General features: G+C 38.1%; 1 protein-coding gene across 1 annotated transcript; it reads left to right on the top strand.

Annotated features, from left to right (window-relative positions):
• Nucleotides 1-44,156: 44,156 nt before the first annotated feature.
• Nucleotides 44,157-107,007, top strand: LOC310939565 (SRC kinase signaling inhibitor 1-like; the record flags this gene model as incomplete). The annotated part of the gene is made up of 18 exons (XM_083904340.1): nt 44,157-44,498; nt 59,013-59,039; nt 75,034-75,235; nt 78,965-79,094; nt 80,103-80,274; nt 87,251-88,200; nt 88,739-88,828; nt 89,232-89,272; nt 89,610-89,633; nt 92,250-92,410; nt 93,344-93,519; nt 94,665-94,795; nt 96,307-96,454; nt 98,591-98,915; nt 99,208-99,559; nt 99,659-99,801; nt 103,638-103,787; nt 106,855-107,007. Exons 1-18 carry the CDS (start codon nt 44,175-44,177, stop codon nt 107,005-107,007), a joined length of 3,699 nt encoding a protein of 1,232 aa, XP_083760466.1. The 5' UTR covers nt 44,157-44,174.
• Nucleotides 107,008-144,179: the final 37,172 nt, after the last annotated feature.

Here is a 144,179-nt window from a genome sequence, read left to right as displayed (position 1 = left end):
AAGAAGAGTAGTTAATGGTCTGTGTTTATATAGAGCTTTTCTAGTCTTTTATACCCATTTACATGCTGCAACATGGGTTAAGTGTCTTGCTCAAGGACACTTGATGGATTAGCAGAGCCAGGAATTTAACCTTCCAGTCGAAAGACAACTCGACCTACCACTGAGCTCTCATGGCTCAATCCTTAATCCTCACTTTTTAAAAAATATATTTACTTTTACTTCTAAAACTTAAGTACATTTTATATCAGAAAATGACTTTTGATACTTAAGTACAGTAAATGTCATACTTTAAGACTTTTACTTACGTAATATTATAAAAAAAAGTGACTTCAACTTCTTTCAAAGTCATTTCTGGAGAGATAATTGTACTTTTACTCAAGTATCAGGTCATTTAGGTACTTTATACAAAACTGACTATAGTGTAGTGTCGTATAGTATAGTATGATGTAGTATAGCATAGTATATTTTAGCATAGCATAGTATAGAATAGTATAGCATAGCATAGCATATTATAGTATAGCATAGTGTATTATAGTATAGTGTAGCATAGCATAGTATAGCATAGCATAGTATAGGATAGTATAGCATAGCATAGCATATTATAGTATAGCATAGCATAGTGTAGCATAGCATATTATAGTGTAGTGTAGTATAGTATAGTGTAGTTTAGCATAGTATAGCCTAACATAACATAGTATAGTTTAGCATAGCATAGCATAGCATAGTATAGTATAGTTTAGCATAGCATAGCATACTATAGTATAGTATTGTATTGTATAGTATGGTGAAGTGTAGTGTACCCTAGCCTAGCCTAGTCTCGTCGGATTTCAATTAGAGTAAAAATAAGATATGATGAATTAAATTATGCTAGCAATAATTTCTTTGATGTTCATAACTGAGGCTGTAGCCTTTCACTCCAATGCTTTTTCAAACATTTAACACACTTTTAATCACATAATTAACCGCGTCTTCTCCTTGTTTCTCTATCATCTGTCACTAGTTTACGTGTTCCTCACTTCTCTGGCTCTAATGTTTTGTAGCCGCGTCTCCGTGGACGTGGTTGGGCCGCGTGGAGCTGCCTCACAGGGCCGTGTCTCATGAAGTATAGATGGTGCCGGGCTTGTTTGAAGAGGCTGTTGTGGCTCCTGTGACTGTGCTGTGGCTGAGGTGCAGCTGAGCTGGCAGACATTCAGAGGCAGCGACGCTGTATCAGCTCAGCCTCCGTCCTCCTGTAGTGGGTTTTCAAATACTGCTCAGATGGGGACGGGGATCATCACATTAAAGCGTGTTTCTCCGATTGTAAAACAAACTGTATTGTCATGGAGGCTGTACGGATTATTATTTTTTTTTAATCCATCTAAACATGCATAATTAATAAACTTGGGCTTTTCCACTTTAAGATACGGTACAGTAAAAAGATTGATGAGTCACCGCGCTGCGGAGAGTTTTTAACTCACTTGGCTCCTCCTGCTTTGGTTGGACTGACCCTGGATCACTTTGGCACCGGTGCGTCTGCACCAGTCGCCTGATTTATTCACCTGAAAGCCTGTGAAACAGATGAGAAAGTTGTTTGAGTAGTAAGTCATATTTAGTGAGTGTGTATTCACTCTGAAGCTTTCATTATAGAGATGCACCTCCGTCGTTGCCAGCTGTGTGTCTGATTTTGTGATTTTGTGACGTTGTGTTGTTCTTTCTCTGAGACACTGAGTGATGTATGAGGACATAGGAAGAGTATAAGGGATGAACCAAACGGCTGATTCACACCTGGCCTTTAAATGACTGGAGTAATGTCTGCTCTTATGAAGCGTAAAAGTCAAGGTTATGTTTTTTTTTATGAAGGTTATACTCTAGGTGGTTTCTTTTTTTACTGGAAAACTATTCTTTTTTTTAAAGCAGGTACTATATGTATGTGAGTGAGCTGTAATTTGGAAGGAACAGAAGTACATGCTTGACCCTTGCCTACACTCTTAGAAATAAAAGTGCCAAGTAGAACCATATAAGGTTCTTCGTCTTGTCCTCATAGGAGAACCCTAGTGTTACCAAAAACCCTTTTAAAACCCTTTATTCAGGAAAGGGGTTTTAAAAGGTTCTCTGGATCAAAATGGTTCTTACTGGAACCATTAGTTTTACCAAGAACCCTTGAAAAACCAATGGTTCCAGGTAGAACCTCAGCCCTTGTTGAAGAACCCTTTTGGAACCCTTATTTCTAAGAGTGTACATGTGCATCCTTGGTAAATTGCTAGCTTATGATTCATTTATAGTCTATTTTTGCGCAAATTCAATCTGATTTTAAAACAGTTGAGTACTTTTTTGCTCAGGTGTTTTTATATGGTTGGTAAAAATGAACATTGCCTATACACTCTGAGAAATAAAAATGCTAAGTAGAACCATATAAGGTTATTCTGCTTGTCCACATAGGAGCTCTTTTTGGATATATTTTTTTTATAAAAGGTTCCACCTGGAACCCTTAATGTTACCATAAACCCTTCTAAAACCCTTTATTCAGGAAAGGGGTTTTAAAGGGTTCTCTTGATCAAAATGGTTCTGACTGGAACCCTTAGTGTTACCAAGAACCCTTGAAAAACCCTTTCTTCGGGAAAGGGTTTTTCAGAGGCAAATGGTTCCAGGTAGAACCTCAGCCCCATCTGGTTGAGACGAGCTGCTGGATTTCCTCCTTTGTTGTCTGTTGTGTGAGAAATGACCATTGCTAATAATTCTGGGTAATTTCTAGTTTATTGGATCAGAGCGTAGGTCGTGCTGAAAGAAAAGTATATAAGATGATATATATAATACTTTAACATAGTAATGGTAAAAAAAAAAGCAGCCTAAATGCTCTATGTTCCATAGGTTAATGCAAAATAAAGAAATAGGAATTTCTATGGCTACAACCGTCAACTTTTATTTTGAAGGATTCAGGATATTACATCAGTTGTTAAGGTTTATGAGCACATTGACGTTATGTGTTGTATGTTTATTTTGGAAACAAGATGATGAAAAATAAAGAGATTAATAGAATGATTAGTAGAGAGGGTGGCTGGAACAGAATTGGAAAAGATGATGTCAGAGAAAGACATTATTTGAAATGAAGTGGATCTTGTATGGTGCAGCAGAAGATGTTGTTTTAAAGTGCAGCAGTGCACGAATCATGTTATGTGTGAAAACATGATTTTAGACGGTCCGTTCCAAATGTTATTTCCTCTACTTTATCATATAAATCAAGACATATCAGCATAATTGATGCGTCTCCCTCCTAAAATCTGTCTCCTGAACAAAGCCACATGTGTGACAGGTACTGACACTTACTGTCCGACAGATCTCCGTAATTAGGTTTCTTTATCCTCCCAGTGTGAGGTCAAATCATGCGTGATTTTACAAAAAAAAAGAAAAAACCCAAATTGGACAATAAAAAAAAGCAGCAAAGGCAAACATAAAAAAACCGTGAAGCAGTCGTTTATGATGGTGTCATTAGTATTTTAGTATTCCAGGCTCCAGAAGCTGTACACAAAGCGAATAAAGCAGAGGAGGCGACACGGGCTACTTTTCTGTAATAACTTAACTTAATTACAAAACAGTACATCTTTTTTTTTTTTCCTCTCTCCTCTCAGTTTGCAGCAGGCTAACATTTATTTTTCCTCCCATTGACAGTTTCTGAACATAAAGTGTTGTTAACGACCTTCGGGTCAGATAATGTGGGCGCTGCGTGTCTCGTTCTAACTCCTGTGTCTGCGCCAGTGAAAGGCTAAATACCAGACAACTAAACCTTTTACTGTTTCCTCCGTCACCGGCTTTTATTACTGTTTGTTGAAGTTTTTACAGTTTACAATGGTCGACACAGAGACACAAACAGAGCCATTAACACGCGCCAATATACTGTGGATTCCAGTGCAGTGGTGAGGTGTCTGCACTCTTAGAAATAAAAGTGCTAAGTAGAACCATATAAGGTTCTTCGGCTTGTCCTCATAGGAGAACGCTTTTGGAGGGTTCCACCAAGAACCCCTTTCCTGAATAAAGGGGTTTAAAGGGATCTCTGGATCAAAATGGTTCTTACTGGAACCGTTAGTGTTACCAAGAACCCTTGAAAAACCCTTTCTTCTGGAAAGGGTGTTTCAGAGGCAAATTGTTCCAGGTAGCCCTTGTAGAAGGACCCTTTTGGAACCCTTATTTCTAAGAGCGTGTGTCCCATAATGGATTATAAAGGGTAGGCGAGTAAGAAAAGACGAGCAATTTGCGGTTCAGTGTGTTAGAGGCTGGAGGAACCAGCCAATCGAACCAAAGACGTATCATTAGCGATGGACCTGTTTTGCCCTGTGATTTACAGCCACGTACGGATTTAGCCTGTTACCATGACAAAGGTGAACGTGCTAATTCGACAAGGGATTTGCACTTTAGAGCCGCTACACAAAAAAGGGTTGCTCAAGTTCAGTGTTGCCAGATCAGATTGATAAGTTTCCAGCCCAATCACATCTTAGAACCCGCCTCCCAATCCAATCAAAACCAGCCCGAACCACGAATTCGCCAGTCACACGTGTGAACCCGTAAAATCGTAACACATGCTAACACCTAACCCAGGCTTCACAAATTGCAAAATGAACCTCTGGCATCCGAGCGCCAGTCACAGATTAGTAATAATCCCAGCTGCAAGTAAAAAGGTGCATTTATAAGCCGCGTAGGCCTAATACATTTCGTTATTTACATCACAAATTACCTGTATGAGAACCAAATGTGGACAAAATTTTATTCACCCGCCCAATGTATTTTTTTTCCTCCACCTGACGTAAACAAAAGTAGCCAAATTGGGCTTAAAACCGCCCCAATCTGGCAACACTGCTCAAGTTACAGGCTGCATTGGCTGGCTAATCATTTTACGGAGCAATAGCGCCAATCTGAGTTTTATCCATGAAAAAAAGTGCTCGTTTTTCGCCAATAAATAACTCTGATTTTTATTGTAAAAGTCTGACAACATTACCAAAGGCGTAAGTTTGGTTAGACTCAGGCCGGTCTCCTATGTGACCCGCGGCGTTGTTTCTGCTCGACTGTGATGCATTCAGCGACGCTCGTAAAAATCTGCCCTCTCGCTCTCTAATATTGGTCGGGACAGTCTGGCTTTCTCAATCTCAGATTACGAAACTTTTTGTGAGTACTGGTCACGTACACGCCCACATTTATAAATGTAGAGCCCGAGTAGAAAAACACCGGAGTTCCTCCTCTAGAACGTATTATCGGATATCGGCAAATCCGCCCAGATCCGCCGACTAATGACTTAAAGAGCCGTTTCACCCATTTTCAAGCGAAGAATTAACTTAAGATGATGAAAGATGTTTGTTTTATTCTCATTAAATTTGAAGAACAGTGCAGGGCTTTTATTTTCTTTCAAGGAACGTGACTTTGACTTTCTGGTCAAGTGGCCCCTTTGAATAGGAGGATGAAAAAGCTTATTTATTTTTGCACAACACAGAACATTTATATCCACATCTGCGTCGACACTATGTATGAAAAAGATAACGTTAATTTCACGATTTCACGCTAAATGACGTCCGCAGTTGGGCAGAAAAACTCCATAAACGGGTTCAAAGAGTGTTTATTCTTCAGGATTTTCTAGTGCAGTGGGAGATGAGTTTAGCATCTTAATTTGACAACCTTTCTCCGAATCCCTGATTAAATCGCAGATTTTCATCTCCTGACTTTTAACCTCCTCCTTCCTAACGGTCGTATATCGTTTTTGTCCCGGATAAGGATTTGCTTGTTTTTCGGTGACATTCTGTGACATTTCCAGTAAAGAACAGCCGGTCAGGTGACATTACTGTCACAGGTAAAAGAAAGAAAGAAAGAAAGGAACTGTGGGAGGAAGAAAAGTCCCAGTCTGCGTCTGTGTTTCATCGGTGCTTTATGTCATTGTTTGCACTGTCATGGTCTCGCTAAATCCATCATGTCTGCAGATTTATTAGCGTGTAAGATTGGATTGTGCTACAGGGCACATTGGAGTCACACACACTGTTTCACATATTACCCGTTTTTTTTTCTATGTTCTGTGTTTTTGGAGGCGGTGCCACAGCTGCAGCGACTCCACTCGAGGTATCAAGTCGTATTATGCTTACATTACCGGATTTGATGGAAATCGGCGGGGAATCGAGTTTTGCGCGGTCGATTTCCAGACATGAAAGTGAGTTTAGATTTGTGACCCAGAACCAATACATTTTTACAACAGAACAGCCCCGGAAAGAAATATATACGGTCATTTTTTCCTCACGCGTTTTTGGGAGCAGTCCAGAATGTGCGGAGCCCTGGCAGATGTCAGGGAGAATAATAATAATATCTGCAGACTGAGCAGAACTTAACCTCAAAGGTGTTGTAAAATGAAAAAAAAAAAAAAAAGAGACATGGTCCCAGTTTTAATACTGTGTTCAAGTTATTTATTTCAACATCATTTAGTGTTTGGCTTGTGATGATAAAGATTTTGTGACTCTATCTCATTCAAATGATGAGACTGCAGATTAAATAATAATAAAAAAAAGGCTTATTCTACGTCTACAAAAAACTTTTTTTGACTGACTACACTTATACAAATAGTAAATTTCCATCAAAATCCATCTACGTGCAGGTGCACATTCAGTGCTACTGCCGACCATAAACATCGGTCAATATCCAAGAGAACTCTGTCCGTAGCGTTGTGTTTTCACTGGACACACGAGAATACGAAGAATCCAATAGCTCGCACAAATATTGCTCTGGGTCTCGCTTTTGTCCGTCCTCGTAAAAAAAACAGTTTCTTTGTCTTTGTTTGACTAACTCTGGTATGGTTTGATGATGAAGGCTGTCGTGCTCCTGCACTGTTCAGTTCTGCGTCACTGCGTCAAAAGTCAGACGCTTCCCTCTGACATTCAGGGTCTCCGACGCGTAGCTCGCAAGCTAGCGGTAGCTCCGAGTCTGTTCGCCAAAGGTTTCAACATTCAAACATAAACCTGCTTTACATCTGTATCCAATCAAACTCAGAGGTGTTCTGCCCCCTTCTGGTACTGAATGGTTATTTGCCATTTAGTTGTCAATCAAAGAGTTTTGCTGTTAGCGAATTGTGAGCTGTTAGCTTGATTAGATAGATAGATAGATAGATAGATAGATAGATAGATAGATAGATAGATAGATAGATAGATAGATAGATAGATAGATAGATAGATAGATAGATAGATAGATAGATAGATAGAACTGGTTAAAAATGTTTTATAAAATAAGGAGTATATGCAAAAGTGGTGCAAAATGCCTTTTAGTTGTCAACCAAACAGTTTGTGCTGCTGTTAGCGTATTGTGAGCTGTTAGCTTGATTAGATAGATAGATAGATAGATAGATAGATAGATAGATAGATAGATAGATAGATAGATAGATAGATAGATAGATAGATAGATAGATAGATAGATAGATAGATAGAGCTGGTCACTGAAAGAAAACAAAACTGGTGCATTTCTGTTAGCTTATGTATTGTATTGCTAGCAAAGATAGATAGATAGATAGATAGATAGATAGATAGATAGATAGATAGATAGATAGATAGATAGATAGATAGATAGATAGATAGATGGAACTGGTTAAAAATGTTTCATAAAATAAGGAGTATATGTAAAAGTGGTGCAAAATGGCTCAGTAGTGCCCCCAAAAGGTGAAAGACCAACATGGAAGTCGGCCATTTTGAATTTGGCATTCAAAAGTTTCAAACTCGTCTGAGCATGATAATCACACCAACATTAAAAAAAACTGTGTCAATTAAATTTTTACTAGACTAGAAAAGTTATCAAAAGGGCGTGGCCATGGCAACCATGGGAATTTTGACTCATTTTGACTATTAGCCACCAAACAGGAAGTGCCCTGTAACTTCACCATACATTGACCGTTGGGCTCGAAACGTCCTAAGCGAGACAAGAGAAACATAAGAAAACATCAGCACATGAAAACTAAGCCAAGGACATAGCGCCACCTGCTGGTATGCACAATGCTGCATGTTTATTTTGGATTATTCGCTGTAAATGTCCTTTTCCATCCTCCTGACTGCATCATCACGTGCGTTTTTTCTTCAATGCCGAACATGCGCGAGCACGTGCCGCCTGACGGCTCCAATCTCCTGCTGCTCTTTGTTATCTCCCAGGCTGGCGTGACAGCTCCGACACGTGTCCCCTGAAAGCAAACATCGCAAAACGTCACGCTGGCGAGTAAATTGCTCGCGAGCTGATTTGCTGATTACACAGAATGGTCCTCCTGGATCAGACGCTGAAATGAAAAGCCTCTGCAATAGAGAGGTCTCGTGAAATGAGGAGAGAGCGCGGCTAAGAGTCGACGAGGAGGAGGAGGAGGTGGAAATTATTTCATCATTGTTAAAGGGGCTGTGTGAGGAGAAGAAAAGTTTCATCTTAAGAATATCTTTCATGAAGGGTTAGTCAAGAGGCAGTGTCTCCAGGGGAAATTCAGACCATTTCCTTTTTTTATAGATTCTTATTTTCACATAATATTCAGGCCCAAAACAGAAGTTACTTCCCCCCCACGTCTTATTAGTCGAGTCTCATCGACCTTTGCACACTGATGTCATTCTTGCAGAGTAATCCTCTCGAACTCTATCCAATTGAATGGAAATCATCTGTCAGCTTTAGCCACTCATGTTGTTTAAAGCAGTTGTTCAGTCCAGCTTCTCTCAACCAAGGTGACGCCAAAGTTGTCAAAGTTTTAGAGACAGTTCCGTGCTTTTATAACATCTCAGCTGGATTATTCTGATTCTCTGTATGTGGGCTTAGACCAGTCATCTATCCAATGGGTTCACCTCATCCAGATTGCTGCAGAGACCACATCACACCCTCCACGGGGGCTTGTTTTTTAATGGTTTGACACTGTCTTACCTCTCAGAACTCCTTCATTTTCACAGCTCATCCCAAGCTCTGCGGTCAAATAACAGGTTTTTCGTTAGATTTGCCCAAAACCCTTTTGTGGAGCTGCCCACAAACTTTATAAATGTGGAAATAAAAGACTCTGAATTCCATAAATGTCGCTGCTTGTAGGGCATGTGTCATCTTGAGGCTGAGCCACTCAATGATGAGCCAGACACTTGTTATAAAGAATCTGTCTTCATGTCTTTGTTGTGATATAAAGTCTTTTTTTATATCATGCACTCAAGGACTCGTTCCTCTTTCTTGATTTAGCTGCATTTAACTTAGCTTATGTCTAAATCCTTCCACCTTTAACATGATAATAACCCCCGAATTCAGTCTAGGGCTAAACAGTCAACCTGAATTGTATCAAAATTGCTTTGTTAAAGCCAAAATGTGTGTGAAATTATCATTTTAGATTAATTACTGACTTGATCTATGCTTTGATTCTCGCAGATCTGCACAAATATGACACAGTGATCATTTTAGATATGTTTTGAGAATAATAACCATTCCCTCCGAGTACCCGAATCATATCGCAATCGCAATTCCTGTCAAATTATTCACTATTAGCCATAAATTCGGACCACAAAGTGTCATTGAATGAGTTAATTTTCTTAATAAAAATCTGGAAATTCCTTCCACGGCGTGACTTTGTGGAGTCAGTGAGCTCACACCACGTTAGCGGACGTCCTTCCGCTCGTCTCCCATCGTTTTTTAAAAAAAAGTGCGTGATATTATGTGATGTCAGAGTGCGTGTGAAGTCTTGTGGTGAAGGTGCAGCGTCACGCTGCTTGTTCCAGGTTGACGGTTTTCATTGCGCGCGGCGGGGACTGTAAGCACTTGTTCTCTTCCAGGATTTATTGGATGTTCCCAAATTGATTTTCAAGGTTGTTGTGGCTTCCTCGAGATATTCCCGCGGTGCCGGGGCCTGTGAGGTCACGTGGTAATCACTGGATTAAATGGCTGTAAAAACGAACGCCTGAGTGTTTGATCTATTAGGTCAAAAACAAATGAGGAAGTCTTGATGATCTCTCTCTCTCTCTGTGTGTGTGTGTACCAGTTACATATCACCTTGTGCTTTTGATTATAATATAATGAGTGTAATTATACATTTTATATTTTCTGACGTTGTGTGCTGACACAGTGTGGAAATAGGAGATTAAGAAAAGAGTGATCGCTGCAGCTCTGGCTCTGTGAGGACAGAAATATGTGGAACGCATCTTCACTCGGAGACGAATGTTTGATTTTTTGAACGCAGACACAGTGTGTGCGCAGACCCTTGAAATGCAGTTTAATCAGTATTTCTTCCTTGTCCCTATATCTCGCTCATCTGCGTGTACACACAGATTGTAAAATAAAATCTCGGCTCTCTCTTTTTCCTCGGCAGCCTTGGAGAGTGATTTCATTGGGATGACAAGTGTGCCTCTCCCTCCATATTTCTGCCACCCGGGCCCCGCAAGCCTCAATCCAAAGGCAGCCTGCAATAATATTGCAGCCCTTTTTCTTTTTCCCCTTCTTCTTCTTTTTTCGCCCTCCCCCCCTTCGTCTATCTCCATCTACACAATCTGATTTTAACTTTGCTGAAAGTCGCATTTTCTCCCTATCACAACATCTGCAGTGGTTACTTTCTGTTCCCCCTCTCTCCATCCCTCCTCATTTCTCTTTGTCCACTAAGCAGAAAATGGGCCCAGGCGCCGTCGCGTGCCATTATCTGTTTGAGCTACGTGTCGTGATAATTGACTACTGGCTGTAAATGTGATGGTGATCTGTGCGACGCTAATACATTCTTCCAATTCGGTGCGCTCATAATCCGGCCGGGCTCATGTTTCTACCCGGCAGACCATCACATCACAGGGAGGCAAGGTTTTGACGTGCTGTAGTGTCATGGTTACACACAGCGAGTTTCTGTCTGTGGGTGGAGACCACGTATAGGAACATACTTGGTTTAAATTTAGGAATCGGCAGCATCTGAGTGAGCCGTGAAGGAGAGGAAGACACTGGGCGTCGTTTTTTGATGTGAAGTTCAGCTGGAGAAAATAAAAACCCCGTTTTTAACATCACGAACAATTTGATCTGTATGCTGCTGCTGCTGATTGCTCTCACAGCAGTAAAAACGCAGCGAACGTGAGTGACATGAGAAGGCGGCGTATTACAGCTTCACCCGCGGCACAGCAAGCAGTGGCGAGATGTGTAAAATCCACAGAAAATAAAAACGAGTTAACGATATAATGTTAGAATTAAAATGTAGTTTTAGACGAAAACAAGACTTTTTGTGTGGTTGTTGTTGCTGTTGTGTTCAGCTGGTTATAGTCGGTAATGTCGTGATTAAACCGCAGGAGGAGCACGATAAACCTCTCCCGTGCAGCAGAGCATCTGTCTGACACCAAAAGGCAATCAGTCAATCATGCCCCAGTATCTCAACGGGTTAAACAAACAAAAAACACAATCTGGATCTTCGACTGGTATATATATGGAACCCCGGGGGGGAAAACTGTGATTTATGGTCACGAAATACTAATTTGTGGCCACAAAATACTAATTAGTTCCCACAAAATATGTAAAACGTTTGCACAAAATACTAATTTGTGGTCAGAAAATACTAATTAGTTCTCACGAAATACTAATTTGTGATCGGAGGTAATAATTAGTTCTCACGAAATAAGTCAAATGTGCACAAGAAATACTAAATAGTTCCCACAAAATACTAATTTGTGGCCACAAAATAGTTAAAACGTTTGCACAAAATACTAATTTGTGGTCACAAAATACTAATTAGTTCCCACAAAACAGGTAAAACGTGTGCACAAAATATTAATTTGTGGTCACAAAATACTAATTAGTTCCCACAAAATACAAATTTGTGGCCACTAAATAGGTAAAACGTGTGCACAAAATACTAATTCGTAGCCACAAAATACGAATTAGTTCCCACGAAATCGGTAAAAAGTGCACACGAAATAATAATTAGCAAGAGCTCATGTGGAGGATAAAACGGTAGAAGATGCCTGAATGGACATTATACCTATTTCGTGGCCACAAATTAGTATTTTGTGTGCACGCTTTACCTATTTCATGGGGAACAAATGACTATATTTCATAGCCACAAATCAGAGTTTTTTTTTCTCCATGTCGTGCCTGGGGCTCCGTAGGTATTCATATATAGTGCAGAATTGTAAAGATGGCGTCTCAGGCTTTGTCAAAAGCTGTGTGAACATTAACTGTGTAAAATAAGGTCTGGACATTTTTACAGTTCACACGTGAAGAACGTGGAGATGGCTTTTGGTCAGACACGTTCACAACAGCAGGAACATTCATCACTTTCCTGACTGTAAATGCTCCTGTTGTATCCTCACGTGGGCTCATTAGAACACAGAGCATGGAAGAGTTCTGGAGTAATTGCCAACATTTGCAGACATTACCGCTCTCACATGCAGCCCCTCCAGATAATCTCCTCCATGTCGCCCGGATGTCAGTGCATGTCTGAAAGCAGCTAAACAGAGACGGGCGTTTTTTCACGATAATTGTCAGACGTTTGACAAACCGCAGGATCGATCGGGGGAAAACGGCTCTCGGATGTAATCGATAATGAAAAATAATCGGTGCCTTCAGCCGTGGTGACAATAATGTCTCTCTCCAGAAAAAAAAAATATGCCCTGGTTACTGTGAGTAATCCTCACTGTTGAGAAATTAATCACACAACAATATTAAAGTGTTTCCACTGAAATCTTACATGGCAAGAAATGCAGGTGTTAATATTTCAATATGGCTTTTATTTTTTTACAGTTTCTTCTCTTCTACATCTTTGCTTGTTAAGGAGAATGGCCTCTGCAGGTGTGATTATTGTGTCCAACACTAATGTTGTGGTCTTCAGATCATTCCAAAGTGTGTTGAAGTGGCCGCTGAATTGGTGGATCCTGGAGGGACTTTAGACTCTGAAATATGAGTTTATGTTGCAGTCTTTGTTGTTTGCAGGTTTTGCTTAATTTGAATAAAGGGCTAATCTAAGCTAAGGCATGTGAACAGATACAGGCTACCAAATACTTTTGTCCATATAGTGTAGCTAAAGAGGTAAATACCCAACTGGTAATGGCGTATTTCCACCAAGTGGAGTGGTTCCGTTTGGTCGGGTGAAGTACCTATTTTTTGGCGTTTCCATTAGGAATTGTATCAAAATAACTGGCCCCAACCGTTCCATTTTCCGGTACCCTTTCCTTGGGGTACCAGAGTGATGATCCCGTATGGTACGGGTGGAGCTAGACCCACGACAGTGAGCTGATTGGGCGACAAAAGAGCTTGCAACGGGGGATTCTTCAACACCAACGTTTGACATCTTGTTGAGACGAGCTGCTGGATTGCCTCCTTTGTTGTCCGTTGTGTGAGAAATGACCATTGCTTATTATTCTCGGTAATGTCTAGTTTATTGGATGATTTTTGCTCCATTGGCCTTTACACTTTCCTAGATGATATGATGTGAAGCATCCCCAGTCGCTGGTTAAGTGGATCGATGTTGCCGTGCGCGCTCAACCTTTTTTTTAACACGAGCGGTGAAAGTGAAAAGTAGCAGCAGCAGCAGCAGCAGCAGCAGCAGCCTGAATACATAATCACGTACCACCACATTATGAAATCAGTGTCAGAAATATTGCATTTATCAGATAAAGAACCGGCAGTCGACTCTCTCTGTGAGAACATTTTTGGCCGCAGCCGTGATTTTTCCAAATACATTGCCAGACATTTCCAGATGGGATACGGGGACAGCCTGAGTCACAAGGCAACGTTTGCCCAGTGAAATCATTTAAAAAATAAATAAAAAAAAAAAAATTGAGAACACGAAAAAACTTCAAGCCGCCACAGAAATTAGCACGCAGGCGACACTGAGGTGTTATTACATCCTGGCCGCTCTCACATAAACAACAAATACGCGTGTCTAAGTAGCGGCGGCTGGGAGCGACGGGCTAATCACTCACAGGAGTCGCCGGAACGCGAACGAGCGTGGACGTGGTGCTGCTGTAAAGAAAAGGAAGAGGAAGAGAGAGAGATGGAGGGAGGGGGAGGGCGGAAAAAAGGGGCTTGATAGAGTTGTAGCAGTCATTAAGGGCAAGCCGGGCTCTCTGCATTTCTGCCTTATCTCCTGCAAGGTGGAGGCAAGGGGAGGGTAATTCTGCTCGGGGGCTCATGTGCAGAGCCGAGATACAGCGGGAAGTGGAGGGTGAGACAGGGGAGAGATAGAGCTGGTTCATTTGCAGCTCGTCCCTGTAGACTGAGGAAGGGATTATACTCTCACAGAGAGAGAGAGAGAGAGAGAGAAGAGGAGAGAGCTCAGACTTGTGAGAACGCTGCCTCCAATCTTCAATACTGCACTGTGCACTCACACATCTCCTCAACCGCACTCACTCCTTCCTTCCTTCCTTTCTCCTAACTCCCTCCCTCACACACACACACACACTCACACATACACACACACACACACACACCAGTGTCATGTAGAGTCTCGGGCCAGAGGGCGAACACCTACCTGCACAGGACCATAAGCCAGGTACGATTCATTCATTCATTCATTCATTCATTCATTCATTCATTCATCTCCACACACACACTCCAGTATATGCACCCAGAGGTTTTTTGGGGGGCTGCTGCTGCTGCTGCTGCTGCTGCTGCTGCTGCTGTAGCGATTCCACTCACTCTCTGCAGAGGACTCTCTCTTAGTCTGCATGCACCAAGATTATCCGGCTTCTTTGCATCGCCCCAAGAGAACCAAAAAAAAAATGAAAGCAGAGAGGAGAGAGGGGATTGAGGAGGAGGAGGAGGAGGAGGTGGTGGTGGAGGGTGTGTGAGAGGACAGAGAAGCCAAAAATTGAGTATCTGCGTTTTTTTTTGCAGGTACAGAGCGAGGGAAAAGTATATGCGTCGAGCTGTGTCGGGCTCACCTGAGCTAACCTTCACGTGGAGGGAAAGTGCCTCGAACTTGTGTAGAGAGAGAGAGAGAGAGACACGTTCGGTTCAGTCGTATGTAGCTCTCCATTATTATCACACACGCCGTAAACTTCCCACTGATTCTCCGAGCAGCCAACTCTCTTTGCAGTGGGATTTTGACTTCATGCCATTTTTTACGGTTTACAGAAATCGGTGATGTCAACTTTTGACGAACTTTTTGTTCACTTTCCACCTTCCAATATCACCGAGACGGATGACACAACCACTCCTTTGTGATGTGGTGGCTCCTGATTGAGGAAAAAAAAGTAGCATAGGATTATCCTAGATAAGTACACCGTATCAGTGATAGATGTCAGATTATAGATCTTTTGCCGACATCTTTTCAATGACAGCAGCTTTAAGTTGACCTGCTATTGAACGTGACATCTAACTGCAACCCCTCTTGTCAAATTCTGCATTTTTTTGGGTGCGATTACCTTCATTTTCAAGAGTGTAGATTCAACCGATTTGACAAAATTCTTGAAGATACGATGACCTTTTTGACTGCGAGACTTGTCAAAAAGTGGTCGCTGACGAGCAGCGAAGAGGAAAGAGAAATCGTTCAAAATCGTTTAAAAAATGATCGGATCGGTCGGATCGTCGCCGTACTTTGTCTCTGCGGCGCGCTGATGTGTGAATCCTTGAATGTTACATTACCGCCACCGCCGCCGCCACCGCTCGTAAAAGGATCTCACCCCCTCCACGTCTCCCGAGGGCCACATGAATAATAATCATACATTATGAACGCGCTCTGGGGACACGGTTGCTGCAGTTGGTTGTGAAGTGCGAACGGTGGTGGTTGCAAAGTGGTTATTATTAATTCTTTTGAAATGAATTTTGTCTTTGCCAGAGAGTTGGCAGCACGCTGCGGTCAACATGGTGTTCAGTGTCCTCAAAGGCTTGTGGATGGAGAGTGTTTCCTCTAAGAGTCACAATCAATTACAAGCTTTTTTTGAAAAGGCTGAATCTGGGGCGTCAGTTATTCACCTTGATGCCCGGCTTGATATCGGTTTGTCAAGGCTGCAGCTGGGGGGGCATTTCTCTTTTAGAAAGACGCCGTCCTGGAGGCAAAGCGGCTTCAAATGAAGCTTTCGTTCGTGTCGCTGACGACATTTTCCCTCTTTAATTCCTTTGATGTCTGAGCTGTATGTATAGGATCAGAAAGAGTCCCTTCATTCAGACGGAGCCAGCGTTGTTATTTTATTTATTTGCATTTTGTTGTTATTATGTAACTGCATTATAATTAAATCACTGCCCTAGTTACCATCAAAGGGCGGCTTGCCAGAAATCTGCTGTGTAACTGTCTGCTCAGAACAGTCACTTCTTATTAAGGGCAGGGAAACGATTCACTGCGTCGTTGCAACAATAAAGTGCACACAAAATATTCTTAGATTAAGTTTGATGATTTTTTGAACGACTGCACTGGCTCTAAAGTGAAATTTGATTTATTAAGCTAAGATAAAAAAACAGCAAACACTTATCTGAGGACTATAGTCAGTTAGCGTGTTTTAGCATCGACGAGGGAACTGGAGCTTTTAGTTTGTTCAAACACAACTTGAAGTCTCACATCCACAGCGGAAAGAATCGTTTTCAACGTGATTTCAACTTAAACTGCAGATTATTTTGATAGTCGATTCGTCGGTCGATTATTCTCTCGAATCCTTTTTTCAGGTTTCTCAAACCTGGAAGTGATGAATGTCTTGTTTTGTCCACAAACCAAAATGATTACATTTTACTGATTTTTTTTTTTTTTAAAGAAAACAGAAAATATTCACATTTAAGAAGCTGAAAAAAAATTGAAAAAATTATCATAACGGAAAACTGAACACAGAAAAGTCAGTAATTGGTCGTCAGGTTAGGACACAGAACCTTGTTGCTGTTAGCAGCAGCTAAAACGAACAACAAAACAAACAAAGATTTTAACAGAAATAAAGTGCAAATTGTTCAAAATGGTGCATGATTAAAAATACTTAAAATGTGCCTAGTGTAAGTACTATATATTAATATTAAAGTTATCATATTGACGTTATATATCAATATAATGGTACTTATTTAGTTAGTTACACAGATTAATTTTTTACAGTGCAGTCACAGGCGATAATTCAAACTCACACCCTAAAAGCCCATTGACGTTTAAAATGTACAACCCAGAAGTGCATCAGACTTGTCCAGAACAGGGTACTGTGAGCGCAGCTTGTAAAGTTATGTTGTTGTTGTTGTTGTTGTTGTTTTTTGGTGACAATTGAGGACACAAACAAGCAAAATTAGCCAACAGTCGGGTGGAAGTATTAGTCTTGCGAGATGGAGAGGATGAAACCACATTGGAGCGCACACACACGCACACACACACACGCACATTCTTGTACTTGCTGCATACTGAGGACTGGGTTGCTGACAAAGTGAGGACCAGCATTTCCATTTTATAAATCAACACAATTACAAATATCTACTTCATGAATGACATCTATAAAGAACTACTGGGTGCAGTACGTCTGCAGGTGGAGCCCCAGAGCAAAAAGGGCTGGAAAACTTTTTGACTTTTTTTTTTGTTGTAATTTTTGGTCCAAAATTTAAAAAAAAAAATTTGAATCAAAATTTTTGGTCCAAAATTTGACAAAAACGTCATATTATACTATGTCGTCCAAAATGTGAAAAAAAAATTTGACCCAAAATTTGAAAAAAATTTTTTCCCAAAATGTGAAAAAAAATTGACCCAAAATGTGAAAAAAAAATTTGACCCAGAATTTGAAAGAAAAAATTGACCAAAAATTTGAAAAAATTTTTTTCCCAAAATGTGAAAAAAAAATTGACCCAAAATGTGAAAAAAAAATTTGACCCAGAATTTGAAAGAAAAAATTGACCAAAAATTTGAAAAAAAAATTTTGCCAAAAATTTTTGGTCCAAAATTTGACAAAAACGTCATACTATACTATGTCGTCCAAAATTTGATTTTTTTTTTTGACAAATTGAGTATAGCATGTTATAGCAACCTAAGGAAGTTATTTCAAAGTGAGGACCAGCCAAAATGTCCTCACTCCGTAAAAATGACCTCACTTTGTTGGTTAAAAACCCTCACTGGTCCTCAGTATGCCTCAAGTACAAGAACACACACATACACACACACACACACACACACACACATAGAAAGTTGAGCAGGTAAAGTAATGCAATCATCCATAAAGCCAGTGTTACACAGCTGAAATGACTGGCTCCTTCAGCACAGCTGACATTTGTCTTTGTCGTCTTCAACACTTCAACAAAGATGGAGAGGATAAAAAAAAAAAAACCCAGCAACAGTGCTTTCAATTGTGTGCCTCTATAACACAGATTTTCTAGACCCAGGTATGTCAAAATATAGACGCGTTGGCGCGGTTGCGTAATGTGTGTGAAACCACAGACGTCTGTAGCCTGTAGGGGAAGTCACATAAAATATTGTATATTTTTATTGTTGTTAACTTAAAAAGAACTCCAGACATAATTTCATATTACTAACAAGATTGTACTGGATCTGACTCTCCTGAGTATTATAACTATTCTAACACCCGGATGAGTCTCATCTGCACCTTTTATTTCACACACAACATGAAAATTGAGTAAAAAAAAAACAATACGAGAGAGAAACCTACATGGGCTTATATAAAAAACAACACCCGGAATAAGACACTGAAAAATCATTCACAATAGTGAATAAAGCAATAAAAAACAATATAAAAAGGAAAGAATACCTGCTGATATTAAACTGTGTGCCATTGTTGTCTGAGGTAGCGATCAATATTGTACACAATCGATTTTTTTTCTGACACCGGAGCATTTATTACTTTACTTTTGTATACATAAAATGACACTAAATAATCTACTAAATACACATTTTAATTAATTTCCACATGCACACAAACACACGAGTAACATACAGTTAGAAGAAGAAAGAAACCTATCCGCCATTTTAAAGATTTAATGTCTTCAGCAGCAAACGTGTAGCTGAGAGGCGCAGACACCTCTGAGAGGTCATTAAGTGTGTGTTTTAGTGTTTCCATGGGGATTGTTGACAACAAGTATGGCACAGAGTAATATCCTGAGCCTTAAAAGTGAAATACAGCCGCGCGAGTGGAGATTTATTTCACACTCACATTACCGTCGCCCATATGTTCCCCGTGGGTGCTCTGCAACAAACTCACAAACACATATGTAAATCTGTGCCTATACATAGACGACAATGAACATCGCTTCAAGGAAGAGACGAAAGCCTTTATGTCGAACACAACAGGCTTTTGATTTACGTGCGATCGTCAACACGTCGTCTTCCAGTGTGAAAAGTGAAGCCGGCGAAGTAGAATGGAAGTAGAATTAGCCTCGTGCGTGTTCAGCACTATAGTTTCACATCTCCTTCTATAGAAGGTGATGCCAGTTTTATAAATGATGTTCCCATTTAAAGGGAAATAGATGATGACCCACAGCACAGCACGAGTGGACACTAGGGGTTGGTCCAAGTAGGGATATGGTGATATATATCGTCGTCTTTCCTTATGCAATACAGGAATCAATACGCTGGAGCAAATATTGATATTTCCATTAATAAATGAAGGCACTGTAAAGTGAACAGTCCCTGCCAATTTCACCTGGCTGAAGAAGAGTGAGTTTACAGCGGGACAATGGTGGAGAAAGTTCCGTTAAAAAGATGCTCCATCCACGTTCGACTTTATGCACTCTATGTTGTGAATAAATACAGAAATCCTGCACTTTAAACTTTTCACTGACGCTTTGTTTTCTTCCGTTAGACAGATATCGTGATTGTATCGCGATATTATTGGTATCGTGGACCGTGTGTCGCAGGGGTAACTACTCTGTACCATATTGATAAATAACTTTCTGTATATATTACTTATTTCACTCGTCGCATGATGCATATACAATGATGCACTGCGATCTAGTGGCGGTGCCGTCACTTTGCGGGTATGCATTGTGGCATGCATTGTGGGAAATGTAGTTTATGGTCAACGCACACCAACTTAATGCAAACTTAAAGCATCTGTCTATCGATGCTAGCTTACTATCTATCTATCTATCTATCTATCTATCTATCTATCTATCTATCTATCGATCTATCGATCTATCGATCTATCGATCTATCTATCTATCTATCTATCTATCTATCTATCTATCTATCTATCTATCTATCTATCGATCTATCGATCTATCGATCTATCGATGCTAGCTTACTAACTAGTATCTATCTATCTATCTATCTATCTATCTATCTATCTATCTATCTATCTATCTATCTATCTATCTATCTATCTATCTATCTATCGATCTATCGATCTATCGATCTATCGACGCTAGTTTACTAACTAGTATCTATCTATCTATCTATCTATCTATCTATCTATCTATCTATCTATCTATCTATCTATCTATCTATCTATCTATCTATCGATCTATCGATCTATCGACGCTAGTTTACTAACTAGTATCTATCTATCTATCTATCTATCTATCTATCTATCTATCTATCTATCTATCTATCTATCTATCTATCTATCTATCTATCTATCTATCTATCTATCTATCTATCTATCTATCTATCTATCGATCTAGCTTACTAACTAGTATCTATCTATCTATCTATCTATCTATCTATCTATCTATCTATCTATCTATCTATCTATCTATCTATCTATCTATCTATCTATCTATCTATCGATCTATCGATCTATCGATCTAGCTTACTAACTAGTATCTATCTATCTATCTATCTATCTATCTATCTATCTATCTATCTATCTATCTATCTATCTATCTATCTATCTATCTATCTATCTATCTATCTATCTATCTATTGATCTATCGATCTATCGATCTATCGACGCTAGTTTACTAACTAGTATCTATCTATCTATCTATCTATCTATCTATCTATCTATCTATCTATCTATCTATCTATCTATCTATCGATCTATCGATCTATCGATCTATCGACGCTAGTTTACTAACTAGTATCTATCTATCTATCTATCTATCTATCTATCTATCTATCTATCTATCTATCTATCTATCTATCTATCTATCTATCTATCTATCTATCTATCTATCTATCTATCTATCTATCTATCTAGCTTACTAACTAGTATCTATCTATCTATCTATCTATCTATCTATCTATCTATCTATCTATCTATCTATCTATCTATCTATCTATCTATCTATCTATCTATCTATCTATCTATCTATCTATCTATCTATCGATCTAGCTTACTAACTAGTATCTATCTATCTATCTATCTATCTATCTATCTATCTATCTATCTATCTATCTATCTATCTATCTATCTATCTATCGATCTATCTATCTATCTATCTATCTATCTATCTATCTATCTATCTATCTATCTATCTATCTATCTATCTATCTATCTATCTATCTATCTATCTATCTATCTATCTATCTATCTATCTATCGATCTATCTATCTATCTATCTATCTATCTAGCTTACTAACTAGTATCTATCTATCTATCTATCTATCTATCTATCTATCTATCTATCTATCTATCTATCTATCTATCTATCTATCTATCTATCTATCTATCTATCTATCTATCTATCTATCTATCTATCTAGCTTACTAACTAGTATCTATCTATCTATCTATCTATCTATCTATCTATCTATCTATCTATCTATCTATCTATCTATCTATCTATCTATCTATCTATCTATCTATCTATCTATCTATCTATCTATCTATCTATCTATCTATCTAGCTTACTAACTAGTATCTATCTATCTATCTATCTATCTATCTATCTATCTATCTATCTATCTATCTATCTATCTATCTATCTATCTATCTATCTATCTATCTATCTATCTATCTATCTATCTATCTATCTATCTATCTATCTATCTATCTATCTATCTATCACACATCTTACCCTCTTACCCCCTAAGCCCTCTGTCAGGCTTATGTTTCGACTGAAACCACTACCTTTACTTGGTAGACGGGGTGTAACGATGTGCCCGATGGCCGCGTTAGCAAGAAAGACGTCGTACTCGTGCGACGACAACTTCAATTGAATGCGAAGCCAAAAGACAACAACGCAACGGACAACAACAGAGCAGCTTTATTTACCTGCTTGGTTTGTGGCTTGGTTTTGCCTCGACAAGACGTCAAAAATTTGGATGAGAGCAGACCGCGGGGCATTCGACTCCCATGGGATTATTTCTGTCGCCCCCCAATTAGTCGACTGTCCGTGGGTTCTAGCTCCACCGGTGCTGTACCACACCATTACTCTGGTCCCCCCAAAGGAAGGGTAACAAAAAGATTGAAAGGTTTTTGGGGGCTTCTTATGTTGGTATTATTCCCAATGGAAACGCAGAAAAAGAGGCACCGAACCGCTGCATAAGACTTTGTCTAGTTCCATATAAAGTGGACTGTGGGGGAACAGCTGAATGTGCAGATAAGTTCGATCACCAACAGTGTATTTGTCGAGGTTGTTTTATCGGCTATGTGCCGTGATGAGGAGATGCAACGGATGACAGAGATAGATGGAGAGAAAGGAAGATGCGTGACACCTACAGAAGACGACCCGCCGTGGAGCCGCCGGGGCACGACCTCCTGTTAACCGTATTGTGAATGTGTGCTTGCCCTCCCCCCCCCCCCGAGGGAGGCTGACCTACAGCAGACAGGACTATCAGCTCTGGCTCAGAGCCCACAGAGCTGACAGCCTTACATGCTGAGGGCTAAAAGGAAACAAGGGGGGGGGGGAGAGTGGAGGACGGGGGAACACTACGCAGGAGATCAGGGATAACAGGCGGAGACGGATGTAGACTGCAGTCCGCCTCCATTATTGATGCTGGAAAGGCGGATGAAAAGGCATCACGATGAGTGTTTCTGTAGGAGATGAGCCTTAACACTTCATATATGAAATGGTCAAGATTTTTCCCTCAATGTTCCTGCCGTCAGAGACGTTTGTGCTCAATTCACAGCGTCATTGTACATCTGCTGGTTTACGGTGTCCTAGTTTGAAGTGATCCCCCCCCCTCCCCTCCCCTCCCTCGATTTGTTGCATGCAGTTTGGGCAGATGAAAGAGTCTTTGAAATGCCAGGTAGAGGAGCATTCAGCGAAAGTGTCAGAATGAGTTTTTTTGGATGTCGTGGTTATTTCTGAGTTTATGTGCGGAATCGGTGTTCAGTATTTTTACGGAGGGAGGGATTTCATTATCGGGCGAAACAGCGGAACTTTGAAGTTCTGAACTCTGCGTGCACAAACAGAACTTGTTCTATCTATTTTGAAACCATAACAGTTGACAACATGGGGCCCTAAGCAAAATTTGATTTTGGGGCCCTCTGTTACTGCCAATAATAATGATTATTGATCATTCACACACCTACTATACTAAAGGTATTCTACTTATTCTACTCTGTCACAAATACGAATACACTTGTAAAACTAGATGTGATAACTTGTTGTTGCATGGAAGCAGAAATTTACAGAAAAATCTTTCAATTAATATTTGGCAAAATCAGCAACTCCCCCTACTGGCGACACAGAGAATCAATACATAAAATCAAGCGGTTTATAAATAAAATATTAAGGTATAATGTCTGAAAATCTAAAAATGTGCACAATCTTTGGAGGGGATTCAAAATACACTCCTGTAATACAAAGATTTGACTTTTATATGTAAAAAAACCACAGAATTAAATAAAATAAACAAACAAATATTTAAATAATAATGTAAATCAACAGAGGCACCTGGACCAAGGTAATAAAAATGGTTTATAAATAAAATATACAGTTAAATAATCACATCTGAAAACTATGAACTGTGAAAAAGCTTTGGTAAAAATGGGGAGAAAAATTGTAAATAAACCACACCAATCCAAACTTTTAGTTGTTTTTTCAGTTAATTGCTCTTGGGGGCCCTCTAGTGGTCACGGGGCCCTAAGCAGCTGCATAGTTCGCTTATGCCTTGGGCCGGCCCTGGTTGACAACTGATGTAACACGCTGCAAATGCACAAATCACACAAGTTAAATTGGAAAAGAGCACTTTCATTATGTTATCTGGATTTAACAACCCAATCTGTGCATAAACTACTTTTTAACGTTATGTAAAAAGAGAAATCAAAGCAGAGACGATGTAATGAACACGCCTGTAGCACGCCTGTGTTCATCCCTTCCCTTTAGGGTATGTCATGTATCTGAAAAACCTTAAACACATCATACAACTCCATCATTCCCAGTCATATGCCATTGATATTTACAAACACACACACACACAGATGCAAATGCTCTGTCCCAGCCCTTTATTTTATAGATGAACCGCGCTCGTCGCATTTCAAAGACGCAGGGTTTGCCCTAGTTAGAAGTCAAAATGTTTTGTGAGCATATATTAATACCAAAGAGTTCCCACAGTCGTGAAGAAGATTGACAGTCTGATGAAATCTAAAAGTCCTTCTGGGTAAAAATGAAACCGTTTTCATGCCTCGGCTCTTGTCTTCTTTCTATTTTTTAATGACTGTGATATGTTCACCCAGACTGTTCCTCATTCCAACAGTATCCTATACTGCCTCTCTGTGTCTGAAACGTTATTTATAATTAGAAATATTTAGTCATTTTTGAGGGGGTTATCGTGCATAAAAACTCTTTACTCTTAACTCTTCAATATTGACATAGTTTTTTCATAAACACTTTCATTAATTTTTTTCTTTTTCAGGAAAAAATGAAAAATGTTTTCAGAAAAATTTTCATGAAATTTTTTTCAGAATTTTTTTTCTGAAAAATTTTCATGGAATTTTTTTCTGAAAAATGTTCATGGAATTTTTTTTTCTGAACATTTTCATGGAATTTTTTTTTCAGAAAAATTTTCATGGAATTTTTTTCAGAAAAATTTTCATGGAATTTTTTTCAGAAAAATTGTCATGAAATTTTTTTCAGAATTTTTTTTCTGAAAAATTTTCAAAATGTTTTATGAAATTTTTTTCTGAAAGATTTTTATGAGATTTTTTTCTGAAAAAATTTTCATGGAATTTTTTTCAGAAAAATTTTCATGGAATTTCTTTCTGAACATTTTCATGGAATTTTTTTCTGAAAAATTTTCATGGAATTTTTTTCTGAAAAATTTTCATGAAATTTTTTTCTGAAAAAATTTCATGGAATTTTCTTCAGAAAAATTGTCATGAAATTTTTTTCTGAAAATGTTTTCTGAAATTTTTTTCTGAAAAATTGTCAAATTTTTTTTCTGAAAATGTTTTATGAAATCTTTTTTCTGAAAATGTTTTATGAAATTTTTTTCTGAAAATGTTTTATGAAATCTTTTTTCTGAAAATGTTTTATGAAATTTTTTTCTGAAAATGTTTTATGAAATTTTTTTCTGAAAAATGTTAATGAGATTTTTTTCTGAAAAATTTCATGGAATTTTGGTGCATTTGGAAATGCTAACGGACTATCCAGCTAACCAACGAGAGGAAGTGAGTACATCACGCTGCCTCGCCTGCTGCTCATACTGTGCAACTTCTTGTGAAAAAAACAATTAGCTAACACCAAAGCAGTGAGAAAGCAATAAAATTTTTCTAAAAAAATTTTCATGGAATTTTTTTCTGAAAAATGTTCATGAAATTTTTTTCTGAAAAAAATACAAACGCGCTTACACGAAGAAATTTTTTTTTTCATGAAAATTTTTTCTGAAAAATTCCTGAATTTTGTTTTCTTCGTGTAAGCGCGTTTGTATTACCGACATAAAAAAACGCACCAATTTGTACTAGTTTATGTTTTTATTTGGTCATGAAAATGCTGATTATATTCATAAAATAAACACCAACAGAAAATTTCCACTAAGTCAAACACATATATCCGGACCCTAACTTCAGCCCACAGCTGTAACCATAACCTCTGTCATATTCTGGTTGCTAACCTTAACCTCATTCTCTTACTGCTGCTCTGAGCGTCTAAATGACTTGTCATTGGGTTTACATTGGACTTAATTGAGAGCCTGCTGCGTGTCTTTCAGATGTGGAAGTGCACCTTCTGTGTCACGCTCGCTCTGCACTGCTGTTTTGTGACACAGCTCAAAGCAGAGCCAGCAGGCTGCCTCGCAGGACTCGGTGTGCAACGCTGATTAGTGACCGCTAATAGATCTCGAGCCCTGACTCATCCTGTCCCACTGTTCGCTCAATGATACCAATTACTCACTTTCACTTTCAGGAACGCGGGCCCGAGCCTCAGACGAGCCAAAAATATCACTTTCTCATTACAAGCACTTCCACCCTAAGTTGGCATTGATGTCTGGCCTTGGATCAGGTGGCGAAGAAGTCTTTGGCTGAGGTGTAGTGAGGGTAGAGCGTGTGAGTGTTGACTGTGGTAAAAGAGGAACATGTACATGAGTGTTGTGAATTTAATGTGTGATAGAATGTGGCTGCTTGATAAGCTCAAACACACCTGAGCCTGTCCATCTGTCTTTCATCTCACATCCTAATGATGCAGCCTCTCATCCTGGTTTAATGGCACTCGGGACTGACCTCTTCCCCAGTGTTGATAAATTGATGAGTGTGCCAGAGATTGATACTTGGAGATGATGTGGTTATGAAGTATTTTTTTTGGGGTGGAAAATGAATCATATGCACTGAGCATGCAGACTAGATCCAGTACAAGACAGTAAGGGGATGAGAGAGGATGGTAAAGAGGATGGAGTCCCAGCTGCCCCTGCTTCTCATCATGAAAACATTTCATTACCTCCTTTCAAGATTGTCCTAGATTATTATTCTCTTTGAAGATGGATTTCCAAATCCACAATCTGCTCCCAGTGATGTTTCAGAAATCTGCAGTCTGAGTTTTATTTTTTTATTTTTTTTGTGTGTGACGAGGATGGCTCAGATTTTCTGAGATGACGCCCAGAGACGTCGCAGGCTGATTTTGATGCAGTGACAAATACATGGTGTTTACTGACCACGTAACAGCATCAGCGGAGGATGAATGTCACATAGATGCATCACGTGGCAGTATTTGTGCTATAAATGTACCTGGCTTTATTAAAGCCTTCATTACTAATTTCATCAGTTGTCAGAAGAAAATGTCAAAAAACGTAGAAGTAGCTCTCTGCTCTCACTTAGGCCTGATCCTTTGGCAAATTTAAATTAAGGACAACAACGGCTCAGAGGCCGTCACAGGCTGATGCAGAATGGACGAGAGTTAACATGTGGTCAGTCCAGGCGACTTGGTTCAATTGGGCAGGTAACGTCGAAAAAAATCAGTTTGGTTCGCTTCCATACTGCACTTTAATAAGATGACCATAAGCAAACCACCTGGACAACATCACGCAGTTAAAGCATCCTCTCGTTTGGGACCGTACTGCCCGGAACTAGCACTGACCAGGAATAAAAATATGCATGAGGAAGAAGAAAACCCTACAAAAACAAACAATGGAGCAACACCACATGTATGCAGTCTTGGGGTTCCTGTGTTTGCTGTGTTCAAACCTAATTGTTTTCTTCGCGAGAAGCTGCACAGTATGAGCAGCAGGCGAGGCAGCGCGCTGTACTCACTTCCTCTCGTTGGTTCGCTGGATAGTCCGTTAGCATTTCCCAACGCACCAGGGTTCGCTTGCAAGCGAACTGAGGCCCGTGATTTCAGGTGGACTAGCTTGTTTGGTCCGCAACCACGTTCAGAGGAGCTTTCGCACCTGCCCATATGAAGTAGACTATCCAAGGAAAATGAACTCTTGTCCTTTGAAAGTGGACCAAACAGCTCTGGTGTGAAAGCAACATCCATACGACTACATTTTCGTTTAAAAATTGCCTTTTTTTCAGATAAAAACGCATCTGCATCCATTCAAATTGCAGTCAAAAGTTGGATTTCCAAGTTCCTAGTCAGAAGTTTGAACTGGAACACGCCTTAATATGAGATTTCCAACTTGTAAAGTCGGAGCAACCTTTATAAACACTGTTCCAAGATGGCTGCCACTAATGTCAATATTAAACCACTATGCACTTTTCAGTTTTTACCTGTGAACTTGTCGTAGTGTTTGTGTGTGCAAAAATATTTAGATAGATAGATAGATAGATAGATAGATAGCATAGATACACAGATACTAGCTAGTAAGCTAGCTAGGATAAATAGATAGATACTAGTTAGTAAGCTAGCTAGGATAGATAGATAGATAGATACTAGTTAGTAAGCTAGCATAAATAGATAGATAGTAAGCTAGCATAGATAGATAGATAGATAGATAGATAGATAGATAGATAGATAGATAGATAGATAGATAGATAGATAGATAGATACTAGTTAGTAAGCTAGCATCGATAGATAGATAGATAGATAGATAGATAGATAGATAGATAGATAGATAGATAGATAGATAGATAGATAGATAGATAGATAGATAGATAGATAGATAGATAGATAGATAGATAGATAGATAGATAATAGCTAGCCCAAGATACATTTGCATCCATGCCTTTCCCCCTGCCTCTCAGCTAGAAGGCAAACGAGTATCTTAGTCGACTGGAATAGAAATTGAACAGCAAACGTAGGCCATTGCTTTAAATTTGGGGCGGTGCCCACTTTATGTTCTGCAAAGTGCAGCTTCAGCCGTCTCCGTCCACCTCAGCCTTTCTCCCTGTGTGCCCTGACTTCCTCTTTAATAACACCGCTGCCTCCTTGCTCCCTTCATAATTACTGTGGCCACTCACTTGGACATAAACATATTTTATGTTGTTTTGGGGGCATTTGGTGAAACAAGTGATGATGTTGTTGTTCTTCCCGGGGTGGACGGTGTCCCCCTGTGCCTTTGTAAAAATGGTTATTTACTGCCACGGAAGAGAAATAAACATGCATTGTTACTGGCTATAAACCACCCAATCCTCTTAAACCCAGAGGTCTACGAAGCAATTTTTCGGAGCTGCAGTTCTTATACGGTTAAGACACTAAACATGAAGATAAATGGATGGAAAATTGCATTAAGCACCAACGCAGTAGAACTGGCCACATCCAGTAAATTCTGCTCATTAAGAAAGAAGACATACGCTCAACTGCCACATGACTATTTATTTTATTTTATCTGTGGCAGCAAATAATAAACAGCAGTTTACTCCTCAGGAATGATTCTGTGCAGAGACGACAGCAGTCAGTCAGTCAGTCAGTCAGTCAGTCCACCACTCTGGTCCAGACTCAGTTAATCCTCTTCATGCCCTGTGGGACTGGGAGCCACAATAGAGCTTCCTCTATTCTTAGTCCATGCCCAACCTCCACACAAACTGGTTCAGAGCTGCTGTCCAAGATGATGTTAGACTCAGATCTGGCTGTATGAATCTGTAAACCCCCAAAAAATTGACCCAGAAACCCCTTTAAATACTATTTCTTTGTCTTTGTATTGGAAAATGTATGTGTTTTTTTTGTAGAGAGTAACAATTAGGTCTTTTTTTGCTCAGGGACATCAAGATTAAGCTTCCAAAGTTGCTATTTGCAGTTCATTCCTTTATATATCTACATTGCAGATCATGTATAGTCAATGATGCATAGATATATAATCAGACTGCACTGACAATTTGTCATGTAGCTCCAGGTCAGAATCTCACAAGCATTTTGTTTAAGTGCAAACAGGCAAATAAAGACTAGATGTTTTTTGTGATGTAACTAAATTTAAATACCTCCCTATTAAAATTCAGATTTAAACCTCATTTGAGATTAATAACTACTACTTGATATGTCAATATTTACAACAGGATGGCAGAATTGCCAAAAAATAAGATCATGTAGGTCAGGGGTGTCAAACTCATTTTCACTGAGGGCCACATCAGCATAATGGTTACCCTCAAAGGGCCAGATGTGACTGTCATACAGAATAAATGTAACCAAATATAATGTAAAATAAAGGTAACTACTCTGTAAAATATTGCGAAATAACTTTTCTGTATTTCTTACTTATTCAATTTCACTCGTCGCATGATGCATATACAATGATACACTGCGATCTTGTGGCGGTGCCGTCACTTTGCGGGTAACACAATCACCGTGCATTGTGGGAAATGTAGTTTATGGTCAACGCACGCCTTAAAGCAGCATAGACCTATTTTAACACAGATTTTCAAGACCAATGAATCACTCGCGGGCCACATAGAATGACGTGGCGGGCCACATCTGGCCCCCGGGCCTTGAGTTTGACACGTGATGTAGGTCCTAGTTTCACAAATTGCACAACCAGTGTGACTATGTGATTGTAAAAAGTATTTTTTTTTTTAAGCCATAGATTAAACAGCAATCACCGCTTACGGGTGTCAAACGTACGGCCCGTGGGCCCGAACTGGCCCACCAGAGGCAGTTCTAGTTACCTGTGACTAAATGTTGGTGCCTTCGTCGATCTAGTTGTAATGCACGTGTGTGAGTGCAATTTCAACAATATTATGCATACCCTTTACCATTTAATGGTATTTATTTAAAGAAATATGAGGTTGTTCATCATTTTTTTGGGGGGTAAAAGGCGACTTCATTAAGTGTAAAACAAAGGAAAAGGGTTAGGTTATTATCATGAGTCTGACATTTTTCAAATTAAAAGAAAACTTTCTGTGACATTGGAAGTGGAAACCTCATGCAGTATTTAGACACAGTTTTTTTTTTTTTTTTCTTGTGCTAAATTTGAGTCTCCACTGAGTCATGCACCTCCCAAAGGAAGGGGGAGGATATGTAACTAACACACTGAAGCACTGAGCTTCACTCATTCACTCCATCGTGATCCCTGCAAAGGCTTGTAACTGTATGTGCAACTGTATATACCTGCTCCAGGCTAAGGTTTTAGGCAGCAGGGATAAGATGAATATTTATGGCACAATTAGTGCTCCATTGAAATTCATATGGTGTAGCCGTGTAAGACGTAACGGTCGTGAAGCATAAAGAGCGGGAAACGGAGGCGTGGGCGGAACATAGAGACGCTGATGTCGACGAGAGCCTCGGAGAAATAAACTGGGAACGTTTTTCCCCCAGCGGAGGAGAGGACAGCTCTTATTACTCCCTGTATCTGTTGGACTCAGGGTCAGATCTGTTATAAACCTGCTCTGATTCCTCTCTCAACACAACTTTCAGAGTCATTTGACCTTTGCGATCCGCTGTAATGGCCGAGAGGCGAGGCGATGTGATGATATTAGATGGTGAAGGACGACAGCGCGTCGTCAGGGAGATCGTAGTGTCATCTGTAGTAGGGCGACATTCTGTCCATTGCTGTTTTCCGTGCGGAAATCACGTCATTCGCTCGTCTGCGTCGTGCCTGCCCTAGAGAAACCGCAATCGACCAATCGTAGTGGACTAAGGCCAGTGCCGTGTTTGATTCAGGGTGTAGCTGGAAGCCAGGGCTGCAAATGAAAACAATGAAAACTGAGCGTATACTTTAAGGCTTTCATTTGTTAAATGTCCATTCTTTTTTTTACTATGTTTTTACGTCGTGAAAGTGTTCGCTTGCACTGTTCAGCGTCTTGCAAAATAAGGTTAAAATCTATGTAAAAAGATTGTGATCATGAGTTTCCTGTAAAAAGAAAATTGTGATGATATTTCTCTGCCGTGTCACCGACCCCTGATTATAATATCAGAGCTGCAACTAACGATTATCGAATTGAGTAATCGTTTGGTCCATAAAATATCAGAAAACGTTAAAAAATGTGGATTAGTGTTTCTCAAACCAGGAAATGATTCACTTTTTTAATGATTTCTCTGTTTTATGGTGCAAAGAAATGAATAATATATTCACATTTAAGAAGCTAAAACAATCAGAAATCTTGTTTTAGTCATTTCGGCTTGATAAGAGCGATTTATTTTATAATGCACACATTAACCCTTTAAGGTACTACTCAACCATTTGGTCGACCACATTTTAAGTCACTATATCTCATTGAAAAATGCATCAAGCTGAACTCACTAACACTTAATGTGACTTGTTCTGAATGTTGTACTTTATGAATTATGCAAACCAGGTTTATTATGAACAGACATCTCAACCGTTTGGTAGAGGCCTGTATCTGAAATACTGTAGGGTCTAATAAAAAAAAAACAACATATATATATTGATTGTCGTTATTGTTATCATAAGTAAATATAATAAAATGCAAAGAAATCATTTTTCCTTTGCCTTTTTCTTGGTGCGTACCTTAAAGGGTTAAGGCTTGTTCTGGACCTTGGGTCATCTTCAAGTCGCTCCCTACCGCTCTTGAATTTTAACAAATATATCATATGTTACCATTATCTGCCTCAACCCGTGAATTTATTATGCATTATTTTTTCATGTGTTTCACGGCCTTTTCGCGGATCGCCCGAACTGTTGTACATTTTGCTTTTGTGGTTTTCTTCTCCCACGGTTTTGGCCAAATCGTGAATCTCAAGGCTTCACGATGGTTTTATGTTATATTTTTAGGTTAGAACCTCTGCAGAGAACTGTCTCTGAACTCAGAATCTCCATCCATCCATCCATCCATCCATCCATCCATCCATCCATCCATCCATCCATCCATCCATCTTCTAACGCTTTTCCTCCACATGAGGCTCTTGGGGGGCTGCCAATCTCAGCTGACATAGTGCGATAGGCGGGGTCACACCCTGGACAGTTAGCCACTCCATCACAGAATTTATTCTCACTAATAAACAACTGAAAGAGACACCACACAGCAGCAGCAGCAGCAGTAGTACTAGTAGTAGTACTATCTAGTACCAAATGATCTGCTCTTTTGACTTTTGTGGATGCCGGGGGGAGAAAATGTCATCTCCTGAAGACACTTGTAATATATCTTCATACTTGCTCTCTCTACGTCCTCTCTCTATGTGCTTATCACAGAGATCAGTCAGAGCCAGTGCTGCCTGAGGCTTTAAAAGAGTCACGTCGGATGTGGGACGTCCTTCAGGCCTGTTTACTCTGCAGCTGCAGGATAAAGACGGACGAGTTGTCCGTGCTCTTGAGCAGGACAAAGCCGGACCGACTGCAGTTGTTGTTACCGAGCAGCTTTACCTGTCTGTTTGAACTCCTGGGAGACGTTTTAGAAAGTCACTCAGGTGTTGTGAGGCATCTCATCACTATTTGATGAATTTCGCCGGCCACGAATGAATTATGGAGGAGAGAAGATTGAACTGGAGTTCAAACGCAGTCGCGGAGGCTTCTACTTGATCATTACAGCCCATGCTTTGGTTCAACCACTGCTCTTAATAATAACTGTTCAACGACTGTGGTTCATTTAGTCTGTGGGAGGCTTTATTTAAAGGGAAGGCTCATTTTGTTCTTTATAGGGATGATTGTAGGCTTCTTTTCTCCGTGGCATTCGCCACCTCTTTGTTAAGTATAACATCTGCTCGCTGCTTCCCTGTGATCCTGAATCCACGAGACTCCCTGCAGGCAACAGTTTGCCCCGAAAATATTCTATTCAGCAAAGGCAGATTTCATGTTCTAAATATAGCCCACTTGGTGTTATGCATTCTGATCTTGTTTGGGTTTATATTTTAATTTTCCAAGGACCCCAGAGAGTGGGGGTATTATAATTTGTGGGATGGAGGAGGCCCATTTTTCTCCACTCATGCCTGCTACTGTTCCATCCCTTCATAATTAACAGTCTCTGATGTCTAGAGAAGCTGCGAGTGAGAGCGATAAAGAGAGAGATTGAAGAGAAGTGAACAGGGTTTTTCCCTCGACCTGTGGAAATATTTACATTATGAAAAAAATAACAGATAACCTTAGGGCTGCAGCTAATTATTTTCATTATTGATTAACCTCTTGAGTATTTCCTCTATGGCACAAATTCATTCATTTGTATAAAAAGGTCCGACAGTGGGTCAAAATGTGTTTCAAATCTTTTAAAATAAAATAAAAATAAAATAACATTCGCATTTAAGAAAGTTATCAGTCAAGTAATTCATTTATTTTTTATTTCTATATGTTTTATGCCAATTATAACATGGGATATATATTACAATTAGTATTGGAACAGAATAGAATAGAATACAAAATCTTTATTTTCACTACACTGCAATTGACTGCAATCCTACCAGTGCAACAACAGCTTATAAAACATGTCAATATAAAATATATATATAAGTGTAAAACTCAAACGGACATTTTCACACAGTGCTGTTTTTCATTCCACGCTCTGTTTGAAATAAGCAGCATTTAGTGCAGTTCTGGCTCTCGGGTGAAAGCTGTTTTTCACTCCGTTTGTCCGAGTCTTAATTGACCTGAACCGTCTGCCCGACGGCGGCAGATTCAGCAGAGAAGAGACTGAACTGGAGCTTGACTTCCAAAACATATTCTGAATCAAAATGGAATTAGCTGTAACTTTCTTCAGATTGTTCAGCACGAGTATAAATATAAGACTAAATCTAAAATATGGTAAGGGTAAAGAAGGCAGGGGGAACAAAGGCGGCACAGTTAAAGAAACATATCCAGGCTTAAAGAGGGCAGAAGGGCGGCATCACTGTATCTGAGGAGGAAACATCAGAGATTTATTATTTTCCAGTCAGTCTTTCTAATGCTTAAACTGTTTTCTGATTCATGAATAATTACACTGTAAATTTAAGTATTATTATTATTATTATTATTTTTTTTTTTACTAATTGAAAGGTACACAGGAAGTAAAGCTGCAACAAAAGTAACTGAAAGCTAAACAGGAAGTAAAGCTACAACAAAAGTAATTGGAAGCTATACAGGAAGTAACGATACATCAAAAGTATCTGAAATGTAAACAGGAAGTAACGCTACAACAAAAGTAACTGAAAGGTAAACAGGAAGTAAAGCTACAACCAAAGTAATTGGAAGCTATACAGGAAGTAAAGATACAGCAAAAGTATCTGAAATGTAAACAGGAAGTAACGCTACAACAAAAGTAACTGAAAGGTAAACAGGAAGTAAAGCTACAACCAAAGTAATTGGAAGCTATACAGGAAGTAAAGATACAGCAAAAGTATCTGAAATGTAAACAGGAAGTAACGCTACAACAAAAGTAACTGAAAGGTAAACAGGAAGTAAAGCTACAACAGAAGTAACTCAAAGGTAAACAGGAAGTAAAGCTACAACAAAAGTGACTGAAAGGTAAACAGAAAGTAAGGCTACAACAAAAGTAATTGAAAGGTAAACAGGAAGTAAAGCTACAACAGAAGTAACTCAAAGGTAAACAGGAAGTAAAGCTACAACAAAAGTGACTGAAAGGTAAACAGAAAGTAAGGCTACAACAAAAGTGACTGAAAGGTAAACAGGAAGTAGCTACAATAAAAGTAACACAGCTGGAAACCAACATGTTGCTTACTGAATTTAAACAAAAAAATAAGCATATTTTAAGATTGCTTTTAACAGTTTAAAGCAGCTAACTACAATCATATTATTGAATTGTGTTAATTAAAACAACAGCAACATGTCAACATGACATGTCCTTGGGGGCTAACCCATTTTTCAACACCGCACTCGTGCCAAATTCTGTCCATGTTCATAAAAATGTCATCATTCAAAGTCCTCAATTAGCTCTCAAATGTGCGTTTATATGTGAGGGAAAAAAGTATCAACGAAAGGTAATTGAAGGTGACTTTAATTCAATCCAAGTTCCTTTGCTCTGGCGTTTCTCAGTTTCTTAGTCAGCCAATTAACTCTCCGTGCCTGAGCTTTCTGTGGATAATCATACATGTGTCTGTGTGTGTGTAGACTACTTCAATGAGCCATAACGTCCAGATCAAACACTCTGGACGAAAAAAAACAACAACTTACAGCAAATTTGAGCGGACGAGCATAAATGATTAGACCTCGGCACGATGAAGCCGTAAAACTAACTAATGGCCTCTGTCAGAACTGTGGGCAACAGTGGCCAAGGTTGTACTACCAAAACACACACACACACACACACATACGGGACCGCGCGGCTTTGTAATGAGAAATGTTTGGACGTGGCCTTGAGCAGCCTTTTGGACGAGGTCCCATCTGAGCTGAAATATAGTGTCAGTGGCACAATGACAATCATTCACCTGGTTTTAAGTCTCCCCTCAACTATAATTGAAGTCAGAATAATGAATCATGTCCACATACTGTGTGTGTATGTATGCGTGTGTGTGTGTGTGCGTGTGTGTGTGTGTGTGTGTGTTCCTGTGAACAGGACAAACACGTTTTATTTTGTGTAATTAGATACCGGTGATTAAACCTTGGGCTTTGATAAATCTACTGTATGTTGACATTAAAATGAAGGGCCGTGTTTGATAAGATCAACATCAGTTATAGTCAGCGTTTATGTTTAGTGATGAATGAGTGAGCGTTGTCTCTCACTTCATTCTCCGGGGCTCATTACTACCACCAACGTGTTTTCACTGCTGCAGCATTAAAGAGCCCACACGAGACAAACCGAAATACACCAGCGTGACGTCTCCCCACCCCAATCGGGTTAATCGTGAACAGATTCAACAATTTCAGTAAAGCCAGACAATTAAAGCGTAATTCTTCAGCACAGGAGTGGACGGATCTGTGAGCCGCGGCAGCAGAGGTGTAATAACTGAGGTGGTGCCTGGAGCGAGCAGGGGTGGAGGTGGCAGCCCATTAACTACCACCAGGAGCTTAAATAGAAAAAAAAAAAAACAGAGCATGAGGCTGTAGCTGCTTTTACACATGGCTGAGTAATGTCATGATTTAAGTACCAGGTGGTGTTTGTGTACCGTACAAAACACCCCCCTGTACATGATTACACACACACACACAGCAGCGAAAAAGGCCAGAATATATATATATATATATATATGTAACGGATGTGGAAAAATGCCACTGTTATTATTATTCTAATAAGAGAGCGAGCACAACAGCGAAGGTCAGCGGAGTAAATCTACCAGTTCAATAAAGCACCGGGTTTATGCTTTGTAATGACCCTCACTGCAAAAACAATATATTTATGCTTGACCTACAGTTGTAAAAAATTGGTGAAGACCCTTAAGGAAATACACTCTGTCAGACCCTAACGCTTGTTGTACAAGGATTTCTGCAAAAGAAACACATCATGTGGCAATTATTTTACCAGGTTTACAGTTGCAGTCTGATTATACTGAACAGGTGAATTCATTCCAGACTAATTAATTTGGATTAAATGCTAAGACAAGGGAATAATAAGTCATTTATACAACGGGATGATGAATCACTGGTTCGTCTATTTCTGGTGTAGATGGTGTCATAATGTAAATGTCACAGCATCACACATGAGCCCTCAGTCGTTTTAGAATCATCGATATATACAGTGTGTTTACGTCTGTAGTCTTATGCAAAGATGAGAAATATGAGATATATACTTTTGTTAGACACATTTTACTTTCATCTTTTTGACGTTGAGTAACAAAACGATGACACGGTCGATTGACTTGAGTTAAGGCCCTTTAAATGTCCCAACTTCAGGTTGAATACAGTGAAAAAAATAATATTTACAGGTGGAAAACAAATTGCTGTTTACAATAATGTAAAGTAATTAGTTCTCCAGTAACTCTAAATGCAACCCACAAACAAAAATCCCAAAATGAGCTTGCAAATACAGGTTTTACCTTCTTAAAGCCGTGGTATACTTATTTTGGAGCCCTTTTGGAGCCCTACCAGTAGGTGGAGTATAAACCCCGCTCACCAAGCAGACCACAGAAAACGTAGTCACCAAGGATAGGACCTTTCAGTCGTAGCATTGCCGGCTATTCCCGATCAAACCGCACGTTTTGATATGAGATATGTGTTTTTTTTTTCTCAAAACTGTTGGAGGAGATACATGTCAAAGTTTTGCGTGGGAGAAGAACACGTCCAAGATGGCTGACAACAAATGGATTAACTGAAACACTAAGAAATGAATGGTGAATTGAGATACTACAGGACCCTGATGCGCGAGTCGACCAGGGTCCGCAATATGTGATGTGCGCGGGCGTTTACACATACACGCCCCTGCTGAAGCCCTTAGGAGACCCCTTTAACCCTTTAAGGTACGCACCAAGAAAAAAATATTTTATATTTTATTTTATTTACTTATGATAACAATAATGACAATCAATCAATATATATATATATATATATACATATATATCTTTTTTTTTTTTTAAATTAGACCCTACAGTATTTCAGATACAGGCCTCTACCAAACGGTTGAGATGTCTGTTCATAATAAACCTGGTTTGCACAATTCATAAAGTACAACATTCAGAACAAGTCACATTAATTTAGTGTTAGTGAGTTCAGCTTGATGTATTTTTCAATGAGATATAGCGACTTAAAGTGTGGTCGACCAAATGGTTGAGTAGTACCTTAAAGGGTTAAACATCTTGCCCCGCCCATCATGCCTAAGAGATAAATGAAAAACATAATTTGATATAGTTTAAGGCTATTTACCCAGTCACAATACACAGATGAAATCACGTAGGGTATCTTTAATCTCCTTAGCGCTGATATAGATGACATTTAACAAACGATGTGAAAAAAATGATGAAACGCTAGACTCCTGACGATGGAAAAGCCCGCAAATTTACACTGTTTAAGTGCGGAATTGTTGTACTACACAACTTACACAATTATACAAATCAGTGACAGCAAAGAAAGGGTAGATCTCTCTCCTGAAGATACTTTAACCCTTTAAGGTACTACTCAACCATTTGGTCGACCACACTTTAAGTCACTATATCTCATTGAAAAATGCATCAAGCTGAACTCACTTAATGTGACTTGTTCTGAATGTTGTACTTTATGAATTATGCAAACCAGGTTTATTATGAACAGACGTCTCAACCGTTTGGTAGAGGCCTGTATCTGAAATACTGTAGGGTCTACTTTGAATTAAAAAAAAAAAAAAGTATATATTGATTGTCGTAATTGTTATCATAAGAAAATAAAATAAAAAAATGCAAAGAAATCATTTTTCCTTTGCTTTTTCTTGGTGCGTACCTTAAAGGGTTAACCGTTAGCGCTCACGTGGCGCCTTCGTATTTGTTGTTGAGTCAACGTTAGGATTGATTTTAAATTGCAAGTAGTGATAATTGTGCAGAAGTCACAAAATAGACCGTTTTTCTTTAATTGTGTTCAAGCTAAGCCAATTTTGAACTGTGACGTTATTTCAAATTTCAGATTCCTCCAATCAGAATTTAAAAAGTGAGTACTTTTTTGCTCAGGTGTGTTTATGTAGTTATATTCTGTATAATGTCATCAGATTGGATGTGCTGAAAAAAAGGATATAAGACACGTTGTTATAGTAATGGACAAAAGCAGCCTAAGATTTCTGTGTACTAAGGGTTAAACAGTGAATATTATAGATGGGGAATGTGTGCAGTCGATTGCCAATCCAGCTCTCTGACCGGTGTTTTCCATAAGGCAAATAGTCAAAATGGTCGTTCACAGCACACTCACACTCACAGAAACAATAACAATACCCATTACCTCTCCCAGAAGCCACTGCAGGCGAGTGAGACATCGTTTGAGCGTTTCCCGGGGCGGGATTATAAATGTATGTGTTTTGTGTTTAGAACCTTGGATAAATCACAGTAAAAGTACCGGGGGGGTGTAAAATGTTTACATCATAACTATAGCACGGTTGTTGTTGTTTTTTTTAAAAAGAAGACAAGTGCATTAAATTTCAGCAGGTATTGCGTTGGTGCTTCTTCTGGTGAAAAAATATATAGCCTGCCTTTGGCCCACATACACACCGCGCGGCGTCGCGGGGGTTTGCTCAAGGCTTCACATAAATTAAAGTGACAAGCCCTTGTCGAGATGTTTCCTTGTTTTCCTCCGTCTCTCCCAGACCCTCCTCTGCTTCAGAGCACTTTTTTTTTTTTTTTTTTTTTTACCTACCATGGATACACACTGACATTCTGCTGCTCCTATCAGAGGATTTACATCTGTGACCAAAATCAAACACTTTCTTCTATCAGCAGGAGACGCTTTACAAGTACAAATATTGCCGTTGCCAGGCTGAATCCCTGGAGCAGCCGCGCTTTCAGGTTACACGGCTGTGACTAATGATTCTTTTTTTTTATTCTAATGATTATTTTTTGGCATTGTGATTTTTTTTTGGCAGCTTTAAAAAAAAAAAAAAAAAAAAAAAAGGTTCCTGTCCATGGTGATAAACAACCCAAAAAAACATAAAACCCAGAGAATATTCATTGTCTCCGCTCTCTTCGTGGTTATATATCATATTTTGAAAGGTTTTTGCCTTTTTATTATTTTTGGCTGTGCTATACCGTAATCAATGTCTCTTTTTTTTCCGCTTCACCTCAACTTTACTTTCTGCTAATTATTCGAAAAATACAAAACAACAACGACAGACTTTTAAGTGCAGGTTTCACCAAGTCACCAGTGCTTTATGTATCATCGGTCACAAGAGGGCACTAAACCGCTCCCCATACGTGGAGATATCACTTCACCGACTGTGTCGTACTGTACATATACGACAGGTGTGGGGGTTATTTGCTCGCCTCAGGTTGTTGGAATAGACAGATGTCGCGGCTGTTTTTTTTTTAAGTGAGGGTGTTTGGTTAAGAGACACAAACTGTGTGTTTTCTCTACTGTGTGACAGAGTCAGGGATGCCATGCGTGATGATGCTGCTGCTGCTGCTGCTGCTGCAGCAGGATCCTTGTTGTTTGTCACATTAACGTGGTCGCTGCTGCTCACTCGACATGTCTCCAGCTCAAACCTGTGAAACTGTGTACACAGCATATATATATATATATATATATATGTGTGTGCTGGGATTTTAGTACCCAAGCTTCTTCACTTTGTGACCTGAGCCTCAAAATGTCCGTCTGGACCTTTTTTTTGTGCTTATTTTAACCGTAAAAGGGCCAGAAAAATGTCCCGTGAGTAAGTGCTTTTGCCCATTTTTCCAAAATAGCGTTCTGGAAAGCTAATAGCTAAGATCTGGCAGTTTTTTTTTTTTTTTTTTTTTTTTTTTTTACAATAACCTGCATGTTAAAATACAGTTTTAACAATTCAAAATGAAGAAATTTGAAGAAAATGTGCCTCTCTGGTGACAAAGACGCTGATTCACCAGCTCCCTGCAACAGCACGGGTGACATTACCGCAATAACCACACGTTGGCTTTGACGTGCAACTTCTCAGCTTCCAGAAACTCTCACAATTCTTTTCAGATAGCACAAGCCGTTGCGTAATTATGGTAATGCAAACATGCGCTCGTGCAAAAGTGTCGTCTGCGATACGCTCGGTGTTAGAAGGTCAATGCATCGTTACACATCTGCATAATTATTTACTGTTATTTGCTACTTTTTTGCCGCAGCAATTGTAAGCTGAAGTCTAGTTGTGTGTGTTTAAAAAAATGTTCTCCAATTGTCTCGAGGGTTCCAAACTCGTTGTTGCGAGTCGGTACCTGTCAGAACATGTTCCTCTATAGACCAAAACATTTTGTGTTTGCCACAAAATCAAATCCTGGAGACAAAACATTGCAGCAGAAACACAGCGATGAAAGAATACGGAGGATGTTACGTCAAAGTCTTTAAATATTCTTTGTTATTCTCTAAATTCTTAATGTTTTTAATCAACTTTCTCTACACTCTTAGAAATAAGGGTTCCAAAAGGGTCCTGCTACAAGGGCTGAGGTTCTACCTGGAACCATTTGCTTCTGGAAAAGGTTTTTGTCTGTCATGTAACAAATCGAAAAATCGTAAAACAAATCGATTTCGATGTCTTCTACTGTGTCAGTGATGCACAAATTGTTTTTTTTTGATGGTGGGAATGGAAGTAGTTTATGAAACCCGTTCAAAACCCAGAGACAAGTGAATAAACTATGAAAATTCAAGTCTGCATAAAGTCTTTGGTGCCTGGGTTCTGCTGGGGGAGATAAATCCATATTTTCTCAGGCTCTGGCTGTAGTGATGGTGGCTCATGATTTGGAGGATGAAGAACGATAGATCTGATGATACTGTGGAGACCTGGCAGTGGGCAGAGGGCTACAGCAGCACGAATTAAATCAAAAACACTGCAGGATATTTTAGCATATTTTTTTTGAATACATGATGCCTGGTCAACAGGACCGTGTGTGTGTGTGTGTGTGTCGTTTCTGCTGCTGCTGCTGCTGCAGCGACAAGATCGGTCGACGCTCAGCCGATCTCGACACGAAAGTGACGGCAGCGTTTGAGCGTGTGTGCGCGCGTGCGGAGAGAGGAGATAAAGACGGGATGATACATAAATACCGCCGCTGAAGGACGAGCGCGGTTAGATAAGCAGAAGAAGAGGCAGAAGGGAATGGAAGATGAAGGCCGTAAATGTGTGAGAACGCCAGCTGCCACAGAACGCCGCCGAACAACAACAAACAAGAGAGTCGTCGTCTCCTGAGCTCGACTCACACGAGAGTTTCATTCAGTATATCTGTTCTGGAGCTTTTGCTCTGTTTGTTGATTCTTATGTTGACATGAGCTCAGTCGGTTTAGCGCGAGAGAACTTCACTTTTGTGGCCAAGTACAGAATAAGCACCCTGCAAATTTGTCATGGTGTTGACTTCATACTTGTTGAGCTTGAACATGTTTTTGGTGCCACATAAAAGCAGAAAGAGAGGGAAACTGGAGAAGTTCAAGTTACACACATTAACAATTCACTTGCACTCGGTACATTCTTAGAAATAAGGGTTCCAAAAGGGTTCTTCTACAAGGGCTGAGGTTCTACCTGGAACCATTTGCTTCTGAAAGGGTTTTTCCAAGGGTTCTTGGTAACACTAATGGTTCCAGTAAGAACCATTTTGATCCAGAGAAGCCTTTAAAACCACTTTCCTGAATAAAGGGTTTTAAACCCGGTGGAACCTTTATAAAAAGATTCTACCTGGAGCCAAAAAGGGTTCTCCTATGAGGACAAGCGGAAAAGAACCTTATACGGTTCTATATAGCACTTTTATTTCTAAAAGTGTACAAAGGATTCCTTGTTGACTTTTCTGGGCATAATGGATAATGTGGTCTTTCTGAAGAGAGACATGATGAGACATTTCACTCGCTATCACTATGACAATATGACGCAACTGACGACTCTACGTGTGCAGTCTGGTTTTGACAAGAAATCAGATAAACTTATAATAGGGTTTTCACATAGACTGTAAATAAAGTTGCATGCCGTCTTCCGGTTGGAAAACAAACTCAGCTTGTGAAGCGTTGTGTCAGGATAATTTGGTAAAAGATGGATGTTGGAGCCAGCTCAGGAATCAAACAAGAGTTTATTTCTGTACAGAAAGAGCAATCACGAAGCAACTTGCAGATTAAGTCACCCCGCGAAGACTGCTGAATCAATGGAAAACCTCTCTAGTTAACCTGTGTGGTGGGTGTGACCCCCCCCCACAGACAGAGCAGAACAAAAGGTTTCCTCCCTCCCACGGGAAGAGAGGGAATCAGGTAGACCCCCCATAGGGAGAGAGGAAGATAGGGTGTTTACGACTCAAACCCCTGTGTGTAAAACAAAATAGCAAATGGTCCCTTGATCTTAGGTCACTACAGTTCATACTTTTACATTTATACGATATCAATACAAAATTTCCGTAACACGTTGAGAGTCATGATTTGACTTGACTGAAACCAGAAATTCACCTGCAAACAGGCTCCTATTGGACGATACTAGCTGTCAATCTCACTGGTGTCATGTTTTATCATCTTTTTGAGTCTATTATGGGAACATGAGACACATTTGACATTAGGGATGTGAATCTTTGGGTGGCTCACGATTCGATTCGATTCCGATTCTCAGGATCAAACGATTCTCGATACAAAAATTGATTCAATGCATAGTGTGTTAAGGCAAATTATGGCATCAAAACAATACATTTAACATAAAAAATAAAAACTTACTTACTGTACAAAAAATAGATAAAAGCTTAGGCTAGCTGCCTTTTTCTCCCAGAAGTTACAAAAATAAACTGTACACAAATAACACAAACTGGTGTTTTGTGTGGTTTTTCAAAATAGAAACTTATAATATATATTAAAAAATATATATATATGTATTTTTTTTCCAAAAATCGATTTTTGAAGTTTTTGAATCGATTCAGAATCGTAGATGATTAGAATCGCGATTCCTATGTGAATCGATTTTTTCCCCACCCCTATTTGACATCATAGTCTATCAAAGAACACTTCAAATTTCGGAAATACACTCATTTCCCCATAGACATAGCCAGTAGAGTCGCCCCCTGGTGACGAACTGCTACTTTCGTCCCACTTCCTTGGCGTCACTTTTCAAATCTGGAAATCTACATCCATTCTTTAGAAACACTATATGGTTTGTCATTGTGACACCAAAAACATGTCTCATGATCGAGCTGTTTCTCTTTCTCTTGCGCCTCACGTCTGCAGGTCGAGAGAAGAGAAAGGGTCCCATGATCTCTGCCAGCGATGCCGAGTTCCCGCGGGACTACCACACGCTGGCCGCCGGCGGCGGCGCCCGCGGGGCCCGGCGGTTCCCCGACAACTCCAACGGGGGGTTCACGTCCTCCTCGCTGGACCGCCGCCACAACTCCGTGGCCGCCAAGAGCTTGGAGGCCCTGAACAGCATACACAAGGCGGACATCGAGCGGCAGCGGGACGCTCTCGTGGACCTCCAGAAAAACAAGTACTCCAACAACAGCCCCGGCAACATGTCACAGGGCGCCGCCGCTGCTGCTGCCGCTGCCGCTGCTGCTGCTGCTGCTGCTGGCCGACAGGTATCTCACAATTATCTAATGTGCATACATGAAATAATAAGTGATCTCTACAATCTTTGCATCGCACATGTTTCCATGAAAATAGACCAAGGATCTGAATCATGCCAGAGATTACTGTTTACCTCAGGAGACACAGAGCAGTTATTTATAAACACCATCCACAATTTATTTCCTGATCTCACAGTGAGGGACGCTGTACTCCGTCAACATTACTGTGTGCATCCGCAGCAGGATACAGGCGAGTACACCAACACTGTTTGGAATTCATGACCACACTGAAGCAAAGAATGCAGTGTGACACAGGAAATGAAGATGCAGATTTACAGATTTACTACTACTACTACTAACAATAATCAGATGAGATTGATGTGGCACCCCCCGCTGAGATTGTCTAGAAGACGGATGGATTATTATGATAATAATGATAATATTTCCAGCAGTAGTTGCGCATACGTCCGTCCATTTTCTACCGCTACCGGAGGGTCGCGCGGCGAGTGCTGTGCCAATCTCAGTTTTAGCGAACTTGAAAATATAAATAATGAAATATGAAATATAAACACAACAGTACACATTTGACCGTTTATTTTATGACATTTTAGAGGAAGCAGAGCTTCCAGACAAATATTCATAAAATATGAATTAAACAAAATAGGTTTTTGTCAACACCCTTTTCCCCAATTCAGTCTGGACCTCTGGGACAAATAACTAGCTAGCTAGCTGATAGATACATTAGATAGATAGATCGATCTATCGATCGATCTATCTATCTATCTATCTATCTATCTATCTATCTATCTATCTATCTATCTATCTATCTATCTATCTATCTATCTATCTATCTATCTATCTATCTATCTATCTATCTATCTATCTATCTATCTATCTATCTATCTATCTATCTATCTATCTGGGATGTGTATGTTATTACTGTAAGCTAGTTAACTGTTGTGTTGTTAGCTAGCATAGATGTTAGCTAGCAAATACAGAAAGAAAACAAAACTGGTGTATTTCTGTTAGCTAGTTAATGTTTGTATAGATAGATAGATAGATAGATAGATAGATAGATAGATAGATAGATAGATAGATAGATAGATAGATAGATAGATAGATAGATAGATAGATCCACAGCTCCACAGCTTTTGCACTCTGAAATATATGTGTATACATATATATATATATATGTATATATGTATATATGTATATATGTATATAAACCAATCAAGGGTTATAAATCAGTATTCAGGGGAATTTATGGCATAAAATCAATGAGAATCAGTTGTTTTCTTACTGAACCTCGTGGCCGTAGCATACATATCACCTCAGATTATCTGTAATTGTATGTGTTTTAATGCAAATGTGACTCACTGTGTAATAATAATAACAAACCCAGAGGAGAGAGAGAGAGTGAGTGTAGCCTTGGGGTGGGGGAGGAATGAGCTCTCTGAGTGCTTTCTATTTTCACATGTGAACATTTTCTTCCACGGCAGATAATAAGAGCGCATCGGTGGGCTCGGAAACCCACACAAGCGCATTATGTGGCGAGATGCCTCAGGGGCTTCAGACGCTCACAGTGGAGGATTTTTTTTTTTTTATTCAATGACCGACTCGCTGGGTCAGTAATGGACACTTTTTAGCGGTTATTATCTGAGCGAGCGAGCGGCGGAATATTGACAAAAGTATTTAAGTGACGAGACGTCGAGAAAATGTAAAAACACTCTCGGATTCATTATGCTCAACACAGCTTTTCCCTGCGTACATGTTTGAATGCATTCGGTTTCTGTTCCCATTGCGAGAGGATCTCACGTCTGTGCATAAATAAACAGCTACAGTCTAGAATGTTTTAGTCTGACTTAGCATAAAGACCGGGAGGCAGGGGAATGCTTGCTGCAGGGGGCTCTGACCAAATCCTCTAAAGCCTGCTAATTAACACAATGAATCTTGTTTGTTTACTTGCACATTAACACTTACTTACAGTTTATCCACTCTGGACTTCTCGTGCAGTAAGCACAGGTTTTGGATTTGGTCCCTGGGACCCGTTTCGGGTTGTACCAAACACCTCGCCACATCCTGCATGACCGTAAAAGGATAAGCGATATAAAAAATAAAGAATGTGTGACAAATATTTTGTCATCAGTCCCTAAAGCTTCACTTCTATTATGAAAAGCAGCAAATCCTCACAGCTCAATGTCACGTTAGCAAAAAAAATCACTTTATTCATTTATAACTAAAATAATTCCAAGCTGCTAATTACTAATCTGTTAAATATTTCTCCCTCATGTTTACACCTCAGTTGTTTGATAATGTAGGTCCCACAATGCTTAACTTACTATTTATTTATCAATTAAATAGACTGTATATGAAGTGAAGCTGGCGCAGAAGTGCCTGAAACTGTATTCTCTCCAATGACCACCAGGGGCAGATCCACTGGTTACAAAAACAAGCCACTCAAAATTAAATGTCCCTACTTCACATTTAATTTATAACATCAGTAAACATTTGTCTGAGGAGTTCAGGGTCCTTTTTTTGTTGTAAATGATGGTCCCTTTTAGATTAAAATAGAACACAAAGCATGGCTGAGTATTGGGTCATTGGTATCATTTGATTAACTTTGTACAAACTCTCAGTCTGACCCAATCCCGTCCTTAAATGTGCTTACGTCTGGTTTCAAAAACCCAGCATGATATACACTAATCATCTTAACTTTACATACTGTTTACCTTTGAAAATGGCCATAAATAATACACTTTTAATTGCGCTCAATGAAATGCCAGGACTCTTCAGTATAAGAGCGACTGACTGACTTGCTGGTCCTGCAAATATTACACAATAAAAGCCTTGTATGGATTGTATGGATATTTATGGAAACAGAGTGCAGTGTGTTTGACAAATATTTTGTTTATGTACAGGCCTTTTTAACTGAACTCATAAGCAGATTTTTTCAGATTAACTATGTTACTTAAAGGTGCATTATGTAATAAATCTAAAGCAACTGGCCATAAAATCCTCCTAATATGTCACAGGGACTCAGGAATAATGTTCATATAACAAACTGAACTCACCAACAACAACAGTACATTAATTGCATTAATAAAAATCTTTTGCAGACTGCAAATCATGTTTATGTTTTGAAATCATGTTTTGGCATGTGGCGCCACCTACCGCCGTCTACCAATCACTGCAGTCAGTAGAGTCTCAGCTGCCGAGCAACCACGGGTTGCCAGTTACTTCAGAAATTGAAACCTAAAAGACCTTGGTGTTTTGAATTTCAATGTAGTAACCGTTTTTGGCCACATTCTTACATGTGGCACCTTTAAAACTCCAATATGAAATCCTTGAGCACCACTAGTCGTCGACAGTTGAGCATAATAAACCAAAACAAAGCCGATTGACACTGTCACAATCGGTGCTTCGAGTTACCGATGCGTCCAGGTGAAGAAAAACAAGAACTGAAAAACGCCAAATCAATATCACCACCGGTCTTTTCTCTCTTCTGATCTGAGAAGAACAAGCTTTTCTTTGGAAGTAAATCTGGAGAAGACACGTTTGTCTTCCACGACTGAGCAGCTTATCTTTCTGTGTGCGTTGCTGCATCCAAGTCCAAGTGGTGGTTGTGAACTTGTCATCATGACATGCACTATGTAAACAGGACCTCCTGAACTCAATCGAACAACCCTAACAACCTTTACGTCTGCCCTTTTCCATCCCTCCCTCCAAACCTCAGTCACTGCCCATCGCGTGTGTCTTGTTTGTCCAGCTCCTCCCTCCTCCCCACCCTCCTCTTTGCTCTCCATGTGCTGTGTCTATTTACCTAAACCACTCTATCTGTCTCCTGGTGTGACAAGTGGAGGATGAGAGAAAGAAAGACAGACAGACAGAGAGAGTGTGGGAGAAACAGGTGGAGTCTGCCATCGTCATGGCAACCCACCGTTCCCCATATAAGGGCAAACCGAGTGATATCATATGGTTGGCAATGCCTGGGCTTTGGAGAGAGAATGCACTGTACTGACTGAGAGGCAACAGCAGTGGGAGAGAAAGAGAGAGAGACAAGAGAGACAGTGAAAGAAGGAGAAGGTGTTAGGGGTTGTTTTTTTTTCCACCATTTGTCAGGGACGAGGAAGAGTGACAGCGGGAAAGAGAGAGAGAGAGAGAGAGAGAGAGAGAGAGGCAGAGACAGGACAGGAGGAGGAGGAGGAGGAGGAGGATGGCACAGGAAGGGATGCTTAATGCCTCATAGGCGCTACTACGGGTACCAGTGAGGGGGGGACTCTGGTCGGATCCTTGGGGCGCGGGAAAGACAGAGCTGCAGTGGAAAGCAGGAGGGGAGAAGAAAAAAAATGGAGAGGGGGGAGGAGGAAGAGGGAGGCGTGCGGATGCACCAGGCGGCACAACATGCTCATTAAGTAGCAAACGGTAACTCTCTCTGTCTGTCTCTGTCTCTCTGTGTGTGTGTGTGTGTGTGTATGTGTGTCTAACGCCCGGTAATGCACCCTCAGCTGAGACGCTTGGGCATTCCTCCGTGTCGTCGCTGCCATGGTCTGTGTGACGTCTGTGCTGCTGCATGGATGATGTGATGGAGTGATGTCAGGTGTGTGTGTGTGTGTGTCTTCTCCGTAATGTATGTTGAAGCATGTGTGTGTGTGTACAGTACAAGTCGTGTAAAATGGACTGATGAGCACACACAACTCATCTATTCTCTCTCTATCTGCGTGCGTGTGTGTGTGTGTGTTTTCGTCACCTCTAAAGGGAACCTGTTTTGTGTATAAACTCTGACCTTGTCAGGACCAGTAGTCCTCATGAGGACCAAAGCCTGGTTGTGATGACCTCATTTCTGAAGTCCCCGCTTAACGTTAAAGGCAGGATGTGAATGAATTTGTGGTTCGGTTAAGGTTATGATCTGGTTATGTTTAAGCTTCAGGATTAGTTTAGTCTGGATAGCTGTGCAAATATGTGTGTGTGTGCGTGTGTGTGTGTGGGGGGTGTGTGTGTGTGTGTGTGACAGTAAGGGTCCATTTGTTCCCAAATGTGCAGGTGTTGGCCAGGTGCTGCCGCAGTGATAAATGTGTATGTGCGTGCATGTGTGTGTGTGTGTGTGTGTGTGTGTGTGTGTTCATGTATGCATCATGCACATGTTTTGCAGTGTAAGGGTAAAGCACATTTCACTGATCTCCAAGCATCAGCACTCATGTTCACTTCCACTGCTCCGTGTTTGTGTTTTGGCTGAAGGAAAAAAACGAAGCAAAGTGGACGATGAGTTTGGTAGGGGGTTAGAAAAAATAAATAAAAAAGAGGGTGGGTACAAAGATGGCTTCTTAGCATGCTGGTCAGGCATGTGTGTCTCTCTTGCACATCCACAGTTTTCCTTTCTCACCCCCCCTTCATCTCTCTAAGCTCTGTCTGTCTGTCTTGGTGCACACTACTGTATTTGCGCCCTGGGATTTCAGCTCAAGTGATTGAGAAATATTGCAGCCGGTAATCACTGAGTCACGGTGCATCGGGGGCCTGTTTGTGTCAGATGAGACAGGTTTTATGCCCCACTTCCCCCCCCCACCCCCAAAAAAAGCTCCACTTGTTGGTGCATTAAATGATCCGCGGAGTGACTTTTTTTGGTGGCGATTTTCGCCCCCCATTTCCAATTTGAAGTGAAAACTGTGGGAGCGAGCGATTACACAGTGTGAAAAGTAAGATTACGTATTAAGGATTATAACACAGTGGGCGCTTCCGCGTCGCACTTATCAGCTGTTTGTTTCTCCGGCACAATAATGCGGACAAGCGCCTGTGAGCTGGGTGATAATATTAACACCTTCTGCATTTCCTGGTTATCAGGCTGCAAAAAGCGACTGCGTGGACGTACTTCAGAGTTGAACATGAAGGCAGTGGGAGGTTGAAGAGGTTGAAAGTGTCTGGTTCAATTAATATGCTTTTTTTTACATGAATTAAAGTGAGGACAAGCTAAAACCGTGAAAAATGAAACTTATATAATGACATTTAAATCGGCAATAACGTTTCGATTGATTAATACTTCCAATTAATAGCAAGCAAGAACAATATTTAGGTCATTTAGTGAAAATATTGGACCATAGCTGCCCATAATTCTAGGTAGTTAATGGTACTACATTAACTACATACTTCACTCTTTACCTTTCACCACAACCTGTCTAGGCACATTGCAGCACATCTATGAATATGGTTCTTTCAGCAGTTTTTTCCCGTTAAAAGGGAGTTTTTCTGTCCACTGATGCCTATAGCGCTTGCTCAGTGTATGAACTGTTATTTACAGTTACATCGGTTTCTGACTTACTATGTACAGTGCCTTGAGATAATGTATGTTGTGATTTGGCGCTGTGCAAATAAAATGTAATTGTGCCTTGAAATAAATCATTGTATTTCAAGGAAATTATAGTTTAATCTGTATCTTAGTCCTATGAAGACAGACTGGAATTTAAAGTCCAAGTCCAGATTAAGAAGTGTTTGGAGAGTGTCACGTTTTACTTCTACGCACTCTTATGGCGCGTTTCCACCTCGGCACGACACGGCATGGTTAAGTTGCGTTTCCACTACACTCTTAGAAATAAAAGTCCTAAGTAGAATCATATAAGGTTCTTCGGCTTGTCCTAATAGGAGAACCCTTTTTGTTACCAAGTGTTACCAAGAACCCTTTTAAAACCCTTTATTCAGGAAAGGGGTTTTAAAGGGTTCTCTGGATCAAAATGGTTCTAACCATAACCATTAGTGTTAATGTTAAAACCTCAACATTTGTAGAAGAACACCTTTGGAACCCTTATTTCTAAGAGTGTAGCATAGTACCTGGTACCAAGTATTTTTTTCTTTAGAACCTGCTCTGGCAAGGTTCCAAGAGAGCTGAGGCGATATAATGCGCCGGCCAGTGATTGGTCAGAGTGTCGTTACAGAAAGAGACTTCCGACACAAGAATCAAGCCGAACTGTAGATCAGTTAAGAATCCTAAAAACGTGGGGTTAATCTCCAACAACTACCAGGGAAATGTCTAAAATCTCAATATTTAACAGTAAATTGGATGTGTTTTGTAGTGGAAAACCAACCTAATCTGTGCCGTGCTGTATCATGCCGTATCGTGGCGAGGCGAGGCGAGCTGGTACCATAGTGGAAAAGGGCCATGAGCTTCATCACCTACAATTTGAAACAAAAACAAAGGACGCGCTGCAAAGTGCCTCGGCCTCTGCTTCAATTCGAGTCGCCCCGACGTCAATATTGCATTAACCGCGCGCGACGTAGTCCGCGTAAAACGTGTCGCACAAATTTGCGAAGCGGCTAAATGTTTTCTCGAGCAGCGTCATGTGTCATGAGCACAAAAGAGCTCAGATGAGACTCAGAGCTGATTGAGAGAGTGTGAGAGACAGAGAGAGAGAGAGGTGATTGTGCAAGAGCGGCGAGATAATGGTGAGGCTAAGCTGCAAAAATGCCAAACGACCTGCACGATCGAGGGGGCACGAGTCTTGGAAATGAAATGAATAAAAAACACTCTTATGGCCACATAAGTCGGAGACACTGTAGAGGATGCATGGACGGACATGAAGAGAAGACTTAAACCAAAACCAAAAAGGTCAGGTTAAAAATAAACAGCTTGAATCGAATGGTGGAACATTCTTTACGGACTGATCACATTCATATAAATCAAAGGAATAAGGAGAAACAATAGGGATTAGCTGAAGATCGAGGGCCACAAACTTTCCTATTGAGCATCACGGTGGTTATTTAGTGGCTACACGGCTTACAGTGGAAGCAGCACAGTGACATTTAATGATGATTTCACTGCTGTGGGGGAAACAACCAGGGGACAGACACATTCCGTGCTCAGGTTCACTCTAATAATGCATCGAAAAAACAATCGCATGACATGTCGTCATTCAGCCGGACAACGATGGCGAGCGTACAGACACACACACAGAACACATCTCAGTCCAGGGTTTGATTTTTACGTGGTGAGGAGCAGCCTTAAAGCAAAGAGACGACACAACAGCGATGATGAGCTGAGGGAGGAGGAGGCGGCAACAGCAGCAGCAGCAGCAGCAGACGAGGAGTTCTGCTGATGTCACTGAGAAAAAAAAAATAGATATAGAGATAAAATGGTCTTATTTCATGTATTCTGTCCAATTATTTTTGATCCTCTAAACTGTAGACGGAGCTATACTTCTCCCACAGTTTTTTTTCCCACCGTATACTGACAAGCCCGAGACTTTCACCTTCATATAATGTAATTCTTTTCTTTTTTTTGTTGAATTTGAAGTCAGGCTTACAGAATATAAATAAGTGCTGTTTAAAAAAAACGTGCAGAATAAATGTGGCTTGGTTTTAGAGAAGGGGGACGATGAGGACGATGAGGACGAGGAGTCGTTTTTGGCTTTCGCGACAATTCTTTTAAATGAAAAATTCACTCATTATTTTTCTGCTGGTGTGATGAAAACAGTCACATGAAGAGGTGTTGAAAATTGATATTTTCAGATGGGGTAAATAGGAGATCATGATAAAAAGAAAAAAATTGATTTGAACACTGAAAGGTTTCACAAATTTGTGGCAAATTAAATGCAATTAATGAATTCTGTTTTTTATTTTTTTTTTATCAATTTCTCAATTAACATTTGCAGAATAGAGTTCTATAAAACATTTGACATTTTATTACAATTTTATTGAAGAAAAAAACTATATTTAGATAATCATTGTTCTTGTTCTATCGCCATGAGGGATTCAGAATTTATATGTTTAATTAAAGGTGCCATATGTAAGAATGTGGCCAAAAACGGTTACTACATTCAAATTCAAAATAACCGAGGTCTTTTAGGTTTGGTTTTCTGACGTAACTGGCAACCCGTGGTTGCACGGCAGCTGAGACTCTACTGACTGCAATGATTGGTAGACGGCGGTAGGTGGCGCCACATGACGCCAAAACATGATTTCAAAACATAAACATGATTTGCAGTCTGCAAAATATATTTTTAATGCAAATATTTTGTCTGTACTGTTGTTGTTGGTGAGTTCAGTTTGTTATATGAACATTATTCCTGAGTCTCTGTGACATATTAGGAGGATTTTATGGCCAGTTGCTTTATATTTATCACATAATTCACCTTTAAGTATGAAAGAAAGAAAGAAGCACAAGTGTTTGGTTTGCTTGCAGAATGACTGTGGTGTTTTTGCTCTCTGGACTTGGACACAGACGTATAGGAGCCTCTGAAATGTAGGTCACGGCGTCCAATGGAATCTCTGGAGATTCTTTATGTCATTCTCAGCCTGAAGTCACTTTCTTCTGTCCTCCTTCCTCTATTTTACTTTTAACAACAACAACAACAACAACAAAAAAATAGGGAAATAAGTTTGAATAGCGGTGACATCAGGAGCAAGCAGAGAGAAATATTATTATGGGCTCTTGACAGCTCCCAGAACATCTGCTCAAACACGAACTAAGTTCCACCTACACCTTTATTTGATTATTAAGTGACGGAATAAATAAATCATTAAAAAGAACATTAATCGCACGCTTGAGCTCTCGGCTTTTAAAGTCATGTTGAAATAACCAAAATGTGCGAGTCATTTTTAATGAATGCTGTTTCCGCTGCAGTGTCAGCAACCTCTCTTTTTGCTAAAACACTTGCAAATTGCTGTTGTGACATTCGTAGACTTCTGGGTTCAGGATATGGCATCCGGCGAGGGTTCTGTGACTGAAAAGGCGGCGCACTAATCTGAAGAACATGTTTTTACCGATGCTTTTTATAACGATTTATTCTTTCAGCAGCATTCCTTATCATCAGAGTAGTTTCTTCTTATGCCTGTTTGCTGTATTTAAAGTAGCATCAAGGATTTGTATGATGTGCACTGGTCAAATCCAATTGGACCATGGCTGCTCATAATTCTAGGTAATTAATGGTACTACAAAAAACAGAATCGATCTCTCTACCTCACTTCCCTCTTTACCTTTCACCACAACCTGTCTAGGCACATTGCTGCACATCTTTGTATCTAGTTCTTTCAGAAGTTTCTTCCTGTTAAAAGGGAGTTTAGTCTATGTACTGTTATTAACCTCTATAATATCGTAAAGGTTTCTTACTATGTTCAGTGCCTTGAGATAATGTATGTTGCGATTTGGTTTTTAAAGTAATAGCCAGGATTTATACGACGTGCATTGGTCAAATCTAGATTCCCATCCTGTTAAATCCTGAAACGCAACTGCGTGGCCGTACTTCAGAGTTTAACATGAAGTCGGTTGAAGATGTTTGGTTCAATTAATATTCTTTTTATAAGAATTAAAGTGAGGAAAAGGTAAAAAACCATGAGGAAATTAATGTCGAACCTCACTTCCCTCTTTACCTTTCACCACAACCTGTCTAGGCACATTGCTGCACATCTATGAATCTATTTCTTTCAGGAAGTTCCTTACTGTTAAAAGGTAGTTTTTCTTCCCACTGATGCCTATAGCGCTTGCTCAGTGTATGAACTGGTATTTACCGCTATAATATCGTAAAGGTTTCTGACTTACTATGCACAGCGCCTTGAGATAATGTATGCTGCAATTTGGCGATTTTGGTATTTAAAGTAACAGCCAGGATTTACAGTATATGACGTGCATTGGTCAAATCCAGATTCCCATCCTGTTAAATCCTTTTCAACCCACTGTCTCAAGCTTCTGTGGTTTCAGTTGTAAAAAAACAGGAGCTGAACCCCGAAACCTTTGTGGTGAAGGCAGCTGAGCCACAAGCAAGGCCTTCATTTGTGTGGCCCCCATCTATTATTCCAACACTTTCTTGTTTAGTGAACGAAAGAATAAGGGGATTCAAGCGTCTGAGATCAGTTTTCAGGGTGGCTGAGCTCAGAGCTTCATAGATGTGGAGGTAAAGAGCTCCACAGAGAGTTCAGACTGACACCGTGGCTTAGAATCTGTGTGGAGAGGAGACAGTGGAGGTGTTTTCAAGTGTCTGATTAGGACACCTCCAGCACAGCCCGGCCACATCCAACTGGTTAAACGCATCAGTGAGATTCTTGTTTGATCTAATTCTACTGCAACTGGACTCTTTGCAAGCTGCGGGAAATGGATGAATGGATGAATGGAAAATGGATGTGATAGAAGTGTCAATACTCTTATCTGGCTGCTGTTAAATGGACTGAAATTTAAAGAAAAACATGCATCATGCATGTTTTTGCAGGTGTTGCGAGAATCATCAAAACAAATAATCGTATTTCCCACCGCTGCTGCTAATAGAATAATCAAATTCACAGTGTGACCAAGTGTGAAGATCGAAATCTAAAGTGATTTGGTTAAGATACAATTTAGACTAAACTGTTTTTTTTTTTAAATTATTATTATCATTATTAAGTCCAAACTTTGCAGCTCGCAGTTACTCTCCTGTAATATTCTATTTCCTGTTCACACACAAAGTCACACAATTGTGGTAATAATAGTTCTGAAATGTATTATTGATCATGGGCCACATGTCAGAAGGTTAAATATATATATATCAATTCTCTAAATGTGTTATTTGGATGTTTGGATGAATGTATAAAAGTCACTGCATGTGATAATGATATCATTGTTATATTTAGGTGGTTGCAAAAAAGCTCACTAGTACAAAAATTCCATCATATATGAATATCTATAATATGGATAGTAAAATATATTGTGTTGTTAGAAGGGAAGGCATGATATCACTTGGTTTCCTCAATTTTGTTTTATGCTAACATATGACGCACTATTCTCCAGCTATCGTTCCACACGTGCGTATGTTTTGGTTGCGTTTACCCACAATGCCCTGCGTTGTAGTCCCCATCCTGTATTTGGTTGACTAGAAGCGAACCGAGACCTACGTTTTTTAGTTCGGTTGCGTATTCACACCTCTACCAAACAAACCGCACTTTCCCCGAACAAACAAGCTAGCTTTCGATTAAGAAGGAGCTAATGTGTATGCACCCTTAGCATCTACCGCTACCGTAGTTTTAAACTATAAAGAATATTTGTGCCAGCCATTTCACACAATTTCAAAGACATCATTCTACATAGGAGAAAGAAATAGCCCAAAACATCACTTAGCATTTCAGCTAAGTGATGTTTTGGGCTATTTATTTTTATTAGTACTGGGTGCTAGGTTAACGCACGTTAGCGTATGACGCGTTTCCATGATGACTGACCGTAAAAAGACACATGTGATACGCGACACCGGAGTCCAGGCACCGTTTACCAGTTAGCTCCCTTAGCTGCATTAGCTCCTTTAGCATCGTTAGCGCGCCTACAGTTGAACAGGAGCGGTCTGTTTTTCTTAAACGTAAAGAGCAGCGCTACAAATAACCAGCGTACCTGTGTACTGCGTATGTGTGCCTCTGTTTTTCAAGTTTAACGTTACTTTAGGGACTGATTTTAACAATCCGGAGTCACGTAAACATGACGTCACGCGCAGCTTTTTCCCGGTCAGTCGTCATGGAAACACGTCATGTGTTAATTTGCGTTAACATTGACGCCGTTAATATGCGCCCAGCACTAATTTGCCTAATTAGCACTAAGTCTGTGGATGGAGAAGTATTTGGTCAGTCAACATTTTCTCTCGCCGATATCCGATCCAGTGGCTCATCCCTCGTCGTTATTTGTTGGAGAGAAAACTAAAATAGATTTAGGAGACAGCTGTTCCACAGGATAAAACCGCCCTTACAAGTGTCGTCTTCATTCCGCTCCACGTCTTAAATTCTCCGCCTTCCTCGTCGGTGTCGGGCCTGAAAATGACTGCAGACTTTGTGTTCAGATCAGTATCCAGATTTTCTAACGTGTTCAGCGCTCATCAGTCCGAGTTAATGAGTGTCAATTGTTCGGGGAGTGTAGCGATGCTTGAGCTCTTCACCGTAAATAAAAATAAAAAAAACCTTTCATTCACACTCGAGTGAAAGAAACTTGAGTGGGTTGCACATCAAAGAAGACTGAAGCGTTGAATTTACATGTGGGAAAAAAAACTCAACAAATGTGGGCATCAGTCAAGCTGCTGTCGTTTAACAGCTTCACTCTGCAGGGATTTGTATCTATGCAGACAGCAGCATCCCTGAGGTCCAGAGCTGAAATTTGGTGATAAATTTTAGCTCAAAGTTGGTTTTTCCAGTTTTCCAAGTGTTGCATGGGGCCGTGGGGTTAAGGCTCAGGGCCTGTTCAGCGTGAGTTCATCTGCAACGGCAACATTTCTTTAAGGAGCTGACTTAGTGGTGTTGAAATGGTGAAGAGAAAATGTATTATAATTAATTTTAAAGTAACGCTACTGTATTTTAGCTAAATACGACCATTGGAAATGAATGGTTACTGAAAAGTCTTCTTACAAGGACGAGTTAAAAATGTTTATAAATGTACTACATGATCATGATATATGGAGGCGGAATTGTTCTGTAACTCTCAGCTATAGATGGATGGATGGATGGATGGATAGCATAGATGTATCATAACATAATAAAAGTACAAAATCAGTCATATTTTCACGCTGATTTTTGGTCACACACATATTCATATATAAACACATATTCACCATTAACTAGGTGCTTACTAACATGCATATAAGTCGCATACTAGTCCTTTATTAGTAAGTATTAAGCTCATATTAACACCTTATGTAGGAAAAACCTTAATTCATGTCGTGATAGAGAATAATATTATGTAGAATAAGGTGTTTAACACGTCCTTAATAATTACCAATAAAGGGCTAGTATGCTACTTATATATAGTTAATGGTGAATAGGTGTTACCGAAAAGGCTACTACGTGGAGAAAATGTGTCCTAAATTATCTGAAGTACAATAACCTCAAAGTCTGCTCCTGTCCACATAAAAGAAAAAAAAAAGACGGCATCTTCCTAATCCTTGCCTTAATCTCGCTCCTGGGCCCCCGTGCCAGACAAAGTCTGCGATCTCAGGAGAGCGCGAGCGAGCGAGCGTGAGGTCTGAATTTCAGGAGCTGCCTGGTTCGACAATCATTAGCGCGTATGAAGTCATTGTAAACATTTGATTAATCGCCGCGCGGGCAAATTACAAGCAATTAAAGTCCTATTATGACGCCGGTGAAGGACAACGCAAGCTAATCTGGTCCATCATCGCGATAATTGACTCGTCGTTTTTTTTTTCTCGCCGAGCCTAATATACACAAACAGCAGACTAGACTCTGTGTGTGGGTGTGTTTGTGTTTGCTCCGTTACGACTCGCGGCCATTTTAAAAACGACGTTTTCGGGGCGCGATATTGCACTGTCTTCATAAAACTAATGCGTGCTGTTATGCCTCTTGAACTTTATTAGTCACACTCTGCGGCGTCGCTCTCACATCTCCACATGGGAACTTAGTGACGAAGCACTTTCTCTGTCAGTCCTTCTGCTTTTTTCTGTGCTTTTTCCTTGATGTTTAGCCGTGTGCATAAGAAAATGTCTCACACTCAACCCCCCACTTCCCTCCTTTTTTTTCAACCCTCCCCGTCCCCTTTTCTGTCTCCTTTGCTCTTTGTTTTTTTTCCCCTATTCCCCCCGAACCGCCTCGTAGCAACAGCCCAACTACTGGAGTTTCAAGGTCAGTGCCAATATTGTGTAAATGTGTGCTTCCTGTGTGCATTCGTCTCTAATAGGATAACTTGTGTCACGTCTCTGCATGCCCCACTCGCCTCTTCCATCGCTGCATCCACCGTCGGTCACATGTTGACGCACACACACACACACACACACACACACACACACACACACACACACACACACACACACACACAGACACACACATGCTTTAGTTTCACTAACGCTTGTGCATTTCTTTGGTAGCAACTTGTGCTCGAGGAGAAAAATGGAGCGTGATTGATCGCTGACAGGCCGGAGACTGGACTGAAATTGGGTTTAGTAACTTAAAGACTCTACTGAGGTGACCCCTCGTGGTCTGGTTATGTCAAAAAATGAGCAGCAGCCATAGTTGTTTAACTTTATCATATCGATCATTTGGTGTCATCTCTGCTCTAAGTTCAGGCTCTTTGTGACACAGTTTCGTCACCATTTTAGACATTCCATGACATTGTCGCATTTGGAAAAGCAAGAGCTGCCTCCATTTTTGTGTGCGGTTACCATGGTTACACGTGTCACTTCTCTGCCAGTGTTTCCAATCTGTCTGATGAAGCATTGCTATCTATTATCTAAGATAATACTCATGTCAATCCTGCTACATTTCTGTTTTTTTCTTCTTCCAAAGAATAATCCTATAATAACTCTGATCCTTTGATGTTCCCTTTGACATTAAAGGTCAAAGGGCAGTTGTGTTGATTTTCTTTGTAGGAAGTGACTTTGACGTGGACTTTTTTTGGTCAATTTTATTTATTTTCTTCAATCCAACATTGCTTTCTATTATCTAAGATAATACTTTTGTCAATCCTGCTACGTTTGTTTTTTTTTCTTCTTCCAAAGAATAAGCCTATAAAACCTCTTTGATGTTCCCTTTGAACATCAAAGGTCAAAGGGCAGTTACCGGATTTTTCTTTGAAGGAGGTGACTTTAATGTGGACTTTTTTGTCAATTTTTGTATTTTCTTCAATCCCACATTGCTTTCTATTATCTAAGATAATATTCTTGCCAATCCTGCTACATTCATGTTTTTTTTCTTCTTCTTTCCAAAGATTAACTGTTGATCCTTTGATGTTCCTTTGGCATTAAAGTTCAAAGGGCAGTTTTTTACCTGTTGATTTTCTTCGAAGGAAGTGACTTTGACGTCTAATTTTTTTTGTCAATGTCATTGATTTTTTTTCAATTCCAACTTCCTCTGTTGTTGTGGGAATGAGACACGTATCAGGTCCGCTAATCGAATAACACGTTTGTCTCTGGAAATTAGTCAAAAATTGCATCTATTTTGTGGTAATATTTCTGCTTTTCCACAACTAACTGATGCATTGTTGTGTTGATCTGGAATCATCTTTGAGTCATCTTGGCTTTGTCATAATATACACATAAGTCACACTGAATGTACATTTCCAGGTCTTGGGGGGGGGGGGGGGGGGCATTATTTGACGGTCTGAATACGAGATAAACGACAACAGCCTCAGGAGGGCGAGTGTACGTTTTTTTCCCACGAAATGAGAAATGTAGGTTAAATCTGAACGGGAAGCCATTAGCGGTCTTCAGTCACCGATGCGGCTCCACGTTATACGTCGCTTATTAGTTTGTAGCTACTTCGAGGTGGTGTCACGTTTCCAGATGGAGGAACATGACGCCCCAATCATGTGAAGAGAGAATAAAAAAAAAAAGAAGCTTCATCCTTGTCTGGAGTGTTTCCTCCCCGAGTTGTGTAATGTAAGACGAATGTAATTTAAATTTGAGAGTGGGCTAATTAATCTCGCCGTAACAAACAGGCTCTGTCATTTACGGGGAAAAAGCTGCAGTGTGTGTGTGTGTGTGTGTGTGTGCTTTATTGAAAGTGAGATTGCCTTCCCAGCAATTACTTGGAGGAACCTGTGTTTGTTTGTGCAGTTGTTGTTTTTTTCTCTCTGGGGTTTAAGAATAATGAGCATCTGAGCTTTTTTTTTTTATGTTTTATTTGGATGAATATTTTTCTGGGGAGATTTAAAACCTTTCTATCGTCTCAACGGAAATAGCTGACGACATGTACAGTGGATTAGGATTGGGAAAGACGGTTTATCTGTCATTGCATCTAAACTTGCCGTTAGAGGTCTGGAACACTAATATTTCCCTGATATTTATCTAAAATGTCATTGTTTTCCCCCAGTGAAAAAGCCCTATGATACATTATTAGTTCCAGCTCAGACTTGAATACATTACTGCACCGACACCTTTGACCCTTACGGCGCTGTAGCCTGTGGGAGATTGTCCTGTTGTGCATAATGCTAACCTAAGAGCGCTTATGCTGCAGCTTTACAACGGTCTCCTAACCATAAAATGACTTGATATTCCGTTTGGCTCCTTCCACGCTTATCGCCGATACAGCAATTCTCAACCGCTCGAGCATTTTTACCCTCAGACGGAACAACAGGGAGGCTGCTGCTGCTTTGGGATTAAATGGGTCTAAAATGTTTGCCATGTTGCGCACAAATCCCATGAAAACTGTAAAACTAATACCATTTTATATATGTATATATATATATATATATATATATATATATAAATTAGTGCTGGGCACTAGGTTAACCCACGTTAACGCATGACGCGTTTCCATGACGACTGACCCGAAAAAGACGCATGTGACATCATTACGTGCCGCAACACCGGAGTCCAGGCACCGTTCACCAGTTAGCTCCGTTAGCTGCATTAGCTCGTTTAGCGCCGTTAGCGCGCCTAGAGTCGAACTGGAGTGCCCAGCACTAATATATGTATATATATATACACTCACACACACATATATATATATACATATATAAAAACAAGTGTTTAGTTAAATTACTTTAATCTCTAGTACAGGTATTGGTAACACTATCGCATGAATACTTGTCAGTGTGTAGTTTATAAACACAGTTTTAAATGTTTTACTTATCATTTAACTCATCATAAAATGGTAACCTAACCTAACCCTTACCCCTAAACCACATACTAATGAGTATTTAGGTCAGAAACAGTCTTTATAAATGATGAATTCAGTGTTTACTAATCCAATAACTACTACTGTGCTTATACATGATGAGTAAAACATTTATAACTTGTTTATAAACTACATACTAATGAGTATTCATGTGTTATTCATGCTTAACTAACGTGTGTACTAAATTCTTTAAATTAATGTTTAAATTAAATAATTTAACTTAATATGTCGACCATATTATTTATTTATTTTAGTTTCTAAGTCAATTCATGCCCTGGTTCTTCTGACTTATGATTTTTACTTTATTATTATAATAAACTTTATCCGGTACAAAAGAAAAAGACACCACTACATGAACACTGTCGCCTTGCGTGACCTCTTTCCTTCATTATCACACACACACAGTAAGATTATGTTTAGAACATAAACAATTCTCTGAGCAAGTGATTATTCTACCAATAGTCTCACAATCACATCAAACACATATATAAGAAGACTATTTTATGTGGTTTTTCAAAGTGATTAAACCAGTGACAGATGTTTTCTCTGTACATGAGTTTATTAAACGGCAGCTGAAAATAGTCTGTTAGCACTATTTTCTTCTGTTTGGAGTAAGATCCGCTTATATTTGCTAGTCGTGGAAATCCATACATTTGTGATTGCGATATGATAGTATTATTATTATTATTATTATTATTATTATTAATATTATTGCTCCACAGTAATGTTTTCCACTGACAATATACATGACCATGCTTCGTTTATTATGACGTGACTGTTTCTCTACTTATTATTCACACATTTCAAACTAGGAAACAAGATAACGTGCACTTATTACGGGTTATAGAATAATTATAATCCTTTAAACGCAGGCTGGGAAAGGATGTCGCGAATCGATTTGAACGCTGATTCCCCCGTGCGCTAATGATATTTTCATTAATTAATTAAAATTCTAATTCTGCACCACCTTCCGTTTTTTAAAATTTTATCTCATACTTAATCTTTGCTCATTTTAGATAACGATAGATTATGTGCAGCAGCAGCAGCAGCAGCAGCAGCAGCAGCAACTGTAGCATCTGTTTTGGCTGGTGACAAACACACACAGAGACACAGACACACTACTTCTTAGTCTCCCCCTCCTCATTTGTTGCCGGTCTGCAGCTCATACATGATTGGTTATTGCTCTCCTCTTTCGTCTGAGGGAGCTTTCACCTCTTCTTCTGATGCAATAGAAACCCCTGCAGCAGCAGCAATAAGCAGCAGCAATAAGCAGCAGCAGCAGCAGCAGCACAGCCTGCTCATATCTGTGAGGATGGCTATGTGTTTAATAGTCTTTCCTCACTGGTCTCCTTTGCGTTGGTTTGTCGGCTCATGAAATGCAAATGCAGGTGCACACGCACACACGCGCGCACGCACACACACACTGACATGGAATATGGAAATATGGGGGAACTGTGTGTGTGTGTGTGTTGGCACCTGCTGCTGCTGCTGCTGCTGTCACTGTCACAGCAACACAACGCGTCCAGATCCACTTCACACTAAACATCAGTGTGTTCCATTTTTACCGCTCTCTCGTGCGCTCTTGTCTTTCTGTCACGAGTGGCCATAGTAATCACAGTCTTTGTCTCGCCTCTCTTTTGCCTCTCGGTGCTGGATTTAGCGGAATGTACCACAGTGTGGGTTTGGATGGGCTTTAGAGAGAGAGAGAGAGAGAGAGAGAGAAAAAAGGGGGGAAGACTGCAGACAGCAGCGGCTTCAATGGGATCACAATTGTTCGTCTTCGTTCAGAAAGGAAAAAAATATAATGGAGCCTATTGATTGGGGATTCTTTTTTTTCCTTCTTCTTCTGCCTGTTAAAGTAACCATAGCGACAAAGCAGAGGAAATAGCTAATTAGAGAAAATATGATTCCTGCATCTTCTACTGCATGATATATGCTATAAATGATGCTGTAACATGATTTTAGTGAATGCTAATGTCTTTATAATGATATGTTATGCAGTACAATGGCAACATAAACATATACAGAAAGCTCCTCATGAGCTTTTCAAGGCTTAATAATCCTTTAGTGAGATCATGTTTAGGCTCACTGTCCTGACCACAACTAGAATTCAGAGTAGAGTCTACACTCTTAGAAATAAGGGTTCCAAAAGGGTCCTTCTACAAGGGCTGAGGTTCTACCTGGAACCATTTTGCTTCTGAAAAACCCTTTCCAGGAGAAAGTGTTTTTCAAGGGTTCTTGGTAACACTAATGGTTCCAGTAAGAACCATTTTGATCCAGAGAACCCTTTAAAACCTCTTTCCTTAAATAAAGGGTTTTAAAAGGGTTCCAGGTAGATCCTTTATAAAAAGGTTCTACCTGGAGCCAAAAAGTGTTCTCCTTTGAGGACAAGCCTTAAGAACCTTATATGGTTCTACTTAGCACTTTTATTTCTAAGAGTGTAGACAGGAGGTGGTGGAGACCAAATAGGATAAAACACAGTAGAAATCAACAAATATACTTAAAATTTGAGTTAAAGGTGCATTTTGTAATAAATCTAAATCAACTGGCCATAAAATCCTCCTAATATGTCACAGAGACTCAGGAATAATGTTCATATAACAAACTGAACTCACCAACAACAACAGTACAGACAAAATATTTGCATTAAAGAAAATATTTTGCAGACTGCAAATCATGTTTATGTTTTGAAATCATGTTTTGGCATGTGGCGACACCTACCGCCGTCTACCAATCATTGCAGTCAGTAGAGTCTCAGCTGCCGAGCAACCACGGGTTGCCAGTTACGTCAGAAAACGAAACCTAAAAGACCTTGATATTTTGAATTTGAATGTAGTAACCGTTTTTGGCCACATTCTTACATATGGCACCTTTAATCGTTGGATGAATAGATTGTGTAGGTCAACAGTTATGGCTTTTCAAGAGTATGCTATAGTATTATATTATATTATATTATATTATATTATATATACACACTATTAGAAGTAAAAGTGCTAAGTAGAACCATATAAGGTTCTTCGGCTTGTCGTCATAGGCTCCAGGTAGAACCTTTTTATAAAGGTTCCACCAAGAACCCTTTCGAAAGCCTTTATTCAGGAAAGGGGTTTTAAAGGGTTATCTGGATCAAAATGGTTCTTACTGGAACCATTAGTGTTACCAAGAAGCAAATGGTTCCAGGTAGAACCTCAGCCCTTGTAGAAGGATCCTGTTGGAACCCTTATTTTAAGTGTATATACAGTATATATATCACTTCAGGGAAATTTCGAGCTGCCTGTTCATCACATTTATTTCAACATATTTTATTGAGCTGTAAAGAAACATGTATTCAGTGCATCTCAGTATAAGTGCTCGTTTTCATCAAATACGAAAAAGAAAGACAGTAAATAAAGTACATGGGTATAGTGGATAATATATGTATAGCGTTTACAATGTATTGTTGTGCAGGTAAAACAAAGTAAAAACACACAATAGAAGGACACAATAAGAGTAAGGACATCACATGTCTTGCTTGTAGAGCTAAAATGAGACGGGGGACATTTTTTCTCCACAGTGATGCATCTGCGGACAATCCCCAAATGCCATATTTGTCCCAGTGAGCGACGCCAAATTCCAGCCCATTCACTGGAGCGCTTTTGTTACTCTCATGCTGTCTGGCTGGTGATATGATGCTCTGCAGAAAATTGCTGTTTCCCCAATCTGAGTCACGGAGAAAAGCTGGGGATGTGTTTTTTTTTGTTTTTTTTCACCGCTAACAGGTTTAGGAGTTTTGCTGCTGCTGCTGTTGCTGCAGTGACACCCCCCACCTCACACCACCTCACCCCCCCCCCCCCACTGTGCTGAGGCACGTGGCCCAGTATCACTTATCGACACTTCACCGCCATCTGTCAAGACTGTGATGTTTGCTTAGCGGGGGGCGGTGAATTAATAAGCCCTGAACTTTGGTGAAAAAGCAATAACTGAACTGCATTTTATGTGCGAGACAATTATCCTTCACTGTAGGCCGTATATATATATCCCAAGTTATATAGAGATTAGATGGGAATGAGTGATGAGCGCCCCCGCTATATGGACTTGGCCCGGCTCGGTGCTGCGCGAGCATCTTTATTGTTTATTTTATCAATGCAGTAAAAATAACAGGACGAGATCTCACACACACACACACATCACGTCGTCCCGCTAACGTCAAGGTCAAACTTCCGAAGTGTATGAAACGGCTGATCGAAAAAAATAATGCCTCCAAACTCTGACTCACTCCGGTTCAGTCGGGGGAACGAGAGGCTTTCTCTGCTCACTTAAAGACCAGTGCCCTTGAGCAAGGCAATTAACTCCCAGCTGCTCCCGGGGAGCAGCGCTGTGGGAAATGGAACAAGATGGCAGCTCAATCAGTTCTCTTTCACCTGCCAGCACCCCCCCCCCCCCCCACCCTATTCAATAACATCTGCACTGTACATTCAGATGACGTGACACTGATTCAGAGGCTCCTCCCCCTCTCTCTTGTTGTACAGTCACTGGAAAAGAATGCCGTGGTCTGCAGTGATAATGCCCATTTAATCTCAGATTATTGGGGTGTGCGGCAGCTGTGTGTGTGTGTGTGTGAGGCGCACGCTACAGCTGCCGCATCAGTCAAGGACTCTGTGTCATCATAGCTGGTGGGAAATATTTGCTCTCGGTGTGTCCAGTCACTGTGGGAACAGTCATAACGTTAAATAATCTGTGTATAATATCAGCGTCTCACGTAATTGATGAAGATATTTTGTTTTTTAAGATGCTGGAAGTCGCGGTAAGTGTTCTCCGATATGCCGTACAAATGAATTAGAGGAACTTGTGTTTTAGCTCTGACATACTTTTCTTTTTAATGCTTTTCCACGTTTATGTTTTCCTTTCATTTCTTTTTGACTAACATGTCTTTAAGGGGAGTAAAAGCCAGATTGAGGTGTTAAAATATGGAAAATCTGAAGCATTGTTGCTCGTGGAAGACTGAATTATGTCGACTGTAAAAGGCAATAGTTGATTAGCACTGAAATGAGCAGAATAATCAAAGTTGATGCAAAGGAATGACATTATCCACCACCTGTACATCGAATTTTATATGTATAAAAAAACGATGTGAAGGCGGAGACTGTAAAGTCGTGACATGACAACGTCACAGAAAAACCTCAAAGCCTGTTTAAAGGCACAGCTTCTGTTCTTTTTACAGTTAAGATAAGATAAGTTAAGATAATATAGTAATTTATTCGTCCCGCAGTGGGGAAATTCACAGTATTACTGCAGCAAGACAGTAAGGATAAGGATAATAAATAATAAAAAAAAGTACAAAATAAAGATAAGACTTAATGAAAACATTTAATAGAGTAGAATGTATATTTTACATAATAAACAATTTCCAGAATATATACAGTATGGACTAGATATTTACATTAGACAGCGATTAAAGTATTCATATTCTGCAGCACAGACTCAAATGACCTATGGGGCTAATGCGTAATCTGCGTAATCGTCTGGCCAGTAGGGGGCCATGTCAAACTTTTTGGGGAAAAGCAGGAGCAGCGGTTTCGTCTGTGTTGATATAGACTCATCTATAGTTCACAATAAATACCTTTTTATGATGCAAAATCAATATATAATATATATATAAAAAAAAAAAAAACGTTCAGAAATAACTTACATTAAAGGTGCATTATGTAATAAATCTAAATCATCTGGCCATAAAATCCTCCTAATATGTCACAGAGACTCAGGAATAATGTTCATAAAACAAACTGAACTCACCAACAACAACAGTACAGACAAAATATTTGCATTAAAAAAACATTTTTTATGTTTTGAAATCATGTTTTGGCATGTGGCGCCCCCTACCGCCATCTACCGATCATTGCAGTCAGTAGAGTCTCAGCTGCAGAGCATCCACGGGTTGCCAGTTACGTCAAAAAAACAAACCTTAAAGACCTCGGTATTTTGAATTTGAATATTAAGTGGTGGGCCGCTTCGAATTGATTGGAGGGCCCCGCGTGGCCCTCAAACCACGAGATTGAAACCTCTGCTATAGTTTAATAATCATGAATAATAATTTATTGAAGAAACACTGCATGTGGTTAAAAAAAAAAAAAAGCACTTTATTTATTAATGTACTTGTTAACAGCTGTAAATTAAATTTCAGACATAAATGAGAAACACATTACAGTGTGTTATAAACTGTCTCTGAACGCTGCTAATAAATACCAACCTGAGGCACTTAATGGAATGGAGTACCTTTAAATTGGTGCCATTATTTTTTTGTTTCATTAATATATGAAGTCACGTCACTGGGAGTGTGTGTGTGTGTACTGTCACTTTTATTCCATTCACTCTCCATTTATTTCAGACTATAGCACATAATGTGTCCGCGCTCCAGCAGTTCACTCAAACAGGTGTCAGGCGACGTTCATCCGCGAACAATAATAAAGCCGTTACAGTGGAGTAATAAAGTCATTACAAACGTTCCAGCGCGCATTAAAAAAACAACAGTGATTGCCGTCGAGGTAATCGTCGGCACTACAGAAGATGTTATTTACTCTGTGTTCAGTGCTCACTGTGTTTGTAGGTAAAGTGCGAAGTAAGTATGAGCTGCTGCTGCTGCTGCTGTACGGAACTCACTCTATGTTAATTGTTTTTAAAGAAAGAAATAATCAAATTAGCTGAGTTAAGACTCATTATTTGGCCTCGGCAGTGTTCATTTCAGCTAACGAATTACACACACTAAAGGAAGCATGCATGGCTCTCTGAATCATCACATGTGCTGGTGAAATGAATAACAAACTATTTAAGGCTTATTTTACCCTCAGGGCACAAAAAATGTGCTTTTTAAAAGCAAATTATACAATTATTCTATAAAAAAAAAATATTATATAAAATATTCTACTTTCATTGAGCTGAATGTTTGTTTTTTTCACTTACATCTGACTTATTTATGGATATCAAATACTAATTGTTGTTTTTAATGATTTTAACCCTTTACACACATACCACCATGTATTTAGATGGTAAAAACAGAAAATATGAATTGTTTTCAATATACTATTGTATACAATATACTTTTTTTCTGTGTTGAATTACTACAGCTACCCAGATATAATAAAATGCATGTATTATAATTCAATGGAATAGCAAAAATTCCAGTTAGAACGGGTTTCAATGCAATACACATTTTTTTGCGCCCCAATGGTACGAGTGTAACACTTTTTTTGCGGACAGTGGAAAAACATGGGACAATGGGTCCTTTTTGCCCTTTTATGGTTAAAATAAGCAAAAAATAAATAAATAAAAAGATGTTATTGTAGAATCTCAGGATGAATCAGCCTCTTTGTTTCTTCTCAACCTGCGAAGGACACGGATTATGACAAAGGACCAGAGAATGTCATGTCAAGGTTTAGCCCACACTAGACTCGCTCGATAAGTGGCTTCTATACTATATAATACAGTGTAAAGTTCAGTGATAGTGGCTAATGAATTGCAAAAAAAGTCCAGTTAGCATGGGTTTCAATGCAATGGGACATTTTTTTGCGCCCCCAATGGTACGAGTGTAGCACTTTTTTGTGCACGGTGTATTTTAGCCTCACTGTTGGAGCTGAGCTGGAAATAACAACATCAAATAAAAATACCCTGCCAGAATTCATGCCATGTGCATGAACACAGCCAAAATGATCAAAAAAGAAAAACTATAGCACTGCATTGTGGTGAATTTGTGCTTCTGTGCGGTGTGAGTACACAATCAGGAGGCAGCGTTGGTCTAGAAGACAAAAAGAAAACTGACGTATTGACTTCAGAACATTTTCTCCATGAAAAAACCTCATTACTGACAGTTACGTTCGCGAACAGCAGGTGGGACGCTTACTTACATCCATTGTCTTCGCTCGTGATTAGAAGAAGAAGAAGCGTGCACGCCGCTTTTTTTTTTAATTGTGCATGAAATCCATGTCGTCTCGTCTCTGGGGGAAATGATAAACCAACGCGGCGTTTGTGACGGTTGTCAGTCAGAAACGATGCGTACGCGGATGTTCTAATGCACACGTTTTTGCAGCGGCCGGTTGAACTGGAGAGACCTTTGTGTTGTCGATGATGGTGGTGCGGTGAGTGCATGAGTGTGCACTTAACACCCCTGAGATACTGGAGTCCAGTGGTGTTGTGTTACTTTGGGACTGTGTGTAGTGTAGAATTAACACATTGAGTTGATGGACTGATGGGTTGCAACTGTACTGTATATCATCAGCTCATCATGTTACTGAATACCGATGTTTATATTTGACATTTTTATTCAAACACGAGGCATTTGCTGCTAAAAGTTCATGAAGAGACTTTTCAACATAAAGAACCATTTTTTATTTAATTAATGGATGCAAAAATATGCAAATTCCATTCTGTATACCCAAGTTGACTTTCTCACCAGTCGGTAAATGCTTCTATAATGATTATGTGAATGATTTTTGTAATGTTGATGATTCCTCTCGTAATCGATTGATCTATTGATCATTTTCTCGGTTGATCGATTAGTTTACGGTCCATAAAATGTCAACGATGATGAGTGATGTTCAAAAACGTCTAATTTTTCCATTTTTTTTAATGATTTCTCTGTTATATGGAGCAACGAAACCAGAAAATATTCTGATGAGCTGAGACACATAAGAGAGCTTGTTTTAATTAATAAAAAAAAATGATTATTAAATAATAATAATATAATAATTATTTAGTGTTGCAGTCCTAATTATAGGGGGGGGGTTCAGTCAAGTTCTTTCACACCAGACTCGTCAAACCGTGTCTTTATAGTCGTCGCTTTGTGCCGGAATAGAAAAAAAGGGCATTCCTCAAACTTTTGCCACAAAAATTGGAAGCAGAGCGTTGTCCGAAATTGTCTTGGTATGCTGAGGTTTTTATGATTGTCCTTCATTGGAGATAAGGGGCCTATAGTCCAAACTCATGATTGAAACACACAAATGCAATACTCGAAATGTAATGCAACGATTTGTGCTATAGTTGGATTACGGTCATTTCAATCGCGCTGTTGCAGGAAGCCGGCGATTCAGCATTTTTGCCTCCAGAAAGGGGAAAAAAATTGGGAAAAACTACTGTGACATAGTTTCCATTTTCAGGCCTGTTTCTGCACATTGAGACCAAAACTTAGAAAACAATGTTCTTTTTTCAAATTTCAAATTTAACATGCAAAATCTGGTCAATCTGTATTTATCATTTTAAATTGTTAATACACTATTTTAACATACACTACCGTTTGAATGTTTGGGGTCACCTATAAAAAAATGTTTGTGTTTTCCATTAAAAGTCACACTTTTGTTCATCAAAAGAGTTGCGAAATGAATAGAAAATATCAGTGAAGACATTGACAAGATTAGAAATAATGATTTTTATTCAAAATAATACAAAACAGCTGTGCTAACATCATTGCACAAGGGTTTTCAAGGGTTTTCTAATCATCCAATAACCTTCTAACGCGATTAGCAAACACAATGTACCATTAGAACACTGTAAATAGGCCTCTACACACCTATGTACATATTCCATTAAAAACCAGACGTTTGCAGCTAGAATAGTCGTTTACCACATTAACAATGTATATGTGTGTATTTCTGATTCATTTAATGTTATATTCATTGAAAATCAAATGCTTTTGTGACATTTTGTGACCCCAAACGTTTGAACGGTAGTGTAACTGCCAGATACTGAACGTTATTCTGGAATAACGGGTCCTTCTGGCCCTTTTATGGTTAGTGCTTGAATGTTTCGTGAAGACATAATTGTAGAATCTCTCGTTGTTTGTTCTCAACCTGTTAAAGACACGGATTACGACAAAGGACCAGAGAATGCCGTGTCAAGGTTTAGCCGACACTGGACTCGCTTGATAAGTGGCTTCTGTACTATTATAATAAAGTGTAAAAGTCTTCAGTGATAGTGGCTAATGAAGTCATGCCAACGTCTCACTGCATTAGGTATATTGATATTAACTGGAGCAGCCTTGCTCTGATGTGTCGCTCAGTATTCAGACGGAACCTTTTCCTTCAGGTTTTTTTTTTTCATCCATTCTTCACACAAAACACAAAATGAATGAAAGAATGCAAGCGATGAGGAGTTAAAAGCATTACTTATCACAATTCGCAGATTTTTTTCTTTACTTGTCGTCATCATAACCTGTCGCCGGCGCATTTTTCCTCCTTCCTCGGCCTACGACGAGTGCATGAGTCGATTTAATTTACGCTTCGCTTGGCAAGGAATGCACGACACATATCCCCCAGTGTGTTGCATGAAATCTCCAAATGCAGTCACTGTACACCAGTGATTCCTATCAGCCTCCTCCTGCCATGTCGTCTCACCGCAGCTGAAGTCTCTTAGATATGATAGCTGCATCATCCATGTTAAAAAATGAATTGTAAGAGAGCGTGTGGGGAGGGGAGACACTGTGGGAAAGTTTATTGACCATCGCTGTGGATTGGGGACGAAAACAGCCCAAGCTTCTCAACCTTTAACCTGACGGAACGCTCCTCTGCAGCCACTGGAAATGACTGCAGATAAAAGTAACAAGAGAATACTATACATTTTCTTCACGCGTCTTTGAGTTTATTCCCCCTTCTCGTCTTTTTTCGCCGCTCCCTTTTTTTCCCTCTCCCTGTTTCATTTTTCTGACCATATTAGCTCTGACACTCTTTTTTTGCTCCCTAACCACTATCTGCTCCTTTTGTCTTTGCGGTTCACTGCACCCTTATAAATCCTGGGCGCTACAGTCTTTGCTCCTCAGTACTTTTAGTCTTGTGTGGCTGAAGGCAGACGGCGTTGCCAGTGTCTTGTTGCTGACAGATATTATTTCCACTGCAATTCGATTTCAGTGGAACTGCATAACTCAAGAACGAAGATTAATTTTAATGGATTTTTTTAAGGGGGGGAGGATGTCGTTTATGTGCAGACAAAGAAATGATTTGATTTTGATGGTAATGTGCGCAACAGTTTTGCGCTTTTCTTATAATTATTTTTTAAAGTTAATCTTTAGCTCAATATTCAACTGTGTTATTCACATGTTTTGATTCCAAAAGCCCTAGCCAACCTTTTCTTCAGACTTCCCTCCGAAGGCCACGCCTACAGCGCAAAGGAACGCGCAACGCTTGTTCACGAAGTGCGTTGGTTTCACGCGGATTTACGAGTAATGCTTTTCGCTAACGCTAACTTTTTTGGATACTGCCAAAAATCAAGAAATACTCGTAACACTTTAGATTAGGGAACATATATTCACCATTAACTAGGTGCTTACTAACATGCACATACGTAGCATACTAGCCCTTTATTTGTAAATATTAAGCAGGTATTAACACCTTATGTACGAAAAATCTTAATTCATGTCGTAATAGAGGTAGAATAAGGTTATGCAGTAAAAGGTGTTAATACGTCCTTAAAGGTGCATTATGTAATAAATCTAAAGCAACTGGCCATAAAATCCTCCTAATATGTCACAGAGACTCAGGAATAATGTTCATATAACAAACTGAACTCACCAACAACAACAGTACAGACAAAATATTTGCATTAAAAAAATATATTTTGCAGACTGCAAATCATGTTTATGTTTTGAAATCATGGCAGATGGCAGTTTGATGGATGCACCACGATCCAATTCATTCGTTCGGGGGCAGTTCACTATGATTGGAGGGTGATTTTCCAGGCCTGTCCGTGTCCACAGGTGACTGACATTTATCATTTTTGTGACAAATGCGTTGATTAATTGGTTACAATCGGGTTGTGACGAGGATTTGAAGCAATGCAGTAAAAAAAAAAAAAAAAAATGCTGCAGAAAATGATCTCCCACCCTAACCCTTTATATGTAAGAATATTGCAGGCATTGCAATTTGGTCATAGCACTGTTATATTTTACACCCACATGGCACTGCTGTTTTTAAGGCTGTTGTCGATGTGGAAGGACCACAGCCCCAAGGCAAACTTTTTTCATCCTCACTAATAATTGACATGTCCCCCCCCCCCACATGTTTATGTACACACACATGCATGGCACAGCGTCATGCCTGCATGCTCTCGGGCTCGTTGGAACCTCAAGAATTTTCGAGCAGCTCCCACGCGGCGCTCTGCGAGGAAGTCTGTCGAAAAAAGCCACAGACGCGCGAGGCGATGGTAGCTGGCTGGGCTCTCTCTCTCTCTCTGCGCGCGGCGCCGTGGGAGCTCATTACTGTATTCTTTGGGCTGGAAAATGTCTGTCAGTAAAGATTCATTAAGAGTCAACCTGCTGCAGCAGCAGCTCCTCATCACGCTATAACAAGAGGGTCCTTCACAATTTCTCGCTCCCCAGTGGTTCACGGCGCACACAGGTGAAATATTATCGCTGGTCATCTGCATGAGGCATTTATGATGGCGTTGGCCTTTGTTGTGGTCATTAGTGTCACATTTCCAGTTTCCCTTTTATGGAACAGTTGAGGCCAGATTGCTGCTATCTCCTCAGGGCCTGTGCACTTACAAAAAAATATATTTTTTATATATTTTTCTTCTGAAATACTCCACTCAGATATTGCTGCTGCTGCTGCTTTTTAATTCCATGATTTCTCCTCTCGTGGGAATTAAACCGAAACGCTGTCAAACGGCTTTGACGGCTTTTGTCCGCCATTATCGCGGAGAGTGTTTGGAGCGTGTTTGTGCTCCGAATCAGTTTGTTTAACCTGGATGTTCTAATTTTATCTTCAGGATTCAGCTTCTGCTTTTCTTTTCTGCTGAGCCTCGGTCGGTGGAGGAGGTATAAGGGCTGCTTTGTCTGAGGTGCACTGTGTTGTGTAGATGCCTGTGTGCGCCGAAAGCCTCCTTTCTGTCATGTTTTCTCTAATTACGTGGATTTTCAAGGACGTTGTTTGCTCGCTATATTCTCATCACAACAGACAAATAAACAGCCCACTAACATTTGTACTCCTCCGTTCCTTCATCTCGTACATTCTTTATCTGTGTTTCTGACTTCTCATCTCGTGTCTCGCAGACTCGAACGCCACGCGTGACGCGACTCAGCCCGACAAAGCCGGCGCTCGCTGACCAGGCCAACAGGGTATCCTTCGCATCAGCGGAACATCTGGAAACCATGTCAGAGCCTGACGTTCCCATCGGCTTCAACCGGATGAATCGGCTTCGCCAGAGCCTGCCGCTGGCTCGCTCGTCCAGCCAGGCCAAGCTGCGCGCACCAGGTCAGACCAGTGTTCGTATACGCCAAATTATCTGCGATACTTTTAAAAATCTTGGGGATAGATAGATAGATAGATAGATAGATAGATAGATAGATAGATAGATAGATAGATAGATAGATAGATAGATAGATAGATAGATACTAGCTAGCTTAGATAGATACTAGCTAGCTTAGATAGATAGATAGATAGATAGATAGATGGATAGATAGATAGATAGATAGATAGATAGATAGATAGATAGATGGATAGATAGATAGATAGATAGATAGATAGATAGATAGATAGATAGATAGATAGATAGATAGATAGATAGATAGATAGATAGATAGATACTAGCTAGCTTAGATAGATACTAGCTAGCTTAGATAGATAGATATTAGCTAGCTTAGATAGATAGATACTAGCTAGCTTAGATAGATAGATAGATAGATAGATAGATAGATAGATAGATAGATAGATAGATAGATAGATAGATAGATAGATAGATAGATAGATAGATAGTAGCTAGCTTAGATAGATAGATACTAGCTAGCTTAGATAGATACTAGCTAGCTTAGATAGATAGATAGATAGATAGATAGATAGATAGATAGATAGATAGATAGATAGATAGTAGCTAGCTTAGATAGATAGATAGATAGATAGATAGATAGATAGATAGATAGATAGATAGATAGATAGATAGATAGATAGATAGATAGATAGATAGATAGATAGATAGTAGCTAGCTTAGATAGATAGATATTAGCTAGCTTAGATAGATAGATACTAGCTAGCTTAGATAGATAGATAGATAGATAGATAGATAGATAGATAGATAGATAGATAGATAGATAGATAGATAGATAGATAGATAGATAGATAGATAGATAGATAGTAGCTAGCTTAGATAGATAGATACTAGCTAGCTTAGATAGATAGATAGATAGATAGATAGATAGATAGATAGATAGATAGATAGATAGATAGATAGATAGATAGATAGTAGCTAGCTTAGATAGATAGATAGATAGATAGATAGATAGATAGATAGATAGATAGATAGATAGATAGATAGATAGATAGATAGATAGATAGATAGATAGATAGATAGATAGATAGTAGCTAGCTTAGATAGACAGATACTAGCTAGCTTAGATAGATAGATAGATAGATAGATAGATAGATAGATAGATAGATAGATAGATAGATAGATAGATAGATAGATAGATAGATAGATAGATAGATAGATAGATAGATAGATAGATAGATAGATAGATAGATAGATAGATAGAGAGATGATAACACGGTAAAAATGGATGCAGCGGACATGGACATGTTTAGAAACTTGCCAATAAATCACAATATTGTTCCAGTCGTTGATTTAACAGATCTCCTCACATCTGTTGCTGCCATCTTGGTTGCTAAAAAAAAAAAGAAAAATGATTCAGCAGCACACATCTGCTTGTCAGTTTGCATAAATGGTTGTGACTAGTTCAACCTGTCTGAGGACAGATGGATTTCAGTCTGAGTGGGGGGCGAGGAGTGGGAGTCACACGGGTCTATGACAGTGAATTATGAACACCAGCTCACTGATTGGTCTCCTCTCCAGAGTAACATGAGGTTCCCAGGGGGTAAAAGCTCATCGATCCTCCCACTTCTGGTGTCTGGTGATGTTATCCAGGGCGACCGTGAGGTTGATGTGTGTGGGTTAATGTGTCTCAACAACAGAATTAGTCATCCATGCCCCCGTCTGGATGAGTTATAACGTCTCGCGCCATAATTAAGTCAGAATTTTAATTAGCCCAATATTGCAAAGCTAATGATGTTCCTCAGCCTCAGCTGCGGTCGTTAGCATGCTGATGTTAGCACCGCTGTGCCCCCAATGATGACCCTTTTTTCTGCTAGATTGCTGGCTTTTTACCTATGAGACGCATCATATTGAGTTTAATGTAGTTATCATGTTTGCGGAGAAATTAGCAAAAAACAAGACTCAGCACTGGTGCCTTCTAGGAAATCCATTTTTTGTGTGTGTATTGATTGAGTGCTTCGCGTGTGTCAGGATGGGAAACCTGTCACGTGCAGGCGCCTTCAAGGTGTCACGTCAAAGTCAGACATCAGGATGTTCAGAGCTATGCAACACTTCCAAAGGATCTTGCCAAGCCTCCTGCCTGCTTTGATTAATGACTTTGACAGCAAACAAAATCATCTGCTTCGTCAAATGACAGGAAGCTGATGTTGTAGCTAGAAAAAAGTGGGACGCCTTCTAAAGCTCAATGTGTCATGGAACAATGTAAAAGCCCGACATTTTATTATTTTATTATGAACAACATGTATGACACGTTCCTTGACATTTATACATCTATAAAGCAAGCACCCATCCATCACAGCACTAATTTGACCTTTTTTTGTAATTAATATTACACACCACACACACTGGTGAGTGCCACAGCAGCTTCAACCGCAGCTGAAAATTATGTGAAGTTACTTTTTTATCCTTCTCAGCTCTTTAACACCAAGCGTATTGCAGACTACGCGTTTGTACAAGCGCACTTCCCATTACCGTAATCATGCGACAGTCGAAGCTCGCGTTGTTGCAGGAAGCGGCAAAATCAGTGTCTTTGTCACCAGGAAGAGGAAAAGTGAGAAAAAAAAGCCTGTATACATAATTTCCATTTTTGGCTGGGTTTTGAACATTGAGTAAAAAACCGAAAACAAATGTTATTTTAAAAATGTCTCATGCTGTTCAAGTTTAAAATTTAACACACACACAATCTGGTTTTCATGCACAACTACAGTGTCATTCATTTCACATTGTTCATACACTATTTTAACATGCAGTAAACTGTAAATACCTGCCAGATATTGAAAATTATTCTGGAAAAATGGCCAAAAAGTAAATTTTCTGGTCCAGACGGACATTTTGAGGCGTTGGTGTTGAAGGGTAATTTGCAGGGCAAAGCCATGTTCACCCACACTCATCCACCACCTACACTCTTTGAAATAAGGGTTCCAAAAGGGTCCTTCTACAAGGGCTGAGGTTCTACCTGGAACCATTTGCTTCTTGGTGACACTAATGGTTCCAGTAAGAACCATTTTGATCCAGACAACCCTTTAAAACCCCTTTCCTGAATAAAGGATTTTAAAAGGGTTCTTGGTGGAACCCTCCAAAGGGGAGCCAAAAAGGGTTCTCCTATGAGGATAAGCCTAAGAACCTTATATGGTTCTACTTAGCACTTTTATTTCTAAGAGTGCATCTGGGACGACGGTAGCTCAATGCCAAAGCAAGTTGTCTTTCAACTGGAAGGTTGCCGTTGTGGACGGCTGTGAATGCATATGACAGAAAAAAACATGCTGCACATAGACGTGAATGGGTGTAAATTGGTGGGCGGAACAAAACTGTAGCGCAAAACAGCTTTGAGTGGTCGTCAGGACTAGAAAAGGACTTTATAAATACGGACCGTTTATCGTGGGAGGTTGTTCGGTGCTGTGAAGCTGCATTGTGGCACACAGATGGGCATTTCATTTGCTTTGTCCCCCCAATCAATGAAGGCATGCTGACTAACAGAAATACCTCTCTGTACGGCACAAAGCATTTCAGCTACACGCCGAACGGCGTTCTCTTAAACGGACGGGAAATAGAAATATCAATGGTTGCGAAAATCGCCGTGGAGGCGGGGAACGGTTTGCAAAAATACTCAAACTCCAAAAAAATGATTGCTGAGTTGAATCTTGTCCCCTTTCATGCAGGGATCTTGTTCCTCCAGCTCGGGGAGGAGACCCGTCGAGTCCACCTGACCCACGAGCTGACCAGCCTGGACACTCTGAGGGCCCTCATCGTGCACATGTTCCCTCAGAGGCTCACCATGGCCATGCTTAGGTAAGGGATGCCACACGCTCACACACGACAGCTAGCTGATCGCTGTTTATCACACCTGCCTGGGACGCTCGCCGATCCGTCCGGTGACACGCGTTTACACGTCGTTTATTGAAGCCGCGTCCGTCAATCGCGAGGGCGAGGTACGTGTAAACGACACAGCGCTGCGCCTCAGCCTCAGACACGGACGTGGAAATAATTGACTTTTGTCAACAGACAGATAAATAAAGCTGGGCGAGAATATAAAACCAAAGGGGAGAGAAAAAAAATCGATGAAACTAGAGGAGGTGTGAAATAAACAAAATAAACATACACGCTCTCATCTTATGAATCAAAGTTGCGCCTGTGCGAGGAAACATGAGCTATAATTCATCACTTTTATTCTTTGAAGGAGATAAGGAAACATAGTTATTGGGGCAACATTGAAGAGTCGGTATCTGATTTAATTTGTTCATTTACAAAATTTATTATACCCCGCAATGCTGTTTTATTTATTTTTTTTAAACAGGCTTGGTTAACTATTGGTGAAACGCTGATTCCTATTAAATGCAGCTTTTATTCATGTTTTTAAGAATGAAACACTGCGTGTCACGTGCACCATTTCTCAACAAGTTTGTTTACAAGACAAACAGACATCCAATTTTCTCAACATATTGGACCGAAAAGAAATCAATAGTTATTTTCATCATCGTATTTCTAATCAATTATCTGTATGATCTCATCTAAAAAAGCGTTGCTCGTACGTACTGGCCACATTGTTAGCATCAGCAGGACTCTTTTTTAACTCCAAACTCGCTGACTATTACTTTTCTAATGAGTTCAATATCAAACTGTATCCAGTTGATTCCCTCAGCACAGCCAGATAAAGATTTTCCAATTTGCCCTTTTAGTCTGGAAATGAATGTACATGAATGCTTGTTACCAGATAATAGCTGCTTGGATTGTCACAGCACAGGCTATTTATGTCGTGTTCTCTTTGTTTTTTTTGCTTTGATGATTATTGACGTCCAGGTCTCCCAGCACGGCTCTGCTGATCAAAGATCAAACCCGCAACATCTTCTATGAGCTGGAGGACCCGCGGGACGTTCAGGACCGCTGCGTTATTAAGATCTACTGCAAAGAGCCCATATACGGCACCTACCCCGGACACCACAGCGCACACATGGCAAACGGAGACCTGCGGGTAGGTGTGTGTGTGTGTGTGTGTGTGTGTGTTCTTGTACTTGCGGCATACTGAGGACCAGTGAGGGTTTTTAACCAACAAAGTGAGGTCATTTTTACGAAGTGAGGGCATTTTGGCCGGTCCTCACTTTGTTTTCATTGAAATCACTTCCTTAGGTTGCTATAACATGCTTTACTCAATTTGTAAAAAAAATAAAAAATTCTTATTTTGGACGACATAGTATAGTATGACGTTTTTGTCAAATGTTGGGTACATTTTTTTTTCAAACTTTGGACGATATAGTATAGTATGAGTTTTTCGTCAAATTTTGGACCAAAATTTTTTTGGCAAAGATTTTTTCAAATTTTGGGTCAATTTCTTTTTCCAATTTTGGACGACATAGTATAGTATGACGTTTTTGTCAAATTTTGGACCAAAAATTTTGGACCAAACATTTTGGGTCAAATGTTTTTAAAAATGTTGCTCGACATAGAATATAATTAATTTCTTTTTCAAATTTTGGACAAAATTATTTTTTTTATCAAATTTTGAACGACATAGTATAGTATGATGGTTTTGTCAAATTTTGGACCCAAAATTTTTGGTCACATTTTTTTTTTTAATTTTGGATGGATAGTATAGTATGACGTTTTTGTCAAATTTTGGACAAAAAATTTTGGACAAAAAATTTTGGACAAAACATTTTGGACAAAACATTTTGGATCAAATGTTTTGGGTCAAATGTTTTTAAAAATGTTAGTCGACATAGTATAGAATTAATTTTTTTTCAAATTTTGGACAACATTTCTTTTTAATCAAATTTTGGACAACATTTTTTTTTAATCAAATTTTGGACAACATTTTTTTTAGTCAAATTTTGGACAAAAATTTTTTTAATCAAATTTTGGACCAAAAATTTTTGGTCACATTTTTTATTTTATTTTGGTCGACATAGTATAGTATGACGTTTTTGTCAAATTTTGGACCAAAAAAAAAAAATCTAAATTTCCAGCCCTTTCTGCTCTGGGGCTCCACCTGCAGACATTGTATGGTACTCGAACCAGTAGTTCTTTGTAGATGTCGTTCATGAAGTAGATATTTGTAATTGTGTTGATTTATAAAGTGGAAATGCTGGTCCTCACTTTGTCAGCAACCCAGTCCTCAGTATGCAGCAAGTACAAGAATGTGTGTGTGTGTGTGTGTGTGTTTGTTTGTGTGCCACTGTTTTGTGTACAAGTTTTTTTTTTTTTTTTAATTGCCAGCGAGAATAAGTGAAAGATTTCCGTCTGCATTAGCTCTTAATTATCTTGGTGCTAAAACACAACAGTAGACTAATGTGAAGAAAATTGTCAGTCACACTCACCTTCTCCTTCATTACTTGTTCATTCTATGCAGTATAACAGTATTATTTACAGATCGAGGAGTGGGACAAACCCAGGGACAGAATTAACAGTCGACCCCATCATCTTTCATTAACGCTGAGCCTATTGCAGATGACAAGTTTGCGAAAATGTGCCACTTTGCGTTGCCGCGATTACGCGGCGGTTTGTGCTATCTGAAAAATTCCAGTGGTTGCTGAAAAGCTGAGAAGTTGTACGTCAAAGTGTGGTTATTACAGTAATTTCACTTGCGTTGTAGATGCTAGCTAGCTCAGATAGATAGATAGATAGATAGATAGATAGATAGATAGATAGATAGATAGATAGATAGATAGATAGATAGATAGATAGATAGATAGATAGATAGATAGATAGATAGATAGATAGATAGATTGATGCTAGCTAGCTTAGATAGATAGATAGATAGATAGATAGATAGATAGATAGATAGATAGATAGATAGATAGATAGATAGATAGATAGATAGATAGATAGATGCTAGTTAAAAAAAGAAACTGTAAAAACTATAAAAATGGGACATTCTTTGGGCCTTTTATGGTTAAAATAAGCAAAAGTCCAGACAGACATTTTCTGGGTGTTAAAGGTTTAATTCTCCCCCATGCCAGTGTCCATATACCACATAATGCTGATGTTATCTCTGTTCATTTACAAGCTTCAGTTTGCATTACATTATATGTCCACCTAGCTTAGTTTCATACACTCTAGGAAAGTGAAAGTGAAGTCATGTGATCACGCTCCAGCACCGCAGTTGCTAGCTCAGTACAGTATATCACACCACAGGTGCTGACTGGACAGGAACGCCAGCAGACTGTAAAACAACATAAACACTGTTGGGAGATGATGGACGGTGGGGTGCAGTCGTCTGAGGACTGGCTCACGGTCACGGACCTGGATTGTTTTAGTTGAAGAAGCAGCCGTATTTTAAAATGGACTGTAAATACAGTGTGTACCGTCTATGCACACACACACACACACACACACACACACACACACACACACACTCACTCACATACAACAACTTGTGTATTGTTCCTTTTATAACTAGTCTAAAGTACCTTAAAGTGATACTTGAGTAAAAGTACAAATATCTTACCAGAAAATGACTTTGGTGGAAGTTGAAGTCACTTTTTATATAATATTACTTAAATAAAAATCATTTTATGACATTTACTGTACTGTACTTAAGAATTAAAAGTAATGTTCTGATATAAAATGTACTTACGTTTTAGAAGTATTTTTAAAAAGTGAGGAGTTGGGATTGAGCCATGGTGGCTCAGTAGTAGGTGGAGTTGTCTTTCAACTCTTCTTCTTCTTCTGATTTTATTTGGTAGTAATAAGTAACAAAGATAGTTATATAGAAAATGTAGAGTAAAAGTTTCTAGAAATATAGATAACAAAGTAAAGTATAGATACACACGATTTTTGTACTTAGGTACAGTAGCAAAGTATTTGTAAGAAGAAATGATTTATTCATTGAAGAAAAAAAAGTTACAAATTGACGATCAAACATCTCTATAAAAAAAAAAATGAAATGAATAGACCCTACAATATGGTACCCAGAATTATCCAATCGGCTTATATGAAAATCGAAAAATTTAAATAGCAACAAATCTACCAGCCATTCCGGCTTGCAAATGATTCAAACCAGACTCTTCCAACTCCCCGGGGTGTCCACACAACAACAGTGTGATCATTTTCTAAAATAAAAGCTCTTTTTATGCGCGCTACTTATCTAAAAGTGGGACATCAGCAGTGGGTGTTCAGTGTGGAAGAAGTTACTGCTACTACTAAGTAGTTAATTGTTTCCAAAAAAAAACACATTTTGACTAACTTATAATATTCAGCCCCGGCATGTATTTAAATCCAGCACTAAATCAGCAAAAACTGTTCTGAAAGTGTGAAATCAATGAAAGCTTTGATGTGGAGGAAGTCCTTACAGCGACATGCTAAGACAACTCAGCAGGAGGTTTTTAGTAGGAGGGGGAAAAAAAAATACAACCAGAATAGAATATACCGGATTTCCCAGAGAGACGCGGCTTGAACTCGGTTTATCAGCCACCGCGTGAGGTCACCCACGTCGGCTGATTTATTTACTCACACATCGTGCTTGTGCGCTATGGTTTGCACCTGTCCATTTAATGGAAGACGACATTTAACAACAATGCTGTTTATATTTCAGTAATTATAATTGCGTTATTAATCTGGGGGGGGGGGGGGGGAGCAATTAGATGCATGACTAGTTAGCTCCAACACAAACAAACAGCGACTGTGTTTTCAGTCGCTGAAGAGAGGATGAAACACATGCAGCAACATCCCAATTATCGCCGTTGTGTCACCGCAAACATTTACCTCAGGGTCATTTCTGTGTGAACTTATAATAACCATAAAATAAAAAAAAATGTGACCCTAACGTGGGTCCATGATCTCGACTGTAAACGAAGAAACAGACACAGGGATAATAAGTGCTGTAGAGAAACGCCGTCCAAGTGTGACACTTACAGATAATAACAGCGGCAAAATGAGATGTGATTCTCCGTAGAGAAGATAGCAAGATACATGAATTCTGCAAACAGAGAACAGTAGAACAAGGAAACGAGATAATAATGTAAATCTGAAATTCTATTTTTTATTGAAAAGTGCATATGTACACGACCAGCTATTTGTCTACGGACTTCCTTTTGCAAAATCCACACAGGACTGAGGCAGAAAAACCCGTGTATATGTTTCTGCAATGCTGTCAATCAAAAACCGGCACCCGCCCACTGCTCCTTTGACTCCCAGAGAAGCTGAGCTTCCATGGAAGTGATTTTTTTTGCCACATTTGTCCAATCTGCACAGTGAAAAAAAAAATAAAAAATTCTGTGCCATCCCATAGAGAACAGCTGAAGCTGAGCTTCAAGTGGTTTTAATGCTACGGGAATACGAAAATCACGTGAACGAACTAGTGACAAGATCTAATTGCATTCTAGCACACATTTAGTATTGAAATGCACATATTTGACACCATATTACAGGAAGCTGAGCTTCCCTTTCTGTCTTAATTGCTTAAGCCCAATTTATACTCCTGCGTAAAGTGCTCTACGTCAGTTACGGAGACCCCTACGTCGTCGGAGAGCCTCTCCAATGTCTCCGGCTGCACAGAATATTTTTTAAGTGTCCGTCACTCCGTCAAGGGACAACGGCGATGGCAAGGGCTGCGGTTGGTCCTCAGCCAGTCTCTGGGCGGCTTCAACGGGCATGCGGCGGGTTCCCTGGTGATTAATTTGAGGCAGCACACGGCGTAGAATTTCATCCTATTTACCAGCCGACATTCGGAAGTACCTGAAGAGGGTTTCTTCGTCCATGTCCCTCGTCGGTCTCGGTACATTTAGTGGACGTACATACCACCTCCGGACACGTCTCCTCACTCTTTCACGTATTTTTTGTATTAAAAGTACCTGTGTTTCAGTGTCGCAACAACAACAACAGTCTTTCTCTCTCGGACGCCCTTGCTCACTGTAGCCAGAAGCGCAACAACCTTGCGTAGCGACCCCTACTGATCGGGTTACGCAGTTGGATAACGCATTGCGCAGTTGTAGAAGTAAAATGTGGCCTTTAGAGCAATAACCACTAGTCATTGACAGATTGTTGATGAACGTGTCAGTTAATCTCAGGTAATTGTTGGAGCTCTGCTCGTTGGCTGTCGTTATCGTTACCTTTATTCTATTTCGTCTGAGTTTCAGCGTCTGTAAGTAAACATCCCTCCCGTCGTGGGGCCGCGCTCTTTACTGATAAGTCACACTGGGACTTATTTTAACTCATCAGTCAACTGCCGGCAAAAATTAAAAGGCTCTGTGTGTGTGTTTGCTCACAGCTGGTGGCAAAAAAAACAAACAATGCCAACAGATGATGTCATTCACATTTTTTGCATTGTTTCGTTAAGACCTTGCGTTTTTGTCTGCCGTCTAATTACACTGTCATTATGGAAATGGGAAAAACACTAATTAGAGAACGCTGTCTTTGCGAGAATAATGACAAACTTCAAATACTACAGTATGGAAAATGGACACATCGAGTCGATGCTGTGGAAAAAACGTTGCGTAATCTGAAATGAATTCAACTCTGTTGACGCGTTCGCTATAGTTCTCGTTTGCCGTCAGTCAAACCCCCCGAGGCCTTTTGCTTGTGTGAGCCGTTGTTGCTCTGCCTGTCACTGTTCATTCTCCACCGCTGCCCCAACGATGTTTTTGGAGGTCAACCGCTTTCTCTCAGTCGCCATCTTGAGCTCATGCAGGTGCTTTGGATTCTTCCTAGCATTTTACAGCCTTAGCAAACCTTGAGTTTTATGGGTGTCAGTGTGTGTGTGTGTGTGTGTGTGTTGAGCTTATTGAGAGATCAGAAAGAAACATCATTCCCTGATTGCAGACCACAAAAGCCACGACCAGGATTAGTTGGAAGTCCATCCAGGCCTCTGTGACGACGGTTAAGGATGAGATTGATTGGCAAACGTTCTGCTGCAAGAGTTGCTCCAGCTCTGAAAAAGGTTTCTCTGGGATGAATCTGTGGGCAGCGTGGTACCCGCCGGTCGACGTCTCATGACTTGAGGGGGTCTTAGAGGTGGAATGAATTGTCCTGTGTGTGTGTCTTCGGCACTGTGAAAGGATGGTGTCAATGTGAGGCTGTTGCTAAGATACCAGATGGAAGATGATGGCACTCGAGTCATTAGCCGGCTCTGAGGCCGTCCACGGGGTGTTGTTGTAAGAGGCCTAAGGGTTATTATGTGGAAATATTGGTTTTTCAATTTGCATCTTCTTCAGGAGGTATAGCGCGCTGCGTCATGAGCAATTAGCGTCCTGTCGGTTTTTTTGTGTGTGTGTGTGTGTTTCCACACTGCGGCTATTACTCTCGCCTCCAATATAAAGCTTTTACTTTCTACGCACTCTGCTGCCGCTTAGCATTTTTTTGTTTACGTGTTTGCTTTGCCTTTCTTTGTGACATTTAGGATGGACGTCAACAGATAAACCCCATTCGTGCGTTGTCAGTCAATAAGCTGTCAAGTGTACTGAAGGGGACATGATAAGGGTCTTTCTTGAATCTGAGATGTGACATTTTTCTGTAAACTTGCGACATAAAGTCATTTTGGTAACACTTTAGATTAGGGAACACATATTCACCATTAACTAGTTGCTTTACGAACATATGTAAGTAGCGTACTAGCCCTTTATTAGTAATCATTAAGCACCTTATTCTACATAACCTTATTCCACCTCTGTTATTATGATTTTCCCTGCAGAAGGTGTTAATACGCGCTAAAGTGTTACCGATATTTTAAAAGCTAGTTGCAGGATCATAACTGTTCTTCGATTAGAAACAAATAATAACATAAAAAGTACATTTATTTAAGAGTAAAATGTCCAGCCTTCATGTACATTTGGCACAGTGACAGTGTTTTAGTTTCAGGTATTACCTTCTATTAAAGGGCACATACAATCATCTTTCATATTGTGTTATTTATATCCTCTGAATCTATTATTAGCTCTCTCTGTCATGTTGTTTCCCCTGGTGAGACAATAAAGTACCCTTGATTTGATTGATGTTCCGTTTCTGTTTATCCACAGAGGGAAATGGTCTACGCGCCTCAGGACTCTCCGCCCAACCGCCGTCTCAGCAACCCGCCCATGTCTTCCCAGCACTCCTCCTCCTCCTCTGCTTCGCCTCCCCAAGGCTCCCCGTCCCGCGCCCGCCTCCTCTACAGCAGCGGCAGGCCCTCGTCCTACGGCGGTCCGCAGCACAACACCCACTCCCTGCCGCACCCGCACCCGCACCCACACTCACAGTCCCACCACTCCTCTCCTCACCAGCAGCAGCAGCTCCACCAGCCCCACCAGCCCCACCAGCCCCACCAGCCCCACCACCCCCAGGCGGCCTTCTGTTCCTCCTCCAGTGCCATCCTGGAGCGCAGGGACGTGAAGCCCGACGACGAAGTGGGCGGGTCGAGGAGCATGGTGTTGCTGAGGGGGGACGACCGCGGCGGTGGGGGGATCTACGCGGACCCTTACTCTCTGGGCCCAGAGTCGAGTCGCCTGAGTCTCGCAGGAGGTCCTCACTCCCCTCTCCCAGCCAGAGCCGACCCGTATGGCTCCTTATACCGCCGTGGAGGAGGAGGAGGAGGTGGAGGAGCTGGATCAGTGCGCTCCCTTACTTCCTATTCAGCGGCCGCGTTACAAGGGGAGCTGATGGAAAGCGGAGCCCTCTACAGGCCAGGAGGACCGCTTTACAACGACGCTTACGCCGCGTCCGTGTTGGCGATGGGGTTGCGCGTGCCGCCGCCTTCCTCCCCGCAGAAGATACCAGACGTGAGGGATTCTTACGGAGGCACCTTACCCGGACGCGGCTCCCCCGGCAGGCAGAACTTGCGGAGGGACTCTGTGACTTCCTCCGTGTTTGGAGAGAGTCCTAAAGCTCGGGGCCCGGGTCCAGGGATGGGTTTCACGTCAGAGCAGCTGTGTTTGATGGCTGGTCCTGGAGGGGATGGATCACCTCTGCTGGGGAATGAGACAGAGACCAGGTGAGGAACGGATGTTCTCTCGAGTTCTTTATGACTGAGGATGCGACGGGTGTATTCATAAATCAGGATAAATATGCACCTGCAGTATAAGTTGTACGACCTGTCAACAACTTTGAAACAAGTCGAACTAACCAAGTAAAAAGTTTGAGGAAATGATTTGATTAGACATTTTTGAAGGAAACGCTCTTTTTTTCAATGAATCATAAATACACTATACATTGTTAATGTGGTAAACAACTATTCTAGCTGCAAATATCTGTTTTTTTAATGGAATGTATAGAGGCCCATTTCTAGCAACCATCTCTCCTGTGTTCTAAAGGTACATTGTGTTTGCTGATCGCGTTAGAAGGCTATTGAACGATTAGAAAACCCTGCTAAACCACTGCTAAACCACTGCTAGACTGCAATTCTGTTTTGGCGTTCATGTTTTCTATCATCAAGCTGCCGTAACGTGTCAATACCTATAACAGGATTCATATTGTAAATCAATCCAACTTAACTTAAATGTGACCTCTCTTTTGAATATCCATCCATCCAGGGAGCGAATGGAGGCCATGGAGAAGCAGATCGCCAGCCTGACAGGACTTCTGCAGAGAGTCTTGAGCAGAGCGCCTGAGGCAGAAAGCCCGTAAGGCAAATACTCAACTTCACATTTTTTATTCCTTCAAAACTCAGAAAATATGGGGGAAAAAATAATAATAATGAAGTAATTCAATAATGGTTGTTGTCACTAAATGTGCAAGTAAGGGGTTTTTCAACCCAAGTCAAATCAATATTTACCCTTAAAACAGCACCAGTTCTCCACAGTTCACCTGCACACACTTTCTTCTTATGCAGAGCAAGTGAAAGAAAGAAAGTCAAGTGTTGATTCCTTATGGTAGACAAATGGAAATTAACATAATATGAGCACAAGCATCACATGTATTTCTAGCGTTTTTTCCACCTCACAGCAACAGCCGTGTGTCTCTCAGTCGCTGAATCATAAAGTGTGTTCTGACTGTATTATGTATTGTGACACTTGCCTCTTCCAGGGAGAAGATTGAGTCAGCCAGTGACTGCTCAGGAACTGACAGTAAGTCTTCACTACCGATCTATATATATATATATATATATATCTATATACACTGCCCGTCACAGCTGCCTGTTTTAAAGCCATGTAAAGTGGCTCTTCTTCCTGCTCACAGAGCTGCCACCGCTTCCTTTATTTTCCAGTATAATTTTCTTTTAAATGCATCATATGTATGTGGTCGTAATGGCTGACTTTGAGGCTGCTTTGAGCTTCTTCGCAAAGCACAGTGTATGTGCCGGCCTTTTCTGCTACTGCTGCTGCTGCTGCTGCTGCTGCTGCTGCTGCTGCTGCTGCTGTGTAACTGGTGCCCATGCTTTTTTTTTGTGTTTGTTTATTTTAGCCGGACGAACTAAAAAAAAGAAAGGTAGCTACCTGAAGTGTTTCTGGAGTGACTGTTCCCCCTGTTTGTGTGTCGATTTACCTTCCCTCACATCTGGCGTTCCTTCATTCTCCTCATTTGAGTTGCATAAAATCGGACTGACTGATTTTTTTGAAGCTTGACATAAATGCTGAAGTTCTAATTAACGATATTTTGCGTATGGCGCGTATCTGCGCCATTACCTCGTTTATGAAGCATTAAAATTTCAAAACAAACAGTTCAGCCACTGCTGAGAACGCTGGCGTTTATTTTATTCTCGGGCTCTGCAAGCAGTCTGGAAAAAGCCTAGAATTGTTGACGTAAGGATCCCGTCTCCTGAACAGCAGATCCTCCTGTTAAGGGCACAAGTCCGGACACATCCGGTTGCGTACATTGAACCGCAGAAGAAGAAGAGCGTCCGTTGTGGAGGTGTTTCACTTTGTCTTCTGACTCTGCGTCTGACTCCTCCGGGTCAAAGTCGTAACACAGTTCAGTCTTCTGGGGGTGAGATTTCAGTTTGAAACAGCGCGGCTGACGGGAGCTTCAGTGAGGAGAGATTTCTATCGGCTCGTTTTTAGCAACTAGGAGGTTTTTGACCATAAAAACAAGTTAACGTATGTAAGTAGACCTCCATAGCTCACATATATGTGCGATAGGACCACTCTTTGGGAGCTTTTTTAAAGGCGCCATATGTAAGAATGTGGCCAAAAACGGTTACTACATTCAAATTAAAAATACCGAGGTCTTTTAGGTTTTCTGACGTAACTGGCAACCCGTGGTTGCTCGGCAGCTGAGACTCTACTGACCGCAATGATTGGTAGACGGCGGTAGGTGGCGCCACATGCCAAAACATGATTTCAAAAACATAAACATGATTTGCAGTCTGCAAAATATTATTCCTGAGTCTCTGTGACATATTAGGAGGATTTTATGGCACAGTTGCTTTAGATTTATTACATAATGCACCTTTAAAAAAAAAGCAGAATTATTTGTTGAACGCGCGTTTCTCCGTTACAATTAACCGAGAGGGAGGGAGTTAAATGAATATTCTCTTCTTATCTGAACGTCTCATCCTCGTGTTGAATCATAGATAAGCCTTTTACAACTTCATTTTCCCACTCTTCTTTGAAGTAGATCTCTTAATCAAACATTTAACTTCCGCTGAAGATTTACAGATACTTCACACTTTCATATTATACATTATAGATATTATGGATAATTACAGTGAGATTGACCAAAGAGCTTCGGAGCCGCTGTCAGACACTCGTCTATATCGGTCTTAAATTACGGCCGACAAAAAAAACCCCACAGTGCCTTTGGGCTCGGCTGGACACGCGCCGCGGCTATAGTTGGAAGTTAATTGTCTGTGGAGGTGAAGCGCTGAGGTGTTTGGGTTATAACTTTCTTTTTTTAACAACCTATATATATTTTTTTTTATTGAGCACATATATTTCACACACACTTAACATTCTGCACCTATTTTATGGCCCAATTGTGGGCATAGTGAATCATTAAAAAGTGAAGCAGGGTGACTGTCACCGAGGTGATGTATGAATGAAAACACCCATGTAGAACCTAAATATAGTTTAAGGACTAGTGTGTACACATTAGTGACATCTAATGGTGAGACCGGGGACTGCAGCAAAGAGTGGACACACCTCCCTTTCTGAGGCGTGTCAGGGAAAAACAGTGGCCTTCACTGCTTATACTCTTCAGTATAGCTGCACTGTTTGTGCTGCAGTACAAATACGATAGCCTAAAATAAAAAATAATGCTACAGAAACCACTCACTCACTCAGCTTCTACCACTTTATCCTCCACATGTGCGTCTTGGGGGGTCACCGATGCCGACCCCACACCCTGGACAACTCGCCCAAGCCACACTAGGGTCAATTTAGAGCGTCCAATTTGCCTAATCCCCAAATCTGCATGTTTTTGGACTGTGAGACCCAGAGAAAACATACAAACCCCCCTTGTTCCGACCCAGGTGTTGGCAGAAACCAATTTTATTTTAACTTGCACTTAGACAAAAACATACTTATAGTAGTATCTTCCTTTTCTGTAATTCACCGGACCTTGAGAATGATAAGAAATAGAAGTTTCAAACACTGGACTGAGAGTGCAATTCATTTGACAAAAATTCAAAATGCAACTCCCCCCCCCCCCAATTCTGTCAATTCTGTCTTCTTTTGCTTTTCTTTGTGTGTTATTTTCCATGACTCCTCATCTCAACCTCTGTCAGAGCATCATGTCTAAGCCTGTTGTCTTTATTGCCACTTCAGGAGATGATCTGTGTTGGAAAAGCACTCACACATTTCTTTGATAATAGATAACTGACTCACCACTGACCGTGTTTGTTTCACGAAGCCCCTTCACTCACTCATGCTGTTTATCACCAAGTATGCAAGATGTAATCTCCACCTTTGACCTTCAGTTCACATAGAACTTGTCCTGAAGTACTTCTACTGCCAAATTCTGGAAATTTAATTTCTCTTTATTGGATGAAAGGTTTCAGTTCTTTCATCCAATATAAAGTCTTTGGGACAACTTCTATCAAACGTCCACTGTTTCCTAATGGAATGGAGTTCCCTACATTAAAACAGCACTTGTGCACATGTGCAGCTTTGACACCTTCTGCTCCCTTGGCCCTAATGCCACCTCCGCCCTCGGGGCCCAACCAGCCTGTGATGGTGTCCCGTCTCCAGATGCAACTCCATCTGCAGGGCCTGCAGCAGAATACCAACGCGCTGCGCAAGCAGCTGTCGCAGCTGCGCAACACGCAGGTGTGTGTGTGTGTGTGTGTGTGTGTGTGTGTGTGTTTGTGGTGCAGTTATGAATGAAAAAAGGATTTCATTTCACTATCTGTAAGTCTATTTGCATACTTTTAGTTGCCAGTTTATTGGGTACACCTACAAAATAAATTGCTGCCTAAAGACATGGAATGAACTGAAAATTTAGTCCCTTTAAAACTGTGAAAAGGCTAATTAGACATCCCAAAACTCTTTAATTGCTGCAGTACTTTTCTAGAAGTATTCTATTTGGAATAATAGGATAACTTTTTTATTTTTTTTATCAATTTAAATGTAATTTATGTAAAGCACTCCTACAGCCTCTGATGTTTAGAAAGTGGTATAATACAGAGGCTGGATATTCACTACCTTCACTTAGAAATGTCCTTATTTTTGAAGGTAAAGCACTTTTTTTTTTCAATGAATATAACATTAAATGAATCAGAAATACACTCTATACATTGTTAATGTGGTAAACGACTATTCTAGCTGCAAATGTCTGGTTTTTAATGGAATATGTACATAGGTGTATAGAGGCCCATTTCCAGTGTTCTAATGGTACAATGCGTTTGCTAATCGCGTTAGAAGGTTATTGGATGATGAGAAAACCCTTGTGCAATGATGTTATCACAGCTGAAAACAGTTTTGCTGGTTCTTTGACGAAAGCAAAACACCATTATTTCTAATCTTGTCGATGTCTTGACTATATTTTCTATCCATTTTGCAACTCTTTTGATGAATAAAAGTTCGAATTTTAATGGAAAACACTTTTGAACGGTAGTGTAAACTCTCCTCATTACTATAAAATGAGCACCTTTGCAAAACACTTAAGAAAAACAAAAATAACCTTCATGAGGAGAAAAATTTGGGAAAAAAATTCACATTTTATTCATTTATTTAATTAATCACATGACTCTTGTGTCCCAGCTGGAGAACCAGGACTCGGTCCTGTCCCTGCTGAGGCAGACCGAGTCGGAGCTGAGCCTCATGATGCTCGACGCCACGCGCACCCAGGAGGACCCGCTCCAGAGGCAGCGCCTCCTGGTGGAGGAGGAGCGACTCAAGTACCTCAACCAGGAGGAGCTGCTCATCCAGCAGCTGCAGTGAGTCCAGAGAGAGCGCGATTGATTACGAGTGACGACGAGGAACATTAATTAGATTCAGTCATTTCTCGTGTTAACAGCGGGGACCTCACACACGCTGTGGGGACTGGCTTATCGAACCTCAATACTGTTTTTTTTTAAACATTTAAAGTTTAGTTAACTTTTCAACATTCAATTAATGGATTGGGTTGATCAACAAAGTTAAATACACAGACTGGACATGCAGATGCAGCCTTGTGCATACTATGCTTTAATATTGCTTGTGTGTGTGTCATTGTGACTTGTTTTCTTCACCATCTTTTGGGGTTCTCAAAGTTTTTTATACCTGGGGGCCAATTTAGGAACCCAACATTGGACTGAGGGCCACCAAAGAATAAAAAGGAAAAAAAAAAACAGAAAGAAATCCCATTTGTAATAATTTTAATGACCAGATTGCAGTTCTACAGTTTAGCGTTAAGTAATATAAGCGTTAATATAATGTAATTTAAGCATTAATATAATAATGCTTTATAATTTACTGTGTAATTACCCAGTATTTTGGCCATTGTTCTTACCTTCTAATTACAGGTTAATACCAAGTAACACATTTCTGTTACCATATATTTACTGGGTAAATAGCTAGTAATTGGGGGCTGTAGCTACCTGCTTATTACCAGTTTATAACCCAATAAACACTAAAATTCACCATATAGAAACCATTTAAATACTCAGTACTTTTGTTTACACTTATTGGTCTGTATCCAGTAATGTCCAATAAACATTTAACAAGCTTAGTACCTACTAGATTAAAACTATCAACTGTAATTCACTGCGGGGCCGCCAGAAATGTTTCTGCGGGCCACCATTGGCCCCCGGGCTGCACTTTGAGAACCAACGGTCGAGATCTAATATGTCATGATTTAAATCAAAGGTTTGACCATTTTACACATCCGATCCGATCCAATCCTACATTATTTATAAAGCACTTTAAAAACAACCTAATAGACCTAAGAACAAACAATAAAACATGCAATAAAACAATAAAACACTGTAGAAAATATAAAACAAAACAAATAAAAAGGTCATACAATAAATCTGTGACGTGTACATGGGAAAGCTCTTATACAGCTGTCAAATCTGTGACTCTGTGTCCCGATCGTCCTCAGTGACCTGGAGAAATCGGTGGAGGAGCTGCAGAGGAATTCGTCCGTCAACCACGGCCTGGTGACGGAGCACGAAGTGGAGCAGAAGAGCAAAGAACTGAGGATGCTGGGAGAGACGCTGACTGAGCTCAAAAGTGAGTGCGCTGCTGTGTGTGTATGACGGTGGTGATGGAGCAGTGATTTCACAGGCCTATTGTTTTTTTCTCCATTTAGTTTCCCAGAAACACTCATTAGTATTTCATCATTTGTCAGCGTGCTTCAGTCAACGCAGACGCTAAGTAGCTCTTGCGTCTCTCAGTTCTTTTACCAGTGAATGTGAAAAATTATACTTTTAGATTTTAGAAGAAAATGCTGCTCTTTCTTTTTTGACTGTATCTTTATTTACTTTTTTTTTTACTCTGTTTCCAAAATGTTTGGTAAAACTTGGTAAAATGCAGAGTTGAGTGCAGTTTGAAGCTTTTTTCATGATTATGACAAGATTTCTGATTTACGTTTAACTTCTGAAATGTACAACAAAGAACTGCTCCTCTGCTCACCCCCTCCCTTACCCTGAGCGATACGGTATCCGCAGCCGGTCAAATATCGTCCTCGTCGTCTTTCTCCGTGTCAGCAGATGAGGTTTGTGAGGCGAGGGAGTGGAGGCGGGGCTTCCACTACAAGTAAAGCGACGCTTGATTTGTTCTCTCGCGTTTGTCCTTACAGGCTCCGGTAGAAACATGGCGTCTCGCTGCTAACAGTGGCAACGCAACCGCGACCCGCGACCATGTTATTTTACATGACTTTTTGAAACACTACGAAAATGAAACAAAGAATATTATACAGCGACTAGACAATGCAGGAGCACATAATATGTATAAAAAAGTGGATTTTGGGTTATATAAACCCATAAATACTACAGTGTCCCTTTAAATGTGAATATTATATGGTTTATTTGCACCACATAACAAAGAAACCATTAAAAAACTGAATCACTTTGGTTTGTGGACAAAACAAGACGTTCGAGGACATCGTCATTTCCCGGTTTGACAAACACCGATCTACGTTTTTTTTTCTTTTAGCATTTTCTGACATTTTATGGACCAAACGATTAATCGATTAATCATGAAAATAATCGCTAGTTGCAGCTCTAGTAAAATGTGGTCATTGTATGGTAATAATTTTGTCACGGGGGAAGTAATAATACGGTTTTACCATCTTAAATGTAAAGTAATCACTAAGTGAGTGTGTTTTGAGGATTATTACTACACTACTACCATTGTAATTACTATGCTCGAAGTGGTATTAGAAATACGACGGCAAATTAAGACAGTATTGAATTTAGTGTCGAATTTATGTCACTGCCAAAACACAAATTAATATTCCTGAATATTCTCTGACTTATGAATATTCAATACTCTCATTTCTGGTTGTGTACACCACTCTCTGACTTGAATATTAAACCTCTGAGGGACTTTCGTTGTACAGACCGGTCTCTAGTTAGCTCAACAATGAGCAGCAGTGGCTTAATCCATGTGTTGGGTATCGCAGGTGGAAGGATAATCCCTGTGGATCATCCACATTATGTTCTGAAACTGCGTCCTGTCATCATATCAGGTCTCTTTTTCGCTGTAATCTGTGAACACATCCATATCTCTCCCTCTTGCAGACCAGTTCCCCAGCCTGCAGAGTAAGATGCGAGTGGTGCTGAGGGTGGAGGTGGAGGCGGTGAAGTTCCTGAAAGAGGAGCCTCACCGCCTGGACGCCCTGCTGAAGCGCTGCAACACCATGACCGACGCGCTCAGCATGCTGCGCAGGTACACGCTCCTCAGTTTTGTCACCACACACCAGCTAACTTAGCCATTTTCTTGTCCTTTTTTTTTTTTTTGTTTGACAATTGTGACTTTTTCTCTCTGGCTGCTTTAAAGCTTATTATAACCACATGACACACTGTTGTGCGTGGAGTTCATCCTACGACCTATGTCATAACCAAGTTTAACGACTGATAATAGTATAATAATTGACTTTCTGAGTAAGTTTCCTTTCAACTTTTCTAATTTAGTGTTTTGATTATTTTCACATTGAGCCCGTCTACGTGATTTAAGACATTTATAACAGTCGTAAATTCTGACTGTGACCTTGAGTGGATATTTAAGTTAGCATTTACCTCCTTTCTTTTTGTGAATTCTCCGGCATACTAAACATAATGCACACGCCTGAAAAGGTGCGTCAAAATCCCATGTTTTTTTGTTTGTTTTCTTAGTTTTTCGTACAGATTCCCACAAAGGATTTTCAAGGATAAATATCCAACGTGAAACATTAAAGAGATTTAAAGCAGAAATGCGGCCTCTCCGCCGCCGCCACGCGTCCATTCATCTTTTTTTTTATTTGACTGATGAAAAAAAACGAGCGCCCGCGTCAGACAGTGAATAATTACCTGTCAGTCCTGGAGGAAAAGTTACTCTCTGAATACTGAGAGATCCATCAGTGGGAGTTTACTGAGAGCAGACTGCGGCAGCACTTTCTACCAGTGTTGCTGATGCAGTTAATAACAGTTTGAGATGCTGTGGTGGTCAGACAGCTTCCCTTAGAGATGATTATTTCATCAAATGTTTCCGCTCATGTTTAGTTTCCTCCTCTCATTCCTTGGGAATTATATGATAATAGCAATAGACTTAATTTGCAAAGCGCTTTTTAAAGGAAGGTGACACTCAGTTGTACTTTTAAATATAAGACATTTAACCCTTTAACTTTTTTGTTGCGTATTTTAACCATGGAAATGTAAGTAGAGTAAGTGCTTTTGCCCTTTTTTTCCAGAAAAACCTCTCAATATCTGTTATTTTCAACTTACTGCATGTAAAGATAATGTATTAACCATTTATAATGAATAGATTTTGAAGTGTTAAAGCAGAACTAGACCGGAAGTTCCTATTAACGCTGTTTTTTTGGTGTGTATCTGCGTCATTACCTTGTTTATGAAGCCCTGACGGTTCGAAACTAACAGTTCAGCCATTGATGAGAACGCTGTGTTTTATTGTAATCTCGGGGCTCAACGAGATCACTGAAAATCCCGTAATAGTTACGTAAGCAGCGGTTCTCCTGAACAACCGATCGTCCTGCTCCGGGCACTAGTCCGGGCACTAGTCCGGGCACATCCGGTTGCGTACATTGAACCGCAGAAGAAGAATAACGTCCGATGTGGAGGTGTTTCACGAACGACAGTGTCTTCTGACTCTGGGTCTGACTCCGGTTTAAAGTCATAAAAGGGACTGCGGCGGGGAGTCATGACGAAGCTATTTTTAAACACTGTTAAAACAATGTTTTGATAATGAGGAGCAGTGCATCCACCGTTCCAGAGGGGGGCGCTGCGCTTCTGAGAACGGATGTGCTGGATAGTACTGGCAAATCACAAGACTCTGTCTTCTGGGGTTGAAAGTTCACTCTGAAATCTCGCAGCAGAAAAACACCGGCAGAAAAGAGGATTTTTATCGGCTCGTTTACAGCAACTAGGAGGTTTTTGACCATATAAACAAGTTAATATATGTAAGTAGACCTCCATAACTAACATTTATGTGCAACAGGACCACTCTGTCACCTTTAAATTTCAGTATAAAAAATAATGAACATTTTCAGTGTGTTTTCCAGCCAGTTTGCAGCTGTTTTGCTTTACTAGCGCAATGTTTCTGTTGCCTCCCTCCTCGTCTGCCTTTTGACATAAAACAAATCACTTCCACTCATTCGACACAAGATCTAACATCGCTATAATGAAAAACTCATGTGGTCATGTGGAGCTTGTGATTTTAATGACATTTTTTTTTTTTTTTTTTAACATTTCTTTGTGTTTAAAAGTTAAACATTACAGTTTTAGAATGTATTTTATTTGTCTCTCATAGTTTCCATATTGCTATGCTAACACCGTGTAAGACCTTGATGGTGTCCCGTGTGTATTGTAGTGTTTTGTATCCCTCCTATATGTACAGACAAGTCACCGAGGGCATGTGGAAAGGCCCTGAAGATCTCTCCAGCCAAACCCAGAGGAAAGCGGAGGACGCGACTCGCAGCTCGGAGCTGGACATCCTGAACAGTCCTCCCCTCAGCCTCTCTGACCTGAGCACCAGCGCTGGCCTGGCCAACTGGATGCCCGTGTCCGCCGGCAACGCGGACGCCGCGGGCCCCGAGCAGGACATCCAACCTTCCCTGACCTTCAGAAATCGAGTTCTCGATGAGCTGCCGAGCCGCCGACCTGCTGATAAGTCTGTGTCAGCCGAAGTCAGACTGGTAATCAGCTGCTTATTATGCGTCATGCAATTATGCGTCGCCCCAACACTAAATGCACATTATTCAACAGTGTAAATATGTTGGTATCAGCCAGATGGTAATTCACTCCCCTCCCCATTTGCATGTGGAATTGCATTTGAAGGTGATTACATTTTGCACAGCGGTTTGGTGATAATGCCATCTGTCTGTGACACCAGAAAACACACAGTGAGTTATGTTGTGGTCTGCTTTGCCTTTGAGGGAGTTTTGCACCCTCCGTCTTATCATTTCTCTCTATCTGTGTATGTGTCAGGCGGCGGAGCGCGACTGGGAGGAGAAGCGTGCCAGCTTGACCCAGTTCAGCGCCCAGGACATCAATCGCCTGCTGGAAGAGACCCAGGCTGAGCTCATGAAGGCCATCCCAGACCTCGACTTTGCTGCCAAACACATCAACAAGCCCGCAGTGCCCCCCAAGCCGCAGATCACCATCCCGGTAGCTTCCACCACGGCCGCCGCTCCCGCAGTCGGTACCACCAATAGCACCGGGACCGCGGCCACCGCGACCTCGACCCCCCCACCCGGCGGGGACCAGCAGCCTGGCAAAGTGCAGCTGGCCGCGCAGAAGCTCAACAGCATGGAGGGGGGCGGCTCACAGCGAGGGTCAGGTGAGTCTGTGCGGTGAATCTGTTCGTTGGTAGAAGGAAGGTTTGTGTTTCCGAGGTTTCACGGTGTTAAGTTTGGAACGCGTTGTCCTCTGTCCGCAGTCGACCTCAGTGTGGCCAGGTACCGCACAGAGAAACCGTCCAAGTCCCCACCGCCGCCTCCGCCGCGGCGAAGCTTCCCGTCGGCACACGGTCTCACCACCAACCGCACTGGAGAAGTCATCGTCACCACCAAGAATTTGAAGGTAGGATCAATAAACGCTAAACCCCCAATGTTGGGATTAGGTCTCAGGAGTCAGGAGTCCTTCATGCAGAAAATCTGAAGATATCTCTGAAGATAATTCTTCATGGCTTTGTGTTTGTGTCACGTGATCAATAAGAAAATCAGTGTAATGTGTTGTTTAAGACTTTTTGAGGGCTTCACAAATGGAGTTTTGAGTTGCAAGCGACTAAAGAATCAACATTTAAAGGTCCAGTGTGCAACATATTGATGGGTTTATTGGCAGATATTGACCACCGCCATCCGGTACTGCCATGCTTATTCAGCATTACATTTTGAAGCAGAAGCTAACTACAGCTCTGCCCGGACAAACACTGTTGTTGATGACACCTATTTGTGGTATGCGATGGCCACCGTAGTTCCCTGATGTGCTTGGGAAAGGGAAGGATTGAGCGAAGGAGTCTTCCATTGAGATACAGTCTTACCAGCAGATGTCCCGAATTTTGTATACGTCGGATCTTTAGATAGAAACAGTAGCCTGCATTTTTAATCAAGATAAGAATGAAATTGGTTAAAGTTGGTCAATCCGACAGATTCAAAATGAGAAAAAGTTGTGTTGCGTGATCGGTGTTGAGAAATCAGTCTCATATTCAACAATATGAGATTCCTATTGACTAAGATTTGGTTTTCAGGCAGGAGCAAACTGCTACTGCGCTACACTAGTTAGCTCTCTGTCTCTCGGTTGAGAGCAAATTTTAAGGGGACTGCCTTATGTTCCGAAAGCCCTATGAGGTTTGACCTCCTTGCCCTGTTCCGATCAGCGCTTTGAGATCACAATGTAGTAACCTCCACATTTCAAATACTGGCCTAGCCTTTCAGTGGAGGGCGCTGTCAAGCCCGCGGTACGTGTTTCGTTGGGGCGGAACGAGCCATACGCGTTGGGGGAAGCGCGGATTTATCCCCAGCGTAATGTTCCCCGACAGACACGGCATCAGTCGATGTCTGTTAGGGTTAGGGTTAGCATTCTGTATCGTGTAGGGCTTTCGGGGAACACAGGGATTTCGGAACATAGGTCCATCCATCAATCTTCTACCGCTTATCCGGGGGCCGGGTCGCGGGGGGCAGCAGTCTGAGAAGGGATGCCCAGACCTCCCTCTCGCAGGACACTTCCTCCAAGTCTCCTCCGGGGGGACCCCAAGGCGTTCCCAGGCCAGCCGAGCGACGTAGACATAGGTGTGTAACCGAATTTTAATTGTGTGTCCAGATCAGCCTCAGTTCTTCAAGGTCTTGGTTTAATCTGGAAAGATTCTTTAGATAACTCAGCCGTTGTGATTGAGCGGGGGGTCAAGTCGTCCCTTTTGTCACTGTATCGTCTTCAGTTCTACCGTTTCACATTTCTCCTCCTTATCTACTCTGTTTCATTTACCGAGATATATGAGATTTTTCCTTCTTTACTCACAGCCTTTTCTGTCAATAACCATTAACTTATTATGTGACCTTCACTCCACCCACAGCGGAGAGTATCGAGTCGTTTCCTGTGAGATTTTTGTCCAGAGATAAGCGAATCTCTCTGGTCGTTCTCCGCATGCTTTATGGCGTCACAATCGCCATTATGTAGATAAACAACACGAGCTACCTGCGCGCCAGTTCTCCCCCCGGAGACGACGATGTTTTCTCCCACACAAACAGTAGTAAACTTCAGGCAGTGATTCAGCAAATAACTTGTCGGTCGCCTATAAAAACCCGACCGACTGCGTATTATTCACCTTTTTTAATGACGCCGTATGGCTGCATTAATCCCAGCACCCAGGAGAAGCGTGGGTGTATTAAATTGCTACATGACCAACATGCAAAAACACGTTAGTAAATCTTAGATTCGATGTCGGTAACAACAAGTAATAATTATGTGTTTATTCAATTATTTTAGACAGTGAGGTTGTTTGTAACGAGCTGCTTTTCTGCTTTTCTTTCCTAATCCTTGCAAATCCGTGTGTAAACTACAAAAAAAACATACTATAGGACAATTGTTTCACAGAGAAGTGTCTAACAGTTCTCGCCTCAGCTGCTGATGTGAAGAAACACACTGTTCTGCAGTCAGCGCTGCTAAATGAAGGAGGTGCTTGGTCTGTCTCCGTCTCACAGTTCAGCCAAGAGTGTGACAAATAGCTCATTAGGCTCAACAGAGTCTGTTTGTGTGGTGAAAACAAAAAGACTGGATTCAAAGGAACCATTCTCTCTCTCTCTCTCGTCCTGCATCTCTTCTCACTGCTTTATAGTTTTCTGCTTTGTTTTTACTTCTTATTTAATTGTTTCCAAAAAAAAAAGTTAGAGAGTTTAAAGAGTTAGCGCCTGTACAAAAAGAACAAATCAAATGAAAAATTCCAACTGTTTCAGTGGTCAAAGCCAACATGTGTGGTTATTACAGTAATTTCACTTGTGATGTTTCCAGAGAGGAGAGAGTGGGATGAACACTCGTACATAGTCTCCATGTTTGGCCTGTTTTTGCACACTGAGAGACAAAAAAAAAAAAAAAAAAGCTATTTTATACTACTTTTCAAATTTAACATGCAAAAGCTGTTATTTGTGTACACCTGCATTATTTAAATGTTTAATACACTGTTTTATCATGCAGTAAAGGTCCTTTTATGGTTAAAATAAGCAAAAAGGTTTAGGGGCTAAAAGGTTTAAGCATGGTGCAGTTTTACATTGCATCATTCTTCTGTATTTTATTCTTCTGAATTAAAGCAATAGTTCGATTAATCTGAACCAGATCAGACCTTCTGATCCAGATCAGACCTTCTGATCCAGATCAGACCTTCTGATCCAGATCAGACCTTCTGATCCAGATCAGACCTTCTGATCCAGATCAGACCTTCTGATCCGTCCTGTCATCGTCAACAGGATTTTGCATGCGTACGCCTCGTTACCGCAACTCCTAGACCATTTGTGATGTTTAGAAAATTCAAAAACTACTGGATAGCAGAGAAATAGAGCTCACATACGTGTCATTAGCTTCTCAGTACACTCTTAGAAATAAGGGTTCCAAAAGGGTCCTTCTACAAGGGCTGAGGTTCTGGCTGGAACCATTTGCTTCTGAAAAACCCTTTCCCAAAGAAAGGGTTTTTCAAGGGTTCTTGGTAACACTAATGGTTCCAGTAAGAACCATTTTGATCCAGAGAACCCTTTAAAACCCCTTTGAAATACAGAGAATAAAGAGTTTTAAAAGGGGTCCATGTGGAACCCTCTAAAACCTCCAAAAGGGTTCTTCTATGACGACAAGCCTAAGAGCCGTATATGGTTCTACTTAGCACTTTTATTTCTAAGAGTGTACAGTCACTCCTCTACGGTTGAGTAACTGTTGAAGTAAAGATGAAGTTATCTTGAAAAAAGGGGCCGAAGCACTCACTCTTTGAACATTTTTGACAATTCTACACTCTCAAGAACCATATAAGGTTCTTCAGCTTGTCCTCATTGGAGAAAACCTTTTTGGCTCCAGGTGGAACCTTTATAAAAAGGTTCTACCCTTTTGGAGGGTTCCACCAAGAACTCTTTAAAACCCTTTATTCAGGAAAGGGTTTTTCAGAAGCAAATGGTTCCAGGTAGAACCTCAGCTCTTGCAGAAGGACCCATTTGGAACCCTTATTTCAAAGAGTGAACAGTCATAAAATCAAAATAATGTCAGACGGCCTGACTATCATGATGGTCATAAGTGGGTTAAGGTAAAGATTAACTCGTTTTTTAACACATTTGATTTGCATTTCTGGACCTTTGCTGTGAGCTGTATTGATACAAGTGAAAATGTAGATTACAACCAGTCACTCAGAAACACTTTTTTTTTCTTCTTATTATGGCTTTTTTAAGATGGAGGAAGATGTTGAAATACCCAAGACGCTCGTGAAGTTGAGGCGGACTCCCTGCGACGCACCTCGTCCTGCCTCGACACCGCCCGTGATCGCGGCGTCTGCTATTCAAGACGAGGACGAGGAGGAGAAGATTATCGCCGAGCTGGAGGTGAGACCGTGTGATGTGATGTGAATTTCGTCGTTGTCATCATGCGGATGTGTCAAACGTTTTTTTGCGTGTGGTGTTTTTTTTTGTGTGTGTGTCGTTTACACATTGCGTGTCGGTGTGATAACATGTCTGTGCCTCGTTCTTTCACGCAACAACCGTGAACCCAAGGTATTTCAGAGAACGCCTGTAAAAGAGTGTAGTAAACCGTACGGCATCCCACCAAAGACCACGCCCACCTCTCCCCACGCCGGAAAGGTAAATCCAAAACTAACAGCGGCGTTCTGCCACCTGTCGACTCTTCTTCTACTACTTTTTTAACTCGCTGCCGTCCTTTTTACTCTTGAGTGTTTTCTGCTTAACTCGTCTTTAAACAGTGTGTCACAATTAAGGCGACGACAACAAAGTGTGACATCTGAGTTCCACTTACACAGATAGTTAATTAAGGAAAAAACAACTTCAGACATGTCACATTTCACAAGGGCCTAATTTACTTAAAGGTTACCTGTATAAGGACTTTCACGTGGTTATGGTACGACTATCATTTTTAGTGCTGGGCACGTTAGCGACGTGACGTCATGTTTACGTGACTCCCGATTGTTAAAATGAGTCTCTAAAGTAACGCTAAACTTTAAAAACAGAGGCGCACATACGCAGTACACGGGTACGCTGGTTATTTGTAGCGCTGCTCTTTTCGTTTAATGAACAGACCGCTCCAGTCCGACTGTAGGCGCGCTAACCGCCGCTAAAGGAGCTAACGCGGCTAACAGAGCTAACTGGTAAACGGTGCCTGGACTCCGGTGTTGTTTTAACTTATAAACAAATTAAAAGGCTGGAATAAAAAGATAAATTTTAAGTCTTCTTTTAAAAATATCTAGTGAGCTTGCTTCTCTGATATTTAAGGATACACTCTTAGAAATAAAAGCGCTAAGTAGAACCATATAAGGTTTTTGGTTCCAGGTAGAACCTTTTTATAAAGTTTCCACCTGGAACCCTACTGTTACCAAAAACCCTTTTAAAACCCTTCATTCAGGAAAGAGGTTTTAAAGGGTTCACTGGATCAAAATGGTTCTTACTGGAATCATTAGTGTTACCAAGAACCCTTGAAAAACTAATGGTTCCAGGTAGAACCTCAGCCCTTCTAGAAGAAACCTTTTGGAGTGTAGTGTCATCCAAAGTTTACGGGGTGTAAGAAACAAAGGCAGCATCGCCCAATTTCACCCCCAAAAAGTTGCGAGGAACCTCCAATAAACTAATTGGTACATGGCTAACAAATGTATTGTGAGAAATAGAAATCATCCTTTCTTTGCACATATACGTGAGCCTTAAAAATGAACTGGAAAGCAGAAAAAGTATATTCACAACACAAGTGACACAGTGTGGTTATAGATCTTCTCTTTCTCACCTTTTTAACTGACCTCTCCTTTTATCTGCTGCTTCACAGACAAATATGTGTGTCTGTGTGTGTGTGTGTGTGTGTGTGAAGTTTTCTCTCCACCTCTTTCTCTTTTTTACCTTTTTTTTTTATCGCCTGACATGTAATTTGTAACCGATGATGTGATTGCGCAGCGAGTCAGTGCCGACTCCAGATCACGCGGATTGATGATGATGATGATGATGTATTTAGTGGCGCCTCGCAGGCTGCGTGAGCGGCGGCGAGTGCACTCCTTGACAACTCGGGAGACTCGTCTCGCCGAGTAAAGACGAGACGTGTTTTGGTTGGAATTATCGCGCGGTGGCACTAAGTCGTTAGCTGTCAAAATAAAAGACAGCAGAGCTGCAGGCGATAAAATAAAGAGGATCTCTTTACCACTCGCAGGTGTTTTAAATTCAGCTGCTGCTTCTATTCACTTTGGGCGTTTAGGTCAGTTATCGTGCTAAGAGGATAATATCAATACTTGTATAATATTTGTACTTTCTGATGGTTGTGATTAGGATTAGTGTGTCAAAATAGCACAGTACCGTTCAAAAGTTTATGGTCACCTATACAATTTTTTTGTGTTTTCCATTAAAAGTCACACTTTTATTCATCAAAAGAGTTGCGAAATGAATAGAAAATATAATCAAGACATTGACAAGATTAGAAATAATGATTTTTATTCAAAATAATGAACTTTGCTTTCGTCAAAGAAGTCAGCAAAACTCGTTTTCAGCTGTGCTAACGTCATTGCACAAGGGTTTTCAAGGGTTTTCTAATCATCCAATAGCCTTCTAACGCGATTAGCAAACACAATGTACCATTAGAACACTGGAAATGGGCCTCTATACACCTATGTACATATGCCATTAAAAACAGACTTCTGCAGCTAGAATAGTCATTTACCACATTAACAATGTATAGAGTGTATTTCTGATTAATTTAAAGGTGCATTATGTAATAAATCTAAAGCAACTTGTCATAAAATCCTCCTAATATGTCACAGAGACTCAGGAATAATGTTCATATAACAAACTGAACTCACCAACAACAACAGTACAGCCAAAATATGTCATGTTTATGTTTTGAAATCATGTTTTGGCATGTGGCGCCACCTACCGTTGCTACCAATCATTGCAGTCAGTAGAGTCTCAGCTGCCGAGCAACCACGGGTTGCCAGTTTCGCCGCAAAACGAAACCTAAAAGACCTCTGTATTTTGATTTTGAATGTAGTAACTGTTTTTGGCCACATTCTTACATATGGCACCTTTAATGTTATATTCATTGGAAAAAAAGTGCTTTTCCTTCAAAAAATAAGGACATTTCTAAGTGACCCCAAACTTTTGAACGGTAGTGCATGTTTTCATTTCCGTGTCGTGGGACGTGGCAACGCGTCGTCCGTCTTTATTTACGTCCGCAGATGAGATCGCGCAGGCAGAACCGAAAAAAAAGTCGACAGGCGTCTGATATGGATTTATGTTTAGAAGACGATATCACACTTTGTAATTCCCTGTAGAACGCCCACAGAACAGAACAGAACAGAAAGCCAATCTCGTGCAGATTTCAGCCTTCGCAGTTCATATTTGTTGTTGGGTTTTTGCAAAGTGAACATCTTTAACCGTTTGACTGCCGGTTGTTTTTATCACTCCACAGAACAGCAGCAGCTCTCCGGGGCCAACGAAGGGTCCCACCGTCGCCGCCCGCCTCAAACACCTTCAGCAGGGCAGCCTGGAGAGGCCCAAGACCCGCAAGCAGAAAGAGGATTTCCCCAAAGTCCAGGGCCAGCAGCAGGTATTCCACTTCTAAAACCTCCGACCGTCTGACTGCTCCGCCTGCACCCTCCTCTCTGCTGTCACTTCAAAAAAAAAGGAAGTTTTCCTCCCCTGCAACTTCTGCCAGATAAAGAAAAACTGTATAGGCTCAAACCAGCAGACAATATGAGATTATACACACAAAAAAAAAACCTGTCTGCAGAAAGAAACCTTGATTTGTACAACTTCTTGATGTGACATTTGAGTTATTGGACTAGATCAAGTTTGGTTTTTTTGTGTCGTCGTTTTCGTTTCCTTCCGAGGAAAAGGTTGTTTTTTTTTCGGTGCTCGTGACAGATTATGAAGTAGCTTTATCGTCGACTCGGACCCGTCATTACCTCCACGTTGTAACTCGTAAAACAATGCCACGGAGCGATTTCATCTCTCAAGGTCAAACGTGACGATGACAGAATTTCACCGTGATCCAAACATGTAATTCTCATTTTTCTCCCGAATCTTCTCTCTCATTATCGCTCACTCTTGTTTTTCCAGTAACGACCACATGCTGCTCTTTCTTTCTTTCTCTTTGCGTGTGTGTGTGTGTGTGTGTCACCTATCCTTTAAACCTGAAGGTTAAAGAGCAGAGATGGTTGGCAGCGGCTGCACGGGCTAATTAGCATGTGGCTGTGGCTGAAAATGAAAATAGCTGGGGATTTATGCAAAGCGATGACAGGGAAGTTACCTCAAAAAGCTGCTTTTGGAGCGTTGTTAACGAATGAGTGAGGCGGCTAACGCTTTACATTACATGGTTATAATAATTATGGCAATTATGTTATTTGTTATTCATGTTATGTTAATGTATAATTGGCCATGAAAACCATGCAATAACTCAAAAAATAACCATAATGGTATTACAAAAATAATATTACCATATTGTTGCTCTACTGTATTTCAAAGCTGTAAAGCTTAAAGGTCCCATATTATGCAAAATCAACTTTTTAATCATTTTAATACTTAATACTTAAAAAAAAAAGATGACTCACTCATGTGTTTGTGGTCCTCCTCAGTCTACAGGAGATAAAACACGCAATGTTGACTTCCGCGCTCGCTGGGACGTCGCAATGCGCTAAATTCCTGGAATTGTTGTCTCGCGGAGCTCCGCTTTGTCCGGAAAACAGTCCACGAAGTCCGCGAAAAAAGTTCTATTCTTGGCTCCACAGTGCAGCACAGAGTTCTACACAAACTTCCAGCCTCAGAGGATTTATCTGTCCAGTGGATACATGTTATATATGACGGCAATGTGCCTGCTAGAGCCTGCAAATGATCACTTTTCCAAATGCTAACTGCTGTTAGCTCCCAGTAGCCTCTGTGGCTGATGTCATTTCCTGTCCCTTAAAGGTGCCATATGTAAGAATGTGGCCAAAAACGGTTACTACATTCAAATTCAAAATACCGAGGTCTTTCAGGTTTCGCTTTCTGACGTAACTGGCAGCCCGTGGTTGCTCGGCAGCTGAGACTCTACTGACTACAATGATTGGTAGACGGCGGTAGGTGGCGCCACATGCCAAAACATGATTTGCAGTCTGCAAAATATTTTTTTTTAATGCAAATAGTTTGGCTGTACTGTTGTTGTTGGTGAGTTCAGTTTGTTATATGAACATTATTCCTGAGCCTCTGTGACATATTAGGAGGATTTTATGGCCAGTTGCTTTAGATTTATTACATAATGCACCTTTAAGTTTCGCAAGAGATACTTACACATGCTCATTAAGACACCAGGGAACTAGGTTAACTTGGAGAAATAGGGTATAATACGGGACCTTTAATGCACACGGAAAAACCAAATTGTATTCATCTAAATCATCCACGACTTAAATAAACTCGGCCAAAGCCTCTGCTTCATTATGCAGCAGTGTGCGCCGTAAAGTGCTGCCCAATCAGATGCGAGCGCCTTTAACGCACACGCTCATTACTCAAGATTAAGAGGCGGCTATTTATTAAGCAGGAGGTGAAATGTCAAGCTTTTTTTGCCGATGAACTCCGAAGCATAAATGGCTCGAATGAGAGGCTCCGGTCGTCTTATCTGCTCCTGCAGACCTGCTGAGCGGAGCTGCCTCGGCACATTCCTGACCAAAGTTACTCGGAGAAGGAAAAAAAAACGTACTTTGAAAGAGAAAGTGCCCAAAACCACTTTTATTTTCTTCAATAACGTGTAGTTATTATCCTTTCCTCGTGGACCTTCACATGTTCAGACACACAGCCACGTCTTTCGAGAGCGGCGTCCTTCACTCCACAAAGAGAGGACATCGATTAGTATTCAGGAGCACACGTGTGCGTCTCTCTGCTCTGCCCTGAGCCTCGTATCAGCTTCTAATTTCCTTTATTGCCTTTTTAATAATTCATCATTCGCGGGGTGGAAAAAGCAAACAGTCAGATGTGTATTTATGAATGAGTGTCTCGACATAATGTGACTGAAAACGGTGCTATTGTGAAACAAAACAAACACCTTTAGACGATAGAGTGAAGCCTTGGGATGAGAATTATCTGACATCGCAGTCACATTTCTGATTTAATCCATTTTGTTTTGTAATTATTCTTCCTGTTGTGGGTGAATAAGTTACTCTTTTAAATAATCGTGTGTGTGTGTGTGTGCATGTGTGCATGTGTGTGTGTGTGTGTGTGTCAAGACGCCTATTCTTTCTCTGGTGGGAAAGCTGTTTCTTTGCTGTTTGAAGTCGATAAACCCTATAATAACTCCTGTGAGTATGAAAGGCTCTGTTGGCTCTTTTATCTCAGATCTGGAGGTCGGTCAGACTGCAAACAGACAACTCCAGCAGATCGAAGCTTCTCGTCAAACACGGAGAACCTTGTAGCTTCTTGTCAGACTCACGGCCGAAAGAATTTCGAGGGAAAAAACGTATTGAAATACATTTCTCTGTTTGTAGATTTTGATTTTTGTCTTTTTTTTTTTTTCCTTTCCCCCTCCCTTTCACTGCTTCTTGTTTCGATGTATTTATTGTGGTGTTTTCTTTTTTACAACTTTGCTTAAATCTTCTGTTTTTCCTGCCTTCTCTGCTTTTTCGGGGGACAGCGCTGAGCTTTTTTTTCTGCTTCTTATGTGTGACCTGCACACACACACATGGCCACATTATCGTTTCTTTTCCTCACATCATTTTAATCTTTGCGCTGGCCTTGTGTTGTTTCTCTCTGCTGCTGCTGCTGCTGCTGCTGCTTTGCTTCCTTCATCCTCTGTCTGCTTCTCAGGTCTCAGCCAGGACTAATAACGCGAGGAGTGAGTGCTCGGATCATTTGGACTTCTAGTTCAGACCTTGAAGGCGTGAGATTTATCGGCCCTTTTGTGACTCTGACTACGGAGCCTAAAGCCACATCCATAGGACAGATGTATATAGAAAATGGATGAAGTTATCTGGTTCAAATATTGAAGCCAAATAGGAAGAAATTCAAAAAAATAACTTGGTTTAAACCAGGGGTCTCAAACTCAAATGAAATTGAAATTCAAAACGTCATACGTCATCCATAATTTGACGAAAACGTCATACTATACTATGCCGTCTAAAATTTTACAATTTTTTTGAAAAAAAAAAAATGGTCTAAAATGTGACACAAATGTCATACTATATACTATGTCGTCTAAAATTCGACAATTTTTTTGAAAATAAATTTTTGGTCTAAAATGTGACAAAAATGTCATACTATACTATGTCATCCAAAATTTGACAGTGTTTTTGAAAAAAAAATTTGGTCCAAAATTTGACAAAAACGTCATACTATACTATGCCGTCTAAAATTTGACAATTTTTTTGAAAAAAAAAAATTGGTCTTAAATGTGACACAAATGTCATACTATACTAAATCGTCCAAAATTTGAAAAAAAAAATGAAAAAAAATAAATAAAAATGTTTTGGTTGGACTTAACCACCAGGGGGCGACTCAACAAGGGGTCTCAAACTCAAATGACCTTTAGGAGTCTGGCCAGTAGGGGAACCAAAAAATAAATTGACTTTTTTGGGAAATAGCAGGGGCAGCCTCATTCGCAGAATTTCAAAATAAAAGTGTCTGTGTTGATATGGCCTGATATGCAAACTTTGTGGGATTAGCACTGGATTAGCACTGTGGGTTGAGCACCAGAGTTGAAACACTTGCCAAAAATCTTCTCCGCCAAATGCCAAACAGCTTATTCTGCTATTGACTCTCGTTCAGTGTCGTTTAATCTGATTTATTGGGAGACTGAAGTTTGAAGAAACAAGACATTATTGGCAATTGAACAATGTGTTTTTATTTATATTAAAATAGGGGCCTCAGTAGCTACAACATGCGTTTTCCTTACAACTATGGGAAATAAACAATCTTTCCAATAGTATTTATCACCAAGAAGCATTGTTACAACGAAGAAATCTTCAACCAAACACAAATTTACTTACTTTTTGTTTAAGTTTATTTAAAAAAATTAATTTTTATGATGCAAAATTCAAATATTACTTTAAAAAAAATCCCATAAAGAATTAACATACAGTACATGACTTGTGAGACCTCTGGTTTTACGTCAAACTGAGCTTCTACTTCTTCGACAGTTTCAAATCTTCTTCAGATCTTCTTCAATAGCGCATGATGTCACTTTTATAAAATGATGTTCCCGTTTTCGCGGAAAATGGACGATAAAGCACAGAATCTGTGAGTGGACACCGTACAGTCGATGCCCAACAGTGCACCAACAATCTGTCAGCGTGGCAAAACTGTCCGTAGATTCCTACATGTGGACGTTCTGGACCTTCATTCATCATAATCTAACAAATCAGTAGAATATCTGTGTCGCCAGTTCCGCTCGATAAACTTCAGAGTCAGTATCTAATATACTTTTGCCAAAATGGCAGCTGCTTTCCAGATTCTCCCCCCCCAGTCCTGATAATAAATTCTCATGTCAATCTGAAATGTCTTTGTTGACAATGTGACAAAGTATTTAGACGTGTTTGGTTGTTCCGTGTACGTATACACTGTTCACGCGAAGTGTATTTCCAGTTTTATTTTTGTTTATATCAATTCATCCAAACTGCTTTGTTGTAAAAGCTCGAGTCAGAACTCTGGGTGTGCCATGTTATGAGATGAATTCCTGAGGTGAAATATTAAAAACTGTGGCATGGAACATATCTAAAATGACAAGAGAGAGGGGAGGGAGCTCTGTGCTGTTTGACAGTTTTTCCGCCCGAGGGAAAATACTAAATTTGACACATTGAGTGTACGCGCTTGTGTGTTTGTATCACTGGCAGATATGAAAATTACCGGGGAGATGTTTCAGTACACGGTTCATATATTTACGGAATGTATTAGTCGTCTCTGAAAAAAAAAAACAAAGCAGCAAACGCTCGCACAAACCCCCCCCCCCCCCCCCCAAAAAAATCCCTTCACAGATATAATATTGTATGTATATTCTAAGACCATGTAGTTTTATTTTGAAGAGATTGCTTTATTAACATGTATAAAAGAAGAAAAAAAAAGAAGTCATCTATGTTTTATATAATCAAGCTTTTTTTGTATTTTTATACTCGAAGAGGATTCATTGGGAAAAGCATGTGACACACGTTTATTCTGTACTGTAAATTGTTCTTATTTTTTATTTCATGACTGCATTCTGTTCACAGAGATCACCGAGACACAGTCCGCAGAGTCGTAGAAGGACTGACCAGTAAATATTACATATATAATTATATATATTATTATTATATAATTATTAGAAGAAAAAAAAGCACATAACCTCCTTCCTCTAAAAAAAAGATCACCTCGCTAACAAGGTCGCCCCGTTCTTTTTTCGCTGTTCTCCTCTCTTATAACCGATAGTATACACGTACACAACACAGATTATTAAAGTTAAACTATATCGATGGTTTCTTGATGAATGTGTGATTGTTCAAACCATGTGGATGTTAAAAATCATGTATATACAGCAAATACTATATATATAAATATATATATATATATCTCAAAATCAAATTTTATGTGTTTTTAAGACAGGGGATTTAGAAGAAAAAAAATGAAAAAGTAAAAGTAAAAAATCCAAAATGGCATGCATACTGTATACATTCCTGGAAATCTGCACGCTGGGTCAACAGAGGTCTCATTTTCCTGTCAATAATTCTGTGTATACCTGTGAGCGTATGATAGACCGTAAAACAACAATTGTACAGTAACATAGATTTTTTTTTTTTTTTTTGTATTATGTGAAAAATGGGTTGGTAAACCCCCTCCCCCAAAATAATGCAAAGGAGAAAAGATGATTCTACTTATATATAAAGAGAGAGAGAGAGAGAGATTTGAATGAAGCTGTACATTATTACCTTTAATGCTGTTTCTCCAGTCTGAGAGTGATGCTTGCTGTGTGTGTGGGGGGTTCAGTGTTGTCTGTGAATCGTGAAGAAGAAGAAGAAGAATGATGATGATGATGATGATGATAATCTACTTACAAAAGTCAGTATAACTTTTAAAGAAAATGCAACAACACGCAACTTTGTGTATGGAAAGTAAGAGTTGCTGCTTCGTGTGAGAAAAGTCGATCCAGACCAGTTGCTGCTTTTGTACATTCTGTTGTGGTTTTGTGACAATAAAGGTGACCCTCTTATACATGATGGTGGTTGTCATTCTGAATTTAGAGAGCAATTGCTTCTATTTAATCATTTATTATTCTCCTTTTGATTATTATTAAAGCGGACCTAGACCGGAAGTTCCAATTAACGCTGTTTTTTTGTGTGTATCAACGTCATTACCTTGTTTAAGAAGCCCTGAAGTTTCGAAACAAACAGTTCAACCACTGCTGAGAACGCTGTGTTTTATTGTAATCTCAGGCTCAAGGAGATCTCTGAAAAAACCCGGTCTGGTTACCTAAACAGCGGTTCTCATTAAAATTTTGAAAAAACATCATACTATACTATGTCGTCGAAAAATTTGACAATTTTTTTCAAAATAATTTTTTTGGTCTAAAAAAGCATCATACGTCGTCCGAGATTTGACTAAAACGTAATACTATACTATGTTGTCCAACTTTGATAACTTTTGAGAGAAAAAACATTTGGTCAAAATTTTGAAAAAACGTCATACTATACTATGTCGTCCAAAATTGCTCAATTTTTTTAAAAACATTGTTTGGTCTATAATATAAAAAAAAACTGTCAAACATTGTACGAAATTTGACTACAACGTTATACTATACTATGTCGTCCAAATTTGACGTCTTTTGAGTAAAAAAAAATTTGATCCAATCTTTGAAAAAAAGGTCATACTATACTATGTCGTCCAAAATTTGCAAATTTTTTTGAAAGGCATTTTTTGGTCTAAAAATTGAAAAAACTGTCATACATCGTCCGAAAATTTGACTACAACGTCATACTATACTATGTCGTCCAAATTTGACGACTTTTGAGGAAATACATTTTTGGTCAAATTTGAAAGAAACGTCATACTATACTATGTCGTCCAAGATTTGACAATTTTTTTCAAAATAATTTTTTTGTCTAAAAAAGCGTCATATGTCGTCCGAAATTTGACTAAAACGTAATACTATACTATGTTGTCCAACTTTGACAACTTTTGAGAAAAAAAAAATTTGGTCAACATTTTGAAAAAACGTCATACTATATACTATGTCGTCCAAATTTGACGACTTTTGAGGAAATACATTTTTGGTCAAATTTGAAAGAAACGTCATACTATACTATGTCGTCCAAGATTTGACAATTTTTTTCAAAATCATTTTTTTGTCTAAAAAAGCGTCATATGTCGTCCGAAATTTGACTAAAACGTAATACTATACTATGTTGTCCAACTTTGACAACTTTTGAGAAAAAAAAAATTTGGTCAACATTTTGAAAAAACGTCATACTATATACTATGTCGTCCAAGATTTGACAATTTTTTTCAAAATGATTTTTTGGGTCTAAAAAAGCGTCATACGTCGTCTGAAATTTGACTAAAACGTAATACTATACTATGTTGTCCAACTTTGACAACTTTTGAGAGAAAAAAAATTTGGTCAACATTTTGAAAAAACGTCATACTATATACTATGTCGTCCAAGATTTGACAATTTTTTTCAAAATGATTTTTTGGGTCTAAAAAAGCGTCATACGTCGTCTGAAATTTGACTAAAACGTAATACTATACTATGTTGTCCAACTTTGACAACTTTTGAGAGAAAAAAAATGTGGTCAAAATTTTGAAAAAACGTCATACTATATACTATGTCGTCCAAATTTGACGACTTTTGAGGAAATACATTTTTGGTCAAATTTGAAAGAAACGTCATACTATACTATGTCGTCCAAGATTTGACAATTTTTTTCAAAATCATTTTTTTGTCTAAAAAAGCGTCATATGTCGTCCGAAATTTGACTAAAACGTAATACTATACTATGTTGTCCAACTTTGACAACTTTTGAGAAAAAAAAAATTTGGTCAACATTTTGAAAAAACGTCATACTATATACTATGTCGTCCAAGATTTGACAATTTTTTTCAAAATGATTTTTTGGGTCTAAAAAAGCGTCATACATCGTCTGAAATTTGACTAAAACGTAATACTATACTATGTTGTCCAACTTTGACAACTTTTGAGAGAAAAAAAATGTGGTCAAAATTTTGAAAAAACGTCATACTATACTATGTCGTCCAAAATTTGACAATTTTTTAAAAATATTTTTTTGGTGGCTTTTTCCCCTTAATGAATAGCATAGTTTAGAAAGAGAAAGGAAAAAGAGCAGGGCTTTAATAAGATACAAGCAAGGGGCAGGATTTGAACATGGTGTGCTTGTAAGAAGGACCACAGGTTCAATTGATGGGGCAGGTCAGGTGCTCTGCCAACTGAGCTAAACACCACCTGACTCTTACACTCTCTAAATTTGAGTAAAACGTTATACTTTACTATGTCGTCCAACTTTGACAACTTTTGAGAAAAAAAAAATTAGGTCAAAATTTTGAAAAAACGTCATACTATACTGTCGTCCAAAATTTCTCAAATTTTTAAAAAACATTGTTTGGTCTAAAATATTAAAAAACTGTCATACATTGTACAAAATTTAAAAAAAATGTCATACTATACTATGTCGTCCAAAATTTGAGAATTTTTTTCAAAATAATTTTTTTGGTCTAAAAGCGTCATATGTCGTCCGAAATTTGACTATAACGTAATACTATGCTAAATAATCCAAATGTGACAGCTTTTGAGCAAAAAAAAATTTGGTCCAAAATTTGAAAAACATCATACTATACTATGTCGTCCAAAATTTTAATATTTTTTTTCAAAATAATTTTTTGGTCTAAAAAAGCGTCATATGTCGTCCGAAATTTGACTATAACGTAATACTATGCAATATCATCCAAATGTGACAGCTTTTGAGAAAAAAAAAATTTGGTCCAAAATTTGAGAAACATCATACTATACTATGTCGTCCAAAATTTGACATTTTTTTTCAAAATCATTTTTTTGGTCTAAAAAGCGTCATATGTCGTCCTAAATTTGACTATAACATAATACTATGCTATATAATCCAAATGTGACAGCTTTTGAGAAAAAAAAATTTGGTCCAAAATTTGAAAAACATCATACTATACTATGTCGTCCAAAATTTGACATTTTTTTTCAAAATCATTTTTTTGGTCTAAAAAGCGTCATATGTCGTCCGAAATTTGACTATAACGTAGTACTATGCAATATCATCCAAATGTGGCAGCTTTTGAGAAAAAAAAAATTTCGTCCAAAATTTAAAAAACATCATACTATACTATGTCGTCCAAAATTTTAATATTTTTTTTCAAAATAATTTTTTTGGTCTAAAAAAGCGTCATATGTCGTCCGAAATTTGACTATAACGTAATACTATGCAATATCATCCAAATGTGACAGCTTTTGAGAAAAAAAAAATTTGGTCCAAAATTTGAGAAACATCATACTATACTATGTCGTCCAAAATTTGACATTTTTTTTCAAAATCATTTTTTTGGTCTAAAAAGCGTCATATGTCGTCCTAAATTTGACTATAACGTAATACTATGCTATATAATCCAAATGTGACAGCTTTTGAGAAAAAAAAATTTGGTCCAAAATTTGAAAAACATCATACTATACTATGTCGTCCAAAATTTGACAATTTTTTTCAAAATCATTTTTTTGGTCTAAAAAGCATCACATGTCGTCCGAAATTTGACTATAGCGTAGTACTATGCTATATCATCCAAATGTGGCAGCTTTTGAGAAAAAAAAAATTTGGTCCAAAATTTGAAAAACATCATACTATATTACATCAAAAAAGACCAAAATTTGACTTTTTTTTTTCAAAATCCTTTTTTTGGTCTAAAAAGCGTCATATGTTGTCCGAAATTTGACCATAACGTAGTACTATGCTATATAATCCAAATGTGGCAGCTTTTGAGAAAAAAAAAATTTGGTCCAAAATTTGAAAAACGTCATACCATACTACATCAAAAAAGTCCAAAATTTGACTTTTTTTTTCAAAATCATTTTTTTGGTCTAAAATGTGTCCTTTGTCGTCCGAAATTTGACTATAACGTAGTACTATGCTATATCATCCAAATGTGGCAGCTTTTGAGAAAAAAAAAATTTGGTCCAAAATTTGAAAAACATCATACTATACTATGTCGTCCAAAATTTGACATTTTTTTTCAAAATCATTTTTTGGGTCTAAAAAAGCGTCATATGTCGTCCGAAATTTGACTATAACGTACTACTATGCTATATCATCCAAATGTGGCAGCTTTTGAGCAAAAAAAAATTTGGTCCAAAATTTGAAAAACATCATACTATACCATGTCGTCCAAAATTTGACTTTTTTTTTCAAAATCATTTTTTTGGTCTAAAAAGCGTCATATGTCGTCCGAAATTTGACTATAACGTAGTACTATGCTATATCATCCAAATGTGGCAGCTTTTGAGCAAAAAAAAATTTGGTCCAAAATTTGAAAAACATCATACTATACTATGTCGTCCAAAATTTGACATTTTTTTTCAAAATCATTTTTTGGGTCTAAAAAAGCGTCATATGTCGTCCGAAATTTGACTATAATGTAGTACTATGCTATATCATCCAAATGTGGCAGCTTTTGAGCAAAAAAAAGATTTGGTCCAAAATTTGAAAAACATCATACTATACTATGTCGTCCAAAATTTGACATTTTTTTTTAAAAACATTTTTTGGGTCTAAAAAAGTGTCATATGTCGTCCGAAATTTGACTATAACGTAGTACTATGCTATATCATCCAAATGTGGCAGCTTTTGAGCAAATTTTTTTTTGAAAAACATCATACTATACTATGTCGTCCAAAATTTGACATTTTTTTTCAAAATCATTTTTTGGGTCTAAAAAGCATCATATGTCGTCCGAAATTTGACTATAACGTAGTACTATGCTATATCATCCAAATGTGGCAGCTTTTGAGCAAAATTTTTTTTGAAAAACAACATACTATACTATGTCGTCCAAAATTTGACATTTTTTTTCAAAATCATTTTTTGGGTCTAAAAAGCATCAAATGTCGTCCGGAATTTGACTGTAACGTAGTACTATGCTATATCATCCAAACGGGCAGCTTTTGAGCAAAAAAAAATTTGGTCCAAAATTTGAAAAACATCATACTATACTATGTCGTCCAAAATTTGACATTTTTTTTCAAAATCATTTTTTGGGTCTAAAAAAGCGTCAAATGTCGTCCGGAATTTGACCATAACGTAGTACTATGCTATATCATCCAAATGTGGCAGCTTTTGAGCAAAAAAAAATTTGGTCCAAAATTTGAAAAACATCATACTATACTATGTCGTCCAAAATTTGACATTTTTTTTCAAAATCATTTTTTGGGTCTAAAAAGCGTCCTATGTCGTCCGAAATTTGACTATAACGTAGTACTATGCTATATCATCCAAATGTGGCAGCTTTTGAGCAAAAAAAAATTTGGTCCAAAATTTGAAAAACATCATACTATACTATGTCGTCCAAAATTTGACATTTTTTTTCAAAATCATTTTTTGGGTCTAAAAAAGCGTCAAATGTCGTCCGGAATTTGACTATAACGTAGTACTATGCTATATCATCCAAATGTGGCAGCTTTTGAGCAAAAAAAAAATTTGGTCCAAAATTTGAAAAACATCATACTATATCATCCAATTGAAGCCAACTATGTCGTCCAAAATTTGACATTTTTTTTCAAAATCATTTTTTGGGTCTAAAAAGCGTCCTATGTCGTCCGAAATTTGACTATAACGTAGTACTATGCTATATCATCCAAATGTGGCAGCTTTTGAGCAAAAAAAAATTTGGTCCAAAATTTGAAAAACATCATACTATATTATGTCGTCCAAAATTTGACATTTTTTTTCAAAATCATTTTTTTGGTCTAAAAAGCATCATATGTCGTCCGAAATTTGACTATAACGTAGTACTATGCTATATCATCCAAATGTGGCAGCTTTTGAGCAAAAAAAAATTTGGTCCAAAATTTGAAAAACATCATACTATATTACATCAAAAAAGACCAAAATTTGACTTTTTTTTTTCAAAATCCTTTTTTTGGTCTAAAAAGCGTCATATGTTGTCCGAAATTTGACCATAACGTAGTACTATGCTATATAATCCAAATGTGGCAGCTTTTGAGAAAAAAAAAATTTGGTCCAAAATTTTTCAAAATCATTTTTTGGGTCTAAAAAGCGTCCTATGTTGTCCGAAATTTGATGATAACGTAGTACTATGCTATATCATCCAAATGTGGCAGCTTTTGAGCAAAAAAAAATTTGGTCCAAAATTTGAAAAACATCATATTATACTATGTCGTCCAAAATTTGACATTTTTTTTCAAAATCATTTTTTGGGTCTAAAAAAGCGTCATATGTCGTCCGAAATTTGACTATAACTTAGTACTATGCTATATCATCCAAATGTGGCAGCTTTTGAGCAAAAAAAAGATTTGGTCCAAAATTTGAAAAACATCATACTATACTATGTCGTCCAAAATTTGACATTTTTTTTCAAAATCATTTTTTGGGTCTAAAAAAGCGTCATATGTCGTCCGAAATTTGACTATAACGTAGTACTATGCTATATCATCCAAATGTGGCAGCTTTTGAGCAAAAAAAAATTTGGTCCAAAATTTGAAAAACATCATACTATACTATGTCGTCCAAAATTTGACATTTTTTTTCAAAATCATTTTTTTGGTCTAAAAAGCGTCCTATGTCGTCCGAAATTTGACTATAACGTAGTACTATGCTATATCATCCAAATGTGGTAGCTTTTGAGCAAAAAAAAATTTGGTCCAAAATTTGAAAAAACATCATACTATACTATGTCGTCCAAAATTTGACATTTTTTTTCAAAATATTTTTTTTGGTCTAAAAAGCGTCATATGTCGTCCGAAATTTGACTATAACGTAGTACTATGCTATATCATCCAAATGTGGCAGCTTTTGAGCAAAAAAAAGATTTGGTCCAAAATTTGAAAAACATCATACTATACTATGTCGTCCAAAATTTGACATTTTTTTTCAAAATCATTTTTTGGGTCTAAAAAAGCGTCATATGTCGTCCGAAATTTGACTATAACGTAGTACTATGCTATATCATCCAAATGTGGCAGCTTTTGAGCAAAAAATAAATTTGGTCCAAAATTTGAAAAACATCATACTATACTATGTCGTCCAAAATTTGACATTTTTTTTCAAAATCATTTTTTGGGTCTAAAAAAGCGTCATATGTCGTCCGAAATTTGACTATAACGTAGTACTATGCTATATCATCCAAATGTGGCAGCTTTTGAGCAAAAAAAAATTTGGTCCAAAATTTGAAAAACATCATACTATACTATGTCGTCCAAAATTTGACATTTTTTTTCAAAATCATTTTTTGGGTCTAAAAAGCGTCCTATGTTGTCCGAAATTTGACTATAACGTAGTACTATGCTATATCATCCAAATGTGGCAGCTTTTGAGCAAAAAAAAATTTGGTCCAAAATTTGAAAAACATCATACTATACTATGTCGTCCAAAATTTGACATTTTTTTTCAAAATCATTTTTTGGGTCTAAAAAGCGTCCTATGTCGTCCGAAATTTGACTATAACGTAGTACTATGCTATATCATCCAAATGTGGTAGCTTTTGAGCAAAAAAAAATTTGGTCCAAAATTTGAAAAAACATCATACTATACTATGTCGTCCAAAATTTGACATTTTTTTTCAAAATATTTTTTTTGGTCTAAAAAGCGTCATATGTCGTCCGAAATTTGACTATAACGTAGTACTATGCTATATCATCCAAATGTGGCAGCTTTTGAGCAAAAAAAAATTTGGTCCAAAATTTGAAAAACATCATACTATGTCGTCCAAAATTTGACATTTTTTTTCAAAATCATTTTTTTGGTCTAAAAAGCGTCCTATGTCGTCCGAAATTTGACTATAACGTAGTACTATGCTATATCATCCAAATGTGGCAGCTTTTGAGCAAAAAAAAGATTTGGTCCAAAATTTGAAAAACATCATACTATACTATGTCGTCCAAAATTTTAAAATTTTTTTCAAAATCATTTTTTGGGTCTAAAAAAGCGTCATATGTCGTCCGAAATTTGACTATAACGTAGTACTATGCTATATCATCCAAATGTGGCAGCTTTTGAGCAAAAAAAAATGTGGTCCAAAATTTGAAAAACATCATACTATACTATGTCGTCCAAAATTTGACATTTTTTTTCAAAATCATTTTTTGGGTCTAAAAAAGCGTCATATGTCGTCCGGAATTTGACTATAACGTAGTACTATGCTATATCATCCAAATGTGGCAGCTTTTGAGCAAAAAAAAATTTGGTCCAAAATTTGAAAAACATCATACTATACTATGTCGTCCAAAATTTGACATTTTTTTTCAAAATCATTTTTTTGGTCTAAAAAGCGTCCTATGTCGTCCGAAATTTGACTATAACGTAGTACTATGCTATATCATCCAAATGTGGCAGCTTTTGAGCAAAAAAAAATGTGGTCCAAAATTTGAAAAACATCATACTATACTATGTCGTCCAAAATTTGACATTTTTTTTCAAAATCATTTTTTGGGTCTAAAAAGCGTCCTATGTCGTCCGAAATTTGACTATAACGTAGTACTATGCTATATCATCCAAATGTGGCAGCTTTTGAGCAAAAAAAAATTTGGTCCAAAATTTGAAAAACATCATACTATACTATGTCGTCCAAAATTTGACATTTTTTTTCAAAATCATTTTTTTGGTCTAAAAAGCGTCCTATGTCGTCCGAAATTTGACTATAACGTAGTACTATGCTATATCATCCAAATGTGGCAGCTTTTGAGCAAAAAAAAATTTGGTCCAAAATTTGAAAAACATCATACTATACTATGTCGTCCAAAATTTGACATTTTTTTTCTAAATAATTTTTTTGGTCTAAAAAGCGTCCTATGTCGTCCGAAATTTGACTATAACGTAGTACTATGCTATATCATCCAAATGTGGCAGCTTTTGAGCAAAAAAAAATTTGGTCCAAAATTTGAAAAACATCATACTATACTATGTCGTCCAAAATTTGACATTTATTTTCAAAATCATTTTTTGGGTCTAAAAAGCGTCCTATGTCGTCCGAAATTTGACTATAACGTAGTACTATGCTATATCATCCAAATGTGGCAGCTTTTGAGCAAAAAAAAATTTGGTCCAAAATTTGAAAAACATCATACTATACTATGTCGTCCAAAATTTGACATTTTTTTTCAAAATCATTTTTTGGGTCTAAAAAGCGTCATATGTCGTCCGAAATTTGACTATAACGTAGTACTATGCTATATCATCCAAATGTGGCAGCTTTTGAGCAAAAAAAAATTTGGTCCAAAATTTGAAAAACATCATACTATACTATGTCGTCCAAAATTTGACATTTATTTTCAAAATCATTTTTTGGGTCTAAAAAAGCGTCATATGTCGTCCGAAATTTGACTATAACGTAGTACTATGCTATATCATCCAAATGTGGCAGCTTTTGAGCAAAAAAAAGATTTGGTCCAAAATTTGAAAAACATCATACTATACTATGTCGTCCAAAATTTGACATTTTTTTTCAAAATCATTGTTTTGGTCTAAAAAGCGTCATATGTCGTCCGAAATTTGACTATAACGTAGTACTATGCTATATCATCCAAATGTGGCAGCTTTTGAGCAAAAAAAAAATTTGGTCCAAAATTTGAAAAACATCATACTATACTATGTCGTCCAAAATTTGACATTTTTTTTCAAAATCATTTTTTTGGTCTAAAAAGTGTCCTATGTCGTCCGAAATTTGACTATAACGTAGTAGTATGCTATATCATCCAAATGTGGCAGCTTTTGAGCAAAAAAAAAATTGGTCCAAAATTTGAAAAACATCATACTATACTATGTCGTCCAAAATTTGACATTTATTTTCAAAATCATTTTTTGGGTCTTAAAAGCGTCCTATGTCGTCCGAAATTTGACTATAACGTAGTACTATGCTATATCATCCAAATGTGGCAGCTTTTGAGCAAAAAAAAATTTGGTCCAAAATTTGAAAAACATCATACTATACTATGTCGTCCAAAATTTGACATTTTTTTTCAAAATCATTTTTTGGGTCTAAAAAAGCGTCATATGTCGTCCGAAATTTGACTATAACGTAGTACTATGCTATATCATCCAAATGTGGCAGCTTTTGAGCAAAAAAAAATTTGGTCCAAAATTTGAAAAACATCATACTATACTATGTCGTCCAAAATTTGACATTTTTTTTCAAAATCATTTTTTTGGTCTAAAAAGCGTCCTATGTCGTCCGAAATTTGACTATAACGTAGTACTATGCTATATCATCCAAATGTGGCAGCTTTTGAGCAAAAAAAAATTTGGTCCAAAATTTGAAAAACATCATACTATGTCGTCCAAAATTTGACATTTTTTTTCAAAATCATTTTTTTGGTCTAAAAAGCGTCCTATGTCGTCCGAAATTTGACTATAACGTAGTACTATGCTATATCATCCAAATGTGGCAGCTTTTGAGCAAAAAAAAGATTTGGTCCAAAATTTGAAAAACATCATACTATACTATGTCGTCCAAAATTTTAAATTTTTTTTCAAAATCATTTTTTGGGTCCAAAAAAGCGTCATATGTCGTCCGAAATTTGACTATAACGTAGTACTATGCTATATCATCCAAATGTGGCAGCTTTTGAGCAAAAAAAAATGTGGTCCAAAATTTGAAAAACATCATACTATACTATGTCGTCCAAAATTTGACATTTTTTTTCAAAATCATTTTTTGGGTCTAAAAAAGCGTCATATGTCGTCCGGAATTTGACTATAACGTAGTACTATGCTATATCATCCAAATGTGGCAGCTTTTGAGCAAAAAAAAATTTGGTCCAAAATTTGAAAAACATCATACTAAACTATGTCGTCCAAAATTTGAATTTTTTTTTCAAAATCATTTTTTTGGTCTAAAAAGCATTATATGTCGTCCGAAATTTGACTATAACGTAGTACTATGCTATATCATCCAAATGTGGCAGCTTTTGAGCAAAAAAAAATTTGGTCCAAAATTTGAAAAACATCATACTATACTATGTCGTCCAAAATTTGACATTTTTTTTCTAAATAATTTTTTGGGTCTAAAAAGCGTCCTATGTCGTCCGAAATTTGACTATAACGTAGTACTATGCTATATCATCCAAATGTGGCAGCTTTTGAGCAAAAAAAAATTTGGTCCAAAATTTGAAAAACATCATACTATACTATGTCGTCCAAAATTTGACATTTATTTTCAAAATCATTTTTTGGGTCTAAAAAGCGTCCTTTGTCGTCCGAAATTTGACTATAACGTAGTACTATGCTATATCATCCAAATGTGGCAGCTTTTGAGCAAAAAAAAATTTGGTCCAAAATTTGAAAAACATCATACTATACTATGTCGTCCAAAATTTGACATTTATTTTCAAAATCATTTTTTGGGTCTAAAAAAGCGTCATATGTCGTCCGAAATTTGACTATAACGTAGTACTATGCTATATCATCCAAATGTGGCAGCTTTTGAGCAAAAAACAATTTGGTCCAAAATTTGAAAAACATCATACTATACTATGTCGTCCAAAATTTGACATTTTTTTTCAAAATCATTTTTTTGGTCTAAAAAGCGTCATATGTCGTCCGAAATTTGACTATAACGTAGTACTATGCTATATCATCCAAATGTGGCAGCTTTTGAGCAAAAAAAAATTTGGTCCAAAATTTGAAAAACATCATACTATACTATGTCGTCCAAAATTTGACATTTATTTTCAAAATCATTTTTTGGGTCTTAAAAGCGTCCTATGTCGTCCGAAATTTGACTATAACGTAGTACTATGCTATATCATCCAAATGTGGCAGCTTTTGAGCAAAAAAAAATTTGGTCCAAAATTTGAAAAACATCATACTATACTATGTCGTCCAAAATTTGACATTTTTTTTCAAAATCATTGTTTTGGTCTAAAAAGCGTCATATGTCGTCCGAAATTTGACTATAACGTAGTACTATGCTATATCATCCAAATGTGGCAGCTTTTGAGCAAAAAAAAAATTTGGTCCAAAATTTGAAAAACATCATACTATACTATGTCGTCCAAAATTTGACATTTTTTTTCAAAATCATTTTTTTGGTCTAAAAAGTGTCCTATGTCGTCCGAAATTTGACTATAACGTAGTAGTATGCTATATCATCCAAATGTGGCAGCTTTTGAGCAAAAAAAAATTTGGTCCAAAATTTGAAAAACATCATACTATACTATGTCGTCCAAAATTTGACATTTTTTTTCAAAATCATTTTTTTGGTCTAAAAAGCGTCCTATGTCGTCCGAAATTTGACTATAACGTAGTACTATGCTATATCATCCAAATGTGGCAGCTTTTGAGCAAAAAAAAATGTGGTCCAAAATTTGAAAAACATCATACTATACTATGTCGTCCAAAATTTGACATTTTTTTTCAAAATCATTTTTTGGGTCTAAAAAAGCGTCATATGTCGTCCGGAATTTGACTATAACGTAGTACTATGCTATATCATCCAAATGTGGCAGCTTTTGAGCAAAAAAAAATTTGGTCCAAAATTTGAAAAACATCATACTATACTATGTCGTCCAAAATTTGACATTTTTTTTCTAAATAATTTTTTGGGTCTAAAAAGCGTCCTATGTCGTCCGAAATTTGACTATAACGTAGTACTATGCTATATCATCCAAATGTGGCAGCTTTTGAGCAAAAAAAAATTTGGTCCAAAATTTGAAAAACATCATACTATACTATGTCGTCCAAAATTTGACATTTATTTTCAAAATCATTTTTTGGGTCTAAAAAGCGTCCTATGTCGTCCGAAATTTGACTATAACGTAGTACTATGCTATATCATCCAAATGTGGCAGCTTTTGAGCAAAAAAAAATTTGGTCCAAAATTTGAAAAACATCATACTATACTATGTCGTCCAAAATTTGACATTTATTTTCAAAATCATTTTTTGGGTCTAAAAAAGCGTCATATGTCGTCCGAAATTTGACTATAACGTAGTACTATGCTATATCATCCAAATGTGGCAGCTTTTGAGCAAAAAAACAATTTGGTCCAAAATTTGAAAAACATCATACTATACTATGTCGTCCAAAATTTGACATTTTTTTTCAAAATCATTTTTTTGGTCTAAAAAGCGTCATATGTCGTCCGAAATTTGACTATAACGTAGTACTATGCTATATCATCCAAATGTGGCAGCTTTTGAGCAAAAAAAAATTTGGTCCAAAATTTGAAAAACATCATACTATACTATGTCGTCCAAAATTTGACATTTTTTTTCAAAATCATTTTTTTGGTCTAAAAAGCGTCCTATGTCGTCCGAAATTTGACTATAACGTAGTACTATGCTATATCATCCAAATGTGGCAGCTTTTGAGCAAAAAAAATTTGGTCCAAAATTTGAAAAACATCATACTATACTATGTCGTCCAAAATTTGACATTTTTTTTCAAAATCATTTTTTGGGTCTAAAAAAGCGTCATATGTCGTCCGAAATTTGACTATAACGTAGTACTATGCTATATCATCCAAATGTGGCAGCTTTTGAGCAAAAAAAAATTTGGTCCAAAATTTGAAAAACATCATACTATACTATGTCGTCCAAAATTTGACATTTTTTTTCAAAATCATTTTTTTGGTCTAAAAAGCATCATATGTCGTCCGAAATTTGACTATAACGTAGTACTATGCTATATCATCCAAATGTGGCAGCTTTTGAGCAAAAAAAAATTTGGTCCAAAATTTGAAAAACATCATACTATACTATGTCGTCCAAAATTTGACATTTTTTTTCAAAATCATTGTTTTGGTCTAAAAAGCGTCATATGTCGTCCGAAATTTGACTATAACGTAGTACTATGCTATATCATCCAAATGTGGCAGCTTTTGAGCAAAAAAAAAATTTGGTCCAAAATTTGAAAAACATCATACTATACTATGTCGTCCAAAATTTGACATTTTTTTTCAAAATCATTTTTTTGGTCTAAAAAGTGTCCTATGTCGTCCGAAATTTGACTATAACGTAGTAGTATGCTATATCATCCAAATGTGGCAGCTTTTGAGCAAAAAAAAATTTGGTCCAAAATTTGAAAAACATCATACTATACTATGTCGTCCAAAATTTGACATTTTTTTTCAAAATCATTTTTTGGGTCTAAAAAGCGTCCTATGTCGTCCGAAATTTGACTATAACGTAGTACTATGCTATATCATCCAAATGTGGCAGCTTTTGAGCAAAAAAAAATGTGGTCCAAAATTTGAAAAACATCATACTATACTATGTCGTCCAAAATTTGACATTTTTTTTCAAAATCATTTTTTGGGTCTAAAAAAGCGTCATATGTCGTCCGGAATTTGACTATAACGTAGTACTATGCTATATCATCCAAATGTGGCAGCTTTTGAGCAAAAAAAAATTTGGTCCAAAATTTGAAAAACATCATACTATACTATGTCGTCCAAAATTTGACATTTTTTTTCTAAATAATTTTTTGGGTCTAAAAAGCGTCCTATGTCGTCCGAAATTTGACTATAACGTAGTACTATGCTATATCATCCAAATGTGGCAGCTTTTGAGCAAAAAAAAATTTGGTCCAAAATTTGAAAAACATCATACTATACTATGTCGTCCAAAATTTGACATTTATTTTCAAAATCATTTTTTGGGTCTAAAAAGCGTCCTATGTCGTCCGAAATTTGACTATAACGTAGTACTATGCTATATCATCCAAATGTGGCAGCTTTTGAGCAAAAAAAAATTTGGTCCAAAATTTGAAAAACATCATACTATACTATGTCGTCCAAAATTTGACATTTATTTTCAAAATCATTTTTTGGGTCTAAAAAAGCGTCATATGTCGTCCGAAATTTGACTATAACGTAGTACTATGCTATATCATCCAAATGTGGCAGCTTTTGAGCAAAAAAACAATTTGGTCCAAAATTTGAAAAACATCATACTATACTATGTCGTCCAAAATTTGACATTTTTTTTCAAAATCATTTTTTTGGTCTAAAAAGCGTCATATGTCGTCCGAAATTTGACTATAACGTAGTACTATGCTATATCATCCAAATGTGGCAGCTTTTGAGCAAAAAAAAATTTGGTCCAAAATTTGAAAAACATCATACTATACTATGTCGTCCAAAATTTGACATTTTTTTTCAAAATCATTTTTTTGGTCTAAAAAGCGTCCTATGTCGTCCGAAATTTGACTATAACGTAGTACTATGCTATATCATCCAAATGTGGCAGCTTTTGAGCAAAAAAAATTTGGTCCAAAATTTGAAAAACATCATACTATACTATGTCGTCCAAAATTTGACATTTTTTTTCAAAATCATTTTTTGGGTCTAAAAAAGCGTCATATGTCGTCCGAAATTTGACTATAACGTAGTACTATGCTATATCATCCAAATGTGGCAGCTTTTGAGCAAAAAAAAATTTGGTCCAAAATTTGAAAAACATCATACTATACTATGTCGTCCAAAATTTGACATTTTTTTTCAAAATCATTTTTTTGGTCTAAAAAGCATCATATGTCGTCCGAAATTTGACTATAACGTAGTACTATGCTATATCATCCAAATGTGGCAGCTTTTGAGCAAAAAAAAATTTGGTCCAAAATTTGAAAAACATCATACTATACTATGTCGTCCAAAATTTGACATTTTTTTTCAAAATCATTTTTTGGGTCTAAAAAAGCGTCATATGTCGTCCGAAATTTGACTATAACGTAGTACTATGCTATATCATCCAAATGTGGCAGCTTTTGAGCAAACAAAAAGATTTGGTCCAAAATTTGAAAAACATCATACTATATATGTCGTCCAAAATTTGACATTTTTTTTCAAAATCATTTTTTGGGTCTAAAAAAGCGTCATATGTCGTCCGAAATTTGACTATAACGTAGTACTATGCTATATCATCCAAATGTGGCAGCTTTTGAGCAAAAAAAAATTTGGTCCAAAATTTGAAAAACATCATACTATACTATGTCGTCCAAAATTTGACATTTTTTTTCAAAATCATTTTTTTGGTCTAAAAAGCATCATATGTCGTCCGAAATTTGACTATAACGTAGTACTATGCTATATCATCCAAATGTGGCAGCTTTTGAGCAAAAAAAAATTTGGTCCAAAATTTGAAAAACATCATACTATACTATGTCGTCCAAAATTTGACATTTTTTTTCAAAATCATTTTTTTGGTCTAAAAAGCGTCATATGTCGTCCGAAATTTGACTATAACGTAGTACTATGCTATATCATCCAAATGTGGCAGCTTTTGAGCAAAAAAAAATTTGGTCCAAAATTTGAAAAACATCATACTATACTATGTCGTCCAAAATTTGACATTTTTTTTCAAAATCATTTTTTTGGTCTAAAAAGCGTCCTATGTCGTCCGAAATTTGACTATAACGTAGTACTATGCTATATCATCCAAATGTGGCAGCTTTTGAGCAAAAAAAAATTTGGTCCAAAATTTGAAAAACATCATACTATACTATGTCGTCCAAAATTTGACATTTTTTTTCAAAATCATTTTTTGGGTCTAAAAAAGCGTCATATGTCGTCCGAAATTTGACTATAACGTAGTACTATGCTATATCATCCAAATGTGGCAGCTTTTGAGCAAAAAAAAATTTGGTCCAAAATTTGAAAAACATCATACTATACTATGTCGTCCAAAATTTGACATTTTTTTTCAAAATCATTTTTTTGGTCTAAAAAGCATCATATGTCGTCCGAAATTTGACTATAACGTAGTACTATGCTATATCATCCAAATGTGGCAGCTTTTGAGCAAAAAAAAATTTGGTCCAAAATTTGAAAAACATCATACTATACTATGTCGTCCAAAATTTGACATTTTTTTTCAAAATAATTTTTTGGGTCTAAAAAAGCGTCATATGTCGTCCGAAATTTGACTATAACGTAGTACTATGCTATATCATCCAAATGTGGCAGCTTTTGAGCAAACAAAAAGATTTGGTCCAAAATTTGAAAAACATCATACTATATATGTCGTCCAAAATTTGACATTTTTTTTCAAAATCATTTTTTGGGTCTAAAAAAGCGTCATATGTCGTCCGAAATTTGACTATAACGTAGTACTATGCTATATCATCCAAATGTGGCAGCTTTTGAGCAAAAAAAAATTTGGTCCAAAATTTGAAAAACATCATACTATACTATGTCGTCCAAAATTTGACATTTTTTTTCAAAATCATTTTTTTGGTCTAAAAAGCATCATATGTCGTCCGAAATTTGACTATAACGTAGTACTATGCTATATCATCCAAATGTGGCAGCTTTTGAGCAAAAAAAAATTTGGTCCAAAATTTGAAAAACATCATACTATACTATGTCGTCCAAAATTTGACATTTTTTTTCAAAATCATTTTTTTGGTCTAAAAAGCGTCATATGTCGTCCGAAATTTGACTATAACGTAGTACTATGCTATATCATCCAATGTGGCAGCTTTTGAGCAAAAAAAAACTTTGGTCCAAAATTTGAAAAACATCATACTATACTATGTCGTCCAAAATTTGACATTTTTTTCAAAATCATTTTTTGGGTCTAAAAAGCGTCCTATGTCGTCCGAAATTTGACTATAACGTAGTACTATGCTATATCATCCAAATGTGGCAGCTTTTGAGCAAAAAAAAATTTGGTCCAAAATTTGAAAAACATCATACTATACTATGTCGTCCAAAATTTGACATTTATTTTCAAAATCATTTTTTGGGTCTAAAAAGCGTCCTATGTCGTCCGAAATTTGACTATAACGTAGTACTATGCTATATCATCCAAATGTGGCAGCTTTTGAGCAAAAAAAAATTTGGTCCAAAATTTGAAAAACATCATACTATACTATGCCGCCAAAATTTGACATTTATTTTCAAAATCATTTTTTGGGTCTAAAAAGCGTCCTATGTCGTCCGAAATTTGACTATAACGTAGTACTATGCTATATCATCCAAATGTGGCAGCTTTTGAGCAAAAAAAAATTTGGTCCAAAATTTGAAAAACATCATACTATACTATGGAGTCCAAAATTTGACATTTATTTTCAAAATCATTTTTTGGGTCTAAAAAAGCGTCATATGTCGTCCGAAATTTGACTATAACGTAGTACTATGCTATATCATCCAAATTTGGCAGCTTTTGAGCAAAAAAAAGATTTGGTCCAAAATTTGAAAAACATCATACTATACTATGTCGTCCAAAATGTGACATTTTTTTTCAAAATAATTTTTTGGGTCTAAAAAAGCGTCATATGTCGTCCGAAATTTGACTATAACGTAGTACTATGCTATATCATCCAAATGTGGCAGCTTTTGAGCAAAAAAAAATTTGGTCCAAAATTTGAAAAACATCATACTATACTATGTCGTCCAAAATTTGACATTTTTTTTCAAAATCATTTTTTTGGTCTAAAAAGCATCATATGTCGTCCGAAATTTGACTATAACGTAGTACTATGCTATATCATCCAAATGTGGCAGCTTTTGAGCAAAAAAAAATTTGGTCCAAAATTTGAAAAACATCATACTATACTATGTCGTCCAAAATTTGACATTTTTTTTCAAAATCATTTTTTGGGTCTAAAAAGTGTCCTATGTCGTCCGAAATTTGACTATAACGTAGTACTATGCTATATCATCCAAATGTGGCAGCTTTTGAGCAAAAAAAAATTTGGTCCAAAATTTGAAAAACATCATACTATACTATGTCGTCCAAAATTTGACATTTTTTTCAAAATAATTTTTTTGGTCTAAAAAGCGTCCTATGTCGTCCGAAATTTGACTATAACGTAGTACTTTGCTATATCATCCAAATGTGGCAGCTTTTGAGCAAAAAAAAATTTGGTCCAAAATTTGAAAAACATCATACTATACTATGTCGTCCAAAATTTGACATTTTTTTTCAAAATCATTTTTTGGTCTAAAAAGCGTCCTATGTCGTCCGAAATTTGACTATAACGTAGTACTATGCTATATCATCCAAATGTGGCAGCTTTTGAGCAAAAAAAAATTTGGTCCAAAATTTGAAAAACATCATACTATACTATGTCGTCCAAAATTTGACATTTATTTTCAAAATCATTTTTTGGGTCTAAAAAGCGTCCTATGTCGTCCGAAATTTGACTATAACGTAGTACTATGCTATATCATCCAAATGTGGCAGCTTTTGAGCAAAAAAAAATTTGGTCCAAAATTTGAAAAACATCATACTATACTATGTCGTCCAAAATTTGACATTTATTTTCAAAATCATTTTTTGGGTGTAAAAAAGCGTCATATGTCGTCCGAAATTTGACTATAACGTAGTACTATGCTATATCATCCAAATGTGGCAGCTTTTGACCAAAAAAAAATTTGGTCCAAAATTTGAAAAACATCATACTATACTATGTCATCCAAAATTTGACATTTTTTTTCAAAATCATTTTTTTGGTCTAAAAAGCGTCATATGTCGTCTGAAATTTGACTATAACGTAGTACTATGCTATATCATCCAAATGTGGCAGCTTTTGAGCAAAAAAAAATTTGGTCCAAAATTTGAAAAACATCATATTTCAAATTTTGGACCAAATTTTTTTTTTGCTCAAAAGCTGCCACATTTGGATGATACAGCATAGTACTACGTTATAGTCAAATTTCGGACGACATATGACGCTTTTTTAGACCAAAAAAATGATTTTGAAAATAAATTATGTCGTCCAAAATTTGACATTTATTTTCAAAATCATTTTTTTGGTCTAAAAAAGCGTCATATGTCGTCCGAAATTTGACTATAACGTAGTACTATGCTGTATCATCCAAATGTGGCAGCTTTTGAGCAAAAAAAAAATTTGGTCCAAAATTTGAAATACATCATACTATACTATGTCGTCCAAAATTTGACATTTTTTTCAAAATCATTTTTTTGGTCTAAAAAGCGTCATATGTCGTCTGAAATTTGACTATAACGTAGTACTATGCTATATCATCCAAATGTGGCAGCTTTTGAGCAAAAAAAAATTTGGTCCAAAATTTGAAAAACATCATACTATACTATGTCGTCCAAAATTTGACATTTATTTTCAAAATCATTTTTTGGGTCTAAAAAGCGTCCTATGTCGTCCGAAATTTGACTATAACGTAGTACTATGCTATATCATCCAAATGTGGCAGCTTTTGAGCAAAAAAAAATTTGGTCCAAAATTTGAAAAACATCATACTATACTATGCCGCCAAAATTTGACATTTATTTTCAAAATCATTTTTTGGGTCTAAAAAGCGTCCTATGTCGTCCGAAATTTGACTATAACGTAGTACTATGCTATATCATCCAAATGTGGCAGCTTTTGAGCAAAAAAAAATTTGGTCCAAAATTTGAAAAACATCATACTATACTATGGAGTCCAAAATTTGACATTTATTTTCAAAATCATTTTTTGGGTCTAAAAAAGCGTCATATGTCGTCCGAAATTTGACTATAACGTAGTACTATGCTATATCATCCAAATTTGGCAGCTTTTGAGCAAAAAAAAGATTTGGTCCAAAATTTGAAAAACATCATACTATACTATGTCGTCCAAAATGTGACATTTTTTTTCAAAATAATTTTTTGGGTCTAAAAAAGCGTCATATGTCGTCCGAAATTTGACTATAACGTAGTACTATGCTATATCATCCAAATGTGGCAGCTTTTGAGCAAAAAAAAATTTGGTCCAAAATTTGAAAAACATCATACTATACTATGTCGTCCAAAATTTGACATTTTTTTTCAAAATCATTTTTTTGGTCTAAAAAGCATCATATGTCGTCCGAAATTTGACTATAACGTAGTACTATGCTATATCATCCAAATGTGGCAGCTTTTGAGCAAAAAAAAATTTGGTCCAAAATTTGAAAAACATCATACTATACTATGTCGTCCAAAATTTGACATTTTTTTTCAAAATCATTTTTTGGGTCTAAAAAGTGTCCTATGTCGTCCGAAATTTGACTATAACGTAGTACTATGCTATATCATCCAAATGTGGCAGCTTTTGAGCAAAAAAAAATTTGGTCCAAAATTTGAAAAACATCATACTATACTATGTCGTCCAAAATTTGACATTTTTTTCAAAATAATTTTTTTGGTCTAAAAAGCGTCCTATGTCGTCCGAAATTTGACTATAACGTAGTACTATGCTATATCATCCAAATGTGGCAGCTTTTGAGCAAAAAAAAATTTGGTCCAAAATTTGAAAAACATCATACTATACTATGTCGTCCAAAATTTGACATTTTTTTTCAAAATCATTTTTTGGTCTAAAAAGCGTCCTATGTCGTCCGAAATTTGACTATAACGTAGTACTATGCTATATCATCCAAATGTGGCAGCTTTTGAGCAAAAAAAAATTTGGTCCAAAATTTGAAAAACATCATACTATACTATGTCGTCCAAAATTTGACATTTATTTTCAAAATCATTTTTTGGGTCTAAAAAGCGTCCTATGTCGTCCGAAATTTGACTATAACGTAGTACTATGCTATATCATCCAAATGTGGCAGCTTTTGAGCAAAAAAAAATTTGGTCCAAAATTTGAAAAACATCATACTATACTATGTCGTCCAAAATTTGACATTTATTTTCAAAATCATTTTTTGGGTGTAAAAAAGCGTCATATGTCGTCCGAAATTTGACTATAACGTAGTACTATGCTATATCATCCAAATGTGGCAGCTTTTGACCAAAAAAAAATTTGGTCCAAAATTTGAAAAACATCATACTATACTATGTCATCCAAAATTTGACATTTTTTTTCAAAATCATTTTTTTGGTCTAAAAAGCGTCATATGTCGTCTGAAATTTGACTATAACGTAGTACTATGCTATATCATCCAAATGTGGCAGCTTTTGAGCAAAAAAAAATTTGGTCCAAAATTTGAAAAACATCATATTTCAAATTTTGGACCAAATTTTTTTTTTGCTCAAAAGCTGCCACATTTGGATGATACAGCATAGTACTACGTTATAGTCAAATTTCGGACGACATATGACGCTTTTTTAGACCAAAAAAATGATTTTGAAAATAAATTATGTCGTCCAAAATTTGACATTTATTTTCAAAATCATTTTTTTGGTCTAAAAAAGCGTCATATGTCGTCCGAAATTTGACTATAACGTAGTACTATGCTGTATCATCCAAATGTGGCAGCTTTTGAGCAAAAAAAAAATTTGGTCCAAAATTTGAAATACATCATACTATACTATGTCGTCCAAAATTTGACATTTTTTTCAAAATCATTTTTTTGGTCTAAAAAGCGTCATATGTCGTCTGAAATTTGACTATAACGTAGTACTATGCTATATCATCCAAATGTGGCAGCTTTTGAGCAAAAAAAAATTTGGTCCAAAATTTGAAAAACATCATACTATACTATGTCGTCCAAAATTTGACATTTTTTTTCAAAATCATTTTTTTGGTCTAAAAAAGCGTCATATGTCGTCCGAAATTTGACTATAACGTAGTACTATGCTATATCATCCAAATGTGGCAGCTTTTGAGCAAAAAAAAGATTTGGTCCAAAACTTGAAAAACATCATACTATACTATGTCGTCCAAAATTTGACATTTTTTTTCAAAATCATTTTTTGGGTCTAAAAAAGCGTCATATGTCGTCCGAAATTTGACTATAACGTAGTACTATGCTATATCATCCAAATGTGGCAGCTTTTGAGCAAAAAAAAGATTTGGTCCAAAACTTGAAAAACATCATACTATACTATGTCGTCCAAAATTTGACATTTTTTTTCAAAATCATTTTTTGGGTCTAAAAAGCGTCCTATGTCGTCCGAAATTTGACTATAACCTAGTACTATGCTATATCATCCAAATGTGGCAGCTTTTGAGCAAAAAAAAACTTTGGTCCAAAATTTGAAAAACATCATACTATACTATGTCGTCCAAAATTTGACATTTATTTTCAAAATCATTTTTTGGGTCTAAAAAGCGTCCTATGTCGTCCGAAATTTGACTATAACGTAGTACTATGCTATATCATCCAAATGTAGCAGCTTTTGAGCAAAAAAAAATTTGGTCCAAAATTTGAAAAACATCATACTATACTATGTCGTCCAAAATTTGACATTTATTTTCAAAATCATTTTTTTGGTCTAAAAAAGCGTCATATGTCGTCCGAAATTTGACTATAACGTAGTACTATGCTGTATCATCCAAATGTGGCAGCTTTTGAGCAAAAAAAAAATTTGGTCCAAAATTTGAAAAACATCATACTATACTATGTCGTCCAAAATTTGACATTTTTTTCAAAATCATTTTTTTGGTCTAAAAAGCGTCATATGTCGTCTGAAATTTGACTATAACGTAGTACTATGCTATATCATCCAAATGTGGCAGCTTTTGAGCAAAAAAAGAATTTGGTCCAAAATTTGAAAAACATCATACTATACTATGTCGTCCAAAATTTGACATTTTTTTTCAAAATCATTTTTTGGGTCTAAAAAGCGTCATGTGTCGTCTGAAATTTGACTATAACGTAGTACTATGCTATATCATCCAAATGTGGCAGCTTTTGAGCAAAAAAAGAATTTGGTCCAAAATTTGAAAAACATCATACTATACTAGGTCGTCCAAAATTTGACATTTTTTTTCAAAATCATTTTTTGGGTCTAAAAAAGCGTCATATGTTGTCCGGAATTTGACTTTAACGTAGTACTATGCTATATCATCCAAATGTGGCAGCTTTTGAGCAAAAAAAAATTTGGTCCAAAATTTGAAAAACATCATACTATACTATGTCGTCCAAAATTTGACATTTTTTTTCAAAATCATTTTTTGGGTCTAAAAAGCGTCCTATGTCGTCCGAAATTTGACTATAACGTAGTACTATGCTATATCATCCAAATGTGGCAGCTTTTGAGCAAAAAAAAATTTGGTCCGAAATTGGACAAAAACGACATACTATACTATGTCGTCCAAGATCTGACAATTTTTTTGAAAAACGTTTTTTTGGTCCAAAACTTGACAAAAACGTCATACTATACTATGTAGTACGTCATACTATACTATATCTCCAAAATGTGACCATTTTTGGAGAAAAACAATTTGGTCCAAAATTTGACAAAAACGACATACTATACTATGTCGTCCAAGATCTGACAATTTTTTTGAAAAACTTTTTTTGGTGCAAAACTTGACAAAAACGTCATACTATACTATGTAGTACGTCATACTATACTATATCTCCAAAATGTGACCATTTTTGGAGAAAAAAAAGTTTGGTCCAAAATTTGACAAAAACGACATACTATACTATGTCGTCCAAGATCTGACAATTTTTTTGAAAAACGTTTTTTGGTCCAAAACTTGACAAAAACGTCATACTATACTATGTAGTACGTCATACTATACTATATCTCCAAAATGTGACCATTTTTGGAGAAAAAAAATTTGGTCCAAAATTGGACAAAAATGTCATACTATACTATGTCGTCCAAGATCTGACAATTTTTTTGAAAAACATTTTTTTGGTCCAAAACTTGACAAAAACGTCATACTATACTATGTAGTACGTCATACTATACTATATCTCCAATATGTGACCATTTTTGGAGAAAAAAAAATTGGTCAAAAATTTGACCAAGATCTGACAATTTTTTTGAAAAACGTTTTTTTGGTCCAAAACTTGACAAAAACGTCATACTATACTATGTAGTACGTCATACTATACTATATCTCCAAAATGTGACCATTTTTGGAGAAAAACAATTTGGTCCAAAATTTGACAAAAACGACATACTATACTATGTCGTCCAAGATCTGACAATTTTTTTGAAAAACTTTTTTTGGTGCAAAACTTGACAAAAACGTCATACTATACTATGTAGTACGTCATACTATACTATATCTCCAAAATGTGACCATTTTTGGAGAAAAAAAAGTTTGGTCCAAAATTTGACAAAAACGACATACTATACTATGTCGTCCAAGATCTGACAATTTTTTTGAAAAACGTTTTTTGGTCCAAAACTTGACAAAAACGTCATACTATACTATGTAGTACGTCATACTATACTATATCTCCAAAATGTGACCATTTTTGGAGAAAAAAAATTTGGTCCAAAATTTGACAAAAACGACATACTATACTATGTCGTCCAAGATCTGACAATTTTTTTGAAAAACGTTTTTTTGGTGCAAAACTTGACAAAAACGTCATACTATACTATGTAGTACGTCATACTATACTATATCTCCAAAATGTGACCATTTTTGGAGAAAAAAAAATTTGGTCCAAAATTTGACAAAAATGTCATACTATACTATGCAGTACGTCATACTAAACTATGTCTCCAAAATGTGACCATTTTTGGAGAAAAAAATTTGGTCCAAAATTTGACAAAAACGACATACTATACTATGTCGTCCAAAATCTGACAATTTTTTGGAAAAACGTTTTTTTGGTCCAAAACTTGACAAAAACGTCATACTATACTATGCAGTACGTCATACTATACTATGTCTCCAAAATGTGACCATTTTTGGAGAAAAAAATTTGGTCCAAAATTTGACAAAAACGACATACTGCACTGTCGTCCAAAATCTGACAATTTTTTGGAAAAACGTTTTTTTGGTCCAAAACTTGACAAAAATGTCATACTATACTATGCAGTACGTCATACTATACTATGTCTCCAAAATGTGACCATTTTTGGAAAACAAAATTCGGTCCAAATTTTGACAAAAACGACATACTATACTATGTCGTCCAAAATGTGACAATTTTTTGAAAATATTTTTTTGGTGGCTTTTTCCCCCTTAATGAATAGCATAGTTTAGAAAGAGAAAGGAAAAAGAGCAGGGCTTTAATGAGATACAGGCAAGGGGCAGATGGTGCTGGATTTGAACATGGTGTGCTTGTAAGAAGGACCACAGGTTCAATTCATGGGGCAGGTCAGGTGGTCTGCCAACTGAGCTAAACACCACCTGACTCTTACACTCTCTAACTTTGAGTAAAACGTCATACTATACTATGTTGTCCAACTTTGACAACTTTTGAGTGAAAAAAAATTTGGTCCAAAATTTGAAAAAAAGGTCATACTATACTTTGTCGTCCAAAATTTCTAAATTTTTTAAAAAACATTGTTTGGTCTAAAATATTAAAAAACTGTCATACATTGTACGAAATTTGAAAAAAATGTCATACTATACTATGTCGTCCAAAATTTGACAATTTTTTGAAAAACATTTTTTGTCTAAAATATTAAATAGTATTAACAGTCATACATCATCCGAAATTCGACTACAACGTCATACTATACTATGACGTCAAAATTTGACGACTTTTGAGGAAATACATTTTTGGTCAAATTTGACAAAAACGACATACTATACTATGTTGTCCAAAATCTGACAATGTTTTGAAAAAACGTTGTTTTGGTCCAAAACTTGACAAAAACGTCATAATATACTATGCAGTACGTCATACTATACTATGTCTCCAAAATGTGACCATTTTTGGAGAAAAAAATTTGGTCCAAAATTTGACAAAAACGACATACTATACTATGTCGTCCAAAATCTGTCAATTTTTTGGAAAAACGTATTTTTGGTCCAAAACTTGACAAAAACGTCATACTATACTATGTAGTACGTCATACTATACTATGTCTCCAAAATGTGACCATTTTTGGAGAAAAAAAATTTGGTCCAAAATTTGACAAAAACGACATACTTATACTATGTCGTCCAAAATCTGACAATTTTTTGGAAAAACGTTTTTTTGGTCCAGAACTTGACAAAAATGTCATACTATACTATGCAGTACGTCATACTATACTATGTCTCCAAAATGTGACCATTTTTGGAGAAAAAAATTTGGTCCAAAATTTGACAAAAACGACATACTATACTATGTCGTCCAAAATCTGTCAATTTTTTGGAAAAACATATTTTTGGTCCAAAACTTGACAAAAACGTCATACTATACTATGTAGTACGTCATACTATACTATGTCTCCAAAATGTGACCATTTTTGGAGAAAAAAAATTTGGTCCAAAATTTGACAAAAACGACATACTTATACTATGTCGTCCAAAATCTGACAATTTTTTGGAAAAACGTTTTTTTGGTCCAGAACTTGACAAAAATATCATACTATACTATGCAGTACGTCATACTATACTATGTCTCCAAAATGTGACCATTTTTGGAGAAAAAAATTTGGTCCAAAATTTGACAAAAACGACATACTATACTATGTCGTCCAAAATTTGACAATTTCTGGGAAAAACGTTTTTTTGGTCCAAAACTTGACAAAAATGTCATCCTATACTATGCAGTACGTCATACTATACTATGTCTCCAAAATGTGACCATTTTTGGAGAAAAAAATTTGGTCCAAAATTGGACAAAAACGACATACTATACTGTGTCGTCCAAAATCTGACAATTTTTTGGAAAAACGTTATTTTGGTCCAAAACTTGACAAAAACGTCATACTATACTATGTAGTAAGTCTGACTATACTATGTCACCAAAATGTGACCATTTTTGGAGAAAAAAAATTCGGTCCAAAATTTGACAAAAATTACATACTATATTATGTCGTCCAAAATCTGACAATTTTTTTGAAAAACGTATTTTTGGTCCAAAACTTGACAAAAACGTCATACTATACTATGAAGTACATCATACTATACTATGTCTCCAAAATGTGACCATTTTCAGAGAAAAAAAATTTTGGTCCAAAATTTGACAAAAACGACATACTATACTATGTCGTCCAAATTCTGTCAATTATTTGGAAAAACGTATTTTTGGTCCAAAACTTGACAAAAACGTCATACTATACTATGTAGTACGTCATACTATACTATATCTCCAAAATGTGACCATTTTTGGAGAAAAAAGAATTTGGTCCAAAATTTGACAAAAACGACATACTATACTATGTCGTCCAAAATCTGTCAATTTTTTGGAAAAACGTATTTTTGGTCCAAAACTTGACAAAAACGTCATACTATACTATGTAGTACGTCATACTATACTATGTCTTCATAATGTGACCATTTTTGGAGAAAAAAGAATTTGGTCCAAAATTTGACAAAAACGACATACTATACTGTGTCGTCCAAAATCTGACAATTTCTGGGAAAAACGTTTTTTTGGTCCAAAACTTGACAAAAATGTCATCCTATACTATGCAGTACGTCATACTATACTATGTCTCCAAAATGTGACCATTTTTGGAGAAAAAAATTTGGTCCAAAATTGGACAAAAACGACATACTATACTGTGTCGTCCAAAATCTGACAATTTTTTGGAAAAACGTTATTTTGGTCCAAAACTTGACAAAAACGTCATACTATACTATGTAGTAAGTCTGACTATACTATGTCACCAAAATGTGACCATTTTTGGAGAAAAAAAATTCGGTCCAAAATTTGACAAAAATTACATACTATATTATGTCGTCCAAAATCTGACAATTTTTTTGAAAAACGTATTTTTGGTCCAAAACTTGACAAAAACGTCATACTATACTATGAAGTACATCATACTATACTATGTCTCCAAAATGTGACCATTTTCAGAGAAAAAAAATTTTGGTCCAAAATTTGACAAAAACGACATACTATACTATGTCGTCCAAAATCTGTCAATTATTTGGAAAAACGTATTTTTGGTCCAAAACTTGACAAAAACGTCATACTATACTATGTAGTACGTCATACTATACTATATCTCCAAAATGTGACCATTTTTGGAGAAAAAAGAATTTGGTCCAAAATTTGACAAAAACGACATACTATATACTGTGTCGTCCAAAATCTGAAAACTTTTTTGGAAAAACGTTTTTTTGGTCCAAAACTTGACAAAAACGTCATACTATACTATGTAGTACGTCATACTATACTATGTCTCCAAAATGTGACCATTTTTGGAGAAAAAAATTTGGTCCAAAATTTGACAAAAACGACATACTATACTATGTCGTCCAAAATTTGACAATTTCTGGGAAAAACGTTTTTTTGGTCCAAAACTTGACAAAAATGTCATCCTATACTATGCAGTACGTCATACTATACTATGTCTCCAAAATGTGACCATTTTTGGAGAAAAAAATTTGGTCCAAAATTGGACAAAAACGACATACTATACTGTGTCGTCCAAAATCTGACAATTTTTTGGAAAAACGTTTTTTTGGTCCAAAACTTGACAAAAACGTCATGCTATACTATGTAGTAAGTCTGACTATACTATGTCACCAAAATGTGACCATTTTTGGAGAAAAAAAATTCGGTCCAAAATTTGACAAAAATTACATACTATATTATGTCGTCCAAAATCTGACAATTTTTTTGAAAAACGTATTTTTGGTCCAAAACTTGACAAAAACGTCATACTATACTATGAAGTACGTCATACTATACTATGTCTCCAAAATGTGACCATTTTTGGAGAAAAAAGAATTTGGTCCAAAATTTGACAAAAACGACATACTATACTATGTCGTCCAAAATCTGTCAATTTTTTGGAAAAACGTATTTTTGGTCCAAAACTTGACAAAAACGTCATACTATACTATGTAGTACGTCATACTATACTATGTCTCCATAATGTGACCATTTTTGGAGAAAAAAATTTGGTCCAAAATTTGACAAAAACGACATACTATACTGTGTCGTCCAACATCTGACAATTTTTTGGAAAAACGTTTTTTTGGTCCAAAACTTGACAAAAATGTCATACTATACTATGTAGTACCTCCTACTATACTATGTCACCAAAATGTGACAATTTTTGGAGAAAAAAAATTCCGTCCAAAATTTGACAAAAACGACATACTATACTGTGTCGTCCAAAATCTGAAAACTTTTTTGGAAAAACGTTTTTTTGGTCCAAAACTTGACAAAAACGTCATACTATACTATGTAGTACGTCATACTATACTATGTCTCCAAAATGTGACCATTTTTGGAGAAAAAAATTTGGTCCAAAATTTGACAAAAATGACATACTATACTATGTCGTCCAAACTCTGACAATTTTTTGGAAAAACGTTTTTTTGTCCAAAACTTGACAAAAACGTCATACTATACTATGTAGTACGTCTGACTATACTATGTCACCAAAATGTGACAATTTTTGGAGAAAAAAAAATTGGTCCAAAATTTGACAAAAACGACATACTATACTATGCTGTCCAAAATCAGACAATTTTTGGAAAAACGTTTTTTTGGGTCCAAAACTTGACAAAAACGTCATACTATACTATGTAGTACGTCATACTATACTATGTCTCCAAAATGTGACCATTTTTGGAGAAAAAAATTTGGTCCAAAATTTGACAAAAACGACATACTATACTATGTCGTTCAAAATTTGCCAATTTTTTTGAAAGGCATTTTTTGGTCTAAAAATTTAAAAAACTGTCATACATCGTCCGAAATTTGACTACAACGTAATACTATACTATGAGTATGAGTCTTTTGAGTAAAAGAAAATTTGGTCCAAAATTTGAAAAAAATGTCATACTATACTATGTCGTCCAAAATTTGTCAATTTTTTGAAAAACATTTTTTGTCTAAAATATTAAATAGTAT

Source organism: Microchirus variegatus (genome assembly GCF_963457635.1).
Source record: "Microchirus variegatus genome assembly, chromosome: 17".
NCBI lineage: Eukaryota > Metazoa > Chordata > Actinopteri > Pleuronectiformes > Soleidae > Microchirus > Microchirus variegatus.
The sequence above is the reverse complement of the archived record's forward strand: the minus strand, read 5'-3'. Positions and strand labels throughout refer to the sequence as shown.